Source organism: Bufo bufo, chromosome 4 (assembly GCF_905171765.1).
Source record: "Bufo bufo chromosome 4, aBufBuf1.1, whole genome shotgun sequence".
Taxonomy (NCBI): Eukaryota; Metazoa; Chordata; class Amphibia; order Anura; family Bufonidae; genus Bufo; species Bufo bufo.
The window spans coordinates 422023935-422168113 of record NC_053392.1 but is presented as its reverse complement, the minus strand read 5'-3'; the positions used below and the strand labels follow the sequence as shown (position 1 = coordinate 422168113).

At 44.2% G+C, this 144179-nt stretch overlaps 1 protein-coding gene and 1 pseudogene across 1 annotated transcript; both read left to right on the top strand.

Moving 5' to 3' along the window:
- The first annotated feature begins 41243 nt into the window (after positions 1–41243).
- Positions 41244–128417, top strand: LOC120997212 (centriole, cilia and spindle associated protein). Its single transcript, XM_040427207.1, has 5 exons — positions 41244–41315; positions 42086–42167; positions 87828–88176; positions 116643–116887; positions 127633–128417. Exons 3-5 carry the CDS (start codon positions 87858–87860, stop codon positions 127810–127812), a joined length of 744 nt encoding a protein of 247 aa, XP_040283141.1. The 5' UTR covers positions 41244–41315; positions 42086–42167; positions 87828–87857; the 3' UTR covers positions 127813–128417.
- A 4041-nt stretch (positions 128418–132458) lies between these two features.
- LOC120997211 lies at positions 132459–133933 on the top strand (annotated as a pseudogene).
- The last annotated feature ends 10246 nt before the right edge of the window (positions 133934–144179 follow it).

The window sequence follows — 144179 nt, the reverse complement described above, 5'->3', positions numbered from 1 at the left end:
TATACGGAAGGGATTTGAGAACCATTCGCTATCATACCACTTTAAAATTACACATAATCAGGATCCCTCAGGTTTGAGGTTTTTAGCCATTGATAAAGTGGAGAAAGAATGGAGAGGTGGCAATCATATTGAAAGGATGTCGAGACTTGAAACCAAGCAAATCTTTGAATTCGATACTCTGATACCAAGAGGACTCAATGCAGAGTTTGAACTCTTTGGATTCTTATAAGTAATTGGTGGGCGCCGACGTTTCGACGTTTAACTGACTGTTTATATTACAGTCGGGTTTTCCTCTAGACGTGGGCGCCCCCCATAACACATCCCTCGTATTAACATGAACCATTTTTATATCTTTTATGTCTATATTGACAGTTTTATTGAATTTGTGCATTTTAACATATTTATTTAGGAGTCATTTGGTAGATTATAATCCTGTCTATATTTCCCTTTTAAAGTTGTAATAGAGACTTTTAGTGGTATTTGATATTGTTCTTAATGTTTTAAAACTAATATATATTGTGGATGGGCAATATGTGCCTTTATTTAAGTGAAAAAAAAATAAATAAAAAAAAAATAATAATAATTAAAAACGCATCAAAAACGCATGGAAACCGCATCAAAAACGCATGGTGTCCATATGCGTTTTTTGCATCAATAGATGCAGAAATTTTAAGTATATAACTGGGTGAAATTGCAGAAATGTGATTAATTGCAAAAGCCAGTAAAAGCATTTTTCAGTTTCCACATATGACATTTTATTTTTTATTTTTTAGTTTCCATATATGACATTTCTTTTTGTGATTGTGATATAATGTGGAATACCAGAATATCACAGACAGAAATGGTATTTGATATTGTTTTCAATGTTTTAAAATTAATATATATTGTTGATGGGCAATATGTACCTTTATTTAAGTGAAAATGCGAAAAACGCATGGAAACCGCATTAAAAACGCATGGTGTACAGATGCGTTTTTTGCATCAATGGATGTAGAAATTTAAAGTATATAACTGGGTGAAATTGCAGAAATATAATGTATTGCAAAAGTCAGCAAAAGTAATTTTTAGTTTCCACATCTGACATCTCTCTTTGTGATTGTGATACAATGTGGAACACCTGAGTACCGACAGACAGGAAATGAAGATTGGATTGAGACCAAGTTAAACAAGTAACATCCAGTATAAAAGAGGGGTTATGGATGGGGTGAAGCATACCACTGAGGAAGGGGTTGGACCCCGAAACGCGTCTGGTGCTACACCCCATCTTTGTACTGAAAAACCTACCTTACCATTAAATCGACCATAACCGAACAGAGAGCCGGCTTTAATCTCCTGATTGAATACTGCTACAAACATCTAAAGGCAGATCCTGGGAGTAAGTACACTTGAAGGCTCTTGTGATTATTTCGGACGAACACTTGGTCGATACAAAGGTAATGGACTTAATTCGCTTGCAAGCTTTTCAGCAGTGAGTTGCTGCCATTCACGTCGCTTTGGCGGGACGCCGCCGCGACTATTTGAATAACTGCAAAGCATATGACTGTTGTCTCAATATGAAAGTAAAAAACGAATAGACTTATTGCAAACAAGTCTTTGGATGTTCACAACCATTGGATCCAAGATTTACAATATTGGACTATTGAATATTTGTTGATCAATCGAATAATAGCCTTTGCTCTGTCGAATATTCATTATATTTATTTGTTAATAACCTATTTATTCTACTGCATTCTTGATTGTTTTATGCATCAAATATATTTATATTATCAATAAAGCTCATCTTTGCTTAAAATACACGGTCGCAGCTATCCTTGAGTGCCCTGTTCACCTATATACAAAAAGAAAAAAACCCTCTAAAAACTTTCCATTTGCTACTATTGGCAAGGTTGATCCGAAAATTGAAGGTTTGCCGTTTACTTGTAGTTCCCGTTTTCTCCTACCTGCCAGGGTGGCGCTAGACAGCAAGAACATTGTTTGTGAGATTTTTGTAGATAGTGGAGCAGCTGTCAATCTCATTGATAATCAATTTGCAATATCACATGGTTTCCAGGTATGCACTTTGGAAAAGGATATACCTGTTTTTGCTATCAATTCCGCTCCACTTTCTCAAAGATCGTTAAAGGGCATAGTTCACAATATCTGTTTGACTGTGGGTGACGCTCATGTTGAGGATATGTCATGTTTCGTCTTAAGCCGATTACCTACTCCTCTAGTGTTGGGGCTACCCTGGCTCACTAAACATAACCCAACCATTGATTGGCAAGCAAGGCAAATAAATGGTTGGAGTGAGTTTTGCAGAGAGAAGTGTCTCAGAGGTTTCTACCAAGACTGTGCCATCTTTTCTCTCTGAATTTTCGGATGTGTTTTCCGAGAGTGGTGTCCAGGAGTTTCCTCCTTTACCGGGAGCACAACTGCCCTACTAATCTCATCCCAGGCGCCAAGCTGCCAAAATCACGTTTATACAATCTCTCCCAACCTGAAAGAGTCGCTATGCGTACTTATATCTCTGAGAGCCTGAGAAAGGGACACATCTGACCCTCGAAGTCACCTGTTGCCGCTGGGTTTTTTTTTGTTAAGAAAAAAGATGGTTCTTTAAGACCTTGTCTGGATTTCAGGGAGCTGAACCGTATAACGATTCGTGACCCATATCCGCTTCCTCTGATCCCAGACCTGTTTAACCAGATTGTTGGGGCTAAGGTTTTTTCTAAGTTGGATTTAAGAGGGGCATACAACCTAGTCAGGGTCAGGGAAGGGGACGAATGGAAGACGGCCTTCAATTCCCCTGAGGGTCATTTCGAGAATTTGGTTATGCCCTTTGGTTTGATGAATGCTCCGGCCGTCTGCCAACATTTTGTGAACAGCATTTTTTATCATTTAATGGGGAAATTTGTACTGGTGTATCTAGATGACATTTTGATTTTTTCTCCTGATTTCAAGACTCATCAAGACCACCTACGTCAGGTCCTGCTGATTCTGCGGGAGAATAAATTGTACGCTAAACTGGAAAAATGTGTGTTTGCAGTTCCGGAGATTCAATTTCTTGGTTTTCTTCTCTCCGCTTCTGGTTTTCGCATTGGACCCTGAGAAGGTCAGCGCTGTGCTTGATTGGGAGCTTCCTAAGAATCAGAAGGTGCTGATGCGGTTTTTGGGTTTTGCCAATTATTACAGAAAGTTAATTTTGAATTATTTTGTATATAGTGGCTCCCCCTTCCTGTTATCGCAGACAGGTGCTCACACTCTGGTGTGGTTCACCCCGACCACAATGAGTTATAGAAGGAAGATATTGTATAGTGGGCACTCAATATCTGTTGCTACACATTGGGTACAACACATTTATTATTTAAAATTCATTCAATTGCATAACATTCAATCAATATATTACTATAGTTAATAAGACAATGTATATCAATTCATAAATTCATAAATTGCTGGAGGTTAGATAAAAATTCCTATACAATTCCTACGGATCAATTAATAATTACTTAGAGCATTATATATTCTTCCATAAAATCCCTCTAAAAGTTCCTTTAAAAATTTCCACACTGAATGGTAAAGTGCAGTCTATAAAGTGAAATTTGTGGGGTGCAAATAATGCAAAGTGCTTGTTAATGCTGTGTTGATGTCCTTCATAGGTAAAAGTCTCAATATAGCGGATTATTAGGGTAGTATTTCAAATCAGGGGTTATTAAATGCAGTGTAATAGTCGTACTTACTGCTTGTTGGACCTTTTATATATCTGACTGTAATGGCATCCCACTACAAGTCAGTTAACTCACCCCTCTTCTTCTACCCGATGGCGTGCATATGCCTGCAGTTTTTCTTAGCCGCTGTTGCTGCGTTGTTCAGAGGACTTCTTCCGGTTTCTGTTCGGCATCCCACGTGTTTAGGATATCTCAAGTGATCGGAGCCTCGGAGCGTCCCACGTGACCTATGCTTTGGTCGATTTGCTTAATTCAAATAGCTTGTTTTCCGGAGGCGGTACCGACCTCCGTACATACGAATATTTTCAAAGATATTTCTATGGAGTTTTTCCACAACAGTCAGTTGATTATTGCAATGCTGTAAGACGACTTCTTAAAATAAGGATCTCATCCGCTCCTGCTATACGCGTTTCGGGGTTAGGTACCCCTTCCTCAGTAGCTGGTTTATGAGATCCTACATTACTTCCTTATATACCCATATAGGTTCCGCCCTTTAGTTTGATTCAAGTTCCCTATAAGGTCTGGTCAGGAACTCATGGGATTTGGAGTTTATATCCTTCATTGTCCATATACGAAAATATTGTTATACAATTTTCGTACGATTTCATGCACTTAATAATTTCGTCTGATTATAAAATCATCGCATGATTATATATATTCTTCCCTACGATTATAATATTCCAAAATTATCATATACTTATACTTTTCCCTCCTTATATGTCTCATATATAATATCTCATATATACAATGTACATGTTTATATTAACCACCTCAGCCCCTATAGCTTAAACACCCTTAAAGACCAGGCCACTTTTTACACTTCTGACCTACCCTACTTTCACCGTTTATTGCTCGGTCATGCAACTTACCACCCAAATGAATTTTACCTCCTTTTCTTCTCACTAATAGAGCTTTCATTTGGTGGTATTTCATTGCTGCTGACATTTTTACTTTTTTTGTTATTAATCGAAATTTAACGATTTTTTTGGCAAAAAAATGACATTTTTCACTTTCAGTTGTAAAATTTTGCAAAAAAAACGACATCCATATATAAATTTTTCTCTAAATTTATTGTTCTACATGTCTTTGATAAAAAAAAAATGTTTGGGTAAAAGTTATAGCGTTTACAAACTACAGGGAGTGCAGAATTATTAGGCAAGTTGTATTTTTGAGGATTAATTTTATTATTGAACAACAAGCATGTTCTCAATGAACCCAAAAAACTCATTAATATCAAAGCTGAATATTTTTGGAAGTAGTTTTTAGTTTGTTTTTAGTTTTAGCTATTTTAGGGGGATATCTGTGTGTGCAGGTGACTATTACTGTGCATAACTATTAGGCAACTTAACAAAAAACAAATAAATACCCATTTCAATTATTTATTTTTACCAGTGAAACCAATATAACATCTCAACATTCACAAATATACATTTCTGACATTCAAAAACACAACAAAAACAAATCAGTGACCAATATAGCCACCTTTCTTTGCAAGGACACTCAAAAGCCTGCCATTCATGGATTCTGTCAGTGTTTTGATCTGTTCACCATCAACATTGCGTGCAGCAGCAACCACAGCCTCCCAGACACTGTTCAGAGAGGTGTACTGTTTTCCCTCCTTGTAAATCTCACATTTGATGATGGACCACAGGTTCTCAATGGGGTTCAGATCAGGTGAACAAGGAGGCCATGTCATTAGATTTTCTTCTTTTATACCCTTTCTTGCCAGCCACGCTGTGGAGTACTTGGACGCGTGTGATGGAGCATTGTCCTGCATGAAAATCATGTTTTTCTTGAAGGATGCAGACTTCTTCCTGTACCACTGCTTGGTAGGTGTCTTCCAGAAACTGGCAGTAGGACTGGGAGTTGAGCTTGACTCCATCCTCAACCCGAAAAGGCCCCACAAGCTCATCTTTGATGATACCAGCCCAAACCAGTACTCCACCTCCACCTTGCTGGCGTCTGAGTCGGACTGGAGCTCTCTGCCCTTTACCAATCCAGCCACGGGCCCATCCATCTGGCCCATCAAGACTCACTCTCATTTCATCAGTCCATAAAACCTTAGAAAAATCAGTCTTGAGATATTTCTTGGCCCAGTCTTGACGTTTCAGCTTGTGTGTCTTGTTCAGTGGTGGTCGTCTTTCAGCCTTTCTTACCTTGGCCATGTCTCTGAGTATTGCACACCTTGTGCTTTTGGGCACTCCAGTGATGTTGCAGCTCTGAAATATGGCCAAACTGGTGGCAAGTGGCATCTTGGCAGCTGCACGCTTGACTTTTCTCAGTTCATGGGCAGTTATTTTGCGCCTTGGTTTTTCCACACGCTTCTTGCGACCCTGTTGACTATTTTGAATGAAACGCTTAATTGTTCGATGATCACGCTTCAGAAGCTTTGCAATTTTAAGAGTGCTGCATCCCTCTGCAAGATATCTCACTATTTTTGACTTTTCTGAGCCTGTCAAGTCCTTCTTTTGACCCATTTTTCCAAAGGAAAGGAATTTGCCTAATAATTATGCACACCTGATATAGGGTGTTGATGTCATTAGACCACACCCCTTCTCATTACAGAGATGCACATTACCTAATATGCTTAATTGGTAGTAGGCTTTCGAGCCTATACAGCTTGGAGTAAGACAACATGCATAAAGAGGATGATGTGGTCAAAATACTCATTTGCCTAATAATTCTGCACGCAGTGTATAGTACAAAAATGTGAATTTCTGCTTTTTGAAGCAGCTCTGACTTTCTGAGCACCTGTCATGTTTCCTGAGGTTCTACAATGCCCAGACAGTACAAACACCCCACAAATGACCCCATTTCGGAAAGTAGACACCCTAAGGTATTCGCTGATGGGCATAGTGAGTTCATAGAACTTTTTATTTTTTGTCACGAGTTAGTGGAAAATGATGATTTTTATATATATTTTTTTTTTCTTACAAAGTCTCATATTCCACTAACTTGTGACAAAAAATACAAACTTCTATGAACTCACTATGCCCATCAGCGAATACCTTGGGGTGTCTTCTTTCCAAAATGGGGTCACTTCTGGGGTAGTTATACTGCCCTGGCATTCTAGGGGCCCAAATGTGTGGTAAGTAGTTTGAAATCAAAATGTGTAAAAAATGACCGGTGAAATCCGAAAGGTGCTCTTTGGAATGTGGGCCCCTTTGCCCACCTAGGCTGCAAAAAAGTGCCACACATGTGGTATCGCCGTACTCAGGAGAAGTTGGGGAATGTGTTTTGGGGTGTCATTTTACATATACCCATGCTGCGTGAGATAAATATCTTGGTCAAATGCCAACTTTGTATAAAAAAATGGGAAAAGTTGTCTTTTGCCAAGATATTTCTCTCACCCAGCATGGGTATATGTAAAATGACACCCCAAAACACATTCCCCAACTTCTCCTGAGTACGGAGATACCACATGTGTGACACTTTTTTGCAGCCTAGGTGGGCAAAGGGGCCCATATTCCAAAGAGCACCTTTCGGATTTCACCGGTCATTTTTTACACATTTTGATTTCAAACTTCTTACCACACATTTGGGCCCCTAGAATGCCAGGGCAGTATAACTACCCCAAAAGTGACCCCATTTTGGAAAGAAGACACCCCAAGGTATTTCGTGATGGGCATAGTGAGTTCATGGAAGTTTTTATTTTTTGTCACAAGTTAGTGGAATATGAGACTTTGTAAGGAAAAAAAAAATCATCATTTTCCGCTAACTTATGACAAAAAATATAAAATTCTAGGAACTCGCCATGCCCCTCACGGAATACCTTGGGGTGTCTTCTTTCCAAAATGGGGTCACTTGTGGGGTAGTTATACTTCCCTGGCATTTTCCAGGGGCCCTAATGTGTGGTAAGTAGGTAAATGACCTGTAAAATCCGAAAGGTGCTCTTTGGAATGTGGGCCCCTTTGCCCACCTAGGCTGCAAAAAAGTGTCACACATGTGGTATCTCCGTACTCAGGAGAAGTTGGGCAATGTGTTTTGGGGTGTCATTTTACATATACCCATGCTGGGTGAGATAAATATCTTGGTCAAATGGCAATTTTGTATAAAAAAATGGGAAAAGTTGTCTTTTGCCAAGATATTTCTCTCACCCAGCATGGGTATATGTAAAATGACACCCCAAAACACATTGCCCAACTTCTCCTGAGTACAGCGATACCACATGTGTGACACTTTTTTGCAGCCTAGGTGGGCAAAGGGGCCCACATTCCAAAGAGCACCTTTCGGATTTCACCGGTCATTTTTTACAGATTTTGATTTCAAACCCCTTCTCACGCATTCGGCCCCTAAAATGCCAGGGCAGTATAACTACCCCACAAGTGACCCCATTTTGGAAAGAAGACACCCCAAGGTATTTCGTGATGGGCATAGTGAGTTCATGGAAGTTTTTATTTTTTGTCACAAGTTAGTGGAATATGAGACTTTGTAAGGGAAAAAAAAAATCATCATTTTCCGCTAACTTGTGACAAAAAATATAAAATTCTAGGAACTCGCCATGCCCCTCACGGAATACCTTGGGGTGTCTTTTTCCAAAATGGTGTCACTTGTGGGGTAGTTATACTGCCCTGGCATTTTCCAGGGGCCCTAATGTGTGGTAAGTAGGTAAATGACCTGTGAAATCCTAAAGGTGCTCTTTGGAATGTGGGCCCCTTTGCCCACCTAGGCTGAAAAAAAGTGTCACACATGTGGTATCGCCGTATTCAGGAGAAGTTGGGCAATGTGTTTTGGGGTGTCTTTTTACATATACTCATGCTGGGTGAGAGAAATATCTCGGCAAAAGACAACTTTTCCCATTTTTTATACAAAGTTGGCATTTGACCAAGATATTTATCTCACCCAGCATGGGTATATGTAAAATGACACCCCAAAACACATTGCCCAACTTCTCCTGAGTACGGCGATACCACATGTGTGACACTTATTTGCAGCCTAGATGCGCAAAGGGGCCCACATTCATTTTATGAGGGCATTTTTAGACATTTGGATCCCAGACTTCTTCTCACGCTTTAGGGCCCCTAGAATGCCATGGCAGTATAAATACCCCACATGTGACCCCATTTTGGAAAGAAGACACCCCAAGGTATTCAATGAGGGGCATGGCGAGTTCATAGAAATATTTTTTTTTGGGCACAAGTTAGCGGAAATCGATTTTTTTTTTTTTTCTCACATATTCTCCCTTTCCGCTAACTTGGGACAAAAATTTCAATCTTTCATGGACTCAATATGCCCCTCACGGAATACCTTGGGGTGTCTTCTTTCCGAAATGGGGTCACATGTGGGGTATTTATACTGCCCTGGCATTCTAGGGGCCCTAAAGCGTGAGAAGAAGTCTGGAATATAAATGTCTAAAAAATTTTACGCATTTGGATTCCGTGAGGGGTATGGTGAGTTCATGTGAGATTTTATTTTTTGACACAAGTTAGTGGAATATGAGACTTTGTAAGAAAAAAAATAATAATTTCCGCTAACTTGGGCCAAAAAAATGTCTGAATGGAGCCTTACAGGGGGGTGATCAATGACAGGGGGGTGATCAGGGAGTCTATATGGGGTGATCACACCCCTGTCATTGATCACCCCCCTATAAGGCTCCATTCAGATGTCCGTATGTGTTTTGCGGATCCGATCCATGTATTAGTGGATCCGTAAAAATCATACGGACATCTGAATGCAGCCTTACAGGGGGGTGATCAGTGACAGGGGGGTGATCAATGACAGGGGGGTGATCAATGACAGGGGGGTGATCAGGGAGTCTATATGGGGTGATCACCCCCCTGTAAGGCTCCATTCAGATGTCCGTATGTGTTTTGCGGATCCGATCCATGTATCAGTGGATCCGTAAAAATCATACGGACATCTGAATGCAGCCTGACAGGGGGGTGATCAATGACAGGGGGGTGATCAATGACAGGGGGTTGATCAGGAAGTCTATATGGGGTGATCACCCCCCTGTAAGGCTCCATTCAGATGTCCGTATGTGTTTTGAGGATCCGATCCATGTATCAGTGGATCCGTAAAAATCATACGGACATCTGAATGCAGCCTTACAGGGGGGTGATCAATGACAGGGGGGTGAACAATGGCAGGGGGGTGATCAGGGAGTCTATATGGGGTGATCACCCCCGTCATTGATCACCCCCCTGTAAGGCTCCATTCAGACGTCCGTATGCGTTTTGCGGATCCGATCCATCTATCAGTGGATCCGTAAAAATCATACGGACATCTGAATAGAGCCTTACAGGGGGGTGATCAATGACAGGGGGGTGATCAATGACAGGGGGGTGATCAGGGAGTCTATATGGGGTGATCAGGGGTGATCAGGGGTTCATAAGGGGTTAATAAGTGACAGGGGGGGTGTAGTGTAGTGTAGTGGTGTTTGGTGCTACTTTACTGAGCTACCTGTGTCCTCTGGTGGTCGATCCAAACAAAGGGGACCACCAGAGGACCAGGTAGCAGGTATATTAGACGCTGTTATCAAAACAGCGTCTAATATACCTGTTAGCGGTTAAAAAAATCACATCTCCAGCCTGCCAGCGAACGATCGCCGCTGGCAGGCTGGAGATCCACTCGCTTACCTTCCGATCCTGTGAGCGCGCGCGCCTGTGTGCACGCGTTCACAGGAAATCTCGCGTCTCGCGCGATGACGCATATATGCGTGACTCTGCGCAGGGCTGCCGCCTCCCGGAACGCGATCCTGCGTTAGGCGGTCCGGAGGCGGTTAAAATATATAAAAATGTGCTTAATATCCTGATAAAATATCTTGATAAAATATCTTGATAAAATAATAAATTAAACTTAATACTATGATACATCCAAAGAATTTTTATTATCTAACTACACTCTCTCTGCAGTTATTTTGTAATTTTATAATTTCATATTTTCAATTTCGTTCAATACTCGTTCATAATGTCAGGAATGAGTGGAATTGGGGGTGGGGGCCCTTCGCCGAGAGGAGATCGGAGTGCTGATACTACAGCCAAACTCCGATGTCCCATCAGCGAGAGGCACACATCCCTGTATTTAACATGAAGCCAAATATCTCGAAGTCAGCATTGAGACCTTCAGGTAGCAGGGTATTAAAATCATATATACGTCTTGCTTCCTGTCGTGACATATTCGAGATATGATCACCTCCTCTCCAATGAACATCCACTTTTTCGAACGCCATGAATTTCAGCAGAGAGGGATCCTGGTTGTGATGGGTTTTAAAATGCTTTGATAGTGAATGCTTCTCGTATCCTGACCTGATTTTTGTCATATGTTCTGCAATCCTGGTTTTCAATAATCTTTTTGTGCGCCCTATGTACTGTTTCCTGCAGGGGCATTCAATCAAATATAAAACATTTGATGTATTGCAGGATAAAAATTTATAAATTTCATATGAAAATGAATTCGTAGTGGAGGAAGTCTTACTGGGTTTTTTTAGGAAATTTTGTATTTTTACAGTTGTTGCACGTATTGCATCTATAAAATCCCTTTAAGTTAAATAAATGATGTAATAGAAATGTAGGAGGGCACTCGGCAATTAGAGTCACAAAGAATCATGAAATTTGAAACAGTACAATTTATTTATCACCTCTATAGCAATAAAAGCATATAAAAAGCAACTATAATATATTAATACTCTACTACACACTATAAAAGACAATGTTATACAATATAGTACATAAAATGGAGACTAAACTTTCAATAAAATATCCAATAAAATGTCCAATATCACAAAGGATTAAAATAATATAGATATTGTATATGCAATAATGTTTTTTTTTAAATCAATTTCTCGGTTTAATAGTCAACTTGCACCCTCTCGATTAAAACCAGTGGCGTCCCACGTTTTCGAATGGCATCAATCGATAAGAGGAAAAAATATTCGATGAATAAATAATCACAAACTTTTACTTAACTTATTCGTAGCCAGCACTAGAGTGTATATGGAATTTTCCACTGTGACGTATTGGATCTGAATTCAGCGTCCCACGTGGTATGGCCTATTTGCGGCCTTCTGTTGATCGATAATGTAACATAAGTCGAATCTTTATAGAGTGTCGAATTAAAATTTTCATACCACAAGTTCGTATTGTTTATACACAGATTTAATAATTGACCCAGGCACTGTAATTATCGAGTCACGCACATTCACATTCAATGGACCTTGTTTGGTTGCAGCAAGACTAAGTGCTTGCCTGTTCCTCGATCCTGTGGGCGTTCCTCTCCAGGTGCTGTGTCTTTCAGGTCTTTATAATCTGTTGGTCCTTCCTCAGTGGTAATGCTTGCATAGAGTATTGACTGTTTTTTATATCCCTCCTTAATAGGTTTCTCATAAAATCTGGACCAGATTCCCACATAATAGGGTTCCTAGTAAAATATGGACCAGATTTTAAAAATAAATAATAATAATAATTATAAAAAACGCACTTGCGGTTTTATTGCGTTTTCAATGCGTTTTTTGGGGGGTCAATGCGTTTTTTGTGCAGATAGTTCCCAATGGGTCTGAATATCATTCCCAGTGAGTCATTTTCCTTTTAGGCATTGCTTTCAAAAGATATGTGATAAAATGTTATAACAACAATAAAAACTGTAAAAACATTAAAAACATTAATAGTGCTGAGCTTGAATGGTGAATATAATTATAAAAAACAATATATATAGGATAATACATATAAGGTATATATAAATATATGTAGAATATACAACAAAAATTTTCGCAGTCTTCACATCCGATAGACTCTCCTGTGGATTCAGCTTTGTCCTCACCCACTTGACTTTTGACAAGAGTCACAGGAGAGTCTATCGGATGTGAAGACTGCGAAAAATTTCGTTGTATATTCTATATATATTTATATATACCTTATATGTATTATCCTATATATATAGTTTTTTATATAATTGTATTCACCATTCAAGCTCAGCACTATTAATGTGACTCTAATTGCCGAGTGCCCTCCTACATTTCTATTACAAATTTCCTTCTTGATTTGGGTGCATCAATTGCAGTAGGTGCACCGTACCATTCCTAGAGCAAGGTGAGCCGCCCCATCCAGATTTTTTGCATTTAAATAAATTATGATTAATACTTTTTTTATTGTTTTTTATCGTAGGTGCTACTTTTAAAGCTAGATTCGGTGCCTTTGTGTATACCATTCGTGGGCCATTAGTTAAATATGCACCTATCACTTTGTCTTTTATGAAATGATGCCAGTGATTCTTTATAATGGTTTCGATTTTTTTATACTATGAACTATAAGGTAGAATAATCCTCATTAGATCATCAGTTTTTTAATCTATTTTTTGATCTATATGCGGGCTAGCTTCTTCTTTTTCTTTTTCTTCAAAGAACACTTCTCTATTCATATTTTGTACTTCTCTCAGGGATTTGTTCACCTGTTTAGCGGGATATTTTTTCATAAGGAATTGTTCCTTCATAACGGAAGCTTCCCTAATATAATCATCTTCCTTTGTGCAATTGCGTCTCAACCTTCTAAACTGCCCCTTAGGGATATTTAGCAGCCATCTTGGTAGATGGCAGCTTGCATATAGAATATAGCTATTTCTAGCTACTTCTTTCTGATATGTATGGCATATTAGCTTATCTTCCTCCACTTTGATAGTCAGGTCCAGAAATTCTATCTGTTTTTTACTCACACTCGAGCTGAATCTTATATTGTTGTCATTTATATTTATATCATTCAAAAACAATGACAACTCATCCTCTGTTCCCCCCCATATAAAGATAACGTCGTCTATGAATCTTCGCCAGAGCACCAGGTTCACCCCCATCTTTGGCGCTATATGTTGGTCCTCCCACTGCGCCATAAATAAATTAGCATAGCTGGGGGCGAACCTGGTGCCCATGGCGGTTCCTCTTATGTGGAGAAAAAATTCGGAATCATATGAAAAATAATTATGGGTCAAAATATGTTTCACCCCTTCCGCTATATAATTTACTTGTTCTGGTAAATATTCCCCATATAATGTTAATTGTTGTGTCAGAGCCTCTAATCCCTGGTCATGCTTTATTATTGTGTACAGAGAAGTCACATCGAGAGTGCCCAGAATCCAGTTGGGATCATATTTTAAACTCTCGATGTTCTGCACAATTTGAGTGGTATCTCTGATATAGGAAAAGTCTTTCTTACTACCAGCTGTAATAGTCTGTCCAGATACTGGGACAGATTGGAAGTTTATGATCCTATTCCAGAGCTAATCGGTCACCCTGGGGGGTCAAGCGGGTTTTTGTGAATTTTTGGTATAGTGTAAAAGACGGGCATGCGTTTCGGGGTTCCCATAATGAATTTTGACTCCTGTTCACTAAGAAGTCCCTTTTTGCAGCCCACCTCTACATATAATCCCAAGGATTCATTGAATTCCTTTATTGGATCTTTTTGTAATTTCTTGTATGTTCCACTATCTCCGAGTTGCTTTCTGCATTCACTATCGTATTTGCAAGTGTCTAAAATAACTATCGCTCCTCCTTTATCAGCAGGACGGATAGTTACATTGTCATTCTGTTGCAATTGTTTGATTGCCTGAATTTCATGTGGCTTCAAATTATTGAATCTTCTAGAGTCTCCTTTAATTTTTCTAATGTCAGCTTCCACTTTTTTCTTAAATGTAATTATATCCTGTCCGGTTCCGGAGATTCAATTTCTTGGTTTTCTTCTCTCCGCTTCTGGTTTTCGCATGGACCCTCTGAAGGTCAGCGCTGTGCTTGATTGGGAGCTTCCTGAGAATCAGAAGGTGCTGATGCAGTTTTTGGGTTTTGCCAATTATTACAGAAAGTTCATTTTGAATTATCCCTCTGTTGTTAAGCCACTCACTGATATGACTAAAAAGGGGGTAGATTTTTCTTCATGGTCGATAGATCATTATCGACCATGGTCGATTAGATCATTAAAGCCTTTTCTAGTATCAAAGAGAGTTTTTCTTCCGCTCCCATTTTGGTACAACCTGATGTCTATCTACCTTTTATTGTTGAGGTGGACGCTTCTGAGGTGGGTGTGGGTGTGGTCTTATGTCAGGGTCCCTCTCCTGCCAAATGGCGACCGTGTGCCCTTTTTCTCAAGGAAACTCTCCTCTGCAGAGAGAAATTACAATGTGGGAGATAGGGAGTTGTTGGCCATCAAATTAGCTTTTGAGGAATGGCGCCATTGGTTAGAGGGAGCCAGACACCCTATTACTGTGTTTACAGACCATAAGAATCTTGCCTACTTGGAATCGGCCAAGCGTCTGAACCCGAGACAGGCCAGATGGTCTATGTTCTTTTCTAGGTTTAATTTTGTTGTTACGTTCCGCCCTGGGGTTAAAAATGTGAAGGCGGATGCCCTGTCACATTGTTTTCCGGGAGTGGGGGGACTTTGAAGACCCGGGTCCCATTTTGGCTGAAGGGGTGGTCGTCTCTGCTCTTTATCCTGATTTGGAGGCAGAGGTTCAGGCAGCCCAGGCAGTGGCTCCTGATCTTTGTCCTCCTGGGAGGTTATTTGTGCCTGTGCTCTTTATCCTGATTTGGAGGCAGAGGTTCAGGCAGCCCAGGCAGAGGCTCCTGATCTTTGTCCTCCTGGGAGGTTATTTGTGCCTCTCGCTTTACGACATAAGGTTTTTAAGGAGCACCACGATACTGTTCTTGCTGGGCACCCGGGGAGTAGAGCCACAGTGGATATCATTGCTCGGAGATTCTGGTGGCCGGCTCTTCGTAAGACGGTTGAGGGTTTTGTGGCAGCCTGCGAGACCTGCGCTCGTGCCAAGGTCCCTCATTCACGGCCATCGGGTTCTCTACTCCCGTTACCCATTCCTTCCCGTCCTTGGACGCATCTGTCCATGGAATTCATTACGGACCTGCCTCGTTCCTCGGGGAAGACTGTGATTCTGGTAGTAATGGCGCATATCATTCCCTTTCCTGAGTTACCCAATGCTAAGACGCTGGTGCAAGCGTTTGTTGATCACATTGTTAAATGGCATGGCATTCCTTCAGACATCGTTTCTGATAGGGGCACGCAATTTGTTTCCAGATTCCTGAAGGCCTTCTGTTCTCGCTTGGGGGTTCTGTTGTCGTTCTCTTCTGCTTTTCACCCGCAGTCGACTGCCACACTGGGTGCACGCCTACTGCCTGCAACTGGCCAATCAGCAGCAGGATCTTTAAACACTACTAATGCTGATTGGACAGTGTGCCTGAAAGGTCAGAATGGGGGGCGGGGCATCTACGAGAGCACGCACTGTAGTTGTAGGGGGCAGGGCCAGAGTCTTTGAGCTGACACCTGATGGATGAGGCAGTTTTGGATGAGGGAGTGATGCGTCAATCAGAATCTGGAGACATATCTGCACTGTTTTGTGGCGGAGAATCAGGAGGATTGGTGTTCTTTTTTGTCCCTTGCTGAGTTTGCTTTAAATAACCATCGCCAGGAGTCCTCTGATAAGTCACCATTTTTTGGTGCATATGGGTTTCATCCGCAGTTTGGGACATTCTCTGAAGAGGGGTCTTCTGGTTTACCTGATGAGGAGAGATTTTCCTCGTCTTTGTCATTTATTTGGCAAAAGATTCAGGGTAATCTGAAGAGGATGAGTGAGAGATATAAGCGTGTGGCGGATAAGAGACGTGTGCCTGGTCCGGACCTGAATGTGGGTGATCTGGTGTGGTTGTCTACAAAGAATATCAAACTGAAGGTTCCCTCCTGGAAGTTGGATCCTAAGTTTATTGGGCCTTACAAAATCTTGTCCGTCATCAATCCCGTTGCTTTCCGTCTTGATCTTCCTCAGACTTGGAAGATCCATAATGTTTTTCACAGGTCCCTATTAAAACATTATGTCCAACCCACTGTACCCTCCTCTTTGCCTCCTCCTCCGATTGTTGTTGATGGTAATCTTGAATTTCAGGTCTCTAGAATTGTGGATTCTCGCATTATCTGCGGTTCTCTCCAGTACCTCGTTCATTGGGAGGGTTATGGTCCTGAGGAGAGGATGTGGGTCCCAGTGGCAGACAATAAGGACACTCGTCTCATCAGGGCTTTCCATAGGTCTCATCCTGAGAAGGTGGGCTCTGAGTGTCCGGATTCCACCAGTAGAGGGAGGGGTACTATCACCGCCAGCTCTCTGAGAAGGTCTGGCAGACATTCTTCTCTACCTCTTGCATGACGTTCTTTGTTTTGGTTTCACTTTGTCATCTCCTTTCCTTCTCCCAGCTGTCACCTATTTACACTAATTGCCTCCCTTTATATCCGCTCCCATACTGCCTCACTTTGCGTTTTATACTACTTCCTGGATTGTGTTCACTGCTGGAGGCTGCTTCTGCTGTTGCTGCTGATTCCTCAAGATAAGTATTTTTCCTTTATTTGTGTTTCCTTGCTGGCTTGATTCTAGGTGACCCTGACTCCGTCCGTATTAAGTGCAGGGAGCCAATGGTCGTGTCCCCTCACTATTATAGGGTTTTCAGGTGTCACATAGTATTAGGTACGTGCGCATGCAATCGTCTACCATAAAGATCTTTACATGGGCATAGAAGTCAGGGAGAGTTCTAGGGGTTTCATAGGGCTCAACCATATGCTCCTTAGTTGGGGATCAAGTCAGTCAGATGTTCATTTATAAGTTCCATCTTTCTGCAACACCATCCGTGACACAAACGACATTAGAACAACTAATTGCAACTGGTGTGATACACCAGTTGCCCCCCCCAAAAATCTGATTGAGGCAGGGGTGTGATATACCTATAATATAATTTCTATATAGTGCATTTATATTGTGCAGCATTTGTGTGCGGTTCTGCTGAGATACTGCAGCTTTACAGAGGGACAAACAACATTAGAACACCTAATTGCAACTGTTCTGATATACCAGTTGCCCCCAATTTTTTTTATTGAGGCAGGGGTGCGATATACCTTGAATATTATTTCTGTATAGTGCATTTATATTGTGCAGCATTTGTGTGCGGTTCTGCTGAGATACTGCAGCTTTACAGAGGGACAAACAACATTAGAACACCTAATTGCAACTGGTGTGATATACCAGTTGCCCCTTAAAAAATCTGATTGAGGCAGGGGTCCGATATACCTAGAATATAATTTCTGTATAGTGCATTTGTATTGTGCAGCATTTGTGTGCGGTTCTACTGAGATACTGCAGCTATACAGAGGGACAAACGACATTGGAACATTTAATTGCAACTGGGGTGATATACTAGTTGCCCCCAAAAAAATCTGATTGAGGCAGGGGTGTGAAATACCTAGAATATAATTTCTATATAGTGCATTTGTATTGTGCAGCATTTGTGTGCGGTTCTGCTGAGATACCGTAGCTATACAGAGGGACAAATACCATTGGAACAATTAATTGCAACTGGTGTTAAATACTTGTTTCCCCAAAAAAAATCTGATTGAGGCAGCGGTGTGATATACCTAGAATATAATTTCTATATAGTGCATTTGTATTGTGCAACATTTGTGTGCGGTTCTACTGAGATACCGTAGCTATACAGAGGGACAAACGACATTGCAACAACAAATTGCAACTGGTGTGATATACCAGTTGCACCCAAAAAAATCTGATTGAGGCAGGGGTGCGATATAGCTATAATATAATTTCTATATAGTGCATTTGTATTGTGCAGCATTTGTGTGCGGTTCTGCTGAGATACCATAGCTATACAGAGGGACAAACGACATTGGAACAAATAATTGCAACTGGTGTGATATACCAGTTGCCCCCAGAAAAATCTGATAGAGGCAGCGGTGCGATATACCTAGAATATAATTTCCATATAGTGCATTTGTATTGTGAAGCATTTGTGTGCAGTGCTGCTGAGATACCGCAGCTATAAAGAGGGACAGATGTCATTGGAACAACTAATTGCAACTGGTGTGATATACCAGTTGCCCCCCAAAAAATCTGATTGAGGCAGGGGTGTGATATAGCTATAATATAATTTCTATATAGTGCATTTGTATTGTGCAGCATTTGTGTGCGGTTCTGCTGAGATACCATAGCTATACAGAGGAACAAATGACATTGGAACAACTAATTGCAACTGGTGTGATATACCAGTTGCCCCCCAAAAAATATGATTGAGGCAGGGTAATGATATTCCTAGAATATATTTTCTATATAGTGCATTTGTATTGTGCAGAATTTGTGTGTGGTTCTGCTGAGATACTGCAGCTATACAGAGAGACAAACGACATTGGAAAAATTAATTGCAACTGGTGTGATATACCAGTTGCCCCCCAAAAAATCTGATTGAGGCAGGGGTGTGATATACCTATAATATAATTTCTATATAGTGCATTTGTATTGTGCAGCATTTGTGTGCAGTTCTGCTGACATACCGTAGCTATATAGAGGGACAAACGACATTGGAGCAAGTAATTGCAACTGTTGTGATATACCCGTTGCACCCAAAAAAATCTCATTAAGGCAGGGGTGCGATATACCTATAATATAACTTCTATATAGTGCATTTGTATTGTGCAGCATTTGTGTGCAGTTCTACTGAGATACCATAGCTATATAGAGGGACAAACAACATTGGAACAACTTATTGCAACTGGTGTGATATACTAGTTGCCCCCCAAAAAATCTGATTGAGGCAGGGGTGTGATATACCTAGAATATAATTTCTATATAGTGCATTTATATTGTGCAGCATTTGTGTGCGGTTCTGCTGAGATACTGCAGCTATACAGAGGGACAAACGTCATTAGAACACCTAATTGCAACTGTTCTGATATACCAGTTGTCCACAATTTTTTTTTATTGAGGCAGGGGTGCGATATACCTTAAATATTATTTCTGTATAGTCCATTTATATTGTGCAGCATTTGTGTGCGGTTCTGCTTAGATACTGCAGCTTTACAGAGGGACAAACAACATTAGAACACCTAATTGCAGCTGGTGTGATATACCAGTTGCCCCTTAAAAAATCTGATTGAGGCAGGGGTCCGATATACCTAGAATATAATTTCTGTATAGTGCATTTGTATTGTGCAGCATTTGTGTGCGGTTCTACTGAGATACTGCAGCTATACAGAGGGACAAACGACATTGGAACATTTACTTGCAACTGGGGTGATATACTAGTTGCCCCCCAAAAAATCTGATTGAGGCAGGGGTGTGAAATACCTAGAATATAATTTCTATATAGTGCATTTGTAATGTACAGCATTTGTGTGCGGTTCTGCTGAGATACCGTAGCTATACAGAGGGACAAATACCATTGGAACAATTAATTGCAACTGGTGTGAAATACTAGTTTCCCTAAAAAATATCTGATTGAGGCAGGGGTGTGATATACCTAGAATATAATTTCTATATAATGCATTTGCATTGTGCAACATTTGTGTGCGGTTCTACTGAGATACCGCAGTTATACAGAGGGACAAACGTCATTGGAACAACTAATTGCAACTGGTGTGATATACCAGTTGCCCCCCAAAAAATCTGATTAAAGCAGGGATACGATATACCTAGAATATAATTTCTATATAGTGCATTTGTATTGTGCAGCATTTGTGTGCGGTTCTGCTGAGATACCGTAGCTATACAGAGGAACAAATGACATTGGAACAACTAATTGCAACTGGTGTGATATACTATTTGCTCCCCAAAAAGTCTGATTGAACACGGTCCGTTTTACCACTGATCCAAAACTGACACGGACGTCTGCATAAGGCATTACAGTGCGCTGTCTCTGAGACACGGAAGGTAGGTGAGTTTTCTCCTCCTTTGTGTCCCATTGGCTGTGCGTCTTTCTGCCCCCTTGTTGGGTGTGTCTCACCTCCCTACAAATGTCGGCATTTTTCGTGGCTGCTTACAGCCACCACAGTGCCGGCATGCTGGCACGCATCAGTGCTTTACAGCGTTGTTCCTTTTCCACTACGAGCTCTTTTAGTTTGCCTAGTAAAGTGCTCCTGATGAATCCATCATGAAAAAACGCGTTGAGCCTTAGACGCGGCATGTGGGAGCTGTAGTTAGTGATGGGTAGGAGGTTCAGGTGTTTAAGAGCTTTTTGAAGGGGTGATAAACAATCACCATTTATTCACATTCCACTATACAGGGAGTGCAGAATTATTAGGCAAGTTGTATTTTTGAGGATTAATTTTATTATTGAACAACAACCATGTTCTCAATGAACCCAAAAAACTTATTAATATCAAAGCTGAATATTTTTGGAAGTAGTTTTTAGTTTGTTTTTAGTTTTAGCTATTTTAGGGGGATATCTGTGTGTGCAGGTGACTATTACTGTGCATAATTATTAGGCAACTTAACAAAAAACAAATATATACCCATTTCAATTATTTATTTTTACCAGTGAAACCAATATAACATCTCAACATTCACAAATATACATTTCTGACTTTCAAAAACAAAACAAAAACAAATCAGTGACCAATATAGCCACCTTTCTTTGCAAGGACACTCAAAAGCCTGCCATCCATGGATTCTGTCAGTGTTCTGATCTGTTCACCATCAACATTGCGTGCAGCAGCAACCACAGCCTCCCAGACACTGTTCAGAGAGGTGTACTGTTTTCCCTCCTTGTAAATCTCACATTTGATGATGGACCACAGGTTCTCAATGGTGTTCAGATCAGGTGAACAAGGAGGCCATGTAATTAGATTTTCTTCTTTTTATACCCTTTCTTGCCAGCCACGCTGTGGAGTACTTGGACGCGTGTGATGGAGCATTGTCCTGCATGAAAATCATGTTTTTCTTGAAGGATGCAGACTTCTTCCTGTACCACTGCTTGAAGAAGGTGTCTTCCAGAAACTGGCAGTAGGACTGGGAGTTGAGCTTTACTCCATCCTCAACCCGAAAAGGCCCCACAAGCTCATCTTTGATGATACCAGCCCAAACCAGTACTCCACCTCCACCTTGCTGGCGTCTGAGTCGGACTGGAGCTCTCTGCCCTTTACCAATCCAGCCACGGGCCCATCCATCTGGCCCATCAAGACTCACTCTCATTTCATCAGTCCATAAAACCTTAGAAAAATCAGTCTTGAGATATTTCTTGGCCCAGTCTTGACGTTTCAGCTTGTGTGTCTTGTTCAGTGGTGGTCGTCTTTCAGCCTTTCTTACCTTGGCCATGTCTCTGAGTATTGCACACCTTGTGCTTTTGGGCACTCCAGTGATGTTGCAGCTCTGAAATATGGCCAAACTGGTGGCAAGTGGCATCTTGGCAGCTGCACGCTTGACTTTTCTCAGTTCATGGGCAGTTATTTTGCGCCTTGGTTTTTCCACACGCTTCTTGCGACCCTGTTGACTATTTTGAATGAAACGCTTGATTGTTCGATGATCACGCTTCAGAAGCTTTGCAATTTTAAGAGTGCTGCATCCCTCTGCAAGATATCTCACTATTTTTGATTTTTCTGAGCCTGTCAAGTCCTTCTTTTGACCCATTTTGCCAAAGGAAAGGAAGTTGCCTAATAATTATGCACACCCAATATAGGGTGTTGATGTCATTAGACCACACCCCTTCTCATTACAGAGATGCACATCACCTAATATGCTTAATTGGTAGTAGGCTTTCGAGCCTATACAGCTTGGAGTAAGACAACATGCATAAAGAGGATGATGTGGTCAAAATACTCATTTGCCTAATAATTCTGCACTCCCTGTATTGATAATGATCAGATTGTCTTAGCTGGTAAAATTCCAGCAGAAATGGCACACTGACTAAGTGGTATCTCACACCTTACACTGATACCTCCCTCCCAGTGTTTTTGTTTATTGCTCTATTTATTCGACTTAGTTAACACCAAATCTAGTCGATACATTGTTTGCTTGTGCATCTTTATGCATTTACATGTGTGACACAATCGCCTGTTTTTAATCAGTAATAATAAAGTATATTCGTTTTAAGGCCTCACATTATCCATGATATTAGTCATATTTGAGACGTTCACCTTACTTAATTTCTCAGAGCAGGGAATTTTTTATTTTTTTCAAACTGCAATTTCTAATTGGGTTTTTGGTGCAGCTTTGATGTGCTTTAGCCACAGATCTGACCCTTTATTTGAAAAGAGTGAAGTCCACAGATAAAACGGCAAACATAATTGACATGCTACGGATTCGGAGATCCGCACGGCAGATCAATTTCTGCCCAGAAAACAATCCGCAGATGCAGTTGCAAAAGAAAGTAGACAAAAGATAAAAGGACAGGAAGATGACAACGTTACCTCCAAGAAAAATAATGAGAAAATTAGGCTAACATTTATCACTCAGTTTAGTGATAGTGCTGGCTTGATAAAAAAATGCAGTTAAACCTACAACAACTCACAATTACAACGCATCAATCCTCAGAAAAAAACATGAATAAACACCAAAAAACGAGGATGCTATTTGTATAAAAATAATAAATTTTATTAAATTACATAGAACAATAAATATCAGTGTTAGTCAAAAGGGATAGGACATCAAGAAACGAGCCTCTAGAATAGAGCTCAACAGTGCGGAGAATCGCACTTGGGGAAATTGCAAAAGTGTTAAAGAGTTGGATGACAATAGAATGAGTAATAGGTAGTGGTGACAATACCATATCCCCACAAACATGTTACATGACCATCCAAACTATCCTGGCATCCTCCTCATTGAAACCCAGGTTAATAGTAAGACTGCGGCTGTATAATGATATAGCTGGTGGCTAATGACTACTAAATGATAACTAATACCGCCAGTCCAACCCACACTGAGTCTCACATTACATACCCATATTGCTGCTGCTCATGGTGTCAATAGATCCCCAAATGCCTCAACCTCGAAACGTGTTTCGCCACGTAGGCTTCGTCAGGAGGTACCTCCTGACGAAGCCTACGTGGCGAAACATGTGTCGAGGTTGAGGCATTTGGGGATTTTTTGGTGTTTATTGATAAAAAATGCAGTAAGAAAAAACTGGGCGGTTTTAAAGAACGACCCGGTTCTTGGAGGGTTAATTCCAGATAAGCCAACTGTAATATATAAGAAAGCACCAAATATTAAAGACAAATTGGTTCACAGCTGTTTGCCTATACAGTACATCCATAAAAAAGTCAAAACTATCGATTCACTTGGTGCGGTTTCTATGCGGTTTGCAAGGTGCGCACAAGAGAAAACAGACAAATTAGAACTGAAGAGGTGACCTCAAACAGCAAGGGAGTAACCTACACTGTGCAAGGAGAATTAACTTGTAAAAGTATGGGGGTCATCTACATGTGGCCTCCAGTATGTTGGACGGACTTTTAGGAAGTTGAAAACTCGCTTATAGGAGCATTTAAGAAACATCAAAAAAGGAGTTGACACACATAGTGTTTCAGCTCACTTCAAGAAAGCTCATAATAAAAACCCACAGGGGTTAAAGTTTGTGGAGTTGGAAAGGGTTCAGATGAATTGGAGAGGGGAGGATCCGATTAAAAAATAAAATAAAAAGGAAGTCGAATTGATTTACCATCTGGTCTGCAACCCGATGGGTTAAATATAGAATTTGATATCAAGACATGCCTGAAGGGGTGATGAAAGATACCCAAAACAACTATGGTTCCATCAACATGGTTGTAAAGTATGTGTGCTTTTCATGTGAATAATGCTGGAGAAGAGGAATGCGGTTATATCCGTATTGCAAGCTAATATCAAGATATGTCTGAAGGGGTTTTAAGATTTTTTTAAAAAAATTGCGGTTTTATGAACATGTGTGTTTTTGTATGTGAATAGGGCTAAATAAGCGGAATGCGTTTTTTGTTGCTATGTAAACTGTGAGGTAGAAGAAAAACAATTTATTTGCCTTATTAGAAAATGTGTTGATTGAGGATGATTTTATAGAAGACTTGTTTGTATTGCCAATTTTATGGAGTTTTTTGGAGCTGCACTTTTGGGATTGTTTAAATGGTCTATTTAATTAGTACTCACCTGAATATAAAAGGGTGGGGAGAATAAGTGCATTCAGAGCAGCCCCTGACGAAGCAAGCGAAGGCGAAACCCCGGTCAGGCATGCGATTCTGAGCATCATTTTATACTTTTATATGCATGAGACTTTTTATCTATGTGAGTATAATAAAACCAATTGTTTAATGAATTGTTGCGGTTACTCACTATGTTCAGTCCTCTAATTTAGTATCCAGGAGGTGAGAAATCTGAATGTGAAGGGAACCTTAAATCCAGTGATCGAGTACATCTAAAGATACCATCCACCTACCTTATTCATCCACGCTCCTATGGAAAGCGTTTGAGCTGCACGGTCTTCTTTTGTACAAAGGACTGAGTGTGAAATGGAACCTACTTCACTACAGACCTGCGGCACTCCAAGGGACTTTGTGGTTTGGGACAAATTTTTATATACAAATTTAGTATATTTGTGTTAGGAACTTTTATAAGATTTATTCAATCTCATACATTTTGCTAGTACTGTACTAAGCTGCGTTTTTCTCTGCACTCGAATCTGCACTGGAAAACCATGCACGCAGGTACCCTAAGGGTCAGTTCACATTGAGTTTTTTGGTGCTGATTCTGGACCATTTATGCCACAAAACAGCCTCCCATTCATTTCAATGGGAAACAGCACTTGCTCCTCCCTTTTCCTATGTGGAAAAAATAAGCAGTATGCCTAATCTTGGGGTGGAATCCACTCTGAATCTCCCATTGAAATTAATGGGAAGCATTAAAAAATAACAGTTCTGCATGTGTCCATGTGATTTCTTTGGAGCACAAGGTTTTTGACATAAAAAATAACACTAAAAAACAAATGTGTGGATTCAGAGCTGAATTTTGTAATCTGTAGTGTGAACATGGTGTCGTATAACTCAATTTTGACCTATCCCTTTTTGTCAGTAATTAATAGATTAGACACATGTTGAATAACTATTAAAAGTTTATTTTATTAGTGGAATGTAATTGGCCACGGTGCCTAATGTTACCTTTACTTATTACATAAAACTCCATTGTAAAAAACCAACCAATTAATATATATGAATAACCAACAACAATTAATCCGACCCCAAGGGCGACTTTACTCCATACTCAGCACCGTGACATTTCTACAGAATAACAGAGGGGGGTGGGGGTGTGTGAGGGGGTTTCTTCACTGCCACTTACTTGAGTGTGCAGTAACGGTCTTTTCTCTTCTTTTATAGGTACCATCACGTGATCATCAGTTGCTGTCTCTTCCAATCAAGTTTCTCCAGTGGTGTCTTCTGCCTGTACCAACTCCATCTGAATGCAGGTGAGTAATAAAACAACTTTAATACTTGCGCATGTAAATAGTGGGTTCATGACACCATGTCCCCCTTATTTGCATCCTCAAATATGGATTAGCCATGGTGTCATATAACCCAATTATGACCTATCCCTTTTTGTTAGTAATTAATTGATTAGACACATCTTGAATAAATATTAAAGTTTATTTTATTAGTGGAATATAATTTGCCACGGTGCCTAATGTTACCTTTACTTATTACATAAAACTCCATTGTTAAAACCAAATAATTAATATTTATGAATAACCAAAAACAATTAGTCCGACCTCCAAGGGCGACTTTACCCCATACCGCCATATAGCGAAGCTGAATGGCTAAAAGCACCGCAATCACCTTCAATCACATTTTGGAATCCAACATTAAGTATATCTAAACAAATTTCAGCTAGTATATGTCTGGAATCGTCGTATAATCCACTGACAAATCCTTACAACTCTACATGGCTGTAAGTTTTACCTTTAATCAATCCTATGAATTTTTCAATACTCTTGTTAATACGGATTTTGATCTTTTCCATGAAGAACATGTTTTTATTTCTCCAAGCCCATTGGGGTGTTATTTCCCCAAAAAAATTCTTAGTTTTTGGGTATTGAACGTGTACTTCTTCCAACATATTTTTTTATTCTTTTATTAAATCATGTGTTTTTAACCTAGCCATGTCAAAAGAACTAGCATGTATAATCATCAAGTTAGGTAATGGCCATATTTTTGATACGGATATACATTCTGAGTAAATGTTTTTTATTCGCATTCCAACTGTACTTTTCCAAAATATTTTAACCTTGTCGTCGAAGCCTAAGTTGTCCAATTTAAATTTTATTGAAGATGGTTTTTTAGATGTTGAAATTAGTTTATTTCCAATAATCCAGATGATCTTCACCGAATCTGGAAAGAAATTATAATAATAAATTGGGTCTAATATACGAGGTCCATCTCCCTATTTTCTTTATTATTTTTTCTTTTAAACCAATTTTTGCCACCAAAGTAGCTGCTCAAATTTTGAATGAATGATCTGACATTTTTTCAATTTGTAAACCAGCTTTGTTTTTACATTCACGTAGAATAAAGTTGAACTGGAATTTTTATAAAGGTGAATTATTAGAATGAACAAATAGAGGGCCTTGAATTCTTTCATGGCTTGAACTGGACAAAGAGTAGAGGAAGATAATTCATTTAACCTTATCCAATTGCCAATTCCTGTTTGGTCTGTTTTTTACTTCTTTATGCACAATTTGATGTAATTTGAATGGATCAACAAATCCATAATTAATAATGGTGCTTCTGAATTTTTATTTGCAGCTGCAATTTCATTGATGCGCAGTGCTCCAAAGAAAGCAAGTAAAAATGCAGCTTTGAACAGGAGAACTTCGTAATAAGAAGAACATATCGAAGGTAAGTAATCTAGCAGTTCTAATGAAATTGGCCTGGTTTTATTATTGTTAATATTACATCTTTTCATACCTTTAATTATCTGTTTGAGTAAAAAATTAGATGTAATAGGTTCAGTGTTGTAAATTTTTAGAAAAAATGCAATACCAGCTAGGATTTTTTGTATGTATTCTGCTTTACGGCCCTTTTTTAAATAATTCTGCAACAAATTGGATGTTGTGTACCATCTTGTTATCTATTACCTTTATATCGTTGACGGAACAAAATTTCCTCCAATTGTTCCATGCAGCTGTATACACAGCCCATGTATTAACATAGAAACATAGAATGTGTCGGCAGATAAGAACCATTTGACCAATCTAGTCTGCCCAATATACTGAATACTATGAATAGCCCTTGGCCCTATCTTATATGAAGGATGGCCTTATGCCTATCCCATGCATGCATTGACTACAACCCTCTGTTGTCTGTCCCTCAGCCACTGCCTAATCCATTTAACAATATGGGAGTCCAAGCCCAAAGACTGTAATTTATTGATAAGCCTTCTATGTGGGACAGTATCAAAAGCCTTACTAAAGTCTAGATAAGCGATGTCTACTGCACCTCCGCCATCTATTATTTTAGTCACACAATTAGGAGCTAAAGAATTACTGACTAAGCCCGAGATATACTGTCCGTGAGCGGGCCATATGTCCCGGAGCGGCATTTATCGTGCGCACGGGAGCTCACAGCATCATAGATTACAATGATGCTGTACATATGGGGCCGCCCGCGGGACTATTGTCCCGCACTCATATGATCTTATGAGTGCGGGGCAATAGTCCCGCAAGCGGCCCGACGTGCACAGCATCATTGTAATCTATGATGCTGTGCACTCCCGTGCGCACAATCAATGCTGCTCCGGGACATATGGCCCGCTCATGGACCGTATATCTAGGAGGCCATACGGTCATGTGCAAGGGCCCTAAAAAACGTTACCTTTAGCATCAATCCTGGACTTATAAAACCGTCAAAAAACATCTTTTTAGCATATGCAAATAAGGGCTCGCAAGTGCCCAGGGGCGGCGTTACGCTCGTAGGTGCCCTGCTAGCTCAGCCTTTTCTTCGCTTCCCCCCGCCCCTTCCTTCCCTCCGCCCGCCTATCTACTAACTTGTTGTTTCGCCGAGATCCCGCACCTGCGCACTCAGTCAGTCGGCCGGCGCATGCGCACTGCGATGCCCATTCCTTGTACGGCATCACAGTAATGCCCATTCCTTGTACGGCATCACAGTAATTAATGCGCATGCGCCGATGGACCGCCTCCTTTGTTGTGTTTCGCATCGTTCTGTTGTGTATGCACAATAGTTACTGAGATGCTGTACAAGGAATGGGCATCGCAGTGCGTGTGCGCACGGCAGACGGACTGAGTGCGCAGGTGCGGGATCTCGGCAAAACAACAAGTTAGTAGATAGGCTGTCAGAGGGAAAGGATGGGTGGGCGGAGGGAAGGAAGGGGCGGGGGAAGCGAAGAAAAGGCTGAGCTAGCAGGGCACCTACGATGTTTTTTGACGGTTTTATAAGTCCAGGATTGATGCTAAAGGTAACGTTTTTATTAACTGTAAGCACGCTTGAAAGCAATGGGAAGGGTTAAAAACGTGAAATGCTGATGACAGACTCCCTTTAAAGTAATATGTCTCAAAACGTTTATGACTTCTTGGGATTTTGCAGCTAAACAGTTTATGGCAAAAACAACTCTTTGTTGTCAGAAAATAGTAAATTGCGTCTATTTCAGAGTTCATTGTGCCAAATTGATAATGAAATTAGGACTGGAACGAGTTCTAAGAAAACTATGTTTTTTATAATTATATGGTCTAACCAATTTTTTCGCCATAATTCAGCTAACCATTGGTTTTTGTAAAATGCGCCATAACCCACCGATGCAGCTCCATTTGTGCATAGTTGCATAGCCTCTGAGTCTATAAAATCCTGTTGCCAAATTGTTCTACCATTAAAGTTGCCCAAAAAGCGTATCCATATATTTATATTGTCCTTTATCTGTTTTGACAGACGGATGTGGTCGAAAGGTGAGTTTTTTCCTCTAGTAGCATACGTACATACGTTTTGAAAAAACTCTTCGCATTGGGATAACTCTGGCTATGAAATTTAACTAGCCGAGAGCCTATTGTAATCTTTTTAATGTCGTTTTCTTAGACGATAATAAATACCTCAATAAAATTCTAGATGCAACTATTTTTTCTTCTGGTATTTTAAATTCCATATTTAACGTATCTATAGAGACACCTAAAAAAGTGATATTAGTGGGAAGAACTGTCTTTTCTTCTGCTAATGGTATATTGAAATAATCTGTAATATTATTGAACGTTTTTAGTAAATTGTAACAATCGTCAGTTCCATGTCTGCCTATAAACTAAAATTCGTCCAGGTAGTGGATTACAAAACCACCCCTTGAATGACTTTCTAACATCCATTGCAAAAAACTGGAAAATGCCTCAAAGTAAAAACAGGATAGTGAGAAGCCCATTGGGAGTGCTTTGTTGTAGTAGTAATTACCTTCAAATTGGAAACCAAAGGAGTTATAACTAGGGATGAGCAAACCCGAACTGTATAGTTCGGGTTCGTACCGAATTTTGGGGTGTCCGTGACACGGACCCGAACATTTTCGTAAAAGTCTGTGTTCGGGTTCGGTGTTCGGCGCTTTCTTGGCGCTTTTTGAAAGGCTGCAAAGCAGCCAATCAACAAGCGTCATACTACTTGCCCCAAGAGGCCATCACAGCCTTGCCTACACTTGCCATATACTACATCTGGTGCAGGCTGAGCCTGTGTCACCCAAGTGCATTTAACCATCAACAGTGTGGTTATTTTTTGGCCATATACTACATCAGGGGCAAGTTGAGCCTGTCACCCAGCGCCTAAAAAATAGACCTGACATTTCTATTCAACCAAATCTGTACTGTTTTAGCTGGTCAAGTTATTTGTAGTGACCGTAAAAGCACACTTTTTGTTCTGGGTTGAAAAACTATTCCCAAATTTGCTATTCTCAAAATAACTAATTTCTGGTATATGAGGCCTACTTGAAATCTATCCCAAAAAGGATATCTTACATTGAAGGTACTGATAGTGTCATTCAGAAAAACCTAAGACACACGCTACCGTGCAGATAGAAGTCTGATTCTGAGATTAAACCTTAACCTGTCACACAGTGCAAAAAAAAACAGGTCTCACATTTCTATTCAAGCAAATCTGTACTGTTTTAGCTGGTCAAGTTATTTGTAGTGACCGTAAAAGCACATTTTTTTTCTGGGTTGAAAAACTATTCCCAAATTTGCCATTCTCAAAATAACTAGTTTCTGGTATTTGAGGCCTACTTGAAATCTATCCCAAAAAGGATATCTTACATTGAAGGTACTGATAGTGTCATTCAGAAAAACCTAAGACACACGCTACCGTGCAGATAGAAGTCTGATTCTGTGATTAAACCTTAACCTGTCACACAGTGCAAAAAAAAACAGGTCTCACATTTCTATTCAAGCAAATCTGTACTGTTTTAGCTGGTCAAGTTATTTGTAGTGACCGTAAAAGCACACTTTTTTTTCTGGGTTGAAAAACTATTCCCAAATTTGTCATTCTCAAAATAACTAGTTTCTGGTATTTGAGGCCTACTTGAAATCTATCCCAAAAAGGATATCTTACATTGAAGGTACTGATAGTGTCATTCAGAAAAACCTAAGACACACGCTACCGTGCAGATAGAAGTCTGATTATGAGATTAAACCTTAACCTGTCACACAGTGCAAAAAAAAACAGGTCTCACATTTCTATTCAAGCAAATCTGTACTGTTTTAGCTGGTCAAGTTATTTGTAGTGACCGTAAAAGCACATTTTTTTTCTGGGTTAAAAAACTATTCCCAAATTTGCCATTCTCAAAATAACTAGTTTCTGGTATTTGAGGCCTACTTGAAATCTATCCCAAAAAGGATATCTTACATTGAAGGTACTGATAGTGTCATTCAGAAAAACCTAAGACACACGCTACCGTGCAGATAGAAGTCTGATTCTGTGATTAAACCTTAACCTGTCACACAGTGCAAAAAAAAAACAGGTCTCACATTTCTATTCAAGCAAATCTGTACTGTTTTAGTTGGTCAAGTTATTTGTAGCGACTGTAAAAGCCCTTTTTTTTTCTGGGTTGAAAAACTATTCCCAAATTTGCCATTCTCAAAATAACTAGTTTCTGGTATTTGAGGCCTACTTGAAATCTATCCCAAAAAGGATATCTTACATTGAAGGTACTGATAGTGTCATTCAGAAAAACCTAAGACACACGCTACCGTGCAGATAGAAGTCTGATTCTGAGATTAAACCTTAACCTGTCACACAGTGCAAAAAAAACAGGTCTCACATTTCTATTCAAGCAAATCTGTACTGTTTTAGCTGGTCAAGTTATTTGTAGCGACCGTAAAAGCACACTTTTTTTTCTGGGTTGAAAAACTATTCCCAAATTTGCCATTCTCAAAATAACTAGTTTCTGGTATTTGAGGCCTACTTGAAATCTATCCCAAAAAGGATATCTTACATTGAAGGTACTGATAGTGTCATTCAGAAAAACCTAAGACACACGCTACCGTGCAGATAGAAGTCTGATTCTGAGATTAAACCTTAACCTGTCACACAGTGCAAAAAAAAACAGGTCTCACATTTCTATTCAAGCAAATCTGTACTGTTTTAGCTGGTCAAGTTATTTGTAGCGACCGTAAAAGCACACTTTTTTTTCTGGGTTGAAAAACTATTCCCAAATTTGCCATTCTCAAAATAACTAGTTTCTGGTATTTGAGGCCTACTTGAAATCTATCCCAAAAAGTATATCTTACATTGAAGGTACTGATAGTGTCATTCAGAAAAACCTAAGACACACGCTACCGTGCAGATAGAAGTCTGATTCTGAGATTAAACTTTAACCTGTCACACAGTGCAAAAAAAAACAGGTCTCACATTTCTATTCAATGGTCTGCTGGGTGTTCACTCCAAGGTCATGGAAGTCACGCCTGCGGCCACCCCGTTCTCCGAGGGATATGTCCTGAAATCCAGCTGAAAGCTGCAGAACATCAGTCGGAGGTCTCTCCACTACTGGCGGGCCTCTCTGGCACCCTCTTCCCACAAGCAAAGGCTAGGCTGGTGGCTGCTGGGGTCTTTCAATGCGTCTAGGTTCTTGAGCCTCTTGCTCCTGTCCAGGCTGTCCTTGGCTGGGCTGCCCCCTGGCACGTGCTCTTCCGCGGGCTCTGGCTCGTCCACTCATCTTCTATTCCTGAGAGGATATAAACTGCTAATAAGGTCAATCTGCCGCCTAGCAGCTCCGCCGTGGCACAATCACCTCAGAACTCGCACACTGGTGACTTTAGGTATCTTCACTGGTCACTTTGAGCAGAATGATGACATCCGAGTCACGGCACCAAATGTAAACCTCTTTTCCTTGCACCATCTGCGACACCTCCAGCTTTCACACTCACTCGGTCACCAGCTCCTCCAGGCATAAACTCTAAGTGGACTCTAAGGGACGACACTCAGGTCTTCTGTGGTTTAAAGCTTTATTGAGGTGGAGTGCACTTGGCTGGAGCCTGTAATACAACAGGGAAACACTGCCACTATGTGGTATACAGCCAGGTCACCAGCCCACCTATATCATAACAGGCAGTCATTATATTACATTCCCACATACATGTTACAGGATATAACAAAGCATACAGAAAAATGAACAAGAGAAAATCATTTACAAAGATATTGCAGCAGGGTGACCTGGAATACAGCATGTCTTGCAGCCATTTTAGGAAGAACACATGGCTCTCTAACTGTACATCATCTACTCAGCCTAGCATGTGCTGCAGGGTTTCAAGGCTGCTAAAAAACATACAGTCACCTCTTTACATTCTACAGAACTATTATGGGTATATATTATAACTTTTTACAAAAGATAAATGAACTTTAGCTTTCGAGAACTTAGACAGAGATCCTACCTCCTTCACAGTAAATGTCTGCTCTGAGGAGACCAAACCAAGTAGCAGAATACACAGGGGGCTTTCTGGAAGAGTCCACTGTAAAGACTCTGTCTGTTAAAACTTTCCTCAGTTATCTAATAGCACATTTGAAGAGGTTTATTTAGCATGTCCTGACTCTCTGCTAACAGCTTATGAATATATGGAACTATATTTAACAAGTGATCATTGCTGCAGCTCCTGTATATTGGTATGACCCTATTGCAAACCTGCAGACTGGATATTTGGTGAAAATTCATGTGGTTCATATCGACTGTACTACACCACTGACTTTCAGAGTTCAGAGGAAGAGGCAGTGGTGAGACCGAGCCAACAGCGTAGCAAAAGAGGGAGCAGTGGGCAAAATCAGAACACCCGCCGCCAAGAGACTCCGCCTGCTACTGACCGCCGCCATCTGGGACCGAGCACCCCAAAGGCAGCTTCAAGAAGTTCCCTGGCATGGCACTTCTTCAAACAATGTGCTGACGACAAGACCCGAGTGGTTTGCACGCTGTGCCATCAGAGCCTGAAGCGAGGCATTAACGTTCTGAACCTTAGCACAACCTGCATGACCAGGCACCTGCATGCAAAGCATGAACTGCAGTGGAGTAAACACCTTAAAAACAAGGAACTCACTCAGGCTCCCCCTGCTACCTCTTCTGCTGCTGCCGCCGCCTCGGCCTCTTCTGCTGCTGCCGCCGCCTCTGCCTCTTCCTCCGCCTCTGGAGGAACGTTGGCACCTGCCGCCCAGCAAACATGGGATGTACCACCAACACCACCACCTGCGTCACCAAGCATCTCAACCATGTCACACGGCAGCGTTCAGCTCTCCATCTCACAAACATTTGAGAGAAAGCGTAAATACCCACCTAGCCACCCTCGATCCCTGGCCCTGAATGCCAGCATTTCTAAACTACTGGCCTATGAAATGCTGTCATTTAGGCTGGTGGACACACACAGCTTCAAACAGCTCATGTCGCTTGCTGTCCCACAGTATGTTGTTCCCAGCCGCCACTACTTCTCCAAGAGAGCCGTGCCTTCCCTGCACAAACAAGTGTCCGATAAAATCAAGTGTGCACTGCGCAACGCCATCTGTGGCAAGGTCCACCTAACCACAGATACGTGGACCAGTAAGCACGGCCAGGGACGCTATATCTCCCTAACTGCACACTGGGTAAATGTAGTGGCGGCTGGGCCCCAGGCGGAGAGCTGTTTGGCGCAAGGATCGCAGGGCAACATTCTTTGCCTCCTGTCTCCTCCTCCTCCTACTCAGCTTCCTCCTCCTCTTCTTCCACCTGCTCATCCAGTCAGCCACACACCTTCACCACCAACTTCAGCACAGCCCGGGGTAAACGTCAGCAGGCCATTCTGAAACTCATATGTTTGGGGGACAGGCCCCACACCGCACAGGAGTTGTGGCGGGGTATAGAACAACAGACCGACGAGTGGTTGCTGCCGGTGAGCCTCAAGCCCGGCCTGGTAGTGTGCGATAATGGGCGAAATCTCGTTGCAGCTCTGGGACTAGCCGGTTTGACGCACATCCCTTGCCTGGCGCATGTGCTGAATTTGGTGGTGCAGAAGTTCATTCGCAACTACCCCGACATGTCAGAGCTGCTGCATAAAGTGCGGGCCGTCTGTTCGCGCTTCCGGCGTTCACACCCTGCCGCTGCTCGCCTGTCTGCGCTACAGCGTAACTTCGGCCTTCCCGCTCACCGCCTCATATGCGACGTACCCACCAGGTGGAACTCCACCTTGCATATGCTGGACAGACTGTGCGAGCAGCAGCAGGCCATAGTGGAGTTTCAGCTGCAGCATGCACAGGTCAGTCGCACTGTGGATCAGACACACTTCACCACCAATGACTGGGCCTCCATGCGAGACCTGTGTGCCCTGTTGCGTTGTTTCGAGTACTCCACCAACATGGCCAGTGGCGATGACGCCGTTATCAGCGTTACAATACCACTTCTATGTCTCCTTGAGAAAACACTTAGGGCGATGATGGAAGAGGAGGTGGCCCAGGAGGAAGAGGAGGAAGAGGGTTCATTTTAAGGAACTTTCAGGCCAGTCTCTTCGAAGTGACTCAGAGGGAGGTTTTTTGCAACACCTGAGGCCAGGTATAAATGTGGCCAGACAGGGCCCACTACTGGAGGACGAGGAGGACGAGGATGAGGAGGAGGTGGAGGAGGATGAGGATGAAGCATGTTCACAGCGGGGTGGCACCCAAAGCAGCTCGGGCCCATCACTGGTGCGTGGCTGGGGGGAAACACAGGACGATGACGATACGCCTCCCACAGAGGACAGCTTGTCCTTACCTCTGGGCAGCCTGGCACACATTTGCGACTACATGCTGCAGTGCCTGCGCAACGACAGCAGAGTTGGCCACATTTTAAGGTGTGCGGACTACTGGGTTGCCACCCTGCTGGATCCCCGGTACAAAGACAATGTGCCCACCTTACTTCCTACACTGGAGCGTGATAGGAAGATGCGCGAGTACAAGCGCACGTTGGTAGACGCGCTACTGAGAGCATTCCCAAATGTCACAGGGGAACCAGTGGAAGCCCAAGGCGAAGGCAGAGGAGGAGCAAGAGGTCGCCAACGCAGCTGTGTCACGCCCAGCTCCTCTGAGGGCAGGGTTAGCATGGCAGAGATGTGGAAAAGTTTTGTCACCACGCCACAGCTAACTGCACCACCACCTGATACGGAACGTGTTAGCAGGAGGCAACATTTCACTAACATGGTGGAACAGTACCTGTGCACACCCCTCCACGTACTGACTGATGGTTCGGCCCCATTCAACTTCTGGGTCTCCAAATTGTCCACGTGGCCAGAGCTAGCCTTTTATGCCTTGGAGGTGCTGGCCTGCCCGGCGGCCAGCGTTTTGTCTGAACGTGTATTCAGCACGGCAGGGGGCGTCATTACAGACAAACGCAGCCGCCTGTCTACAGCCAATGTGGACAAGCTGACGTTCATAAAAATGAACCAGGCATGGATCCCACAGGACCTGTCCATCCCTTGTGCAGATTAGATATTAACTACCTCCCCTTAACAATATATTATTCTACTCCAGGGCACTTCCTCATTTAATACTATTTTTAATTTCATTTTACCATTATATTGCGGGGCAACCCAAAGTTGAATGAACCTCTCCTCTGTCTGGGTGCCGGTGCCTAAATGTGTGACAGTGGCCTGTTCCAGTGGTGGGTGACATGAAGCCTGATTCTCTGCTATGACATGAAGACAGATTCTGTGCTGACATAAGGCCAGATTCTCTGTTACGTGACCTCTCTCCTCTGCCTAGGTGCCTGGGCCTAAATGTGTGACAGTGGCCTGTTCCAGTGGTGGGTGACGTGAAGCTTGATTCTCTGCTATGAAATGAAGACAGATTCTACGCTGACATAAGGCCAGATTCTCTGTTACGGGACCGCTCTCCTCTGTCTGGGTGCCGGGGCCTAAATGTGTGACAGTGGCCTGTTCCAGTGGTGGGTGACGTGAAGCCTGATTCTCTGCTATGACATGAAGACAGATTCTGTGCTGACATAAGGCCAGATTCTCTGTTACGCGACCTCTCTCCTCTGCCTGGGTGCCTGGGCCTAAATGTGTGACAGTGGCCTGTTCCAGTGGTGGGTGACGTGAAGCCTGATTCTCTGCTATGACATGAAGACAGATTCTGTGCTGACATAAGGCCAGATTCTCTGTTACGCGACCTCTCTCCTCTGCCTGGGTGCCTGGGCCTAAATGTGTGACAGTGGCCTGTTCCAGTGGTGGGTGACGTGAAGCTTGATTCTCTGCTATGACATGAAGACAGATTCTGCGCTGACATAAGGCCAGATTCTCTGTTACGGGACCGCTCTCCTCTGTCTGGGTGCCGGGGCCTAAATGTGTGACAGTGGCCTGTTCCAGTGGTGGGTGATGTGAAGCCTGATTCTCTGCTATGAAATGAAGACAGATTCTGTGCTGACATCAGGCCAGATTCTCTGTTACGGGACCTCTCTCCTCTGCCTGGGTGCCTGGGCCTAAATGTGTGACAGTGGCCTGTTCCAGTGGTGGGTGACGTGAAGCCTGATTCTCTGCTATGACATGAAGACAGATTCTGTGCTGACATAAGGCCAGATTCTCTGTTACGGGACCTCTCTCCTCTGCCTGGGTGCCTGGGCCTAAATGTGTGACAGTGGCCTGTTCCAGTGGTGGGTGACGTGAAGCCTGATTCTCTGCTATGACATGAAGACAGATTCTGTGCTGACATAAGGCCAGATTCTCTGTTACGCGACCTCTCTCCTCTGCCTGGGTGCCTGGGCCTAAATGTGTGACAGTGGCCTGTTCCAATGGTGGGTGACGTGAAGCCTGATTCTCTGCTATGACATTAAGACAGATTCTGTGCTGACATAAGGCCAGATTCTCTGTTACGCGACCTCTCTCCTCTGCCTGGGTGCCTGGGCCTAAATGTGTGACAGTGGCCTGTTCCAGTGGTGGGTGACGTGAAGCTTGATTCTCTGCTATGACATGAAGACAGATTCTGCGCTGACATAAGGCCAGATTCTCTGTTACGGGATCGCTCTCCTCTGTCTGGGTGCCGGGGCCTAAATGTGTGACAGTGGCCTGTTCCAGTGGTGGGTGACGTGAAGCCTGATTCTCTGCTATGACATGAAGACAGATTCTGTGCTGACATGAAGCCAGATTCTCTGCTATGGCATGAAGAGACTGATTCTGTGCTGACATGAAGCCAGATTCTTTGCTATGGCATGAAGAGACTGATTCTCTGCTGATGTGAAGCCAGATTCTCTGCTATGGGACCTCTGTCCAATTGTTATTGGGTCATTTTTATTTTTTTAATTTTTATTTTAATTCATTTCCCTATCCACATTTGTTTGCAAGGGATTTACCTACATGTTGCTGCCTTTTGCAGCCCTCTAGCTCTTTCCTGGGCTGTTTTACAGCCTTTTTAGTGCCCAAAAGTTTGGGTCCCCATTGACTTCAATGGGGTTCGGGTTCGGGACGAAGTTCGGGTCGGGTTCGGATCCCGAACCCGAACATTTCCGGGAAGTTCGGCCGAACTTCTCGAACCCGAACATCCAGGTGTTCGCTCAACTCTAGTTATAACCCTCTAGGTTAATTGGTAATAATCTGAAGGCCGATTTGATATCTGATAACGCTAAGAAAGCATTTTTCCTGCTTTGTTTAGTAATTGCAATGCTTGATCAAAAAGCCAATAGTGTACTGAAGTGATATTTTTATCGATTAATTCGTTTAATAAATGGTCTTTCGGATAAGTGGTGAATTTTCCGCTAACTATTCGTCTCCTTTTTTGGAACTAACCATAAGGGGGATATTCTAAAATTTTTGAACGGAGGAGATTTAAATGGACCTGCTACCCTAGAATAACCGAATAAAGTGGTCTTAAAAGGCAGAAAATGCTCAAAACCCCAAATGCTGTTGCGCATTTCTAACTGGGGGGAGCAAATCCTGCACAAGTGATCCCCAGCAAAAATGCATACAATGGAGGATGCCCGCAGCGGACCACATGTACCACAAAGACATCCTGCACAGTATAGCCAAATTTGCCTATGTGATTGGCTAAATAAAACAGAAATTTACAAAAAAATGGTGCACAACAATGGTAAATCCCCATAATTGCCCATATGGCCCCTGTAATTGCCCATATGGCACTGGTAGGTTAGGATTAGGTCCCATTCCACTTTGAGATACTTTGACAGAGTGCGCAGGCTCCGGTATGTTCTTGATATAAGAACATATTTGTGAAAGTCTAATTTTAATATCAATGTGAGGGTTTAGCCATATATTGTCAATTACATTTACCATTGTAGTAGTGCACCATTCTTTTGTAAATTTCTGTTTCATTTAGCCAATCACATCCGCACATTTGGCTATCCTGTGCAGGATGTCTTTGTGGTACATGTGGTCCGCTTTGAGCATCCACCATTGTATGCATTTTTGCTGGGGATTGCTGTTGGCAACGGATCACATGTGCAGGATTTGCTCCCCAGTTAGAAATGCGGAACAGCATTTGGGGTTTTGAGCATTTTCTGCCTTTTAAGAGCACTTTATTCTGTTATTCTGTTTGTACATGCATGCCAGGAGGTGTGGCAACTCCAGGTTTGAATGTGCCTTGATTTTGATCTATAGGTAACATTCAGGTGCACCTGTGCAGCCTGCGTCACATGAATCAGTGGTAGGTGGGACTCACAGCCTTCTCCCTCCTCCCATTGTATGTGTGATTTCATGCTGGAGGTAACCTGGGAGCTGTTCGCTGTGTGTCGGACTTTATGCCCCTGTAATTGCTCATACGGCATAGGTAGGTTAGCGTTAGGTCCCATGCCACTTTGAGATACCTTGATGGGGTGCACGGGCTCCGGTACGTTCTTGATATAAGAATATATTGGCGAAAGTCTCATTTTAATATCAGTGTGAGGGTTTAGCCATATATTGTCAATTACATTTACCATTGTAGTGCACCATTTTTTTTTAAAGAACCTGTTACCCTATTTTGAAGAATTTCTTTATTTTTTCTAAAACTGCATTTTTATTTTTATTTACAGATTTCAAGTTGTCAACAAACGAACAACCAGAACCTGTAAACGAAGGTACGTAAAACCCAAATGAAAAACTATCAATTAGTATTTGGGCCATCGTTTTGTTTGGATAGAAGTTTAAACATTGAATGATTCTTGGCATGATCAGTGGAGTCCCTTGCTCTATTGGGTTCATTATTTTTAGAATTTTGCCAATTTTGTTTCTTATAACATTTTGTTGCTGAGTGGCTCCCAGAGCAAAAGGTGCACTGTTTGTACTTACAATCATTTTGCCATCTGCATACTGACTCATTGTAAGCGAAGCAAATTCTTTTTTGGGAATTTGCTGACGAAAAAGATTAGACCTCTGTGGTAACATAAGGTTAATCCAGAGGCCGAAGTCCTTTGCCCCCCAATTGAATTGCGGATATACTGCAAGTTTTTCAACACTCGCCATATTTATACCATGCGGTACCCCTTTATAGCTTCCAATACGCTATCTAAATGATAAAACAATCCACAACATAGGTCTGGATGTTTCTGATCTAGAACTGCTTATTATGCAGAAGGATTGTAACCAATTAAAGAACATTTTTGCTGAATTATTTTTCTCTTATCATCATCTTTATTGTCTGATTTTAACGTTTCTTTTGCTGATGGAAGGAGAGAAAAAATATCTTTATTCCAAATTTTTTCTTTCATCTGACTTGCCAGATGAAAGCCCAAAGGATATATTTGGCAGGGCATAATTTCTTAAATTTCTTACGAAGTTTCTTTTATGCCGCTGCTCGTTTATAATGGGACAAAACATTTGTCTTTATTTGTGATTTGGGTTGTTTTATCTGAAGGATATGTCATAGAAGTGAAATATTCATTATCTTTATGGCTATCAATATCCGATTGTCTGCCTGAGGATGACCAGACAGGAATAGGATTCTGATAGTATCTTTGTTGGACATGAATGAAATGAATTCTTTAAATAAATGTACCCTTTCCGCAGATAAGGTATCTGTATTAAAAGAAGTGTCATTAATAAAAGTGTCAGTGCACTGCAAATTGCAGTCACTATGATCTGTGGGTGAAATGTATATATTCTCCCCCTCCTGTGGATTGATTGCGGTCCTGCCACGGTTGGAAGCTCGTGCTTTTTTGAGAGTTGAAGCTGGGGTCCGTTGGTGAAGAGAAGATAAATTCCTGAAACTGTCCCTCGTGCTGGCTGATGCAGGATAGTTTTTTATCCTGCGTTTTGCTGACTCCTGAGGTGGTGAGTAGCTCCTTTTTATTTTTCTAGCTTTTTTTGCTGGCAGGGGAGAGAGCGGTGCTCAGCACAGCGATGATGTCATCCTCTGTGTCCGGCTCTGCGCTCCTGCCTAAGGCTGGTGAGCAGACCAGATTCATTGATTGCAGAGCAGACTCAGCGTTGGATCATTCCTGCTGAAGACAGCTGCAGAGCCACTGTTCCCCACCGTGAGTTTCAGCCTTTTTTATTAATTGTATTAATAACCTGCACTTACAAGAAAATGGAAGCTTTATGTTTCCTCCTCCAGGTTTCTTCACTGCCACTTAGGCTACTTTCACACTTGCATTTTGTGCGGATCCGTCAACCGTCTGCATCCGTTCAGAACTGATCCATTTGTATTATCTTATCTTTGTAAGTCTGGACAGATCCATTTGCCTCCGCACGGCCAGGCGGACACCCGAACGCTGCAACCAGCGTTCGGGTGTCCGCCTGCTGAGTGGAGGCTGAACGCTGCCAGACTGATGCATTCTGAGCGGATCCGCATCCACTCAGAATGCATTGGGGCAGTACGGATGCGTTCGGGGCCGCTAGTGAGAGCCTTCAAACGGAGCTCACAAGCGGAGCCCCGAACGCAAATGTGAAAGTAGCCTAAGACGGATCCATCTTGAACACCATTGAAAGTCAATGGAGGACGGATCTGTTTTCTATTGTGCCAGACTGTGTCAGTGAAAATGGATCTGTTTTGCTCAGTTTCATCAGACGGACACCAAAACGCTGCAAGCAGCGTTTTGGTGTTCGTCTCCAAGGCGGAATGGAGACTGAACTGATGCATTCTGAGAGGATCCTTCTCCATTCAGAATGCATTAGAATGCAAACTGACCAGTTTTGGACCGCTTGTGAGAGCCCTGAACGGATCTCACAAACGGAAAGCCAAAACGCCAGTGTGAAAGTAGACTGACTTGAGTGCGCAGTAACAGTCTTTTCTCTTCTTTTATAGGTTCCATCACGTGGTCATCAGTTGCTGTCTCCTCCAATCAAGTTTCTCCAGTGGTGCCTGTACCATCCCTTTCTGAATCCAGGTGAGTAATAAAACAACTTTAATACTTGCGCATGTAAATAGTGGGTGCCTGACACCATGTCCCCCTCTATTTGCATCTGCAAATATGGATTAGCCATTCCCTATTACTAGTGGTGGCTGCACATGCTCCAGCAGCTTGCCCCCTTTCTGCTCTACTAGCGCTGCTGCACTGTTCACACTCAGCGGCCTGCTGACGGCGTTTGGGGTGATACATTGTGTAATGTGTGTGCGCCCCCTCCTCAGAGCAGGAAGGGGCGGTGCCATCCATAGGATCTGGAGCGCTCAGATTTAACCACTTAATCGCCAAGTGTTTATTTCACACCCGCGAGGAACCTGTGATGAGCCACCTGCCTGGCGCAGAGACGGAGGTCGAAAAATATAACCACAGTAATAAACTAACACAGTCTGCCTGGCAGGCCTCCTGATTAGGACTACATATGAGGAGATCGTCCACATATTGTAGAAGGACAGAACCATGAGGGGCAGTCCAAGGGTGCAGTGTAACTTGGAGGACAATGAAGTAGACTACTGGGGAGTCTACATAACCCTGAGGCATTCTACACCAAGTATACTGGCGAAATTTACATGTGAAAGCAAAGAGTGGCCGTGTCTCCTTGTCCACTGGGACAGAAAAAAATGCATTCTTTAAATCAATAACAGAGAAAAACTCTGCATGGGCAGGAATAGCTGACAGCAGAGATGGTACGTCTGGATCCACAGGGGCTATAGGTATGATCTGTGCATTTACCGCTCTAAGATCCTGGACAAACCTAAAGGTATTATATGCCTTTCTCACTAGGTTAATAGGTGTATTATAGGGGGAGATAATTTCCTCAATAACCCCTGCCTCTAGGAATTCCATCTACATAGACTCAATCCCCTTTTCTTTTTCTAGGGAAAAGGGGTATTGTTTAATGTAAACAGGTGCAGCGCCGGGCTTAAGCATTGCCTTATATGGTGTACAAGAGATAAGGCCAACATCTTGGTCAGTATTTGCCCAAACCTCAGGAGATACCAGATCAGGTAGCGGATCCTGAGGTTGGCATTCCAAATATAAAAAACAATTATCCTTTGGAACATGATTGGGCATAACTGAGGATGTGACATGTAGGTGTCCCGTCTTGCTAATCCCCAACTGCAACTTCAACAGAACAAACAAATCTCTCCCTAATAAATTCACAGGACAATTTGGAATGATCCTAAAACTGTGTGTGAACATTGACTGGTGCTGGTATGGATGTTGGATCGAGAGGGTAGGAGTTTTATAAGATCTGGTCAGTATCCCATTAATTCCCACAGAGGGCTCCGCATTCTCTCTTGGACCACTATAATAATCCTCACATATAGTACTACTAGTAGCACCAGAATCCACAAGAAAAGGGAGAGGACGTCCCTCTATGGTTAACACAATCAGTGGTGATTCCTTATAGTGGTTTGTGATGAGAGTGAATGCTAGGATACTGTCCCCCGGGCATCCTTTTTGTGATATCTGCTTCCCCCAGGCTATGGGAAAACGAGGGGTATTATTCTGGGGCTTTGGCAGTGGTGGGGGAAGATCTCGGATCTGAGCTTGTGGGTAAGGTTGGGTGCCTTGAGCTTGGGTATCATTTGGGGCATGTTGCCTGAGTGGGTAAGGGCATCGACTGATCCAGTGGTCAGTCTTACCACAATTAAAGCAACCTGCAGGACGATTTCTATTATTCCCTCCTCTCCCAGAGCATGGCCCTCTACTCCTTCTTTTGCCACTTCCCCTATTGAACTGATTTGAGGGACAATTCCTATCTTGAGTTTGGTAATGGGCCTCTTTATGTCTTTTTATTTCAAAACAACCCGCTGTATCTTTCTCCAGTAACTTATTTTGGAATTGATCTTTATTAAGACTAGGCCATTCGGAGATCATTCGTTTAACAGTAAGCTGGAGATGTGGCTGTAGATTGGTAAGGAAAGTCTGAATGAGCATAGAATGCATATTATCCTGAATACTCATTCCTGCCTCTAGAGTCCAAACTTCATTGAACCTCTTCCAAAAGTCTATAACAGACTCTCCTGACTTTTGTTTACAGGCTACAGCAGTCGGCAGCGAGGACCTAGTCTGAAAACACCTCTCCATTTCACACTTAATTTCTTACCACATTGTGTCTATGCCTGCCTCAGTATTTAATTTATAATTTCCAGCCGGCGTATTCGGAGGCTCTACAGGGAGTGCAGAATTATTAGGCAAGTTGTATTTTTGAGGATTAATTTTATTATTGAACAACAACCATGTTCTCAATGAACCCAAAAAACTCATTAATATCAAAGCTGAATATTTTTGGAAGTAGTTTTTAGTTTGTTTTTAGTTTTAGCTATTTTAGGGGGATATCTGTGTGTGTAGGTGACTATTACTGTGCATAATTATTAGGAAACTTAACAAAAAACAAATATATACCCATTTCAATTATTTATTTTTACCAGTGAAACCAATATAACATCTCAACATTCACAAATATACATTTCTGACATTCAAAAACAAAACAAAAACAAATCAGTGACCAATATAGCCACCTTTCTTTGCAAGGACACTCAAAAGCCTGCCATCCATGGATTCTGTCAGTGTTTTGATCTGTTCACCATCAACATTGCGTGCAGCAGCAACCACAGCCTCCCAGACACTGTTCAGAGAGGTGTACTGTTTTCCCTCCTTGTAAATCTCACATTTGATGATGGACCACAGGTTCTCAATGGGGTTCAGATCAGGTGAACAAGGAGGCCATGTCATTAGATTTTCTTCTTTTATACCCTTTCTTGCCAGCCACGCTGTGGAGTACTTGGACGCGTGTGATGGAGCATTGTCCTGCATGAAAATCATGTTTTTCTTGAAGGATGCAGACTTCTTCCTGTACCACTGCTTGAAGAAGGTGTCTTCCAGAAACTGGCAGTAGGACTGGGAGTTGAGCTTGACTCCATCCTCAACCCGAAAAGGCCCCACAAGCTCATCTTTGATGATACCAGCCCAAACCAGTACTCCACCTCCACCTTGCTGGCGTCTGAGTCGGACTGGAGCTCTCTGCCCTTTACCAATCCAGCCACGGGCCCATCCATCTGGCCCATCAAGACTCACTCTCATTTCATCAGTCCATAAAACCTTAGAAAAATCAGTCTTGAGATATTTCTTGGCCCAGTCTTGACGTTTCAGCTTGTGTGTCTTGTTCAGTGGTGGTCGTCTTTCAGCCTTTCTTACCTTGGCCATGTCTCTGAGTATTGCACACCTTGTGCTTTTGGGCACTCCAGTGATGTTGCAGCTCTGAAATATGGCCAAACTGGTGGCAAGTGGCATCTTGGCAGCTGCACGATTGACTTTTCTCAGTTCATGGGCAGTTATTTTGCGCCTTGGTTTTTCCACACGCTTCTTGCGACCCTGTTGACTATTTTGAATGAAACGCTTGATTGTTCGATGATCACGCTTCAGAAGCTTTGCAATTTTAAGAGTGCTGCATCCCTCTGCAAGATATCTCACTATTTTTGACTTTTCTGAGCCTGTCAAGTCCTTCTTTTGACCCATTTTGCCAAAGGAAAGGAAGTTGCCTAATAATTATGCACACCTGATATAGGGTGTTGATGTCATTAGACCACACCCCTTCTCATTACAGAGATGCACATCACCTAATATGCTTAATTGGTAGTAGGCTTTCGAGCCTATACAGCTTGGAGTAAGACAACATGTATAAAGAGGATGATGTGGTCAAAATACTCATTTGCCTAATAATTCCGCACGCAGTGTATAGTGCTTATAGAGGGGACCTTAGTCAGACATCTCAGACAGTCAGACATCTCCCTTTACAAGCTCTCTTCAAATAATGAAATGTCCCAGATGAAGATGAAGAGGGTTTATCCAGGACACACACAATAAAGTTAGTACATTTTTCACAGTATCATTTGCTGCTTACCTTCAGCATAAAAATTACTTAATGCTTCATAACATCATAACATAACAGAAAGCATAAGAAAGCGACAGAAAAGAAGCGATAGAACTTGGGTGACAAGAGAAATCAAGGTGCAGACTCTATTTGAATTCTTCCCAAAAGAATTCCACTTTTAAACCCTTCCCTAAAGAATTTATCTGTTAGACTTGGCCAGTAGTCTATTTATAGTCTATCTTGCCTAAAGATAGATACCCTTTCTTTCAGTGTGTCTAAAGCAGATTCAAAATAGAAGCAACAGAAAATTTTACGGAAAGCATCGGAGTGTCCCCAGTCCTTAAAGACAGGAATGTTCCGTACTTACCGAATTCCCGTGCACTCTATTCCGCGGACAGAGCCCCCAGCTGAAAGTATAATTTCCTTCTCAATGCACCTTGATTCCTTTCTTTGTCTCAGAAGACAGGCGCTTGGAGAACTAATTTCTCAATGACACACAAAGACAGTATGTCACGAAACAGTTCTGTTTATTCTTGACCATACGGGCCTTTTTATACATCCATCCATACATACAAGAACAGCTGCAGCTCTCATTACAATAATGCTGACTAGGAACAGTTCCTTATACAGACAGAAGGTCAATGTAAATATAGTCACCCTATGATGTCACCTAATCTCCTGTCCTTCATACAGATCATATAGCTTATTCTATTTAACCATTCGGCTGACATGGGGGGCATGATGGCTGACGGGGGGGGGGGGGGGGGCATGATGGCTGACGTGGGGGGGGGCATGATGGCTGACGTGGGGGGGGCATGATGGCTGACGTGGGGGGGGGGGGCATGATGGCTGACGTGGGGGGGGGGGCATGATGGCTGACATGGGGGGGGCATGATGGCTGACATGGGGGGGGCATGATGGCTGACAGGGGGGGGGCATGGTGGCTGACATGGGGGGGCATGGTGGCTGACATGGGGGGGCATGGTGGCTGACATGGGGGGGCATGTCGACATATCATATACTGGTGTCACAATGCGACATACTGCAAAGCAACAGTCGCTAAAAATCTAACTTGGATGGATTTTTTGTGACTGTTGTGTAACAGTCGCAGCACGTTGCTTTGCGACATCATTGAAATACATTACAAAAAATGTGCGACTTTTCTGTGACAAGATGTCTCCCGACACATGTCGCTGTGTAGCCGTACTCTTATTGCATTTTCCCCTGCTTTGTACAGAGATGTTATACGTGAAACATATGGTAGTGGTGAAGCAGTTAGGCCGGGTTCATATCACCACGCCAGCCCACGTGTACTTGCCTGCATAAATAGTCCGGTGGCGGATCACTCATCAGTTGAGCCCTGCAGCCCCACTGAAGCCAGAATCTACCCCAGGACGATGAGCATTGAAGCAGCAATTAACCCCTGGAGAACGAGCCCAAGCGAGGATCTCCCCCTGAAACGAGCAATAACCCCTAGAGACGAGCATCTGGCTGAGTAACCAGTATTATTAACCCCTTCACTGCATTGCCCTGATTATTACCCCTTCCCTGCATTAACCCCTTCCTTGCCTCAATTTGCCCTGCAATATATTATTTACCCCTTCCTTGACTTTACCCTGCCCTGCAATATATTATTAACACCTTCCTTGCCTATACCCTGCCCTGCATTATTAACCCCTTCCTTACCTATACCCTGCATTATATCATTATTAACCCCTTCACTGCTTTGTTGCCTACACCCTGCTCTGTATTGCCCTGCTATATTCCCTGCTTTTACCCCTAGCTTGCCATAACCTTGTGTTAACCACTTTTATCCTGTAGGGACAGTTTATAGCCAGGTGGGTGCTGCTATTAGTGTGTGTGTGTGTGAGTGTATATTTAGATAGATTTTGGAGTGAAATTGTAGATTGTATTATGTTAGTGTAGTTATTAGAGTGCTGTTAGGCTGGGTTCACACGGGTGTTGCGGGTGACGTGCGGGAAAAGATGCGGGTGCATTGCGGGAAAATGTACGATTTTTCCCAGCGAGTGCAAAGCGTTTTAATGTTTTGCACGTGCGTGAGAAAAATCGGCATGTTTGGTACCCGGACTTCTTCACAGTTTTTATTATTTTCCCTTATAACATGATTATAAGGGAAAATAATAGCATTCTTAATACAGAATGCTTAGTAAAATAGGGATGGAGGGGTTATTAAACTCACCTCATCCACTTGTTCGCGCAGCCCGGCTTCTCTTCTTTCTTCTGGTGATGGACCATGTGATGAGCGCAGTGATGTCACCAAAGGTCCTTTTCTCCCAGGTCATCAAAGAAGAAGAAAGAAAGAAAAGAAGTCGGGCTGGGCGAACAAGTGGATGAGGTGAGTTTAATATATATTTTTTTATAAACCCCTCAATCCCTATTTTACTAAGCATTCTGTATTAAGAATGCTATTATTTTCCCTTATAACCATGTTATAAGGGTAAATAATAAAGATCGGGTCCCCATCCCGATCGTCACCTAGCAACCGTGCGTGAAAATCTCACCGCATCCGCACTTGCTTGCGGATGCTTGCGATTTTTATGCAGCCCCATTCAAGTCTATGGGGCCTGCGTTGCGTGAAAAACGCACAATATAGAGCATGCTGCGATTTTCACGCAATGCACAACTGATGAGTGAAAATCACCGCTCATGTGCACAGCCCCATAGAAATTAATGGGTCCAGATTCAGTGCGGGTGCAATGCGTTCACCTCACGCATTGCACCCGCACGGAAAACTCACCCGTGTGAAAGAGGCCTTAGTGTTGTACCGGGTGCGTCTATATGTATATATATTTATATAACCATTTATATAAATATATATAGATATAGCATAAATAATTGACTGTAAAAGTGTTATTGGTTTAATAAATACTTTATTATTCAAATGCAGCTTATAGTCTTTTGTTTTCTGTCGTAATTCAACGCTTGCAGTTCAGAAAAAGGTAGCAACAGGTAGAATAAATAGGCAAAGTCAACAGTAGATGATTCTACGCCTATTTATTCATATTAATTATTAATATTAATCCAAAATATTAAATAATTAATATTCCCTGTAAAAAAAAAAAAAGCGTATACATTTTTTTTAACCAAACTGCAGGATACAAGCACGTGGTGTGCTGCTTTTTTGTATCCTTTTTTTGTAACGTATACGTCAAATGGAGGCATAAAACGTGATGTGAACCCACCCTTACATTCAGTTGTGGAAATGCCACTGAGGAGGATGAAATCCACAAGAGAAATCTGCTGTATAAATTGACATGCTGCGGATTTCAGATCTGGAATAACACCGCTTTAGGGATCATGCACACGGCCATTGTGCGGTACGGATGGATCACGGACCCATTCAAGTTGAACGGGTCTGGATCTGTCTGCTGAATCCGCACTGATGTTGCCAGTGTATTGGGGACCCCAAATTGCCAACTAACGGCCGTGTGCATGAGCCCTATGGGATTATACACAGGCATATTATGGCTCTGTTTGTCATTGGCCTTGACCATCCCTTGGTATGCCTCTGATTTCATATGGAGGGGTATTCCGTCATAATGGTAGCATACTCCAATCAGACTGTTTTTATGGAGAATATCTCCACATATGGGGAGGGGGGGGATTTACTAATGTGGTGTTGCTATTTGCATCTGTGCCAAATTTATGACAATGGAGCACAGTAGGATCGCACTGGGTATGCAGCCGGCACCTGCGTACATTTGTATTTAGGGGTTAATTATATTAATTGGTGGTCCAGTGGCCACAGGGTCCCCTCCCCTCCTCCTCAGTATTTTCATTGGTGGCAGTGGCAACTTTCGATCAGAGCCCCAGCAGTGAAATCGCACAAAGCACGGGGCAGCAGGGACAGTGTAAAATCCTGTTCACCTTAATAGCTCTCTACTAGGGTGAATAGAAAAAGGGTTTTAGCCCCCTAAGGGGGCTAATAGTTATTTAATAAAAAAAATGGAAAAAGTAAAAAATAAAGGGAACACTTAAACAACACAATGTAACTCCAAGTCAATCACACTTCTGTGAAATCAAACTGTCCACTTAGGAAGCAACACTGAGTGACAATCAATTTCACATGCTGTTGTGCAAATGGGATAGACAACAGGTGGAAATTATAGGCAATTAGCAAGACACCCCCAATAAAGGAGTGGTTCTGCAGGTGGTGACCACAGACCACTTCTCAGTTCCTATGCTTCCTGGCTGATGTTTTGGTCACTTTTGAATGCTGGCGGTGCTTTCACTCTAGTGGTAGCATGAGACGGAGTCTACAACCCACACAAGTGGCTCAGGTAGTGCAGCTTATCCAGGATGGCACATCAATGCGAGCTGTGGCAAGAAGGTTTGCTGTGTCTGTCAGCGTAGTGTCCAGAGCATGGAGGCGCTACCAGGAGACAGGCCAGTACATCAGGAGACGTGGAGGAGGCCGTAGGAGGGCAACAACCCAGCAGCAGGACCGCTACCTCCGCCTTTGTGCAAGGAGGAACAGGAGGAGCACTGCCAGAGCCCTGCAAAATGACCTCCAGCAGGCCACAAATATGCATGTGTCTGCTCAAACGGTCAGAAACAGACTCCATGAGGGTGATATGAGGGCCTGACGTCCACAGGTGGGGGTTGTGCTTACAGCCCAACACCGTGCAGGACGTTTGGCATTTGCCAGAGAACACCAAGATTGGCAAATTCGCCACTGGCGCCCTGTGCTCTTCACAGATGAAAGCAGGTTCACACTGAGCACATGTGACAGAGTCTGGAGACGCCGTGGAGAACGTTCTGCTGCCTGCAACATCCTCCAGCATGACCGGTTTGGCATTGGGTCAGTAATGGTGCCCTCCATGTGCTCGCCAGAGGTAGCCTGACTGCCATTAGGTACCGAGATGAGATCCTCAGACCCCTTGTGAGACCATATGCTGGTGCGGTTGGCCCTGGGTTCCTCCTAATGCAAGACAATGCTAGACCTCATGTGGCTGGAGTGTGTCAGCAGTTCCTGCAAGACGAAGCCATTGATGCTTTGGACTGGCCCGCCCGTTCCCCAGACCTGAACCCAATAGAGCACATCTGGGACATCATGTCTCGCTCTATCCACCAACGTCACGTTGCACCACAGACTGTCCAGGAGTTGGCAGATGCTTTAGTCCAGGTCTGGGAGGAGATCCCTCAGGAGACCGTCCGCCACCTCATCAGGAGCATGCACAGGGGTTGTAGGGAGGTCATACAGGCACGTGGAGGCCACACACACTACTGAGCCTCATTTTGACTTGTTTTAAGGACATTACATCAAAGTTGGATCAGCCTGTAGTGTGTTTTTCCACTTAAATTTTGAGTGTGACTCCAAATCCAGACCTCCATAGGTTGAAAAATTTGATTTCCATTTTTATTTGATTTTTTTTTTTGTGTGATTTTGTTGTCAGCACATTCAACTATGTAAAGAACAAAGTATTTCAGAAGAATATTTAATTAATTCAGATCTAGGATGTGTTATTTTTGTGTTCCCTTAATTTTTTTGAACAGTGTATAAACAATAAAAAAAATAAACACATTAGACATTGCCACGTCCAAAAAAAGTCCAAACTATTAAAATATAAAAAACATTATCTCCTTTGCGGTGAACGCATGAAAAAATGAATGCGGTGAAAAAATTAAAAACACTCGATTCGTCATTTTTAGTCACCTTGTCCCCCCAAAAAATAGGATATAACTTTTCTATTATGGGCTGGACTTTCCATAAAATGTGGAATGCACGTGGCTTTTTTGGCATTTTATTTTGTTTTCGTGTGGTAATGTAAAGGGGGAATATTAATCATCAATATTTATGCAAATATCAAAAATTTATATTCATAAATCGGAGGAGCCGTCTATTGATGACTCCGCCCATTTATACCTTTATATAATATTACAATACTTTCACTATACTTTGCCTTACGCTAATCACTAAGCTAGCTGCATGCGCCTTACTAAACTATCTATCGCTAATAACCACACATTACACAGATAGTTATATATAAAACACAGTATTTATTATTACCAACAATACACTAAGCACGCAATACACTAACAATACAGTACTATAAATACAGCACTAAACTACACTACACAGTTCCCAAGTTCCACCCACAAACTAACTATACAATACACATACACACACGTATTAGCAGCCCACCCCACCTGTCTCTATTTACTATCCCTATGGGGTACGACTAGAGTTAATGGTGGTCTTACAGGGGTGTAAGTAAACCACAAATAATGGGGTAAGGTACCGTGACAATGGAAGGATAATCGGGGCAAGGGTATATCAGGGGCACAGGATCAGGGAAATCAGGGCAGGGGTTTGGGGGACCAGGGTGCCCAGTACCAGGGACACAAACAAGGCAAGGGTTAATCAGGGCCCAGGGTGCACATCAGGGCCCAGGGTGCACATCAGGGACACAAACAAGGCAAGGGTTAATGCCTTGCAAGTATAAGGGGATTCAGCAATGCAGGGGGTAATACCCTACAAGTGTACAGTGAGGCCCAGGGGTTATTCAGGGGAGTAGGGGTTTGGATAACCAGGGGGGGAAATAGGGGTTAACCAGGGGGGGGGGGTCACTTACAACAATACAAGTCTAATTATACGCTATATCTATATATATATTTATAGATCAATCGTTATAATATATATACATATAGACGCACACACCACAATACAAACCTCACTACTCTAGACAATTCCCAATTCTACCCCACACTCTAGCTGTACAATACACATACATACATTCCTTAGCAGCACACACTCAGCTACTACTGGGGTATGCAGGCAGATTACAGGGCAGCTACAGGGGTATGAGTTGGTGGTAGGGAAGGGGTGAATCAGGGCAGGTGTATTAGGGGTCTGGAGGGAAAGGGTTACTCAGCCATTCTCAGGGCCATGTGGCCTCTCTTCCTTCAGGGTGCAGCTCCTATGTGTCTCTCATTGCAGTCCAGGAATCCAAGAGACTGCACCTCTGCCCTGCTTGGGGCTTTATAGCCCAAATGCAGCCCCCTCCTCCTTCTTCAACAGGAGGGTGATGACATCACGTGGGGTCGTGTGACGGAATGCTAGAACTGAAACAAAGGACTTCCTGCACAAGCTGTAAGCCCCCAGCTGCTACATAACATCACACACTCCCACGTCATAAACGAACCAGGCTGATCAATCAATATATATATATATATATATATATATACAGTACAGACCAAAAGTTTGGACACAACTTCTCATTCAAAGAGTTTGCTTTGTTTTCATGACTATGAAAATTGTAGATTCACACTGAAGGCATCAAAACTATGAATTAACACATGTGGAATTATATACATAACAAACAAGTGTGAAACAACTGAAAATGTCATATTCTAGGTTCTTCCAAGTAGCCACCTTTTGCTTTGATTACTGCTTTGCACACTCTTGGCATTCTCTTGATGAGCTTCAAGAGGTAGTCCCCTGAAATGGTTTTCACTTCACAGGTGTGCCCTGTCAGGTTTAATAAGTGGGATTTCTTGCCTTATAAATGGGGTTGGGACCATCAGTGGCGTTGGGGAGAAGTCAGGTGGATACACAGCTGATAGTCCTACTGAATAGACTGTTAGAATTTGTATTATGGCAAGAAAAAAGCAGCTAAGTAAAGAAAAACGAGTGGCCATCATTACTTTAAGAAATGAAGGTCAGTCAGTCAGCCGAAAAATTGGGAAAACTTTGAAAGTAAGGGCTATTTGACCATGAAGGAGAGTGATGGGGTGCTGCGCCAGATAACCTGGCCTCCACAGTCACCGGACCTGAACCCAATCGAGATGGTTTGGGGTGAGCTGGACCGCAGAGTGAAGGCAAAAGGGCCAACAAGTGCTAAGCATCTCTGGGAACTCCTTCAAGACTGTTGGAAGACCATTTCAGGGGACTACCTCTTGAAGCTCATCAAGAGAATGCCAAGAGTGTGCAAAGCAGTAATCAAAGCAAAAGGTGGCTACTTTGAAGAACCTAGAATATGACATATTTTCAGTTGTTTCACACTTGTTTGTTATGTATATAATTCCACATGTGTTAATTCATAGTTTTGATGCCTTCATAGTCATGAAAATAAAGCAAACTCTTTGAATGAGAAGGTGTGTCCAAACTTTTGGTCTGTACTATATATATATTTTCTATATATATCTATCTATATATATATATATATATATATATATATATATATATATATATATATATATATATATACACATACACATACACATACACATACACACACACACACACACACACACACACACACACTACCCAACCTGGGGGCACTTAGGTATATACATGTTTGGGGCACATCTACATGCATGTCCATATAATAAGTCCACCTGCATATGGATATATTATACATAGAGATGTATGCTGACAAGGGGGCATACATACATCTCCATGTATACACCCATACCACCTGGACCGGCCCATGCAAAAGGGACAATATACATGCATATATGTAAGGACATATATACATATATATTTAAATCCAACACGTCCCTCAACAGGTAACGAGTATCGCACTACTTTTTTATGGTATCGAAATCAAATAAAAATTTTGGTATCGTGACAACCCTAGAGCACAGTAATAATACATTTTGCATAAGTACAGTTTTTAAAACGTCACACTTCATAAATATGACACAAAAGTAATCTACCCTGAAATCAGCGGATCCGTGCTGCCGCTAGTGCACGCGTAGTTTTATTCCGGCCGCCTCTCGGCATGTTTGCCATGCTGCTGCCGGAACTCCGGCCCGCCCCATTATAGCCAATGGGGCCGGAGCGGTAGTCCGGGGGCACGCGTGCACTAGTGGCAGCACGGATCCGACACGCTGTTCATCCGCCGGAACAGCCTGATGGAGTTCCTTGCCGCTAGTGTGAAACTAGCCTTAGGCTACCTGTACACTTTGCAAAATACGTGTGTATTTTCTGAGCGGATTCACGTGCAGAAAAACCGCAGTGTATTATAGTACCAGCAAAGAGTATGAGATTACACTTTTTCATGTACACTAGATTTTTTTTCAGAAACTGGCATGCCATGTGGAATTCAAAATCTGTAGCATGTCAATTTTGTTTATAGTTTTAGATGCAGATTTTACCCTTTCAATGGAAGGATGAGAACGCTTGAACGTGTTGTCACTGGCCTAGGGAAAGCTCTGAGCACCACTGCTTTCCCAAGCAGCTGATTGGTGGGGTTTCCAGGTGTCGGACACCTCCAATCAGATACTGATGACCTATCCCGAGGATGGGTCATCAGTATTGGGGCTCATGCACGCAAACTTGTTTTTATCTGCATCTGATCCGCATTTTTTGTGGGTTAAATGCGAACCCATTCATGTCAATGGGGCTGCAAAAGATGCGGACAGCACACCGTGTGCTGTCTGCATCTGTATGTCCGTTCCACAGACCTGCAAAAAATTAGAACATGTCCTATTCTCGTCCGTTTTACGGACAAGGATAGCACAGAGGGCAGGATGTTCCATTAAATGCAGAACACACTTGGCTGGTGTCCATGTTTTGCAGATCCACAATTTGCAGACCGCAAAAACGACAACTGCTGTGTGCATGAGCCCAAAAAGTCTTAAAAACTTATAATTGAATAACATTTTAGGGTTATTTTAACTCTTTGGCAATGAATCTCTCAGTCTCTAGCTTGGCTGCTTTTATCTGTCTTTTAGATATTTTAGTTTTTTCCTTATCATTTTTCAGTGCTTCCCTACTACCTTCCTTTTTAGTGATTTAAAAGCTTTCTTTTAGTCATTTATTGTTCCCTTCTATTTGTCCACATTATTTCTCACCCTTTCATTCCCATAAGGTATGTACCTCTCACAATGAGAGTTTAGGATGCTTTTAAAAATATCCAATTTTGTGGCTGCACTTTTATTTTTGAGGACATTTTTCCAATTAGTGAGGCCAATGGTCCTTCTTAGCTGGTCAAATTGTGCTTTTTGGAAGTTTGGCGTTTTTTGTGCCTCCCTGAAGAAACACTCTTTTGACTGACATTTGGAAGGTTATTATGGTCGCCATTTCCCAGGTGTTCCCCAACGTTCACATCTCTTGCTTTGTTGGGTCCATTGCTTAGTACTTAGTCAAGTATGGCTATCGCTCTACTCGGGTCCTGAACCAGTTTGGAACAATAATTGTCCTTGGTTATTCTACCCACAAGGAAGCCAATGTTCATTTTCCTCACTTATACATCAGTACTTTTTCTACAACTTGCTGTTCTCTAAGGCTACTTTCACACTCGCGTTTTGACTTTCCGTTTGCGAGATCCGTTCAGGGCTCTCATAAGCGGTCCAAAACGGATCAGTTTTGCCCTAATGCATTCTGAATGGAAAAGCATCCGCTCAGAATGCATCAGTTGACCTCCAATCAGTCTCCATTCCCCTCTGGAGGCGGACACCAAAACGCTGCTTACAGCCAAACTGATCCGTCCTGGCACACAATGTAAGTCAATGGGGACGGGTCAGTTTTCTCTTTCACAATCTGGCACAATAGAAAACTGATCCGTCTCCCATTGACTTTCAATGGAGTTCATGATGGATCTGTCATGGCTATGTTACAGATAATACAAATGGATCCGTTCATGACGGATGCATGCGGTTGTATTATTGTAACGGATCAGTTTTTACAGATCCATGACGGATCCCCCCAAAACGCGAGTGTGAAAGTAGCCTTACAAGAAGCTTAATGGCAAAATTCATAACAGGTGTTTGATCCATAAATTGCCCAATAAATTTCCTGGTTCAATTAGAATTGGTATTTAACCGCCTCCGGACCGCCTAACGCAGGATTGCGTTCCGGAGGCGGTCGATTCATTCCTCCTAGACGCGCCGGTGCGTCATCTCGCGAGACGCAAGATTTCCTGTGAACGCGCGCACACAGGAGCGTGCGTTCACAGGAACTGCAGGTAAATGAGCTGATCTACAGCCTGCCAGCGGCGATCATTCGCTGGCAGGCTGTAGATCCGATTTTTTTAACCCCTGAAAGGTATATTAGACGCTGTTTCGTTAACAGCGTCTAATATACCTGCTACCTGGTCCTCTGGTGATCCCTTTTGCTTGGATCGACCAACAGAGGACACAGGCAGCTCTGTAAAGTAGCACCAAACACCACTACACTACACCCCCCCCCCCCCCCCCCCACAGTATTACTCATACAGCCAATGCATTCCAATACAGAAGCATTGGAATGCATTGCAAAGGATTAGACCCCAAAAGTTCAAGTCCCAAAGTGGGACAAAAGATAAAGTGGAAAAAAAAGTTGAAAAAATAAAGTTTTCCCACACAAAATTAAAGTTTCAAGTAAAAATAAACAAAAATGTCATTTTCCCCAAATAAAGTAAAAAAAAATTGGTTAAAAATAGGAGGGGGAAAAAAAGGTATACATATTAGGTATCACTGCGTCTGTATCAACCGGCTCTATAAACATATCACATTACCTAACCCCTCAGATGAACACCATAAAAAATAAAAACTGTGCTAAATAAACCATTTTTTTTTGTCACCTTACATCACAAAAAGTACAACAGCAAGCGATCAAAAAGCCGTTTGCCCACCAACATAGTACCAATCTAACAGTCACCTCATCCCGCAAAAAATGAGCCCCTACCTGAGACAATCGCCCAAAAAAAAAAAACTATGGCTCAGAATATGGAGACACTAAAACATCATTTTTTTTGTTTGAAAAAAGCTGTTATTGTGTAAAACTTGCATAAATAAAAAAAAGTATACATATTTGGTATCGCCGCATTCGTATCGACCGGCTCTATAAAAATATCACATGACCTAACCTCTCAGATGAACACCGTAAAAAAATTTCAATAAAAACTGTGCTAAATAAACCATTTTTTGTCACCTTACATCACAAAAAGTGTAATAGCAAGCGATCAAAAAGTCATATGCACCCCACAATAGTGCCAATCATACCGTCATCTCATCCCACAAAAAATGAGACCCTACCTAAGATAATTGCCCAAAAACTGAAAAAACTATGGCTCTCAGAATATGGAGACACTAAAACATGATTATTTTTTTTGTTTCAAAAATTATATTATTGTGTAAAACTTACTTAATATGTATACTTTTTTTTATTTATGTAAGTTTTACACAATAATATAATTTTTGAAACAAAAAAAATAATCATGTTTTAGTGTCTCCATATTCTGAGAGCCATAGTTTTTTCAGTTTTTGGGCGATTACCTTGAGTAGGGTATGATTTTTGCGGGATGAGATGACTGTTTTATTGGCACTATTTTGGGGTGCGTGTGACTTTTTGATCGCTTGCTATTACACTTTTTGTTATGTAAGATGACAAAAAATTGTTTATTTAGCACAGTTTTTATAAAAAAAAAATTACGGTGTTCATCTGAGTGGTTAGGTCATGTGATATTTTTATAGAGCCGGTCGATACGGACGTGGCGATACTTAATATGTATACTTTTTTTTATTTATGTATCGCCACGTCCGTATCGACCGGCTCTATAAAAATATCACATGACCTAACCACTCAGATGACCACAGTAAAAAAAATTTAATAAAAACTGTGCTAAATAAACCATTTTTTGTCATCTTACATAACAAAAAGTGTAATAGCAAGCGATCAAAAAGTCACACGCACCCCAAAATAGTGCCAATAAAACAGTCATCTCATCCCGCAAAAATCATACCCTACTCAAGGTAATCGCCCAAAAACTGAAAAAACTATGGCTCTCAGAATATGGAGACACTAAAACATGATTATTTTTTTTGTTTCAAAAATTATATTATTGTGTAAAACTTACTTAATATGTATACTTTTTTTTATTTATGTAAGTTTTACACAATAATATAATTTTTGAAACAAAAAAAATAATCATGTTTTAGTGTCTCCATATTCTGAGAGCCATAGTTTTTTCAGTTTTTGGGCGATTACCTTGAGTAGGGTATGATTTTTGCGGGATGAGATGACTGTTTTATTGGCACTATTTTGGGGTGCGTGTGACTTTTTGATCGCTTGCTATTACACTTTTTGTTATGTAAGATGACAAAAAATTGTTTATTTAGCACAGTTTTTATAAAAAAAAAATTACGGTGTTCATCTGAGTGGTTAGGTCATGTGATATTTTTATAGAGCCGGTCGATACGGACGTGGCGATACTTAATATGTATACTTTTTTTTATTTATGTATCGCCACGTCCGTATCGACCGGCTCTATAAAAATATCACATGACCTAACCACTCAGATGACCACAGTAAAAAAAATTTAATAAAAACTGTGCTAAATAAACCATTTTTTTGTCATCTTACATAACAAAAAGTGTAATAGCAAGCGATCAAAAAGTCACACGCACCCCAAAATAGTGCCAATAAAACAGTCATCTCATCCCGCAAAAATCATACCCTACTCAAGGTAATCGCCCAAAAACTGAAAATATTATGGCTCTCAGACTATGGAAACACTAAAACATGATTTTTTTTTTTGCTTCAAAAATGAAATCGTTGTGTAAAACTTACATAAGTAAAAAAAGTATACATATTAGGTATCGCTGCATCCGTGACAACCTGGTCTATAAAAATATCACATGATCTAACCTGTCAGATAAATGTTGTAAATAACAAAAAATAAAAACGGTGCCAAAACAGCTATTTCTTGTTATCTTGCCTCTCAAAAAGTGTAATATAGAGCAACCAAAAATCATATGTACCCTAAACTAGTACCAAAAATACTGCCACCCTATCCCATAGTTTCTAAAATGGGGCCACTTTTATGGAGTTTCTACTCTAGGGGTGCATCAGGGGGCCTTCAAATGGGACATGGTGTAAAAAAAACAACTGTCCAGCAAAATCTGCCTTCCAAAAACCGTATGGCATTCCTTTCCTTCTGCGCCCTGCCGTGTGCCCGTACAGCTGTTTACGACCACATATGGGGAGTTTCTGTAAACTACAGATTCAGGGCCATAAATATTGAGTTTTGTTTGGCTGTTAACCCTTGCTTTTTTACTGGGAAAAATGGATTAAAATGGAAAATTTGCCCAAAAATTTAAATTTTAAAATTTTATCTCCATTTGCCAATAACTCTTGTGGAACACCTAAAGGGTTAACGACGTTTGTAAAATCAGTTTTAAATACCTTGAAGGGTGTAGTTTTTTTAGATGGGGTCACTTTAATGGAGTTTCTACTCTAGGGTTGCATCAGGGGGGCTTCCAATGGGACATGGTGTCAAAAAAAACAGTCCAGCAAAACCTGCCTTCCAAAAACCGTATGGCATTCCTTTTCTTCTGCGCCCTGCCGTGTGCTCGTACAGCGGTTTACGACCACATATGGGGGTGTTTCTGAAAACTACAGAATCAGGGCAATAAATATTAAGTTTGGTTTGGCTGTTAACCCTTGCTTTGTAACCAGCAAAAAATTATTAAAATGGAAAATCTGCCAAAAAGTGCAATTTTGAAATTGTATCTCATTAATTCTTGTGGAACACCTAAAGGGTTAACAAAGTTTGTAAAATCAGTTTTGAATACCTTGAGGGGTGTAGTTTATAGAATGGGGTCATTTTTGGGTGGTTTCTATTATGTAAGCCTCGCAAAGAGACTTCAGACCTGAACTGGTCCCTAAAAATTGGGTTTTTGAAAATTTCTGAAAAATTTCAAGATTTGCTTCTAAACTTCTAAGCCTTGTAACATCCCCAAAAAATAAAATATCATTCCCAAAATGATCCAAACATGAAGTAGACATATGGGGAATGTAAAGTAATAACTATTTTTGGAGGTTTTACTATGTATTATAGAAGTTGAGAAATGTAAACCTGGAAATTTGCAATTTTTTTTAAAAAGTTTGGTAAATTTGGTATTTTTTTATAAATAAAAATGAATTTTTTTTTATTTCATTTTACCAGTGTCATGAAGTACAATATGTGACAAAAAACAATCTTAGAATGGCCTGGATAAGTCAAATCATTTTAAAGTTATCAGCACTTAAAGTGACACTGGTCAGATTTGCAAAAAATGGCCAAGTCCTTCCTTAAGGGGTTAAACAGCTGTTCTAGGACGGCTTACATTTCACAAGATGTGCACTGGACTGCGTGGTCAATAATGAAGCACATACTAAGGGGATTACACAACAGAGAAAGAAAAAATACAGCAATGCAAACAACGGACTTACTGAAGTCTCTTCTTAACCCCTTCAGTACCAGGCCCCTTTTCACCTTAAATCCCAGGCCGATTTTTGCAAATCTGATGTGTCACTTTTTGTGGTAGTAAAGCCCTATTCAGCTGCTATCCTGTACAATGGAGTCACCTTAGCCCTGCTGTGGTCGGCGTATGTGAGTGGTCCGAATGGACCTTATCTTTTTTTCAATATATGGTGTACTTTCTGTACTAACCTTGGATTTCGGCCAATTATTAGTAACTCCAATATCATTCTGATATCTAGGCTTTTCTTTATATCTCTTTGTTTATTTTGGTTTACCCTTGATTTTCTATTATTTATCCCGATGAACCTAAAATCCATCACTAATTTATAAGGCAAATGCGTCGGGATCTTTATATCTCTATTTCTGATAGGGTATACAGGGGCACAATAGGATTAGATACGGGAACAGAGTGCAACTACCATACAGGTGCATCTCTGGGCTGAGGCCCCTTTCACACGAGCCAGTATTAAGCGCAGGTCCAATGCGCGATGCGAACGCATTGCTCCCACATGGAATCCGTTCCCATTAATTTCAATGGGGCTGTGTACATGTGCGTTGGTTTTCACGCATCACTTGTGCGTTGCGTGAAAATCGCAGTATGTTCTATATTCTGTGACTCTGGCCCCATAGAAGTGAATGGAGCTGCATGAAAATCACATCTCATCCGCAAGCAAGTGTGTATGCGATGCGTTTTTCACGGATGGTTGCTAAGTTGTTTGTATACCTTCAGCTTTTTATCACACGCTTGTAAAACGCATTAAATCGCATTGCACCCGCGCGATAAAAACTGAGCAACTGAACGCAATCGCAGACAAAACTGAATGACTTTGCGAAATTGCACATTTTTCACTGAACGGATCTAATCCGCACACGCTCGTCTGCAAGGGGCCTAAGGGAGCATGTAGGAACAGTAATCCCACATCACTATTCCGCTTGCTTTGTTACCCTCATATTCTATTGTGCCTTTCTCTGCACCTTTTATATCTAGCAGCATTACACTTGGGTCTGATTTAAAGGATAACTGTCACATTTAGACCCTACTTTCAATTTTCATAATTCTCATATATATAGTTACTAATAACATGATATTCCAGAATCAGTTACTATTAGACTGACTTACCCCATATTTAATAAGATTCAGCCCTTAGCAACCAGTCTGCATAAAACTGCAATTTCACTATTCAGTTAAGATGGCCGCCTCACCCTGAGGCTAATCCCGCCTGCCCTCATTAGCCAGTAACAATAGCCCTCCAAAAGTGTCAGTAACCAGAGCCCTCCCCACTAAAGGGTTAATCTCCTGCAGCACAAACGGGTCCTCTTACCAAATGTTGCTTTCATTTATACACTGAGCAGATGGCAGATCTCCCTTCCCTGTTGTGCGCTGCTTCCACTCTGCATTCTCCAGCTCTGCTGAGCGAGGGCGCGTCTGCGCAGGGACAGGGAGAAGCGCACACAGCCCAGGCACTGTTATCAGCTGCTGGGGAGGACCTGGCTTTAATCATTTACTTACAGTCCCTGGCTGTCAGTAATGTGACCTTGCACGCAGCGTGCTTCTGCGTGCTCCGTCCTTCAACAGATAGACGGACCATGCCTAGCAACCCTATTTTAAGCACAGGTAAAAATAGGCAGTACAGGGAACAAAAATGTGGAATTAAGGGGTAATTGAATACACAGTGAAAAGTTGAAATAGTGCCACCAATGTGATATTAACCCCTTAAGGATGTAGGGCGTACCGGTACGTCCTAACTTTAAATAGATATTTTCCGGCGCCGCGGGGGTTAATCGAAATGGGACCCCCTCGTATCGGCGATCGCCGCAAACCGCAGGTCAATTCAGACCTGCAGTGTGCTGCGATTTCTGCAGTTTCTGATCCCCGCGGTCCCTGACCGCGGGGATCAGAAACTTTTAGTATTCCTAAAATATATCTGTATCCCCCCCCTGCACCCCTGAGTGATTTTAGCCCGGTGGACGGTGCAGGGGGAGGGATGCGGGCGGCGGGCGGTGCGGCAGGCGGGATCGCGATCCCCCGCCCGCCTCCCCTTGAATAATCGTTGGTGTACAGTGGGTATACCAGGGTGCCAGCACATTGCTGACACCCTGGTGTAAACGGCTGACATCTGTGCAGATGTCAGCCGTTTAACCCTTTCCATACCGCGGTCCGTACGGACCGCGGTATGGAAAAGGTTAACTGTCATCGGTCAGGGAGCTCCCTCCCTCTCCCATCGGGGGGCTGCTGTGCCTTTGCAGCCCCCCGATGGAGAGGGAGAGTGCCCCCCGACAGCCCTCTGCCAGCCCCGTGCTCACCCTTCCCCCGTATGCGAAGTTGTGGCAGACTGGGAAGGTTCCCATGGCAACAGGACGCCTTCTCAGGCGTCCTGCTGTCCATGGTGCTGAACAGATCTATGCTAAAAGCATAGATCTGTTCAGTGTAAGTAAAATACAGTACAGAACCCTATATAGTGTACTGTACTTTATTATACAGACATCAGACCCATTGGATCTTCAAGAACCAAGTGGGTCTGGGTCAAAAAAATGCAAAAAAATGTAAAGAAAAAAAAAACATTTATCACTGAATAAAAATTAAAAAAATAAAATACACTACACATATTAGGTATCGCCGCGTCCGTAACGACCTGATCTATAAAACGGTCATGTTACTTTCCCCGCGCGGTGAACGCCATAAAAAAATAAAAATAAAAACTATGAGAAAATTAAAATTTTGCCCACCTTACTTCCCAAAAAAGGTAATAAAAGTGATCAAAAAAGTCGCATGTACGCCAAAATAGTACCAATCAAACCGTCATCTCATCCCACAAAAATCATACCCTACCCAAGATAATCGCCGAAAAACTGAAAAAACTATTGCTCTTAGACTATGGAAACACTAAAACATGACAGTGTAATAGCAAGCGATCAAAAAGTCATATGCATCCCAAAATAGTGCCAATCAAACAGTCATCTCATCCCGCAAAAAATGAGACCCTACTTAAGATAATCGCCCAAAAACTGAAAAAAACTATGGCTCTTAGACTATGGCAGTGCTTCTCAAATAGTGGGGCGCGCCCCCCAGGGGGGGCGCCAGGCTCCGTAAAGGGGGGCTCGTTCAGGGCCGGCCTTTGGGGTGTGCGGGCTGTGCGGCCGCACAGGGCGCCATAGCAACAGGGGCGCTGGGCGGCCGACAGCTCGCAGTGTAATATGCGGCAGGGAGATGAGCGCTTCCATTGTGGAAGCGCTCATCTCCCATCTGATCAGGCGCTGGACGCGATGTACGGAGCGGGGGCCGGGGGAGGGACTGGGAGGAGGAGCTGGGGGCCGGCAATAGCGGTCACTGTACTATAGCCCCGCCCCACCGCTCCCTCCGGTATACTAATATAAAATGTATTATTGAATTAAAAGTTATTAAACATGCCCCCCTTACTCCTAATAGTACCGTATATCCGAATTTCTTCTGTATAATGCCGGCAGGCAGGTCGGGCGGCCGGCGCGTCTCTCAGTGATGTCACGTGCCTGCGCCGCCTGCTTTATGAATGAAGCAGGCGGCGCAGACAAGTGACGTCACTGAGGGACGCACCGGCCGCCCGGCCCGCCTGCCGGCATTATACAGAAGAAATTCGGATATACGGTACTATTAAAAGTGAGGGGGGCATGTTTAATAACTTTAAACGGCAGCGGCGGGCACACGGAATCTGTGGATGGCACAGTTAAGGGGTGGGGGTTTGTGGATGGCACTGTTATGGGCTGGGGGGGGCACTGTGGATGGCACATATATAACAGTGCCAGCCACAGATCCCCCTGTAACAGTGCCAGCCACAGATCCCCCCCCCCATAAGTGTCCGTCATCCACAGATCCCCCCCATAAGTGTGTGTCCGATCCACATTTCTTTCTTTTTTTATTCTCTTATACGTTAATAAGGATACAGTGTTATGCAGAGGTGTACTTATAACAATTTTATAGACAAATGATACTATTTACAGTCGCGCGGGGGGCGCAAAATGTTTTCTTCTTCCTAGGGGGGGCATGACAGAAAATAATTGAGAAGCACTGGACTATGGAGACACTAAAACATTTTTTGGGTTTTAAAAATGAAATCATTGTGTAAAACTTACATGAATAAAGAAAATTGTATACATATTAGGTATCGCCGCGTCCTTGACAACCTGCTCTATAAAATTACCACATGATCTAACCTGTCAGATGAATGTTGTAAATAACAAAAAAAAAACGTGCCAAAAAATCTATTTTTTGTTACCTTGCCGCACAAAAAAGTGTAATATAGAGCAACCAAAAAATCATATGTACCCTAAACTAGTACCAACAAAACTGCCACCCTATCCCGTAGTTTCTAAAATGGGGTCACTTTTTTGGAGTTTCTACTCTGGGGGTGCATCAGGGGGGCTTTAAATGGGACATGGTGTCAAAAAAAACAGTCCAGCAAAATCTGCCTACCAAAAACCGTATGGCATTCCTTTCCTTCTGCATCCTGCCGCGTGCCCGTACAGCGGTTTACGACCACATATGGGGTGTTTCTGTAAACTACAGAATCAGGGCCATAAATAATGAGTTTTGTTTGGCTGTTAACCCTTGCTTTGTAATTGGAAAAAAAATATTAAAATGGAAAATCTGCCAAAAAAGTGAAATTTTGAAATTGTATCTCTATTTTCCATTAAATCTTGTGCAACACCTAAATGGTTAACAAATTTTGTAAAATCAGTTTTGAATACCTTGAGGGGTGTAGTTTCTTAGATGGGGTCACTTTTATGGAGTTTCTACTCTGGGGGTGCATCAGGGGGGCTTCAAATGGGACATGGTGTCAAAAAACCAGTCCAGCAAAATCTGGCTTCCAAAAACTATACGGCGCACCTTTCCCTCTACACCCTACTGTGTGCCTGTACAGTAGTTTACGGCCACATATAGGGTGTTTCTGTAAACGGCAGAGTCAGGGCAATAAATATACAGTCTTGATTGGCTGTTAACCCTTGCTTTGTTAGTGGAAAAAATGGGTTAAAATGGAAAATTAGGCAAAAAAATGAAATTCTCAAATTTCATCCCCATTTGCCAATAACTCTTGTGCAACACCTAAAGGGTTAACGAAGTTTGTAAAATCAGTTTTGAATACCTTGAGGGGTACAGTTTATAGAATGGGGTCATTTGTGGGCGGTTTCTATTATGTAAGCCTCGCAAAGTGACTTCAGACCTGTAGTAGTACAGTGTAAATTTCAGAAAAATTTCAAGATTTGCTTCTAAACTTCTAAGCCTTGTAACATCCTCAAAAAATAAAATATCATTCCCAAAATGCTACAAACATGAAGTAGACATATGGGGAATGTAAAGTCATCACAATTTTTGGGGGTATTACTATGTATTACAGAAGTAGAGAAACTGAAACTTTGAAATTTGCTAATTTTTTATTTTTTGGGGTAAATCTGGTATTTTTTTATGCAAAAAAATTTTCTTTTTTGACCCAATTTTAGCAGTGTCATGAAGTACAATATGTGACGAAAAAACAATCTCAGAACGGCCTGGGTAAGTCAAAGCGTTTTAAAGTTATCAGGACTTAAAGTGACACTGTTCAGATTTGCAAAAAATGGCCAAGTCCTTAAAGAGGACCTTTCACCAGAAGAAAGCCTCTAAACTGACTATACAGAAGTGTAGAGCGGTGCCCAGGGATCCCGCTGCACTTACTGTTATCCCCGGGTGCCGCTCCGTTCTCCGGTTATAGCCTCCGGTATGTAAGTAGTTAGGCTCCACCCACTTGATCCTGCCGGCGTCTTCTTCTCCTATGCTGTAGCGCTGGCCCACTTTATTTGTTGGACAAAATGTTTCTCAGATTAAGAACAAATGGTCCTAAGGAGATGAAGTAAAAATGTCCTTATAGTAGACCTAGAAAGTAACATACTAATATAATCGGCCTATCTTGTTGATTAAAGATAAATTCACGTAATATAAATTACCAAATTTTTATGTAGGTGACATATAATGAAAAAATGTTTTTTAATAAGGTATTATATAGATGGGCATGTATCATACTATATGTTGTTACATAGAAACCACTGAAAATATGAAGAATCACTATATAACGAATGTGCAGCTCACAATTTTATATGTTTTTCGTATTATTTTAGAGTTTTTATGATAATAATAATGAGACAACTATGCTTAATGTGCAATGTTAAATGCAAATACAAATGAAATTGCACATATGTTGTATAAACTGTAAAAATTGATATAATCAGTCCGATTATGTTCCGTACAATAAAATCCTTTATGGACCATATACTACAAGAAGAATTACAACTTATTGCATAAAAAACGCATGAGTCAAATATAAAACGCACCAAAAACGCAATGAAATCGCAAGTGGACAAAACTATAAAAAAACCAAATATATGAAAAATATAATGGAGAAAAAAGAGAAGAATGACATCTGATATATAAAAATCATATTCGAAACAATAAAAATCGAAAAAATGATAAAAATATATATACTCCATGTCTGATTTTGGATCCCACCAAAAAAGGGTATAAAAACCAACCAGATACACAGTAGGGTCATTACCACTGAAGAAGGGGAGAGTCGTCCCCGAAACGCGTTTGGTTCCGTCAGATCTAATATGAGATCATAATATGACCCACTTATAAGAAGAAATCTCTGTACTTATGAGATAACAGTGCACTGTAAGTTCAACAGAAGACCTCTTCTCTTTTTTCGAAAAAGACTGGCCGTCATAACGAAAAACTTGAGGCCAAAAAAGATCGACGAATACAACCTTGTGTGCCGATACGTCACTTCCGGAGCGACAAACTCATCTCCGAATCCACGTGGGACGCTGACTGAGAACTGCCGGGACGCCGGCATTCAGCGAGCCCCGCACAACCTGACCCGACCGACCGGCACCGAGGAAAGGTAAGCCCACAAAAGTGGGTAATCACTGGACATGCCAATCTCTAAGTAAACTACTTGAGGAGGAAACGATTATATTTAAAAATCATTATAGCTGGAATATTGCTATTTCCTAGCGAACAATACCACGCATTGTTTCTTTCCACCAAGGATACAAATAAGGAGGACTATTGTTCTTGTTTATATATTTTTTGCAGGAATTTCTTTCAGGAATCTATTTGCAAACAGTTGTGTTCTTTATTGTGACATTTTCTTTTTTCTCACTAATATCAGGACTGATCCATGTCATAGGGTGTAATCATATATGATGCATACTATATAACACTGTTTGAAACCCTACCAGTCTTTCAGTGACAGTTTTATCTTTTACCTTTTTAACCTTTTATGTATAAGTATAATAAATTTTGTGATCTGCACTAAACCATATGGTCATATGTCTTGAGTGTGCCAGTCTTTTAGTATTAAAGATTAATACATAGTGACGTGTGACAGCAGAAGGCACACCAGATTGTCAGCTCCTCCCGATCCTTCAGGGGGAGGAAGGGGTGATCAAGGGCATCAAAGATGGTGGAGACCGTTCAGATTCTGTGGTCCATATTAATGCCCCCTTAATGCCCTCACACAGTAATTTTTGCCCATTTGTGCCAGCACACAGTAGTAATATCCACATTGTGCTCTGTCACAGTAGTTATGCCAGATATCTGCCCCTCACAGTACTATGCCCTGATATGTGCCCCCTCACACAGACCCATTGAAATGAATGGGTCTGGATTCAGTCTGGATGATATGCATTTGCTGCACACATCGCATCCAGTAGGAAAATTCCCTATTGAAAGAGGATTTAATCTGACATAACACGTGGAGGGACACCGGTGCATGCCATTTGCCGACACCAGACAAAGCAACCATGCGACGCTCAGCAAGTATCGTACATAGACCCTTCTGATTTGATAATTGTTGGGTGTCAGAAATGTTTTAGCTCTTTCTCCGAGTCTGATCAGAAGAACCTGAGGGGGTCATTTATTATCCCGAAATACGCCTATATTTCAGGTGCAGTCGCCGCAATCTGCGACTTTGCCCCGCTCACGCCATGTCTAAATAAGTAGACATGGAAGGGGAGGGGCCGACAGGCCCGTCTCATTCACCATTTTCTACGCCTGGTTTAGGGGTAGAAAATGATCTACATCTAGAACTGGAACATCTATAACATGTAGAACTGGCGGAGGATCCACCAAGGGTTATGGAGAGGCCGGCGCCTCTCCATAACTTCGGCGGAAGCACCGCCAGATATAGGGGTCTAAAACGCTGGTCTTAATAAATGACCCCCTGAGTGTCTGAGCAACACTTTTAAAGGGTTTCTACCACCAGAAATACTGTTATGTAGCTGACTGACATTAGCGATGCGCTAATGTCAGCACTACATAACAGTATGTTTCTAATATTAGTCCCTGCAGCCGTTTTTGTTAAAAAAGCACTTTTATTATATGCTAATGAGCCTCTAGGTGCTATGTGGGCGTAAAATCAGCACCTAGAGGCTCCGTCCACTCACGCTTTATCCCGCCCAGGTCCAGTGTTGTGCCCGCCCAGCTCCTCTTGATTGATGGCACGGTCCGCCGCATCGCTGCCGAAATCCTGCCCCTGCGCCGTTCACTTCTGTCTTCGGCGCAGTGCGTGAATGATGCGATCCTGGTGCTGGATTCCTCACTGCGCCTGCGCCGACTACGTCACAGTGAGGAAGCCGGCATCAGGAGAGCGGCCTTCACTCACTGCGCCTGCGCCGAAGACAGAAGTGAACGGCGCAGGCGCGGGATTTCGGCAGCGATGCGGCGGACCGTGCAATCAATCAAGAGGAGCTGGGCGGGCACAACACTGAACCTAGGCGGCATAATGGGTGAGTGGACGGAACCTCTAGGTGCTTTTTTATATGCACCTAGAGGCTCATTAGCATATAATAAAAGTGCTTTTTTAACAAAAACGGCTGCAGGGACAAATGTTAGAAACATACTGTTATGTAGTGCTGACATTAGCGCATCGCTATATCAGTCAGCTACATAACAGTATTTCTGGTGGTAGAAACCCTTTAACCAATTTACACGACACAAACCATATGCATTTTGTTATCTGCAAATTACGGATGACGTCCATGTCTCATCTACCTTTTTTTTGCAGACCCATTAACTAGCCTGCATGTTGGGGACCAGTATAGGACATGTCACATTTTCTATCCTTTGGGGAACAGACATAAGGATGCAGAAAGCAAATTACTTCTATGTGCTTTCCATATCCGTATGTCCGTTATGCACAAAACAGAAAATGTGACACGTCCTATACTTCTCTACAAAATGCGGACTGCAGACCCATTTAAGTCAATGGGTCTGCAAAAATATGCGGATCGCACATGGACCACATCCATAGCTTGCCGATCCACGGACCGCAAAATACATGTGTGGGCCAGGGCCAGTCACAAGAGGGCCAGAGGGGGACAGGGATGATGGGTGGAGTAAAAAAAAATAACATACCAAGTGTCAAGTTCAGTGTCTGGCAGGGACAGTGGGCACAGGGGCCACCTCCAGTCCTCACTCACTTTCTCCTGAGTTGCTGGTTTGCTGCAGGCCTCACACATTAAGCACCAACTCTGAGGTGCTGAAAAGCTAGGAGAGGACCAGATGTGGGTGAAGCTACCGATGGGGGCTACCATCATCACTAGATGGGGGCGGAGCTACTGCCATCACTAGATGGGGGCGGAGCTACCGCCATCACTAGATTGGGCGGAGCTACCGTCATCACTAGACGGGGGCGGAGCTACCGACACCGTAAAGTGGCTCAGCACAGGCCTACCACAGGAGGCAGGGCGATCACAGATACAGCACGGCCGGCAGCAGCAGCGAAATGGTCAGTGGCCTGCCTGCCGCCCAGAGGCTGGGGAGCTGGCCTGCGCCCTGAGGCTGGAGCCTCCCCAGCCTCTGTGTCGGCCCGGCCCTGGCCCCCTCACAGGGAGTACGATTGCCCTATTAATCTCACCCCAGGCGCCAAGCTGCCTAAACCTCGTTTATACAATCTCTCCCAACCTGAAAGGGTCGCTATGCGTGCTTATATCTCTGAGAGTCTGAGAAAGGGACACATACGACCCTCGAAGTCACCTGTTGCCGCTGGTTTTTTCTTTGTTAAGAAAAAAGATGGTTCTTTAAGACCATGTCTGGATTTCAGGGAGCTGAACAGTATCACAATTTGTGACCCTTATCCACTTCCTCTGATCCCGGACCTGTTTAACCAGATTGTGGGGGCTAAAGTTTTTTCCAAATTGGATCTAAGAGGGGCATACAACCTGGTCAGGGTCAGAGAAGGAGACGAATGGAAGACGGCCTTCAATACCCTGAGGGCCATTTTGAGAATTTGGTTATGCCTTTTGGTTTGATGAATGCTCCAGCTGTCTTTCAGCATTTTGTGAACAGCATTTTTTATCATTTAATGGGGAAATTTTTACTAGTGTATCTAGATGACATTTTGATTTTTTTCTCCTGATTTCAAAACTCATAAGGACCACCTACGTCAGGTCTTGCTCATCCTGCGGGAGAATAAATTGTACGCTAAACTGGAAAAATGTGTGTTTGCGGTTCCAGAAATTCAATTTCTGGGGTTTCTTCTCTCCGCTTCTGGTTTTCGCATGGACCCCGAGAAGGTCCGCGCTGTGCTTGAGTGGGAGCTTCCTGAGAATCAGAAGGCGCTGATGCGTTTTGTGGGTTTTGCCAATTATTACAGGAAGTTTATTTTGAATTATTCCTCTGTTGTTAAACCACTCGCTGATATGACTAGAAAGGGGGTAGATTTTTCCTCCTGGTCAGTAGAGGCGCGTAAGGCCTTTTCTAATATTAAGGAGAGTTTTGCTTCCGCTCCCATCTTGGTACAACCTGATATCTCTCTACCCTTCATAGTTGAGGTTGATGCTTCTGAGGTGGGTGTGGGTGCGGTCTTGTCTCAGGGTCCCTCTCCTGCCAAATGGCGACCGTGTGCCTTTTTCTCGAAGAAACTCTCCTCCGCAGAGAGAAATTACGATGTGGGAGATAGGAAGTTGTTGGCCATCAAGTTAGCTTTTGAGGAATGGCGCCATTGGCTAGAGGGAGCCAGACACCCTATTACCGTGTTTACTGACCATAAGAATCTGGCCTACTTGGAGTCAGCCAAGCGTCTGAACCCGAGACAGGCCAGATGGTCTTTGTTCTTTTCAAGGTTTAATTTTGTCGTCACCTTCCGCCCTGGGGTTAAGAATGTGAAGGCGGATGCCCTGTCACGTTGTTTTCCAGGAGGTGGGAATTTTGAAGACCCGGGTCCCATTTTGGCTGAAGGTGTGGTGGTCTCTGCTCTTTATCCTGAATTGGAGGCAGAGGTTCAGGTAACCCAGTCAGAGGCTCCTGATCTTTGTCCTCCTGGGAGGTTGTTTGTGCCTCTCGCTTTAAGACACAAGATTTTTAAGGAGCACCACGATACTGTTCTTGCTGGGCACCCGGGGGCAAGAGCCACAGTGGATCTCATCGCTCGGAGATTCTGGTGGCCGGCGCTTCGTAAGTCGGTTGAGGGTTTTGTGGCAGCCTGTGAGACCTGCGCTCGTGCCAAAGTCCCTCATTCACGGCCATCAGGTCCTCTTCTTCCGTTACCCATTCCTTCCCGTCCTTGGACACATCTCTCCATGGACTTCATTACGGACCTGCCTCGTTCCTCGGGGAAGACTGTGATTCTGGTGGTGGTGGACCGTTTGAGCAAAATGGTACATTTCATTCCTTTTCCTGGCTTGCCCAATGCTAAGAAGCTGGCGCAGGCATTTATTGATCACATTGTCAAATTGCATGGTATTCCTTCAGACATAGTCTCTGATAGGGGCACGCAGTTTGTTTCCAGATTCTGGAAGGCTTTCTGTTCTCGCTTGGGGGTTCGGTTGTCATTCTCTTCTGCTTTCCACCCGCAGTCGAATGGCCAGACGGAGCGCGTCAATCAGAATCTGGAGACATATCTGCGCTGTTTTGTGGCGGAGAATCAGGAGGATTGGTGTTCTTTTTTGTCCCTTGCTGAGTTTGCTTTAAATAACCGTCGTCAGGAGTCCTCTGATAAGTCACCATTTTTTGGTGCATATGGGTTTCATCCGCAGTTTGGGACATTCTCTGGAGAGGGGTCTTCTGGTTTACCTGATGAGGACAGATTCTCCTCGTCTTTGTCATCTATTTGGCAAAAGATTCAGGATAATCTAAAGAGCATGAGTGAGAGATATAAGCGTGTGGCGGATAAGAGACGTGTGCCTGGTCCGGACCTGAATGTTGGTGATCTGGTGTGGTTGTCTACTAAGAATATCAAATTGAAGGTTCCCTCCTGGAAGTTGGGTCCTAAGTTTATTGGGCCTTACAAAATCTTGTCCGTCATCAATCCTGTTGCCTACCGTCTTGATCTTCCTCAGACTTGGAAGATCCATAATGTTTTTCATAAGTCCTTATTAAAACCTTATGTCCAACCCATTGTACCCTCATCTTTGCCTCCTCCTCCAATTGTGGTTGATGGTAATCTTGAATTTCAGGTCTCTAGGATTGTGGATTCTTGTGTTGTCCGCGGTTCTCTCCAGTACCTCGTTCATTGGGAGGGTTATGGTCCTGAGGAGAGGATGTGGGTCCCGGGGACGGACATTAAGGCCACTCGTCTCATCAGGGCTTTCCATAGGTCCCATCCTGAGAAGGTGGGCTCTGAGTGTCCGGAGTCCACTCGTAGAAGGAGGGGTACTGTCACCACCAGACATCTGAGAAGCTCTGACAGATGTTCTTCAGAACCTCCCACTTGAGGTTTCTTTTGTTTTGCTTTTAGTTTCCTCATCTCGTTAGCCTCTCTCAGCTGTCATGTAGTTGCACTGATTGCATCCCTTTAAATCCCTTCCCATACTGCATCACTTTGCGGTTTATACAACTTCCTGGAGTGTATGCATGCTGGATGCTACTACTGAGTCTTCTACAGATAAGTTTTGTTCATTCATTTGTATTTTCCTGTTTGCTGGATCTCAGGTGACCCTGACTCTCTCCGTATCAAGTGTAGGGAGCCGGTGGTCGTGTCCCCTCACTATTATAGGGTGTTCAGGGATTATACAGGTACGAGGATATGCGATCTTCTACCATTGAGAATTTTGCATAGGCTGAGCAGTTAGGGAGAGAGCCAGGTCTGTTAGGGCTATCCCTTTGGTTCCTTAGTTTTGGATCCAGTCAGTCGGATCTTCCTTTTGTGTCTTCTAGTTTGCTGTACACCTTCCGTGACAGGTACATGCCCTCTGTGATATGCTTTTTGATTGCATGACCTACACTGAGATTATCTATATTTTCATTCACATGTCAGTGTTCCACGGACATGTGCTGTCCGTGTTCTCACGGACAGCACACGTCCCCAATCATTTTAATGTGTGTATTGTAGGAATGCCCCCTTTAGGGGTCTCTAACTACTGATAAAATATATCTTTATTTAAACCTATTAAAATACTCAATAAGGAAACTCTTAATATTAAAAATATCAGGGTTCCAGTGATATATCAAAATTAGTACATTTCTATCTGCTGATAGTTGCTAATGGCAACTCATAGAACTAGTCCAAAGTCAGCCCTTATATTGAATGGTAAGCCTCACATATGCAGTAGCTATGAGCGTGTTAGCATGTTGAAATTAGGAAGCTAATAGAACAATTTTTAGCAGCAGACGTGGAATATTCCTGAGATGTAGATTTTATTTATTATTTTATTTATATTTTTTATTTCTTTATTATTTTTGTATTTTTATTATTTATTATTGTTTTTGTTTATTTGTTTTATATTTTTGTATGTTGATCTCATATTTGTATATTAATCTCACCAGCTGATTAAAGTAGCAGCTTGCTACTTTTTAAGCACCAATTTAGTTATAAAATGATTTGAAAACCACACATAAATGACCACATTTTAGAAGCTACACCACTTAAATTATTCAAAACAGATGTTACAAACTTTGTTAACCCTTGTTCCACAAGAATTAAAGGAAAATGGAGGTGAAAATCAAAAGTTTAATTTCTTCCAATAAAATGTTGTTTTAGCCTGAAATTTTTCATTTTCACAAGGGGTAACAGGAGAAAAAGCACCCCATAATTTGTTACCCATTTTCTCCTGAATACGTCAACGCCTCATATGTGGTGGTAAACTGCTGTAAGGGCACATGGCAGGACTCAGAAAGGAAGGAGCGCCAAATGGCTTTTGCAGCGCAGATTTGATTAATTGGTTTACTACCGCCATTGGTTTTTATTTTTTGAGTGATTGTCTTATGTGGGGGTTCATTTTTTGCGGGATGAGGTGACGTTGGACTCTTTAATCACTCGATATTATGCTAGGTAACAAAAAATGATTGTTCTGGCACTGTTTTTATTTATTTTATTTTTACAGCATTCACCTGACTGGGTATGTCATGTGATATTTTTTTAGAGCATACCTAATGTGTCTATTATTTTTATTAAGTTGTAAACAGGAAAAGCATTTTTGAACAGCATAAAATCTTGTTTTTCTGTTGCCATGTTCTGAGATGAGATGACGATTTGATTGGTACCATGGCTGTTTTGGCACTTTTTAATTATTAATTTTTTTTACTTTTTGTCCCACTGTGGGACTTCCACTTTTGGGAAGACTTCCATGGAAGGCAGCATGATGTCTATGGAAGGCATCGGGCTGCCTTCCAAGCCATCGGGTCCCCATCACCCCTGCGTAAAGACCAGATCGGGACAGGGAGGGAGCTCCCTCCACACGCCCCTTACATGCTGCGGTCAGCACTGACCATGGCATAGTAAGGGTTAATGCGCCAGATTCAGTGTTTTCACAGATGCTGGACAGATCCCTGCTACTGATCAGGCGGGCACAGCTCCTGCACCCGCCCGATCAGCGCTCCGTACATGTACGGTGCTGGACGGCAAGTCAAGTCATGTACGGCAGCGGTACCCTACGGGTTAAAGTCCCTGAATTTAAAGCCACTTAATACAAACACAGACTTGAAATGAAACATGCAAACACTCGCAAACTCGCATACTTTATTCTGCTTATATGGGTGCTCCTCCGAGACATCTTCATACAAGACTTTTTTTCCCCCCTAAAGCCTCATTCACATGTCAGTATTTGGTCAATGATTTCCATTAGTGATTTTGAGCCAAAACCAGGTGCGGCTCTAAACACATAACAGGTGCAGATCTTTCCCTTATATCTTATGTCTGTGGAAGCTCCAATCCTAGTTTTGGCTCCTAATCACTGAGGGAAATCACTGACTCAGGCCTCATGCACACGACCGTTGTGTGCATCCGTGGCCGTTGTGCCGTTTTCCGTTTTTTTTCGCAGACCCATTGACTTTCAATGGGTCCGTGGAAAAATCTGAAAATGCACCGTTTTGCAGCCGCATCCGTGGTCCGTGTTTCCTGTCTGTCAAAAAAATAAGACCTGTCCTATTTTTTTGACGGACAACGGTTCACAGACACATTCAAGTCAATGGGTCAGTGAAAGAACACGGATGCACACAAGATTGGCATCCGCGTCCGTAGGTTACTTTCATACAGATGGATCCGAAGATCCGTCTGCATAAAAGCTTTTTCAGAGATGAGTTTTCACTTTGTGAAAACTCATATCCGACAGTATATTCTAACACAGAGGCGTTCCCATAGTGATGGGGACGCTTCTAGTTAGAATATACTACGAACTGTGTACATGACTGCCCCCTGCTGCCTGGCAGCACCCGATCTCTTACAGGGGGCTGTGATCCGCACAATTAACCCCTCAGGTGCTGCACCTGAGGGGTTAATTGTGCATATCATAGCCCCCTATAAGAGATCAGGGGCTGCCAGGCAGCGGGGAGCAGACCCCCCTCCCTCCCCAGTTTGAATATCATTGGTGGCCAGTGTGCGGCCCCCCCCTCCCTCCCCCCCTCCCTCCCTCTATTGTAATATCATTGGTGGCCAGTGTGCGGCCCCCCCCTCCCTCTATTGTAATATCATTGGTGGCCAGTGTGCCGCCCCCCCTCTATTGTATTAATATGATTGGTGGCCAGTGTGCGGCCTCCCCTCTCCCCCCCCTTCCCCTATCATTGGTGGCAGCGGAGAGTTCTGATCGGAGTCCCAGTTTAATCGCTGGGGCTCCGATCGGTAACCATGGCAACCAGGACGCTACTGCAGGCCTGGTTGCCATGGTTACTTAGCAATATTACAATATTAGAAGCATCATACTTACCTGCTGCGCTGTCTGTGACCGGCCGGGAGCTCCTCCTACTGGTAAGTGACAGATCATTAAGCAATGCGCCGCACAGACCTGTCACTTACCAGTAGGAGGAGCTCCCGGCCGGTCACAGACAGCGCAGCAGGTAAGTATGATGCTTCTAATATTGTAATATTGCTAAGTAACCATGGCAACCAGGCCTGCAGTAGCGTCCTGGTTGCCATGGTTACCGATTGGAGCCCCAGAGCGATTAAACTGGGACTCCGATCGGAACTCTCCGCTGCCACCAATGATCGGGCAGAGGGGGGGGAGAGGGGGGGCCGCACACTGGCCACCAATGATATTACAATAGAGGGGGGGAGGGGGGCCAGGGGAGGCCGCACACTGGCCACCAATGATATTACAATAGAGGGGGGGAGGGGGGCCAGGGGAGGCCGCACACTGGCCACCAATGATATTACAATAAAGGGAGGGAGGGGGGGCCGGGGGTGGGGGCCGCACACTGGCCACCAATGATATTACAATAGAGGGAGGGAGGGGGGCCAGGGGAGGCCGCACACTGGCCACCAATGATATTACAATAGAGGGGGGGCCGCACACTGGCCACCACTGATATTCAAACTGGGGAGGGAGGGGGGTCTTCCCCCTGCTGCCTGGCAGCCCCTGATCTCTTACAGGGGGCTATGACATGCACAATTAACCCCTCAGGTGCAGCACCTGAGGGGTTAATTGTGCGGATCACAGCCCCCTGTAAGAGATCGGGTGCTGCCAGGCAGCAGGGGGCAGTCATGTACACAGTTCGTAGTATATTCTAACTAGAAGCGTCCCCATCACTATGGGAACGCCTCTGTGTTAGAATATACTGTCGGATATGAGTTTCACGATCTAACTCATATCCGACAGTATATTCTAACATAGAGGCGTTCCCATGGTGATGGGGACACTTCAAGTTAAAATATACCATCGACATGTCATATCTATTTGTACTGAATCGATCATTGCATGTACTGTATTGTTTTTTGTACAATATTGCCAAATGCCAGATCTGAATAAAAAAACTTTGTTTAAAAATATATATATACCATCGGATTGGAGAAAACTCCATCCGATGGTATAATAGGGACTCCTGACTTTACATTGAAAGTCAATGGGGGACGGATCCGTTGAAATTGCACCATATTGTGTCAATGTCAAACGGATCCGTCCCCATTGACTTGCATTGTAATTCAGGACGGATCCGTTTGGCTCCGCACGGCCAGACGGACACCAAAACGATGTCCGTGGATTCTCCAAAAATGAAGGAAGACCCACGTACGAAAAAACGGTCACGGACCAACGGAACCCCGTTTTGCGGACCGTGAAAAAATACGGTCGTGTGCATGAGGCCTAATACACTGACGTGTGAATGAGGCTTAAGGATTCAACGATCTGAGCTGGCCACAACACTGGATATTTAACATCTCCTGATAAGGCCTCATGCACAGAGCCGTTGCCCGGCCTTGCCCGTATTGGGTCCGCAATCCGGAAGGAGCTGTGCGGAAAGGAGGTACGGAACCCCACGGAAGCACTACAGAGTGCTTCTGCAGGATTTCTCTCCATGCCTCCTAACTGCAAAAAAGAAAAAAAAAGTTCTATTTTTTTTGCGGCGGACATTTAAGTTGAATGGGTCTGTTGTATCTGTCTGTGGCAACAGCACGGATGGTGCCGTGCATTGGGGACCGCAAATTGTGGTCCCTAATGCACGGAACGGCCAGCACACATTCGTGTACATGAGGTCTTATAACCACAGCCCTAACTACACGCCTGTGCAACAAACTGAAGGCTGAACTACTGAGCAAAACAATGTTATAAATGCAAAAATGTACCCCACAGTATACTCTTATATTTTCCGGTTATTCTTCCAAGTAAAAAATGGACTCTGTGCATCAGTTATGCAACTTTGCCATAGATTTAAGCCATTTCCCTTTTTTACTTTATTCTTCTGTTCTTCTGATGGATCAGAAGAACGGAAAATTAACGGCGATGTGAACTCTCCCGTAGCTGCTATGCAATAAATATGACAACAAAACAGATTACAGTGTATAAGCTATACTACACTGCCCTGACTTGGCATAAGGTCAGGCACAGACACTCAGCAATAAGCACAAATTTGCCGCTTGCAAAGACACCCTTAGGGTACATCTACACTGTGATTTTGGCCACGACTGCTGTTGCGCGAAATTTCATTTTCTCTGCTTTTAGAACAGGTAGTGATACCTCATATAATACTTATTACTTTACATTTCCTATATGTCTACTTTAGGATCATTTTGTGAATGCCATTTTATTTTTTGGGGTCGTTAGAAGGCTTAGAAGTTTAGAAGCAAATCTTGAAATCTCTGCCTGAGGAGGTGGTGATGGTGAGTTCAAGAGGGGCCTGGATGTATTTCTGAAGTGTAATAATATTACAGGTTATAGCTACTAGAGAGGGGTTGTTGATCCAGGGAGTTATTCTGATTGCCTGATTGGAGTCGGGAAGGAATTTTTTTCCCCCTTAAGAGGGGGAAAATTGGCTTCTACCTACCAGGGTTTTTTTTTGCCTTCCTCTGGATCTGTTTGCAGGATAACAGGCTGAACTGGATGGACAGATGTCTTTTTTCGGCCTTATAAACTATGTTACTATATGGTTTTTGGAGGGCAGATTTCACTGGGATAATTTCAAGTTGCCATGTCACATTTTAAGACCCCCTGATGCACCCTTAGAGTAGAAACTCCAAAAAAGTGACCCCATTTTGGAAAATACACACCTCAAGGTATTCAAAACTGATCTTACAAACTTTGGTAACCCTTTAGGTGTTCCACAAGAATCAAAGGAAAATGTAGATAAAATTTCAGAATTTCACTTTTTGGGCAGATTTTCCATTTTAATCAATTTTTTCTAATAACAAAGCAAGGGTTAAAAGCCAAACAAAACTCTATGTAAACTACAGAATCAGTGTAATAAATAAACACCCCATATATGGTTGTAAACTGCTGTACGGACACACGGCAGGGCACAGAAAGAAAGGAACGCCATATGATTTTTGGAGGGCAGATTTCACTGGGATAATTTTAAGTTGCCATGTCACATTTGAAGACCCCCGATGCACCCCTAGAGTAGAAACTCCCAAAAAATTACCCCATTTTGGAAACTAAGGTGGCAGCTTTGTTGGTACTATTTTAGGGTACATATGATTTTTGGTTGCTCTATATTATACTTTGTGTGAGGCAAGGTAACAAAAAATAGCTGTTTTGGCACCGTTTTTATTTTTTGTTATTTAGAATGTTCATCTGACAGGTTAGGTCATGTGGTATTTTATAGAGCAGTTTGTCACAGACGCAACAATACCAAATACACAACTTTTTTGTTGTTTGTTTCAGTTTTACATAATAAACCATTTTTGCAAAAAAACATTTTTTAGTGTCTCCATATTCTGAGAGTCATAGTTTGTTTTATTTTTTGGGCAATTGTCTTAGGTAGGTTCTCATTTTATTGATTGGTACAATTTTGGGGTGCGTATTAGGCTACTTTCACACGAGCGTTCGGGTGTCCGCTCGTGCGCTCCGTTTGAAGGGGCTCACGAGCGGCCCCGAACGCATCCGTCTGGCCCTAATGCATTCTCAGTGGAGACGGATCCACTGAGAATGCATCCGCCTGCCAGCGTTCAGCTCCGCTCAGTGAGCGGACACCTGAACGCTGCTTGCAGCGTTCGGGTGTCCGCCTGGCCGTGCGGAGGTGAGCTGATCCGTCCAGACTTATAATGGAAGTCAATGGGGACGGATCCGCTTGAAGATGACACTATATGGCTCAATCTTCAAGCGGATCCGTTCCCCATTGACTTTCAATGTAAAGTCTGAACGGATCCGCTCAGGCTACTTTCTGACTTAGAAAATTTTCTAAGTAATAATGCAGACGGATCCGTTCTGAACGGATGCAAACGTCTGCATTATCGGAGCAGATCCGTCTGATGAAACATCAGACGGATCCGCTCCAAACGCTAGTGTGAAAGTAGCCTTACTTTTTTATCGCTTGGTTTTGCACTTTTTGTGATGTAATGTTTTTTTACAACATTTTTTTATTTTATTTTTTTGCGGTGTTCACCTGAGGGGTTAGATCATGTGATATTTTTATACAGCAGGTTCGTACGGACGATACCTAATACGTATACTTTTTTTATTTATGTAAGTTTTACACAATAACAGCATTTTTTAAACAAAAAAATTAAGTTTTAGTGTCTCCATATTCTGAGAGCCATATTTTTAAAAAAATTTTGGGCGATTGTCTTAGGTAGTATCTCATTTTTTGCGAGATGAGATTTGATTGGTATGATTTGGGGTTTCATATGACTTTTTGATCGCTTGGTATTACACTTTTTGTGATGTAAAGTGACAAAACGATGGCTTTTTTGACACCATTTTTTTTTTTATGTTTATTTATTTTTTATTTTATTGTTCACCTGAGGGGTTAGGTCATGTGATATTTTTATAGAGCAGGTCGTTATGGACATGGCAATACCTAATATGTATATTTATTAATTTATTTAAGTTTTACACATTAATATAATTTTTTTAAACAAAAAAAGGTTGTTATGGATGAGATGATACCTAATATGTCAACTTTTTAATTTTTTTTACATTTAACACAATAAAGCATTTTTGAAACAAAAAAATAATGTTTTAGTGTCACCATAGTCTGAGAGCCATAGTTTTTTTATTTTTTGGGCGATTGTCTTAGGTAGGGGCTCTTTTTGTGCGGGATGAGGTGATGGTTAGAATGGTACAATTTTGGGGGGCATTTTTGATTGCTTGGTGTTGCACTTTAAGGCTACTTTCACACTCGTGTTTGGTGCGGATCTGTCATGGATCTGCACTGACGGATCCGTTCAGATAATACAACCATCTGCATCCGTTCAGAACGGATCCATTTGTATTATCTTTAACATAGCCAAGACAGATCCGTCTTGAATATCATTGAAAGTCAATTGAGGACGGATCCGTTTTCTATTGTGCCAGGTTGTGCCGTAGAAAACGGATCCGTCCCTATTGACTTACATTGTGTGTCAGAACGGATCTGTTTGGCTCAGTTTCTAAAGCTACTTTCACACTGGCGTTTTGGTTTTCCATTTATGAGACTGGCGCATACAGCAGGGGTCTGGCTATCAGTGACTGCCAGAACCCTGCAGCTGGAGCTGCACCTGCCCGATCAGAGCGCCGTAGTTGTACGGCGCTGGGATTTCAGACCCAGTTTCCAGCACCGTACATGTACGTCGCTGGTATCCTACGGGTTAAACACACATAGCAGTGTAAGGGCAACACGCTCCGTTGGCATTATCCTGGCCTAATAGCATTATCATGTGTGACCTTTCTGTAATGGAAATATACTGACAAAATTTGGTGCAAGAGAAGGCGCACCTACATAAATAGGTAGGAAATTAGGCGCCAAAGTTAGAAAACTTCTGTACAGACACAAATGTCTCCAAAACAGTCACAAAAACAGTTGGTAAATGAGACTTAAAGAAAGACTTTTTCATCATAAAAACAGGCAGCGACACTTTAGTAAATGTGCCCCATTGACTTGAATGGATCCACAATCCACAGCAAAAGATATGACATGTCCTTTCTTTTGCGGTGTAGAGGCATGGACCCGAAAGCCCACGGAAGCGCTTCGTAGTGCTTCCATGGTCTTCCGATCTGTGCCTTCGTTCCGCAAAAGATAGGACATGTCCTATCTACAGCAGTATCGTGTTGATCGCGGACCCATTCAAAACCCGTTTGCAGTCCGCATTATGGGCATGGAGCCTTTGCGGTTGTATGAATGGTGCTTTATTCTGAACCAAAACTAGGTGCGGGTCAAAAAGACAGATCTTAGCAATCAAAAGTCAGGTTCAGTACCGAGGTACCAGCAGGTACTAAATTCAACTTTGGATTCCGAATTTTTAATTCTTTTAAAAATGCAGAAATGAATACCGAATTCGAGTGAAAATAATTTTGCCTCCATGGAAACAATACATTTTAATGTCAATGCGCTGCGGTGACAGGGACCCGATGGCTGAGAAGGCAGCCCGATGCCTTACACATGTCTTATTAGGTTGGGTCTCCTAGGCAACTGTGAAGGCAGTGCTCACACACAATGCATTACTATACACAATTTATAGTAATGCATTTTAGAGGGGATCAGACCCCCCCAAACATTGAAGTCCCATAGTAAAAAACAAAACAAAAAAGGAAACAGACATATTAGGTACCGTTACGTCTGTAACAACTGACTATAAAAATATCACATAATCCGCACATAATCAGGTAAACGCCGTAAAACAATTTCATAATAACTGTGCCCAAAAAAGCCATTTTTTGTCACCTTACATCATAAAAAGTGTAATACCAAGTGATCAAAAAGCTGTATGTACCCCAAAATAGTCTGAGATCCATCATTTTAGATAGGAAAACAAAACGTTGATGTGAACTCATTGAATACGAGAAAAGAGACGGCACTCACCATTAAAAGTCCAAGTGTTACTTTATTCATCCACATAGGTATGGACACACAGGCAGGTAATCAGGGTGCAGGAAGCCACACAGGCACCACACAACAGGTTGATGTGAACCCAGCCTAAGGCCTCATGCACACGACCGTATTTTTTCACGGTCCGCAAAACGGGGTTCCGTTGGTCCGTGATCCGTGACCGTTTTTTCGTCCGTGGGTCTTCCTTGATTTTTGGAGGATCCGCGGACATGAAAAAAAAGTTGTTTTGGTGTCCGCCTGGCCATGCGGAGCCAAACGGATCCGTCCTGAATTACAATGCAAGTCAATGGGGACGGATCCGTTTGACGTTGACACAATATGGTGCAATTTCAAACGGATCCGTCCCCCATTGACTTTCAATGTAAAGTCAGGAGTCCCTATTATACCATCGGATCTGAGTTTTCTCCAATCCGATGGTATATTTTAACTTGAAGTGTCCCCATCACCATGTTAGAATATACTGTTGGATATGAGTTAGATCGTGAAACTCATATCCGACAGTATATTCTAACACAGAGGCGTTCCCATAGTGATGGGGACGCTTCTAGTTAGAATATACTACGAACTGTGTACATGACTGCCCCCTGCTGCCTGGCAGCACCCGATCTCTTACAGGGGGCTGTGATCCGCACAATTAACCCCTCAGGTGCTGCACCTGAGGGGTTAATTGTGCATATCATAGCCCCCTGTAAGAGATCAGGGGCTGCCAGGCAGCAGGGGGCAGACCCCCCTCCCTCCCCAGTTTGAATATCATTCACCAATGATATTCAAACTGGGGAGGGAGGGGGGTCTGCCCCCTACTGCCTGGCAGCCCCTGATCTCTTACAGGGGGCTATGATATGCACATAGTAAGTAATGATTTTCCAGCTTCCCAGTACGTTGTGTGGAATAGTGAGTAATGATTTTCCAGTACGTTGTGTGGAATAATAAGCAATGATTTTCCAGCTCCCCAGTACATTGTGTGGAATAGTGAGTAATGATTTTCCAGCTTCCCAGTACATTCTGTGGAATAGTAAGTAATGATTTTCCAGTACGTTGTGTGGAATAGTGAGTAATGATTTTCCAGCTTCCCGGTATATTGAGTGTAATAGTGAGTAATGGTTTCCCAGCTTCCCAGTACATTGTGTGGAATAGTGTGCGGCCCCCACCCCCGCCCCCCCTCCCTCCCTCTATTGTATTATCATTGGTGGCCAGTGTGCGGCCTTCCCTCTCCTTCCCCCCCCCCCCCCCCTTCCGATCATTGGTGGCAGAGGAGAGTTCCGATCGGAGTCCCAGTTTAATTGCTGGGCCTCCGATCGGTAACCATCGCAACCAGGACGCTACTGCAGGCAATATTACAATATTAGAAGCATCATACTTACCTGCTGCGCTGTCTGTGACAGGTCTGTGCGGCGCATTGCCTAATGATCTATTGTGTGGAATAGTAAGTAATGATTTTCCAGCTTCCTGGTATATTGAGTGGAATAGTAAGTAATGATTTTCCAGCTTCCCAGTACGTTGTGTGGAATAGTGAGTAATGATTTTCCAGTACGTTGTGTGGAATAATAAGCAATGATTTTCCAGCTCCCCAGTACATTGTGTGGAATAGTGAGTAATGATTTTCCAGCTTCCCAGTACATTCTGTGGAATAGTAAGTAATGATTTTCCAGTACGTTGTGTGGAATAGTGAGTAATGATTTTCCAGCTTCCCGGTATATTGAGTGTAATAGTGAGTAATGGTTTCCCAGCTTCCCAGTACATTGTGTGGAATAGTGAGTAATAATTTTCCAGCTTCCCAGTACAGTGTGTGGGATAGTAAGTAATGATTCTCCAGCTTTGTGACGATCCCTACTCGGGTCACGTCACGGGGGTGAATTATACTAGCTCATCAATTTACCACATAAATTCCCACCCACCTATTCTAGATGACGGAATTATGCTAACTTACTCTACTATATTCTAACACCCCAATATTTTCTATCGCAATTGCTGCTACCGCCTATACTCACATATTCTCTCAACCCAAAATTAACACCGTAACACGAGTTATCTATATGGGACCTAAAATCCTCTGAAACACTACCGATAATGTTATTCACTCCGAAAGAGCAAGTTCTATAAGACAACAAGGAAGGGACTTATCTATCATATGCAATACAAAAAGAAAGTGTCAGATAAAATAAAATAAAAACTAAAATATACATACAATAACAACGCAGTAAACAGATAAAAGGGATAAAATACAGAATTTTGGGGACAGCTGAGGATACGGTCAGTCATTTCAAACAATGTGGATCCCCAAATGGCTGACAATTAACAGTTCCCAACCACCCATTTTTATCCCCCCTCAGCCAAGGGGTGGGCTGTGATGGAACCTCCCTCCTTTCAGTCCAGCCTTCTGGGACATCTGATATTATTCAGGTTTTTGCCCCTCCTTCCCAAACGGCTATCCGATGTGGCAATATGAATCACGGCAATTTCTCGCTGTATGACAGGGACTGCGGGTACAGGTAAGATCCCATAATCTGATCCCATAATCTGAGTCGCCTCGTCCCAGTCATACAGGCACCAAATATGATTGAAGTACGATTTCCAGAAGGCCAGATCCTGAATACCGAGCAATGCCTCATGTCCAGTATGGTGTGTCTAGACTCTCCCCGAAGCCCATGTCAGGCTGAACACAATTACTAGGGTTCTGAGGATGTGAGTGTTATGAGGTCAGAGTTATGGCTTCTGATATTATTTCATCCACCTACTAAATGGCTTAGACCACCTGCTGGGTTAGCAGCCACCATGTCTGGGGTTGCCCTGCATTTTTAGTGTCCCCTTCCAGGTCTTCATTAGTATGCCCATATGGCTTGTAAGTTGCAGGCCAGTGCTAAATGGAGTTTCCTCTGAGAATGTGGAGTGTCTCACCTTTTTGCAGACTGGTTTGCATCTATAGGCACAATTTGCATAAGTCCTTAATAGATAAAAAGACACTTACATGCAATCAGCTATTGATAATGCAAGTTTAGGAAAATCTAAAATCTATCTATCTATCTACGTCAGATTTTGTTACAAGCTTCCCAGTACGTTGTGTGGAATAATAAGTGATGATTTTCCAGCTTCCCAGTACATTGTGTGAAATAGTGAGCAATGATTTTCCAGCTTCCCGGTACGTTGTGTGGAATAGTGAGTAATGATTTTTTCAAGCTTCCCAGTACATTGTGTGGAATAGTGAGTAATGATTTCCCAGCAAATTAAGGTCTGCAATGTACGGGCACCGACCGTAGGGTGCCACATGCGTATCGCGGACCCATTCACTCAAATGGGATCCACGACCCTCATCCTATAGTCAGCACCATAAACAATAGTGCATGCACTATTTTTTAGCGGTGTAGAGGCACGGATAGAAACCCCACGGAAGCAGTCCGTAGGGCTTCCGTGGAGTTCCACGCCTATGTAACGCACATCCGTAATACAGGGTGCACATCTGTAATGCAGGGTGCACACGCCTGGTGCCCGTGTATTGCGGACCTGCTGTTTGGGGGCAGCCGGGCAACGACTGTGTGCATGAGGCCTTAGACTGAACAACTTGTCCAGGAAAAAACCCTCATGCAGCTATAAGAATAGAAAAATAGAAACGTTACTGCTTTTTGAAGGCAGGAAGTAAAAAATCTGAAACCCTGAAAATATGTCCACATCTTCAACAGCCATTTATGCCAGTAAATGTGGGTGGCTCTAGCACTGGTGTGATGTGGACGCTACCCTGTACTGTGCAGTCCGTGTGGGGGTGGGGCAGGGATTGTTTATGTTTTAAATGGCAGTGGGAGGAGGGGAGGGTGGCATGTCCTGAGCTGTAGACGTTACGAAAGTTGCTCAGCCAAAGGCTGGTAAACGCAAGGGCGGCTAACCACAGTCTGTTGTGTTCCTTCTAGTGTCTGACCTGTGGAGACAGCAGCGGGAAGATGCACTGTAAGACGCAGCGAAGCGAGTACATGAAGCGCTTCAAAGACCCACACTGGGAGGCGTACAGGAACTGCTATGAGGAGATGCTGAAGTACCGGCTGAGCAGGAGGCTGCTGGAGCACGCGCACAACCCCTGGCTGTGGGACGGCTGGGATGGCAGCTCAGGTTCCAGCAGTGGCCGCTCCACACCACCGCCAAAGCCGTGTGAGCCTGTGTCTGCAGCTCCCAAACTACAGGAACCACCTACCCAACAGGAAGAGGGCACAGATGCCAGGCCCAGTGGACTCAGCAACCAGGCCATGCCAGGTGAAGGGCAAGGTATAATTCACTGTAATATCTATGGTTACTGTATGTAGGGAAGGACTGTCCAGACTTCCTATTACAGCGCTGAGGAGAACAGTTTCTTATTCCAACCGTTTTGTATCCTAAATGATAGAACAAGTTGCAGTGAGCTGTCCTTAAAGGGGTTGTCACTTCAGCAAGTGGCATTTATCATGTAGAGAAAGTTAATACAAGGCACTTACTAATGTGTTGTGATTGTCCATATTGCCTCCTTTGCTGATCTAATTCAATTTTCTATCACATTATACCTTGCTTGTTTCCATGGTTATGGACACCCTGTAATCCATCAACAGTGGTCATGCTTGTACACTATAGAAAAAAGCACTGGCCTATTGTCCTCCTGTGGTCCCGACCAGCAGAGTGCAAATTCTTTTTATAATAGTGTGCAAGCATGACCGCCGCTACTGGATTGCAGGGTGGTCGTAACCATGGAAACGAGCAGTGTATAACGTGATAGATAAATTTATCTACTTCCGGTTCTGGTGCTGGAGTGTAAGGCGGTGTAGTGAGGAGCTCTGCTTCAACCTCTCCCCAGAACAGCACATAGCCGCATACAGAGCTGCGAGCTGGCACTGGCAATCGGTGGCTATACACCCCCTACACCCCCTCCTTACACTAGAAGTCCCTCCATGTAGAGATATCTGCTCAGGCACATCGGTAAGCCGGCGCACATGCAGGGCGGCCCATATGGAGGGGAAGGCAATATGGCGCTGGAAGAGCGCAAAATCCACGAAGATCATGAACAGCATGAAGACAGTGATAGTGATGCATGTGAGGCTGAAACTCACTCTCCGGACTTATTTGTGGGAGAGCAGTAACTGATATCTCCTGAATGCCTGGGGACCCTGCTTGATTATAAAAGATTAGCTATTGAAATAGCAAAACATCTTGCCCCAGACATCAAAGACTCTCTTATCACAGTGGTGTCAGCCTCACTTCAAGAAATACGCGCTGATATAGATTCTCACTCCTCTAGATTGGAAGAAATGGAACAAAGAATACTAGCTCTAGAGGAGGAAGCCACAGGGGCATATAATAAATTAAGTGGATCTCAAGAGAAAACACTATATTGTGCAATCGCATGGAAGACCTAGAAAACAGGTCACGCAGAAACAATCTGCGAATATTAGGGGTTTGTGAATCCATGAAACCTTCGCAATTACAGGAATTCTGCGAGGTAGAACTCCCAAAAGCCCTGGGTCTGGCAGGCCTTAAGAGAGTTGAAAGAGCCCACCGTGTAGGGCCTGTCCAGTCTGTAATATCAAAGCAGACAAATACGCAATCAGCGCAGGGGAATAGGCCCCGGCAAGTCATAGTCAAGTGCCTTGATTTTAACCATAAGGAAGAAATCTTGAGAGCATTCCGCTCAAGAAAATCCCCCGTGGAGGTACATGGGGAAAAGATGTTGATTTTTGCAGATTACTCCACAGAAGTGGCAAAGCGAAGAGGAGAATACAGCATGATATGCTCCACACTTTACGCAAAGAAGATAAAATTCCAACTACAGTATCCTGCGACACTGAGGATTCAAATAGCAGGTGAAGCTCCAAATCGTTTTAGTACGTCCATTCAGAGATTGCAGCTGCATGCTAATTGTGCAGCTGCAGAGCGGGGGACCTGCTGTCAGTGACAGCAGGGCAACCCAGAGAGAAGGCAGAGACAGTTCCCAGGTGTCCCTGCCTTCTAGATCGCTGTATACACATCGCTCAATGAGCGCTGTGCATACAGATCAGGAAGCGATATGCGTCATGTGAGCGCCGGGCCGGGAGAGTGCAGGAGCTATTTGGTCTACAACAGACCTCGATCAGCCCTGCACTGAGGCTGTACAGTGCTATATTCTGCTGTACAGTCTCTCTAGGAGGTGTATTTCTCCTGTAACTACTATGTCAGCCCCAGTTACAGGAGAAATCAATAGTGAAAAACAAAAAAATAAAGTTAAATGTCCCCCAGAGGTCTTGTATGTCCTTATGGGGGAGGCAAAGTGTAAAATAAAAAAGTGTTTCATAAAAAAAAAATATGATTAATAAAATGTTTTTTAAAAAAAATTGAAATATTTGATATTGTCACGTCTGTGACTGTTGGCTCTATAAATATATCACAAGATCCACCCCGTCCGATAAACACCATTAAAAATAAAAACTGTGTAAAAAAAGCCATTTTTGTCACCTTACATCACAAAAAGTGCAACAACAAGTGATCAAAAAGGTATATGTCCCACAAAATAGTACCAATAAAACAGTAACCTCATCCCGCAAAAAATGAGCCCCTACATAAGAAAATTGCTAAAAAAAAAAAAAAACTATACAGTGCTGCCCATAATTCTTCATACCCGAGGCAAATTTTGACTTAAAGTTACTTTTAATCAACTAGCAAGTAATTTTTTGACGAGAAATGACATAGGTGTCTCCCAAAAGATAATAAGACTATGTACAAGAGGCATTATTGTGGGGGAAAAAAACATTTCTCAGCTTTTATTTACATTTGAGCAAAAAGTGTCTAGTCCAAAATTATTCATACCCTTCTCAATAATCAATAGAAAAGCCTTTATTGGCTATCACAGCAATTAAACTCTTCCTATAATTGCAGACCAGCTTTTGCATGTCTCCACAGGTATTGCCTATTCATCTTTACCAATGAGCTCCAAATCTTTCAGGTTGGAGGGTCTTCTTGCCATCACCCTGATCTTTAGCTCCCTCCGCAGATTCTCAATTGGATTCAAGTCTGGACTCTGGCTGGGCTACTCCAAAACGTTAATGTTGTTGTCTGCTAACCATTTATTCACCACTTTTGCTGTGTGTTTTGGGTCAATGTCATGCTGAAATGTCCACTCGTGACCAAGTCCAAGTTTCTCTGCAGACTGCCTGATGTTTGCGTTGAGCATCCTCATGTATTGCTCTTTTTTCATGGTGCCGTTTACTGTGATTAGGTTCCCTGGTCCATTGGCTGAAAAACACCCCCAAAGCATTAGGTTCCTACCACCATGTTTGACAGTAGGGATGGTGTTCTTTGGGTTGAAGGCTTCTCCTTTTTTACGCCAAATGAAGGAAACATCTTTGTTTCATCTGACCATAACACAGAAGACCAGAAGTCGTCTTCTTTGTCCAGATGAGCTTTTACAAAGGCCAAGCAAGCTTTTGTGTGCCTTATCTGGAGAAGTGGCGTCCTCCTTGGTCTGCATTGTGCAGTGTCCGTTGGATTGTCTGCCTTGAGACATTGCCACCAGCAGAGCCCAGATTCACTAGGATGGCCTTGGTGGTGATCCTTGGATTCTTTTTCACCTCTCTAACTATCCTCCAGGCAGGGCCGGTGCTCTAATAAGGCAGACCAAGTGGCGGAAAAATGAAACTTTTTTTTTAAAATACCCCGTATTTTTCGCCCCAGGGTCTTATGGGGGTGAATACTAATGAAGCGCTTCCGGAGGCCTGGGAAGTGGTGAAGAATCTGTACTCACCGCTTCCTGGTCCTCCGCTCGGCTGTCTGCTCTGCAGGGCTGCGCACCATGTGACCTCACTGAGAGAAGAGAGAGAGCGCTGGTGGTGAGGAGCCGCGGCATCCAGGAGCAGGAGAGGTAAGTTATTTTATTTGTGCTGATGGCTGACCTGGGGGGGGGGGGGGGGGGGGGCATGATGGCTTACATGGGGGGGGGGGCATGATGGCTTACATGGGGGGGGGGCATGATGGCTTACATGGGGGGGGGGCATGATGGCTTACATGGGGGGGGGGCATGATGGCTTACATGGGGGGGGGGCATGATGGCTTACATGGGGGGGGGGCATGATGGCTTACATGGGGGGGGGGCATGATGGCTTACATGGGGGGGGGGCATGATGGCTTACATGGGGGGGGGGCATGATGGCTTACATGGGGGGGCGGCATGATGTTACATGGGGGGATGATGGCCGACATGGGGGGCATGGTGGCCGACATGGGGGGCATGGCGGCCGACATGGGGGGCATGGCGGCCGACATGGGGGCATGGCGGCTGACATGGCGGGCTTGGCGGCTGACATGGGGGGCTGATCTGAGGCATTGGGGGTCTGATTTGAGGTCTGATTAACATTGGGGATCTGATTGCTGGTCTGACCTGAGGTGCAATGGAAAATATTATTTTCCTATTATCCTCCTCTAAATTCTAGGTGCGTCTTATGGGCCAGTGTGTCTTAGAGGGCGAAAAATACAGTCCTTAAACCAGCGATTGTCTGAAGCAGAGAGAAGATACCAGGACCACACAGAGGAGAAGCCAGCTGCTGCAGACGGGACCAGGGCCAGGTGAGCTGTGAGGGGGGGGGGGGGGGGCGTCAAAATGTAGCTTCGCTTGTGTTGGCAAAAATTCTTGCACCGGCCCTGCCTCCTGGCCCGCACAGGTGTCACTTTCGGCTTCGGACCACATCCTCTGAAGTTTTCCACAGTGCGGAACATCTGATATTTTTTGCTCAAATGTAAATAAAAGCTGAGAAATGTTTTTCCACAATAATGCCTCTTGTACATCGTCTTATTATCTTTTGAATAAAAGTAACTTTAAGTCAAAATTTGCTAGGGGTATGAATAATTATGGACAGAACATGGAGACCTCATTTTGTTTCAAAAATGAAATAAATAAAAAAAAGTATACATATTAGGTATTGCCGCGTCCGTAACAACCTGCTCTATAAAAATATCACATGACCTAACCCCTCAGGTGAACACCGTAAAGAAAAAAAGTGGCAAAAAGCAATTTTTTGTCACCTAACATCACATAAAGTGCAACACCAAGCGATCAAAAAGGTGAATGCCTCCCCCCCACAATAATACCAATTAAACTATCACCTCATCCTGCAAAAAAATAAGACCCTAACTAAGACAATCAGTCAAACAAAAAATAAAAAAGCTATGGCTCTTAGACTATGGAGACACTAAAACATAATTTTTTGGTTTAAAAAAATGCTATTATTGTGTAAAACTTAGAGGACCTTTCATCTGTGCAAACATTGTAAGATCACTATCAGGCTATGTAGAGTGGCGCCCAGGGATCTCACTGCACTTACTATTATCCCGGGGCGCCGCTCCATTCTGGGATAAAAAAAAAAAACAGGCTGTGAGCTCTGCGCTACGATTGGACAGCACTACAGCCTGGGAGAAGGAGACGCCCAGGAGAAAAAGGGCAGGTTCCTCCCAGTGTTACCAAGTCAGCGAAAATACCGGGGAACATAGCTGGAGAATGGAGCAGCACCCCGGAAAAATAGTAAGTGCAGTGAGATCCCGGGGCACCGCTCTACACAGCCTGATAGTTATCTTACAATGTTTGGACCGATTAAAAAATAAGAAAAAGTATAAATATTAGGTGGTTTTTTAAAGATATTTATATGTGGTTAACAGTTGCATACAACATTCTGTTGTATGCAAGCAATCTGTACCTGATGAAGGGGGCCATTGTCCCCGAAACGCGTTATACCACTTGCTTAATACATTTTTGGAACTCTATCTGAAATATCGGATGGTCTTTCTTGCGCCACGGGATATCCTCTGCTGATCTACCTACCTTCTGAGGGACCCCAGGCATCCCTGATCAGAAGCACTTGCATCCTTGGCCACATACCATCCACATAAGAGGGGGATTCATACAACCCCAGATGAGCCTACACTAGAGTTGTGCCTAGGTTTTGCACAACTCCACAAGGTGAGCCTCCTCACTGGAGACATTTTGCATCTTAAACGTTACATTATTACCCTATTGTGAGCCTTTTTACTGTTTCCCAGCTAAACATCGCCTGTACAACCAATTAAAAAAATAAAATGACATTTACAAAATGATGCCAATATAAAGTACACATATGGGAAATGTTAAGTAATATTTTATGAGGTATCACTTTCTGTTTGTTTTAAAGGCAGAGAAATTGAAATTTAGAAAATTGTGAATTTTTCAAAATTTTTGGTAAATTTTTTTTTTTTTTTTTTTATAAATTAAGGTGAAATATATTGACTCAAATTTATGACCATCATGAAGTACAATGTGTCACGAGAAAACAGTTTCAGAATGGCTTGGATAAATAAAAGTGTTCCAAAGCTATTACCACATAAGTGACATGTCAGATTTGCAAAATTAGGCCTGGTCAGGAAGGGGGTAAACGTCCCGGTCTGAAAGTGGTTAAATCACACTTTTTTGTGCCTTTTATGCCCATTTTGTGCCTGTCATTTGTATTTTAATGCCGCTTTCAGCTGATTTACTTTAAGCGCAGCTCACTGCAACTTATTCTATTACTTGGATAAGGTGTCTTGAATAAAAAAAAATAATAATTACAAATGACGTGAATAAGGAACCGACTTCAGCCTCATGCAGAGAAAGTTGTTTCCCAAGGATAGCAGTGCTAGAAATTTTACTTATATGTGGAGTCAAGTCAAAAAATAAAAAATAATAATTAAACATAGTCCATGGGTGAACATTGCAACTGTATGGCATATGTCAAACAAGGGATGGATTAAATGCATCATAGGCACGGGGTGTGCCCCCTCCCTTCCGTGTGCTGCCCAATAGTTGTTTATTTCTGTATGAAGAGGCTTCATTACCACGTGATGTCACGTTCATTAGTCACATGGCCTAGGAGCAGTTCAGTCCCATCCAAGTAAATGGACAGCGCCGTGCTTGGTTTGCAGTGAGGAGTCCGCTGGACTGAAGCACCAGGGTCTCCTCAAACAGCTGATTGGCAGGGGTGCCAGATGTCGGAAACCTGCCAGATAGGGCTGAAACGATTACTCGGTTGAATTGAGTAATTCGACACAAAAAATCTTCAATGCAAATTTTTTCGTTCGTTTGTTTCATGTGACCACGGAGCGGGTGTGAAGTGCTTGCTACTACTCACCGCTCCGTGGTCACCCACCACCCCGTGCGTTTCACTGTCCCCCTGACACATCATCAGGACATAGTGCACGCATGCATGCACTATGACCCGACACTGTGTGACGTGAGGATGGCAGTGCAGCATGCGGAGAAGAAGACAGAGGAGTTGTGGAGCAGCGCCCCTACAGGAGAGGTAAGTATTAAAGAGCTGCTGGAGACTAGGAGCAGCGATGGTGGCACTGGGGGAGCTGAGGGCATGCTGGCATCGGAGGTGATGATGGCGCAGACAGGACTCATGGCATTGGGGACAGATGCCACAGAGGCCTGAGGGCTCATAGAGCTGATGGCACAGAGGATTGATGGCACTGGTGGATCTGATGGCACAGAGGATTGATGGCACTGGGGGGAGCTGATGGCACAGAGGGTTGATGGCACTGGGGGAGCTGATGGCACTGAGAGGGGGGCTGATGGCAGTGAGAGGGGGCTGATAGCACTGGGGGAGCTGATGGTACTGAGGGGGGGCTAATGGCATGGGGGGAGCTGATGGCACAGATGATTGATGGCATTGGGGGGAGCTGATAGCACTGAGCGGGGCTGATAGGAAAATTGGGGGTCAGTCAGCACATCCAGTGCGCAGGTGTGCGTTGCCATGGCTGAAAGCACAAAGGCAAAAACAAAAATATACAATGCAACAGCACTCTGCAAATCAAATAAAGTGCAATAATGCCAAAATAAGTGCCATACTGGCTACCATTACATTCAGGGAATGCAGGTTCCACATGCATGCCGAGCCCACATTATATTATTCCTCTTATGGTGCCAAAATGGCCTCCATTATATTCAGGGGATGCAGGCTCCTCATGCTTGCCGAACCCACACTATATAATACCTTGTGGAACCTGCATTCCCTGAATGTAATGGAGGCCAGTATGGCACCAGTTAATGTTTGTACAAAATGATTTGCCAAGCATCTCAAATTTATTAGCGTAGCATTTGCACCAGAATACTTTCTATTATTTTGGCATTATTGTACTTTATTTGGTTTGCAGAGTGCTGTTGCATTGTATTTATTTTATTTTTTTGACTGATTGGGGCTGATGGCACTGAGGGGGAGCTGATGACACTGAGGGGGAGCTGATGACACTGAGGGGGAGCTGATGACACTGAGGGGGAGCTGATGACACAGTGGAACTGATAAGCTGATAGCGGCAACCGGGGGGGGGGGGGATTTAAGCTGATGGCATGGGGGGTCTGATGAAGGCACGGGTGTCATGGTCTCTCCCGTGACAGAGGTCAGAAGATCTAAGAGACTGGTGGCACGTGATGCGATCTGACAGCTTCTTTGGTTTCACTTGTTTCTGTGTTGTTGATGGGTATGACCACACCTCTTGTCTCAGGTGTAGCTTAAGTGTCAACTCTGAGTTCCTGCTCGTCCGCTTACTTCTGAGTTAAGTGTCTTTTCCTTTTTCCTTGTTTGTTGTATTCCCCTTATCTTTTGGTATTAGGCCTGAGGGAGTCTCCTGTTCCTTAAGCTGGGAAGGAACAGGAATTTTGTCCTGACACTATTTTCAGGGCCATTTAGGGTCAGATAGGGTTCTAGGTTCCTGCTTATGAACATTCCTACCATCCAGGGCCGGTGCAAGGATTTTTGCCGCCCTAGGCAAGATAAAAATTGACGCCACCCCCCCTTATCAGATGATCTGCGCATATCATGTTCCACCCCTTTCTCAGCTTTTAAATTAAAAGAACTGCTATGTTTCCCTTAGGGTTAATCCAGCTTCTTGTAGCCGTCTCTTTTTGCGGATCGGAATTGCAGACCCATAAAGACCGCAATTCCGATTCTGAAAAAAATAGAACATGTCCTATTCTTGTCCGCAATAGTGTCGGCAATGTGCGGTCCGCAAAGTGCGGACCGCACATTAATAACTAAACAATTACACATATTGTATTGTCTACTTACCACCAGGACAATAAGATGATCTGGTCTCTGGCTGCAGTCTGGCTCTGGGGACTCCCTTGTCACTCATTATTTCCACACTAAGTGAGCACTTCCTGTCAGTCCGGCCGGGTACAGGAAACAAAAGCTCCTGTACCGCGGACCGAAAAGAGCTCGGCCACGCTACATTAACAGCAGCACAGAGCAGGCGCAGGCAGGATTCTTTAGAGCGGCAAGCGCTCAGCCTCAGCCGCTCAGGCGGCGCAGCATGAGGGGCGCCCCGAACTTATATAAGCAATTTTTTTTTTTTAACCACAACGGGCGCCCCCTGCTGCATGGCGCCCTAGGCGACTGCCTAAGTCGCCTTACTGGTGGTGCCGGCCCTGCTACCATCGAGATCTGTTCATACTGATAGTAGTCAGGGCTTGGTTTAGGGATTCACTAGGTGGTGACCTTTCCCTAGTTTCTAGGCCTAGTACCTTTTCCCTTTCCTCTTGTGTTTGGTGTGGAGTTTACTACCCACACTGCGCCGTGACAACGGGGTCTGATGATGGAACGGGGGGGGGGGGGGGTTCTGATGACATTTTATAAAGGAAAACATTCTTTTTTTTTAGTTTTTTCTTATTAGAGTACTCGATTAATCGTTGGATTACTAAAATAATCGATAGGTGAAGCCTTACTGCCAGTCTGATATTGATGACCCATCCTAAGGATAGGCTATCAATATGTAAATCCCCGAGAACCCCTTTACCTTATGTTATCTGTAGTGTTACATACGACTGAAGGTACTAATTAGTACAATAGCTGTACTCCGAGGGGCACATTTACTAACGTTTTTGCGCCTCTATTTAGTTTTAAAAAGTTTTAGACACAATTATATTTTTTAAATTTTTTTAGTCGCATTTACTACTGTTTTGCAGCCTTGTTCGCCTATTTAGATATATATTTTTTTAAGACTAATTCATAACGCCTCCACACTGGCACTGATAGGAGCTTGATCCCCCCTCCCAGGGACAGGAAACAACAGCGGAAGCCGAAATAAAAAGACACCTCCTCCTTCCTACTCCAGTTGTTGTTTCCTGTCCCTCAGGATGGGTGGAAGCCCTGCCAGTGCGCTGGCTGGAAGTTGTACACTCAGCCTAGGATTCTTCCCCTTCTTGGGAGGGCTGAGCAGGGGCCAGAGGCTCTGAGTGGAGCGTGGGCTCCCCTTCTTTGTCCCTCGGTGTAAGTCCCACGCTGGGCATCTCGGGCTGTTCCTACCCCTATGTAGAAGAAATCGACGCCATGCGCGTCTTTGCAGGTGGGATCCTCTGTGGGCAGGAGGATTCTAGAAGACATGCTGCATTGCCTTTTCCTCTGCCAGCAGTGGCTGACGTCATCGCGCAGATCGGCCGGCCGGGGAGTCAGCGTGGAGGCGGAGCCAGTGTATGCGGGTCACTGAGTTTTAAAATGGCTCTGCGATCCCAGAAATTTGACGATTGCTGGAGCATAACCAGGATGTCCTCCGCTGATGCCCCACGCAGATCTGATGATCCCTGCAAGGCCCTCAGCCCGGTAAGAGACCTCCTCCATTTAAGTTATTATGGGGTTGTCAAATGGATTTTTTTCCTATCTAGATTTCCAAAAGCACCACCTGGGTGCAAGTGATGGTACTCCCTTTGGGTCTAGTTTTTCGAATGTATGTACTGAGGAGCCAATGGGGTGAAGCTACCATCTGTGGGATTATGACTGAACGCTTCCAAGTCAGAATCCCCCCCCTAAACGTGACGATAGTTGTCGCAATAGTATTCCTGCTCAGTAGAGAGGAACCGCAGGTTCAGACATTTGTTGTATGTGCTTGTAAAAGCCGCTATGTCCATGCTGCACTAAAAGGGTGGTAGCGGAAGAGTCGCCATCATTCATGGAAAATCTTAGAACTAGAGATGTCGCAAACATAAAATTTTCCGTTCGCGAACGGCGAACACGTATTTCCGCAAATGTTCGCGAACGGGCGAACAGCCATAGACTTCAATAGCCAGGCGAGTTTTAAAACCCACAGGGACTCTTTCTGGTCACAATAGTGATGGAAAAGTTGTTTCAAGAAGACTAACACCTGGACTGTGGCATGCCGGAGGGGGATCTATGGCAAAACTCCCATGGAAAATTACGTAGTTGACGCAGAGTCAGGTTTTAATCCATAAAGGGCATAAATCACCTAACATTCCTAAATTGTTTGGAATAACGTGCTTTAAAACATCAGGTATGATGTTGTATCGATCAGGTAGTGTAAGGGTTACGCCCGCTTCACAGTGACAGACCAAACTATGACAGACCAAACTCCCCGTTTAACGCACCGCAAACAGTCCATTTGCACAACCACAAACTCCCCATTTGCACAAGGTTGGATACCAAGCTAGCCATGTCCCGTTCCTTGTCCTCACTGACGTCATTGAAGGTCTCTTCCTCCACCCAGCCACGTACAACACCAAGGGTCCCCGAAAGGTGACAACAAGCCCCCTGGGACGCCTGCTGTGGTTGGTCTTCCACCTCCTCAATGCCATCTTCCTCCTCTGACTCCTCTCTCTGCGTTGCCGCAGGTCCAGCAATCGACGACGACAAGGCTGCTTCTGGTGGTGATGGTGACCACAACTCTTCCTCTTCATGCTCATCTACGGCCTGATCCAACACTCTTCGCAGGGCAAGCTCCAGAAAAAACGCATATGGGATGAGGTCGATGATGTTGCCTTGGGTTTGACTGACCAGGTTTGTCACCTCCGCAAAAGGACGCATGAGCCTACAGCCATTGTACATGAGCGTTCAGTAACGCGGCCAAAAAATACCCAGCTCCGCAGAGGCTGTCCTCTTTTTTTTTAAATAAAAAAAATCTGTTCTTACCAGTTTAATCTCTGTTTTGTCCCCTATCAGGGGACGTGTATGGAATAGATTTTAGGAATCGGGAGATGGAAAAAGATGCTTGGTCGGTCCTCTTGCTTCCAATTTGGGGCACTGCGCGTGCGCCGTGCAATGTACTGTGCCACCCTATATGAGTGGTGTGTTAAGTAGTACTATTCTTATCAGTTTAATCCCTGTTACGTCCCCTATCAGTTGTGAATAGTTGACACACTCATGACATAAATTTTATGCCTCTATGCGTCAATCTTGGTGTAGTGATGACTGTGCTCATGCACATGTTTGGGAGATTGCAGGCGATGGCGGTTTTTCAAAGCCTATGGTCATGCTGAGGTAGTTTAGTGACAGTTAAGTGACCCAGAAAACAATGATTCTGCAGTGTGGGCCCATTGTTGGCCTAGTAGGCTTTAATGATCACCTTAGATGATCACAAAGAAAATTAATGTTTTTTCGATGCAAAATTATCCAGCCGATCGCTTTTGGTCTGTTCACAATGAAGCAACGACCTTATCATCTGTGGTGTGCCAACATTGCTATTGCCAACACACTCATAGAGGTGATCGCTTCATTGTGATACGCAAGCCCCTTCACCACAACAAGGAAACGATCACGAAGGGGAATTGACACATGCATGTGCCTTTTTTTTTGTTTTGCTTTTGCAGCCACAGTGCAGCACCAGAGGCCAGAAAATATAGGCATGTACACATGCCTGAAAAATTAGGTATTGTTGCAGCCGCTGCTGTTGCAGCTGCTGCTGTAGCAGCGGCCGGAAAAATTGATGTTTTCCAGGCAGAAAGTGTACTAAAACATTGCGGCTTGAACCCTAGTTGGTGGCGGAGAAGTCACGCAAGTCATCCGGCATGCAGAGATAAAATACATCAGCGTGTGGACCATTTTTAGCCCAAGGCATCTCATCTCATCAGGCCTTTTTTAGTCAAATGTATCACCCACTGTCAGTCCCTTCGGGATCCATGCCTCATTCATCTTAATAAAGGTGAGGTAATCTAGACTTTTTTGACCTAGGCGACTTCTGTTCTCAGTGACAATACCTCCTGCTGCACTGAAGGTCCTTTCTGACAGGACACTTGAAGTGGGGCAGGCCAGAAGTTCTATCGCAAATTGGGATAGCTCAGGCCACAGGTCAAGCCTGCACACCCAGTAGTCAAGGGGTTCATCGCTCCTCAGAGTGTCGATATCTGCAGTTAAGGCGAGGTAGTCTGCTACCTGTCGGTCGAGTAGTTCTCTAAGGGTGGACCCCGAAGGGTTGTGGTGATGCATAGGACTTAAAAAGCTCTGCATGTCCTCCATCAACAACACGTCTGTAAAGCGTCCTGTCCTTGCCGGCGTGGTCGTGGTAGGAGGAGGATTACTTTCACCTCTTCCCCTGTTAGATTCCCGTTGTGCTGTGACATCACCCTTATATGCTGTGTAAAGCATAATTTTCTAACTTGTTTTGGAACTGCTGCATCCTTTCCGACTTCCGGCAATTCGGTAACATTTCAGCCACTTTATGCTTATACCGGGGGTCTAGTAGCGTGGCCACCCAGTACAGGTCGTTCTCCTTCAGCCTTTTTATACGAGGGTCCCTCAACAAGCACGACAGCATGAAAGACCCCATTTGCACAAGGTTGGATGCTGAGCTACTCATGTCCCGTTCCTCGTCCTCACTGATCTCACTGAAGGTCTGTTCTTCCCCACAGCCACGTACAACACCACGGGTACCAGATAGGTGACAACGAGCACCCTGGGATGCCTGCTGTGGTTGGTCTTCCTCCTCCTCAAAGCCACATTCCTCCTCTGACTCCTCTTCTTCAGACTCCTCTTCCAGCGTTGCCGCAGGTCCAGCAAGCGATGCTGATAAGGCTGTTTCTGGTGGTGATGGTGACCACAACTCTTCCTCTTCCTGCTCATCTATGGCCTGATCCAGCACTCTTCCTCACGCTCCAGGAAGAAAACAAATGGGATGATGTCGCTGATGGTGCCTTCGGTGCGACTGACTAGGTTTGTCACCTCCTCAAAAGGACGCATGAGCCTACAGGCATTGCGCATGAGCGTCCAGTAACGTGGCAAAAAAATACCCAGCTCCGCAGAGGCTGTCCTAGCACCCCGGTCATACAAATACTCGTTGACGGCTTTTTCTTGTTGGAGCAGTCGGTCGAACATTAGGAGTGTTGAATTCCAACGTGTCGGGCTGTCGCAAATCAAACGCCTCCCTGGCATGTTGTTTCGCCGCTGAATATCTAAAAAGTGCGCCATGGCCGTGTAGGAACGCCTGAAATGGCCACACACCTTCCTGGCCTGCTTGAGGACGTCCTGTAAGCCTGGGTACTTATGCACAAAGCGTTGTACGATCAGATTCAACACATGTGCCATGCACGGCACATGTGTCAACTTGCCCAAATTCAATGCTGCCAACAAATTGCTTCCGTTGTCACACACCACTGATCCACCTGTGCGTTCAGGGCGGACAGGAGTGCTGGTCAGGTGTGACACTCTGCTTTCAGGCAAGTCAACCCCAAGACGGCGTGACACTTTCGTATTCGGGATGTGGAATAGCCCCTGGGGAGCTGGGGGGGTGCAGTTGATGTGGAGCAAGACGCAGCAGCAGAAGAGGACACAGCCAAGGAGGTTAGCAAAGAGGATGGAGTAGGAGGAGTAAAGGAGGTAGCAGCAAGCCTGCCTGCAAGTCGTAGCGGTGTCACCAACTCCTCTGCAGAGCCACGCATTCCATGCTTGGCAGACGTCAGCAGGTTTACCCAATGCGCAGTCTACGTGATATACCTGCCCTGACCGTGCTTTGCAGACCAGGTATCAGTGGTCAGATGGACCCTTGCCCCTACACTGTGTGCCAGACATGCCATGACTTCCTTTTCCACAATAGAGTACAGGTTGGGGATTGCCTTTTGTGAAAAGAAATTTTGGCCGGGTACCTTCCACTGCGGTTTCCCAATAGCTACACATTTTTTGAAGGCCTCAGACTCCACCAGCTTGTATGGTAAAAGCTGGCGGGCTAAGAGTTCTGACAAGCCAGCTGTCAGACGCCGGGCAAGGGGGTGACTCTGTGACATTGGCTTCTTAATCTCAAACATTTCCTTGACAGACACCTGACTGTGGGCAGATGAGCAGGAACTGCTCAAGGTGAGAGGCGCAGTGGCGGATGGTTGAGAGGGGGCAAGGAGGACAGCAGTGGATGATGTGGCTGAAGATGCTGGACCAGGAGGAGGATGGTGGCTTTGTGTTTGTGTGCTGCTTGTACTCGTCATCATGTGTTGATCCCATAGGCGTTTGTGATGTGAGATCATGTGTGTTCGCAAAGCAGTTGTACCTAGATGGGTGTTGGACTTCCCACGACTCTGTTTCTTTTGGCACAGGTTGCAAATGGCATCGCTGTTATCAGAGGCAGACACACAAAAAACATGCCACACTGCTGAGCTTTGCAATGACGGCATTCTGATGGTGGCAACTTCATGCGTTGATTGGCGTGCTGTCTGGCTGACCCCGGGTGCCGATACATGCTGTCTGACTGTGCCACTAGCTCCTTGCGATGACCTCCCCCTGCTTCAAACTCGTCTCCTCCTCCTCCTCTCTGTATCCCCATCTGAACTTTCCCCCGGTTCTTCTTCTCTTCGAGCGGGCACCCACGTGACATCCACGGACACATAGTCATCATCAACCGCTTCACTTGTATCTGACAACTCAGCAAAGGAAGCAGCAGCGGGTACAACATCATCATCTTCACACCGTACGTCCATGTGTGTAATGCTGCCTGACTGAGACATATCCCTGTTATCTACATCCTCTGGCAATAATGGTTGCGCTTCACTCATTTCTTCCAATTGATGTGTAAATAACTCCTCTGACAGATCAAGTGAAGCAGCTGTGGTGCTAGTGTTAGTGGTGGCGGCAGGCGTGCGTGTGGTAACTTGAGAGGTGCCCGAAGCTGAGCTGGAGGAGGATGGTGCGTCAAGGTTCCGAGCGGAAGCTGTAGAAGATTGGGTGTCCTGTGTTAGCCAGTAAACTCTCAGAACTTTTCGAGTTCAGGGTACATGGCCTCTGAACACTGGGCATTATTCTAGGGCCAAAGGAAATCACAGCACCACGACCACGACGGCCCCTGCGGGGTGGCCTGCCTCTGCCTGTCATTTTTTTTCCGATTAGTTGTACTATGCGTGCAAGCTACTGTGACACCAGATATGAGTGGTGCAACTGGGCACTGGCAGTAGTGGGCACAGTACACGCTCTAGGCCTGACACACACGCTTGCAGGCAACTTCAATTAGATTACAGTGAAAAATGTGTTTTTTATTTTTTTAAATGCAAGCTACTGTGACACCAGATTTTAGAGGTGCAACTGGGCACTGGCAGTAGTGGGCACAGTACACGCTGTGGCGGGCCTGACACACACGCTGGCAGGCAACTGCAATTAGATTACAGAGGGGAAAAAAAGCAGACTGATGTACTAGCCCTAAAAAGGACTTTTTGGGGTGCTGTCAGGACGCTGTCCTTACAGCAGATCAGATGAGTCTTTGAGGACTGAAGTGGACACTGAATACACTGGCCTAACTATCGATTTCCCTATTAAATCAGCAGCAGCTGCACTGTCCCTCCTCTCACTAACACTGCAGCTTCCGAATGAATCTAAGATGGATGCTGTCCTTGCTTTCTGATAGGAGGTGGGAGGGTCTGGGAGGGAGGGTATGCTGCTGATTGGCTGGAATGTGTCTGCTGACTGTGAGGTACAGGGTCAAAGTTTGCTCAATGATGACGTATAGGGGCGGACCGAACATCGCATATGTTCGCCGGGAACTGTTCGCTGGCGAATAGTTCGGGATATCTCTACTTAGAAGCCGTATTACGGATGAGGTAAATTCGGCAATAGACCAATGTATGGCTCCCACCTCTCCCCATCCGTCTACTTCAAAATCGGTGGATCTGTCCCCAACTATGAAGTTAGATGTTTCAAGGATTGGGGGAAAAGAAAAAAATGAGTGTTCTCTATTCATGATAATATAAGAGACATTATTACAAAGGGGTGGAAAGACCCTGAAAAAAGACCCGTTATTTCAAAAGCCTTCAAATGTATATATCCATTGCAGGTTCAGAATGTGAAGCGGGGGAAAAAAATTCCAAAGTTTGATACCCCGGTAGACAGAATTTCAAAAAGTCCTCCCTCCCCCTTGAAGACCTGGGGTTTCTGAAGGACTCCATGGACAAAAAATGTGAAGGGCTCCTTAAAATATCTTGGGAGAGGGGTCGGCTATGTTAAGACCTGCTATTGCTGCCACCTGCACAGCTAGGTCCTTTTCCGTGTGGATTAACCAGATGGAAAACCATTTAGCAGCCGGTAACCCCAAGAAGAAATGATATACTCTTTCCCAGGGTTAAAACACGGATACCTCGGCAGGTTTGGTGAGGCTCTCAGCCAGGTCTACAGCTCTATCAAACGCAAACCAAAGAGTCATATAGTTAAGGTCCTGGTCGGATGATGCTGGCTCAAGGAGTTGCCTCTGTGCTATTCCCTGTGAGGGGGATAGACTCCTTGGGTCCGCATTGGATGATATTTTGAATAAGCATTGGAGATTAAAAAAAAATTGTTCCCAAGCTAGGTTCTAGCAGACCCAAAACAAAAAGGAGTCTTCAGGTAGATGGCAATTGTCTATAGGGTGGGGGAGGGGATTTTTATTCAATCCCGATTTTTTTCTTCCAAGATGTCCCAATGACGCCAAAAGTCTGATGAGGGGCAGGCTTTCAAAGTTTGACCATGCTTGGGATTCTATAGGAGTTTCCCCTGGGTCTTAAATCTAATCGGGTCAGGCCTTACTGCCTGTAAGATTCCTTATGCCACTATTAAGCAGGCCATATACATTAGATGTGTATCTGCTGAACCTACTCATTTTAGTAGAATCAGCCAAACATCTATGGAGATCTCCTGACTTTAATAAAGGATAATAAAAGATAAAGATCCAGCCAGTGGCGCACCTAGTGTGTTTGGTACCCGGGGCGGGTCCTTTATGTGGCACCCCCCCAATACTTGGCCACATACCTCTTACAGCAAGGGACATCTCCTGTCGTGTAGACCTTCTCTTTCCTCTTCTCCTCTGTTAGACCGCCATGACAAATTCTTTCAGCCGCATCTCGTCTCTACAGAGTTTGTAACACAGACACGTTAGATTTCTAAATTTTTCCATCAACCTCCTCATCCTGGTGTCCCCACAGTGTCATCCTGCTGCCACCACAAATACTGTGCCCGTTGTGCCCCCCCCCCCAATGCCCTAGGTACTATACGGCTGAAAAAATAGTGACCCCAGGAGACATAATTGGGGTCATTTATCAAACTGGTGTAAAGTAGAACTGGATTTACAAAAGAGCTGTCAAATTTGAAAGGTGGAATCTGATTGGCTGCTATGGGCAATTAAGCCAGTTCTACTTTTCACCAGTTTGATAAATTAACCCAAATGTCCCTATAGTGTCCACATCAGCTATAATGTCCCCTAGAGTGCCCCCAGTCCCCTAGAGTGCCCCCTATATTGTGCTCCAGGCAATAATCCCTGTATAGTGTCCCCAGAAATAATAGAATTGCCCCCACAGTGCGTCCCCAATAGCAACGCCCCCACTCTGCCCCATACAGTAATCACCCCCATATAGTAATTTCCCACACACTGCCCCGTGTAGTAATTTCCCCCACGCTGCCCCATGTAGTAATTTCCCCCACGCTGCCCCATGTAGTAATTTCCCCCACGCTGCCCCATGTAGTAATTTCCCCCACGCTGCCCCATGTAGTAATTTCCCCCACGCTGCCCCATGTAGTAATTTCCCCCACGCTGCCCCATGTAGTAATTTCCCCCACGCTGCCCCATGTAGTAATTTCCCCCACGCTGCCCCATGTAGTAATTTCCCCCACGCTGCCCCATGTAGTAATTTCCCCCACGCTGCCCCATGTAGTAATTTCCCCCACGCTGCCCCATGTAGTAATTTCCCCCACGCTGCCCCATGTAGTAATTTCCCCCACGCTGCCCCATGTAGTAATTTCCCCCACACTGCCCCATGTAGTAATTTCCCCCACGCTGCCCCATGTAGTAATTTCCCCCACGCTGCCCCATGTAGTAATTTCCCCCACGCTGCCCCATGTAGTAATTTCCCCCACGCTGCCCCATGTAGTAATTTCCCCCACGCTGCCCCATGTAGTAATTTCCCCCACGCTGCCCCATGTAGTAATTTCCCCCACGCTGCCCCATGTAGTAATTTCCCCCACGCTGCCCCATGTAGTAATTTCCCCCACGCTGCCCCATGTAGTAATTTGCCCCACACGGCCCCCATATAGTAATTTCCCCCACACGGCCCCCATATAGTAATTTCCCCCACACGGCCCCCATATAGTAATTTCCCCCACACGGCCCCCATATAGTAATTTCCCCCACACGGCCCCCATATAGTAATTTCCCCCACACGGCCCCCATATAGTAATTTCCCCCACACGGCCCCCATATAGTAATTTCCCCCACACGGCCCCATGTAGTAATTTCCCCCACGCTGCCCCATGTAGTAATTTCCCCCACACGGCCCCCATATAGTAATTTCCCCCACACGGCCCCCATATAGTAATTTCCCCCACACGGCCCCCATATAGTAATTTCCCCCACACGGCCCCCATATAGTAATTTCCCCCACACGGCCCCCATATAGTAATTTCCCCCACACGGCCCCCATATAGTAATTTCCCCCACACGGCCCCCATATAGTAATTTCCCCCACACGGCCCCCATATAGTAATTTCCCCCACACGGCCCCCATATAGTAATTTCCCCCACACGGCCCCCATATAGTAATTTCCCCCACACGGCCCCCATATAGTAATTTCCCCCACACGGCCCTTATACAGTAATTTCCCCCACACGGTCCCCATATAGTAATTTCCCCCACACGGTCCCCATATAGTAATTCCCCCCACTCGGTAGTGTCCCCCCACTCGGTAGTGTCCCCCCACTCGGTAGTGTCCCCCCACTCAGTAGTGTCCCCCCACTCAGTAGTGTCCCCCCACACAGTAGTGTCCCCCACACTGCCCCACACAGTAGTGTCCCCCACACTGCCCCACACAGTAGTGTCCCCCACACTGCCCCACACAGTAGTGTCCCCCACACTGCCCCACACAGTAGTGTCCCCCACACTGCCCCACACAGTAGTGTCTCCCACACTGCCCCACACAGTAGTGTCCCCCACACTGCCCCCACACAGTAGTGTGCCCCACACAGTAGTGTCCCCCACACTGCCCCCACACAGTAGTGTCCCCCACACTGCCCCCACACAGTAGTGTCCCCCACACTGCCCCCACACAGTAGTGTCCCCCACACTGCCCCCACACAGTAGTGTCCCCCACACTGCCCCCCACACAGTAGTGTCCCCCACACTGCCCCCACACAGTAGTGTCCCCCACACTGCCCCCACACAGTAGTGTCCCCCACACTGCCCCCACACTGCCCCCCACACAGTAGTGTCCCCCACACTGCCCCCACACAGTAGTGTCCCCCACACTGCCCCCACACAGTAGTGTCCCCCACACTGCCCCCACACAGTAGTGTCCCCCACACGGCCCCCACACAGTAGTGTCCCCCACACGGCCCCCACACAGTAGTGTCCCCCACACGGCCCCCACACAGTAGTGTCCCCCACACGGCCCCCACACAGTAGTGTCCCCCACACGGCCCCCACACAGTAGTGTCCCCCACACGGCCCCCACACAGTAGTGTCCCCCACACGGCCCCCACACAGTAGTGTCCCCCACACGGCCCCCACACAGTAGTGTCCCCCACACGGCCCCCACACAGTAGTGTCCCCCACACGGCCCCCACACAGTAGTGTCCCCCACACGGCCCCCACACAGTAGTGTCCCCCACACGGCCCCCACACAGTAGTGTCCCCCACACGGCCCCCACACAGTAATTTCCCCCACACGGCCCCCACACAGTAATTTCCCCCACACGGCCCCCACACAGTAATTTCCCCCACACGGCCCCCACACAGTAATTTCCCCCACACGGCCCCCACACAGTAATTTCCCCCACACGGCCCCCACACAGTAATTTCCCCCACACGGCCCCCACACAGTAATTTCCCCCACACGGCCCCCACACAGTAATTTCCCCCACACGGCCCCCACACAGTAGTGTCCCCCACACTGCCCCCACTCAGTAGTGTCCCCCACACTGCCCCCACTCAGTAGTGTCCCCCACACTGCCCCCACTCAGTAGTGTCCCCCACACTGCCCCCACTCAGTAGTGTCCCCCACACTGCCCCCACTCAGTAGTGTCCCCCACACTGCCCCCACACAGTAGTGTCCCCCACACTGCCCCCACACAGTAGTGTCCCCCACACTGCCCCCACACAGTAGTGTCCCCCACACTGCCCCCACACAGTAGTGTCCCCCACACTGCCCCCACACAGTAGTGTCCCCCACACTGCCCCCACACAGTAGTGTCCCCCACACAGTAGTGTCCCCCACACTGCCCCCACACAGTAGTGTCCCCCACACTGCCCCCACACAGTAGTGTCCCCCACACTGCCCCCACACAGTAGTGTCCCCCACACTGCCCCCCACTACCCCCATATATAAATTTTCTCCACACAGTAGTTTCCCCCACATTGCCCCATATAGTGTTTTGCCCCACACACAGTATCCCACCATAATATTTTTCCCCCACATGTCCTCCTGTGTCCCCCAAAGTTGGCGCATATAAGAAAAAATAAATAAAAATTAACTAAAAGCTTAATACTCATCTATGTCCAGGCGCTTGCTCGCAGAGGAAGGCACGCACACTTTACTGTGCTGCTGCGTCCCGGGACAGGCGCGCTCGCGCGTGATGACGTCATCGCACACACCTGCATCGGGATTTCACTACCGCATATGCCTCAGGCCTACTAGGCCTGAAGCCTGTGGTGGTGATCGGTGGTGGGGCAGGCAGGGAACTATGCGCTCCCTTGCCCTGCTGCAGTATGTGGGCATCAGCGCTCCAGCAATGAGCGCTTCCATCTGTATTGATGGAAGTGCTCATTGCTTCTGGGCCTGGCACCCCCATGAGACCCAGCACCCGGGGCAAACCGCCCACCCCCTCCCCCCCCAGGCGCACCACTGGATCCAGCAGTTGGATTTCTCAGGGAAGATAAACCCATGTCAGAGACCGTGGCAACGGCTTCGTCCCTCAGGTGTGCGTAGCTTGCATATGTATGGGGGGGCGAATGGTTCCGCATATGGGCGCAACGGACACGGGGAAAAAAAGTTTCATGTGCATGAGCCCTAATGTCGATCACATACTGCTAACCGCCCAGGTGCCATTGTCAAACGTGACCACGGCATCTGGGAGCACAAAAACCTGGAAGCACTTGTGTGCATCGGCTCTTTCTAGCGAGGATCTGGGGAGACGGATGATGAGTGCAGCAGCCTCGATCCTCTTGCATAATTCGAAGCTACCGCACATCAGTTCCTATGGAACCCCTGCCTGTCGCTAACGTATTGGAGCATGAAAAAAGCAATCTATGGGAGCTATAAAAAAAAAGTGTAAAAATAAAATTGTGTGTGTGTGTATATATATATATATATATATATATTATAAAATTAGCTCTCTTTCGGGGGTCATTCTCACAATTATCTCCACCGACAACCGGATTTCAGGTCCAACGTGAGATTTATTTTCGCCACCAGAAAAAACACAAATGATGCAAAATAAAGACCTGCCCATCTAGGCACTAGCTACTACAAAAACATAAGTCCTGACTCGCCTATACAGAGCTCTATTCACACAAGGAACATAAGTGCGGCTTTCTCCAGCCCTATAGTCCCACGGCCTTCTGGCTGTAACCCTTCAACAGCTTCTGCGGGGATTGTGGCCCAGTAGTCCTTCCGACTCCGGCCTTATGACCCTTAGTCCCAGGCGTCACAGCATCCCCCAAAGTTCCGGCTAACACCTAGCTCCGTGGCCCCTCAGCCAACCCGGTTGAGACCACTTGTACAGAGCCTCCACAAGACTCTGTTTCACCAAACACTCTGCCCTGACTGACAGTCTGGGCTGGGCTCTTATTCCAGACTGATTGTGGCACCTGGTGCTGCCTCAGACCTGATGATTGCCGGGGAAGACATGGAAACTATTGCCATAAATCTCCCCTAGCAGCCATGAGGCCTGTCACTGCCTCACTATATATATATATATATATATATATATATATATATATATATATATACATACATACACACTGCTCAAAAAAATAAAGGGAACACTTAAACAACACAATGTAACTCCAAGTCAATCACACTTCTGTGAAATCAAACTGTCCACTTAGGAAGCAACACTGAGTGACAATCAATTTCACATGCTGTTGTGCAAATGGTATAGACAACAGGTGGAAATTATAGGCAATTAGCAAGACACCCCCAATAAAGGAGTGGTTCTGCAGGTGGTGACCGCAGACCACTTCTCAGTTCCTATGCTTCCTGGCTGATGTTTTAGTCACTTTTGAATGCTGGCGGTGCTTTCACTCTAGTGGTAGCATGTGACGGAATCTACAACCCACACAAGTGGCTCAGGTAAGTGCAGCTTATCTAGGATGGCACATCAATGCGAGCTGTGGCAAGAAGGTTTGCTGTGTCTGTCAGCGTAGTGTCCAGAGCATGGAGGCGCTACCAGGAGACAGGCCAGTACATCAGGAGACATGGAGGAGGCCGTAGGAGGGCAACAACCCAGCAGCAGGACCGCTACCTCTGCCTTTGTGCAAGGAGGAACAGGAGGAGCGCTGCCAGAGCCCTGCAAAATGACGTCCAGCAGGCCACAAATGTGCATGTGTCTGCTCAAGCTGTCAGAAACAGACTCCATGAGGGTGATATGAGGGCCCGATGTCCACAGGTGGGGGATGGGCTTACAGCCCAACACCGTGCAGGACGTTTGGCATTTGCCAGAGAACACCAAGATTTTCAAATTCGCCACTGGCGCCCTGTGCTCTTCACAGATAAAAGCAGATTCACACTGAGCACATGTGACAGACGTGACAGAGTCTGGAGACGCTGTGGAGAACGTTCTGCTGCCTGCAACATCCTCCAGCATGACCGGTTTGGCATTGGGTCAGTAATGGTGTGGGGTGGCATTTCTTTGGAGGGCCGCACAGCCCTCCATGTGCTCGCCAGAGGTAGCCTGACTGCCATTAGGTACCGAGATTAGATCCTCAGACCCCTTGTGAGACCATATGCTGGTGCGGTTGGCCCTGGGTTCTTCCTAATGCAAGACAATGCTAGACCTCATGTCGCTGGGGTGTGTCAGCAGTTCCTGCAATACGAAGGCATTGATGCTATGGACTGTCCCGCCCGTTCCCCAGACCTGAATCCAATTGAGCACATCTGGGACATCATGTCTCGCTCTATCCACCAGACTGTCCAGGAGTTGGCAGATGCTTTAGTCCAGGTCTGGGAGGAGATCCCTCAGGAGACCGTCCGCCACCTCATCAGGAGCATGCACAGGCGTTGTAGGGAGGTCATACAGGCACGTGGAGGCCACACACACTACTGAGACTCATTTTGACTTGTTTTAAGGACATTACATCAAAGTTGGATCAGCCTGTAGTTTTCCACTTTAATTTTGAGTGTGACTCCAAATCCAGACCTCCATGGGTTGAAAAATTTGATTTCCATTTTTTTATTTTTGTGTGATTTTGTTGTCAGCACATTCAACTATGTAAAGAACAAAGTATTTCAGAAGAATATTTAATTAATTCAGATCTAGGATGTGTTATTTTTGTGTTCCCTTTATTTTTTTTGAGCAGTGTGTGTATGTGTGTGTGTGTATGTATATATGTGTATATATATATATATGTGTATATATATATATATATATATATATATATATATATATATATATATATGTATGTATATGTGTGTGTATATATATATATATATATATATATATATATATATATATATATATATAATACAGTACAGACCAAAAGTTTGGACGCACCTTCTCATTCAAAGAGTTTTCTTTATTTTCATGACTATGAAAATTTTAGAAAAAAAAGGGTAAGCAGGCACACTCTAATCTGGGTACAATAAAGTAATTTATTTATAGTAAAATAAGATTGGTGGAGGTATAAAATTTATAAATATACACTGCGTGCAGAATTATTAGGCAAATGAGTATTTTGACCACATCATCCTCTTTATGCATGTTGTCTTACTCCAAGCTGTATAGGCTCGAAAGCCTACTACCAATTAAGCATATTAGGTGATGTGCATCTCTGTAATGAGAAGGGGTGTGGTCTAATGACATCAACACCCTATATTAGGTGTGCATAATTATTAGGCAACTTCCTTTCCTTTGGCAAAATGGGTCAAAAGAAGGACTTGACAGGCTCAGAAAAGTCTAAAATAGTGAGATATCTTGCAGAGGGATGCAGCACTCTTAAAATTGCAAAGCTTCTGAAGCGTGATCATCGAACAATCAAGCGTTTCATTCAAAATAGTCAACAGGGTCGCAAGAAGCGTGTGGAAAAACCAAGGCGCAAAATAACTGCCCATGAACTGAGAAAAGTCAAGCGTGCAGCTGCCAAGATGCCACTTGCCACCAGTTTGGCCATATTTCAGAGCTGCAACATCACTGGAGTGCCCAAAAGCACAAGGTGTGCAATACTCAGAGACATGGCCAAGGTAAGAAAGGCTGAAAGACGACCACCACTGAACAAAATACACAAGCTGAAACGTCAAGACTGATTTTTCTAAGGTTTTATGGACTGATGAAATGAGAGTCAGTCTTGATGGGCCAGATGGATGGGCCCGTGGCTGGATTGGTAAAGGGCAGAGAGCTCCAGTCCGACTCAGACGCCAGCAAGGTGGAGGTGGAGTACTGGTTTGGGCTGGTATCATCAAAGATGAGCTTGTGGGGCCTTTTCGGGTTGAGGATGGAGTCAAGCTCAACTCCCAGTCCTACTGCCAGTTTCTGGAAGACACCTTCTTCAAGCAGTGGTACAGGAAGAAGTCTGCATCCTTCAAGAAAAACATGATTTTCATGCAGGACAATGCTCCATCACACGCGTCCAAGTACTCCACAGCGTGGCTGGCAAGAAAGGGTATAAAAGAAGAAAATCTAATGACATGGCCTCCTTGTTCACCTGATCTGAACCCCATTGAGAACCTGTGGTCCATCATCAAATGTGAGATTTACAAGGAGGGAAAACAGTACACCTCTCTCAACAGTGTCTGGGAGGCTGTGGTTGCTGCTGCACGCAATGTTGATGGTGAACAGATCAAAACACTGACAGAATCCATGGATGGCAGGCTTTTGAGTGTCCTTGCAAAGAAAGGTGGCTATATTGGTCACTGATTGGTTTTTGTTTTGTTTTTGAATGTCAGAAATGTATATTTGTGAATGTTGAGATGTTATATTGGTTTCACTGGTAAAAATAAATAATTGAAATGGGTATATATTTGTTTTTTGTTAAGTTGCCTAATAATCATGCACAGTAATAGTCACCTGCACACACAGATATCCCCCTAAAATAGCTAAAACTAAAAACAAACTAAAAACTACTTCCAAAAATATTCAGCTTTGATATTAATGAGTTTTTTGGGTTCATTGAGAACATGGTTGTTGTTCAATAATAAAATTAATCCTCAAAAATACAACTTGCCTAATAATTCTGCACTCCCTGTAAAGATAAAATTGTAATAAAAAAGAGAAAGATAGTCTTTTGGTAGAAAATATGAGTGGTGGGTGGTCACCACTGGGTAATGAATATCCTGTAAAATATCTGGAAAAAAGGTCTGGAAAAAATTCAAGTCTTTCATGCACTGTTATTCATATGATGGTGGCCACTGTTTGGAGGTAAAATTGAATAAAAGATATCTTATAAGATAAGGTAGTCCTTTATGGAGGTGAAGGAACACTGTTTGTGTAATATATGTAGATGTCAGTTGCCGCACAGTCCGGGATAAATATTGCGCTGTTTCAATATATTTCTAATAAAGCAGCAGGCATGTACATATAGCTATAATTCAAAGCTTTAGATAATATGTCATTTGTATTTCATATGCCAAGCTGTGGAGGGAAGAGGAGCTCTGAGCCTGAGTGCGGCATCCCGCACTGTCTCTGGCTACAGAGATCACTTACCCTTCCTAGCGCTGGATCTGTGTAATCCTCCGGCAGTGATCGGCGGTTCCTGGAAGGCTGTGTTGGTTCAGTCCTGTTCAGAGTCGATAGCGTCCCTCGTGTTGCCTAGGACCCTGGAGGACGTGGTTAGCGCGTCTGGTGGATGACGTCAGCGGTCCCGTGATCGCGAACTTTTCAAAGTTTGTTCTCCGTATTCCTCCTGCTCTGTTTCAAGTGATGAATGATCCTGAGGATTATTGGATCATTTACAGGATATTCATTACCCAGTGGTGATCACCCACCACTCATATTTTCTACCAAAAGACTATCTTTCTCTTTTTTATTACAAGTTTATCTTTATGTTTATCAATTTTATACCTCCACCAATCTTATTTTACTATAAATAAATTACTTGATTTTACCCAGACTAGAGTGTGCCTGCTTACCCTTGTTTTTCTGTGATTGTATGCTCCTGACTGGGTGAGTCAGACTAAGCAGTCCTGCACCTCTATCATTTGCCCAAGCGGTAGAGTCGTCTATCCCCTTTATTTACTATAAAAATTGTAGATGCACACTGAAGGCATCAAAACTATGAATTTAACACATGTGGAATTATATACATAACAAACAAGTGTGAAACAACTGAAAATATGTCATATTCTAGGTTCTTCAAAGTAGCCACCTTTTGCTTTGATTACTGCTTTGCACACTCTTGGCATTCTCTTGATGAGCTTCAAGAGGTAGTCCCCTGAAATGGTTTTCACTTCACAGGTGTGCCCTGTCAGGTTTAATAAGTGGGATTTCTTGCCTTATAAATGGGGTTGGGGCCTTCAGTGGCGTTGAGGAGAAGTCAGGTGGATACACAGCTGATAGTCCTACTGAATAGACTGTTAGAATTTGTATTATGGAAAGAAAAAAGCAGCTAAGTAAAGAAAAATGAGTGGCCATCATTACTTTAAGAAATGAAGGTCAGTCAGTCAACCGAAAAATTGGGAAAACTTTGAAAGTAAGGGCTATTTGACCATGAAGGAGAGTAATGGGGTGCTGCGCCAGATGACCTGGCCTCCACAGTCACCTGACCTGAACCCAATCGAGATGGTCTGGGGTGAGCTGGACCGCAGAGTGAAGGCAAAAGGGCCAACAAGTGCTAAGCATCTCTGGGAACTCCTTCACGACGGTTGGAAGACCATTTCAGGGGACTACCTCTTGAAGCTCACCAAGAGAATGCCAAGAGTGTGCAAAGCAGTAATCAAAGCAAAAGGTGGCTACTTTAAAGAACCTAGAATATGACATATTTTCTGTTGTTTCACACTTGTTTGTTTTGTATATAATTCCACGTGTTAATTCATAGTTTTGATGCCTTCATCAATATATAATTATACTCCATCCCCGAAAATGCCCTACTATTAAAGTAAATGATAAAAAAAATATTTATCCTATATAGCAAATGACCAAAAAAATCTAAATTGCCGATTTTTTGGTCACTTCACCTTCTACAAAAATTTTTACTAAAAGTGATGAAAAGTCATACACACCAAACTGGTAATAATGAAAGGTACAGATCTCTCTGCAAAAAATGAGCTTTCACAGCTTTGTAGACATAACTACAAAAAAGTTATAGGGTTTATGGCTGCTCTATACGTTCTAGTACATGGTTATGAAGCTGATTGTTATGCATTTTATTGTAGCAGGGAATAGCCAGGATGGTGAAAAAAATACAGAATCCAATGAAAAATCAGCAAGTCTCCAAGCACATCATAGCCACCGTTTCTCGTCCAAACAGAATGCTCGAAAGTTAGTGTCAAGTTCTCAGAAGATGAGCTTGACAAAAGAAAGCCGGCACCCATTTGCCCTCTATGCTTCTGGTGAGAGAGAAAAAGACACAGGGAGTCAGAAAACCCACAATGTGTGTGCCCCAGCCCAGGAAAATGAGGTGCGTACTTTGTGTATACTCCCAGTTCATGAATAATCCAGACTTGCAATGTAGAAATATTTGGTCCGTTTTTAGAAGGTTCCCTCCATTTCTCTTTAAAAAAAAAACCTCATACAATGCATGGCCAACCTTCAGCTATAATATGTTGCATCTATTGAGGACAAAGGTATAGTTGTCATATAGGTTGCCATAAATGTTTGATGGATGCAGGTCCCACCACTATCTGGCGAATGATTGGAGATAGCTGCACAAATGAACGACCACCTTTATACTCAGTGCATCTGGATGTGATGGCCAGTGACTGTCTCACAGGAGACTACTGTTTTGGAGATGGGAGCAGACCAGGAGGTGAGGACTCCCACTCACCTATCAGATATTTATGGCACATCCTGTGAATATGTTTAAGATGGGAACACCAATTTCATGTTTGTCTGTTTAGGCTAGCTGCACATATCTCAGGCTATCTGGTTCAGTTCCACTCCAACACCAAAGGGGAACTGAAGCTAGAAATGATGCCACAGTTTTTTATGAGATAGTTTATATTCATCCGGCGCATGATTCATGACCAATAGCTCAGGAAATAAACATGTTGCCAGCAACATATACAGGTGCATCGCAGTAAATTAGAATATCATGAGAAAGTTAATGTATTTCAGTAATTCATTCCAAAAAGTGAAACTCATATATTCTATAGATTCATTACATATAATGTGATCTATTTCAAGCATTTATTTATTTTAATGTTGATGATTAGGGATGAGCAAATAGACTTCTGATGCTTCATCCAAAGTTAATTTGCATAAAACTTTATTTCAATATTGTAGGGAGCAGGCGCACTGTACAGTATTAGAATGTATTGGCTCCGATAAGCCGAAATTATTACTTCGCGAAGTTTTGCGAGACTTCGGGTAATAACTTCAGAAATTTCTACTGTAATTTCTACTGTAAAAAACCTTTGTACCGAAGAACCGAACTCTGGTTCAAAAATGAAATCGGCATCTCCATAAAGCTTGTCAGCAGAGGGAAGCATGAAGTGCTCTAAAATTTCCTGGTAGACGGCTTTGCTGACTTAGGACTTGATATAACACCGTGGACCAACACCAGAAGATAAGATGGCTCCCCAAACTATCACTTACTGTTAAACCTTCACACTGTACTTCAAGCAACTTGGATTGTGTGCCTCTCCACTCTTCCCTCAGACTCTGGGACCTCGATTTCCAAATGAAATACAAAACTTACTTTCATCTGAAAACTTTGGATCACTGAGCAAGTCTAGTCCTTTTTCTTTTTAGCCCATATAAGACACTTCTGATGTAGGGCTGCAGCTATCGACTATTTTTGTAATCGAGCATTCTATCGATTTAATCCAACAATTAATCAAGTACCCTAATAACAAAAAAACTAATTAAAAGAACGTTTTTCTTTGTAAAAACTCATCAGCTTCCCCCACTCAGTGCCATCAGGCTCCCCACTCAGTGTCACCAGCTTGCCCCCCAGTGCCACCATCTCCCCCTCCTAGCCATGTCCCCAGCGCCAGTGAAACAAAATACTTACCTCTCCTGTAGGGGACATCACACAGCGTCAGGTCATAGTGCACTCTTACGTGCACTATTTCCTGACGATGTGTCAGGAGGACAGTGCAGCGCTGTGCGGGCTGGCGGGTAACAACGGAGCGGTGAGTAATAGCAAGCGCTTCACTCACACTCCATGGTCACATAACACAAACGAATCCTTGATGCAAAAAATTTGCATCAAGGATTTCTTCTGTCGAATTACTTGATTCAATCGAGTAATCGTTTCAGCCCTAATCTGATGTCTCTGGGCTGTGAGTGGCACAAGGAATGTGACCGTTGTGGTCCATGTCATGGATACATCTGTGTGTGGTGGCTCTTAAAGCACAGACTCCAGCTTCAGTCCACTCCTTGTGAATCTCCTCCAAATTCTCAAAGGGCCTTTTCTTGACAATTCTTTGAAGGCTGCGGTTATCCCTGTTGCTTGTGCACCTTTTACTACCACACTTTTTCCTTCCACTCAAATTTCAATTAATTTGTTTGTGAACAGCACTCTGTCAACAGCCAGCACCTTTAGCAATGACTTCTTGTGGCGGGTGTCCATGACTGTCTTCTTGACAACTGTCAAGTCAGCCGCTTTGTGTAGCCTACTGAACCAGACTGAGGGACCATTTAAAGCCTTAGAAACCTTTACAGGTGTTTTGTGTTGATTTAGTTAGTGTGACACCATATTGAACTTTTTCACAATATTCTAATTTTGTGAGACACTGACTTTTGGGTTTTCATTACCTGTAAGTCATAATCATTAACAGTAAAAGAAATCAATGTTTTAAATAGATTACTCTGTGTGTAATGAATCTACCGTATTTTTCGCCCTATAAGACGCACCCCCTGCATCTTATGGGTTGAATACTAATGAGCATTTCCCTTATGGAAGCGCTCATTAGTACCGGAGGACCGGGAAGCAGTGAAGGCTCTGAATTCACCGCTTCCTGCTTCTCTGCTGCCGGCTGTGCAGTGGCTGCGCACAGGGTGAGGGCGCTCTGTGACCTAACGCTGTGCGCGCCGGTTGACAGCACAGCCGACAGCAGGAGGCGGTGAGGAGCGGCGGCGTCCAGGAGCAGGAGAGGTAAGTGGTTTATTTATTTTGTGATCTATGGCTGGGGGCTGCTGAACAGGGCCGGTGCAAGGATTTTTGCCGCCCTAGGCAAAGATCCATTTTGCCGCCCCCTCATGTCACTCACTGACAGACACACACACTGACAGACACGCACTCAGAAACTCACTGACGGACACACATGCACTCACTGACGGACACACATGCACTCACTGACGGACACACATGCACTCACTGACGGACACACATGCACTCACTGACGGACACACATGCACTCACTGACGGACACACATGCACTCACTGACGGACACACATGCACTCACTGACGGACACACATGCACTCACTGACGGACACACATGCACTCACTGACGGACACACATGCACTCACTGACGGACACACATGCACTCACTGACGGACACACATGCACTCACTGACGGACACACATGCACTCACTGACGGACACACATGCACTCACTGACGGACACACATGCACTCACTGACGGACACACATGCACTCACTGACGGACACACATGCACTCACTGACGGACACACATGCACTCACTGACGGACACACATGCACTCACTGACGGACACACATGCACTCACTGACGGACACACATGCACTCACTGACAGACACACATGCACTCACTGACAGACACACATGCACTCACTGACGGACACACATGCACTCACTGACGGACACACATGCACTCACTGACGGACACACATGCACTCACTGACGGACACACATGCACTCACTGACGGACACACATGCACTCACTGACGGACACACATGCACTCACTGACGGACACACATGCACTCACTGACGGACACACATGCACTCACTGACGGACACACATGCACTCACTGACGGACACACATGCACTCACTGAATGGCGTACACATGCACTCACTGACCGACACACATGCACTCACTGAATGGTGTACACATGCACTCACTGACCGACACACATGCACTCACTGACCGACACACATGCACTCACTGACAGACAGACACACATGCACTCACTGACAGACAGACACACATGCACTCACTGACAGACAGACACACATGCACTCACTGACAGACAGACACACACACATGCACTCACTGACAGACAGACACACACACATGCACTCACTGACAGACAGACACACACACACGCACTCACTGACAGACAGACACACACACATGCACTCACTGACAGACAGACACACACACATGCACTCACTGACAGACAGACACACACACATGCACTCACTGACAGACAGACACACACACATGCACTCACTGACAGACAGACACACACACATGCACTCACTGAATGGTGTACACATGCACTCACTGACCGACACACATGCACTCACTGACAGACACACATGCACTCACTGACAGACACACATGCACTCACTGACAGACACACATGCACTCACTGACAGACACACATGCACTCACTGACAGACACACATGCACTCACTGACAGACACACATGCACTCACTGACAGACACACATGCACTCACTGACAGACACACATGCACTCACTGACAGACACACATGCACTCACTGAATGGTGTACACATGCACTCACTGAATGGTGTACACATGCACTCACTGAATGGTGTACACATGCACTCACTGACCGACACACATGCACTCACTGACCGACACACATGCACTCACTGACAGACAGACACACATGCACTCACTGACAGACAGACACACATGCACTCACTGACAGACAGACACACATGCACTCACTGACAGACAGACACACATGCACTCACTGACAGACAGACACACATGCACTCACTGACAGACAGACACACATGCACTCACTGACAGACAGACACACATGCACTCACTGACAGACAGACACACATGCACTCACTGACAGACAGACACACATGCACTCACTGACAGACAGACACACATGCACTCACTGACAGACAGACACACATGCACTCACTGACAGACAGACACACATGCACTCACTGACAGACAGACACACATGCACTCACTGACAGACAGACACACATGCACTCACTGACAGACACACATGCACTCACTGACAGACACACATGCACTCACTGAATGGCGTACACATGCACTCACTGACCGACACACATGCACTCACTGAATGGTGTACACATGCACTCACTGACCGACACACATGCACTCACTGACCGACACACATGCACTCACTGACAGACAGACACACATGCACTCACTGACAGACAGACACACATGCACTCACTGACAGACAGACACACACACACGCACTCACTGACAGACAGACACACACACATGCACTCACTGACAGACAGACACACACACACGCACTCACTGACAGACAGACACACACACACGCACTCACTGACAGACAGACACACACACACACACATGCACTCACTGACAGACAGACACACACACACACACATGCACTCACTGACAGACAGACACACACACACACACATGCACTCACTGACAGACAGACACACACACATGCACTCACTGACAGACAGACACACACACATGCACTCACTGACAGACAGACACACACACATGCACTCACTGACAGACAGACATGGACTCACTGACCGACACACATGCACTCACTGACCGACACACATGCACTCACTGACCGACACACATGCACTCACTGACCGACACACATGCACTCACTGACCGACACACATGCACTCACTGACCGACACACATGCACTCACTGACCGACACACATGCACTCACTGACCGACACACATGCACTCACTGACCGACACACAGACATACATTCACTCACCTCCCTGGGGTCCAGTGTGGTGCAGCTCCTCAGTCCTCCAGTGTGCCGTTTAGTATGCCGGGGCCGGAATGACGACATATTCCGGCATCACAGAGGGCGCACAAGGGAGGAGTGGGCAGCTGCTAGAACAGCCTCCCTTGCCGCCTGCCTCCTCTCCTCTGGTAATTTACTGGCAGAGCAGGCACCTGCCATCAGGGTAAGCAGATGCCTGCTCTGCCATATTTAAGAAGGACCTCCACCTCCTGGCCCCCCTGTAACGGCGCTGGGGGCGGCTCAAGAGCCGATCGCGCTGTCGCCCAGGGCTATCTGATATGAGGTCTAATGGAAAACAAAAATTCTTATTCTACTCCTCTAAAACCTAGGTGCGTCTTATGGGCCAGTGCGTCTTATAGGGCGAATAATATGAGTTTCACTTTTTGAATTGAATTGCTGAAATTAACTTTCGGATGATATTCTAATTTGAGATGCACCTGTAGATATAGTTACATGGTTAATACGGTTGAGAAAAGACACAAGTCCATCAAGTTCAACCAAGGGCTGGGTGGGAATGTGAATTTTAGGAAAGGGGAGTGAGAACCAGATTTCCACACATTTAAATAACTATTACTGTTATTTCATTTTAAGAATTAAAGGGGTTGTCCGATTTCTGAATTGGTTTTTGAATATATCATTTTGGGGATCTGTTTTGCTCTCTTTGGTCACCTGTCATTCATTTAGTATCTTTGCTGATCTTGTGTTTTGTTTTTTATACAGGTTTTAAGCCCTTGGTAAATTTCAAAGGTTACAGCTGACCCCTCAGATTTTTATTTTTTGAATGCCCTTTTTATATATTCATTACAAATATTTAAAGGGTTTTCTGGGATTGTTACTGTGCGTCCGCTTCGGCCTCTTCCTAGGCCAGTGACATCACGTTCATCGGTCAAATGGCCTAGGATCATCTCGGTCCCATCAAGTGAATTGGCCAGGGCTGCAATATCAAGCACAGCCGCTATACAAAGTATAACGCTGTGCTTGGTAAGCTGTGGAGATCACGGAGAGCGTGGCATCTTTAAACAGCTGATCGCTGGAGTGTCAGAAGCCTGACCCCCACCAATCAGACATCGATGACCTATCCTGAGGCAAGGCTATCAGTATCAAAATCTTGGACAACTCCTTTAACCGCTTGCCGCCACGCTAACGCCGAAAGGCGTCATTTCTGCGGCGCTCCCAGGTCACACTAACGCCAATAGGCGTCATCTCGCGTGAGCCGAGATTTCCTGTGAACGCGCGCACACAGGCGCGCGCGCTCACAGGAACGGAAGGTAAGAGAGTTGATCTCCAGCCTGCCAGCGGCGATCGTTCGCCGGCAGGCTGGAGATGTGTTTTTTTTAACCCCTAACAGGTATATTAGACGCTGTTTTGATAACAGCGTCTAATATACCTGCTACCTGGTCCTCTGGTGGTCCCCTTTGTTTGGATCGACCACCAGAGGACACAGGTAGCTCAGTAAAGTAGCACCAAGCACCACTACACTACACTACACCCCCCCCCCCCCCCGTCACTTATTAACCCCTTATTAGCCCCTGATCACCCCCCTGTCATTGATTACCCCCCCTGTAAAGCTCCATTCAGACGTCCGCATGATTTTTACGGATCCACTGATAGATGGATCGGATCCGCAAAACGCATCCGGACGTCTGAATGAAGCCTTACAGGGGCATGATCAATGACTGTGGTGATCACCCCCCTGTCATTGATTACCCCCCTGTAAAGCTCCATTCAGATGTCCGCATGATTTTTACGGATGCACTGATAGATGGATCGGATCCGCAAAACGCATCCGGACGTCTGAATGAAGCCTTACAGGGGCGTGATCAATGACTGTGGTGATCACCCCATATAGACTCCCTGATCACCCCCCTGTCATTGATTACCCCCCTGTCATTGATTACCCCCCTGTAAAGCTCCATTCAGACGTCCGCATGATTTTTACGGATCCACTGATAGATGGATCGGATCCGCAAACGCATCCGGACGTCTGAATGAAGCCTTACAGGGGCGTGATCAATGACTGGTGATCACCCCATATAGACTCCCTGATCACCCCCCTGTCATTGATTACCCCCCTGTAAAGCTCCATTCAGACGTCCGCATGATTTTTACGGATCCACTGATAGATGGATCGGATCCGCAAAACGCATCCGGACGTCTGAATGAAGCCTTACAGGGGCATGATCAATGACTGTGGTGATCACCCCATATAGACTCCCTGATCACCCCCCCTGTCATTGATTACCCCCTGTAAAGCTCCATTCAGATGTCCGCATGATTTTTACGGATGCACTGATAGATGGATCGGATCCGCAAAACGCATCCGGACGTCTGAATGAAGCCTTACAGGGGCATGATCAATGACTGTGGTGATCACCCCATATAGACTCCCTGATCACCCCCCTGTCATTGATTACCCCCCTGTAAAGCTCCATTCAGATGTCCGCATGATTTTTACGGATGCACTGATAGATGGATCGGATCCGCAAAACGCATACGGACGTCTGAATGAAGCCTTACACGGGCGTGATCAATGACTGTGGTTATCACCCCATATAGACTCCCTGATCACCCCCCTGTCATTGATCACCCCCCTGTCATTGATCACCCCCCTGTCATTGATCACCCCCCTGTCATTGATCACCCCCCTGTCATTGATCACCCCCCTGTCATTGATCACCCCCCCTGTCATTGATCACCCCCCCTGTCATCGATCACCCCCCTGTCATTGATCACCCCCCTGTCATTGATCACCCCCCTGTAAGGCTCCATTCAGACATTTTTTTGGCCCAAGTTAGCGGAATTATTATTATTTTTTTCTTACAAAGTCTCATATTCCACTAACTTGTGTCAAAAAATAAAATCTCACATGAACTCACCATACCCCTCACGGAAACCAAATGCGTAAAATTTTTTAGACATTTATATTCCAGACTTCTTCTCACGCTTTAGGGCCCCTAGAATGCCAGGGCAGTATAAATACCCCACATGTGACCCCATTTCGGAAAGAAGACACCCCCAGGTATTCCGTGAGGGGCATATTGAGTCCATGAAAGATTGAAATTTTTGTCCCAAGTTAGCGGAACGGGAGACTTTGTGAGAAAAAAATAAAAAATATCAATTTCCGCTAACTTGTGCCAAAAAAAAAAAATTCTATGAACTCGCCATGCCCCTCATTGAATACCTTGGGGTGTCTTCTTTCCAAAATGGGGTCACATGTGGGGTATTTATACTGCCCTGGGATTCTAGGGGCCCCAAAGCGTGAGAAGAAGTCTGGTATCCAAATGTCTAAAAATGCCCTCCTAAAAGGAATTTGGGCACCTTTGTGCATCTAGGCTGCAAAAAAGTGTCACACATCTGGTATCGCCGTACTCAGGAGAAGTTGGGGAATGTGTTTTGGGGTGTCATTTTACATATACCCATGCTGGGTGAGAGAAATATCTTGGTCAAATGCCAACTTTGTATAAAAAAATGGGAAAAGTTGTCTTTTGCCAAGATATTTCTCTCACCCAGCAAGGGTATATGTAAAATGACACCCCAAAACACATTCCCCAACTTCTCCTGAATACGGCAATACCAGATGTGTGACACTTTTTTGCAGCCTAGGTGGGCAAAGGGGCCCATATTCCAAAGAGCACCTTTAGGATTTCACAGGTCATTTACCTACTTACCACACATTAGTGCCCCTGGAAAATGCCAGGGCAGTATAACTACCCCACAAGTGACCCCATTTTTGAAAGAAGACACCCCAAGGTATTCCGTGAGGGGCATGGCGAGTTCCTAGAATTTTTTATTTTTTGTCACAAGTTAGTGGAAAATGATGATTTTTTTTTTTTTTTTTTTTTTTATACAAAGTCTCATATTCCACTAACTTTAGACAAAAAATAAAAAATTCTAGGAACTTGCCATGCCCCTCACGGAATACCTTGGGGTGTCTTCTTTCCAAAATGGGGTCACTTGTGGGGTAGTTATACTGCCCTGGCATTCTAGGGGCCCGAATGTGTTGTAAGGAGTTTGAAATCAAATTCTGTAAAAAATGACCTGTGAAATCCGAAAGGTGCTCTTTGGAATATGGGCCCCTTTGCCCACCTAGGCTGCAAAAAAGTGTCACACATCTGGTATTGCCGTACTCAGGAGAAGGTGGGGAATGTGTTTTGGGGTGTCATTTTACATATACCCATGCTGGGTGAGAGAAATATCTTGGCAAAAGACAACTTTTCCCATTTTTTTATACAAAGTTGGCATTTGACCAAGATATTTATCTCACCCAGCATGGGTATATGTAAAAAGACACCCCAAAACACATTCCTCAACTTCTCTTGAGTACGGAGATACCAGATGTGTGACACTTTTTTGTAGCCTAGGTGGGCAAAGGGGCCCATATTCCAAAGAGCACCTTTCGGATTTCACAGGTCATTTTTTACAGAATTTGATTTCAAACTCCTTACCACACATTTGGGCCCCTAGAATGCCAGGGCAGTATAACTACCCCACAAGTGACCCCATTTTGGAAAGAAGAGACCCCAAGGTATTTCATGATGGGCATAGTGAGTTCATAGAAGTTTTTATTTTTTGTCACAAGTTAGTGGAATATGAGACTTTGTAAGAAAAAAAAAAAATCATCATTTTCCGCTAACTTGTGACAAAAAATAAAAAGTTCTATGAACTCACTATGCCCATCAGCGAATACCTTAGGGTGTGTACTTTCCGAAATGGGGTCATTTGTGGGGTGTTTGTACTGTCTGGGCATTGTAGAACCTCAGGAAACATGACAGGTGCTCAGTAAGTCAGAGCTGCTTCAAAAAGCGGAAATTCACATTTTTGTACCATAGTTTGTAAACGCTATAACTTTTACCCAAACCATTTTTTTTTTACCCAAACATTTTTTTTTTATCAAAGACATGTAGAACTATAAATTTAGAGCAAAATTTCTATATGGATCTCGTTTTTTTTGCAAAATTTTACAACTGAAAGTGAAAAATGTCATTTTTTTGCAAAAAAATCGTTAAATTTCGATTAATAACAAAAAAAGTAAAAATGTCAGCAGCAATGAAATACCACCAAATGAAAGCTCTATTAGTGAGAAGAAAAGGAGGTAAAATTCATTTGGGTGGTAAGTTGCATGACCGAGCAATAAACGGTGAAAGTAGTGTAGTGCCGATTTGTAAAAAAGGGCCTGGTCTTTAGGGGGGTATAAACCTGTGGTCCTTAAGTGGTTAATATGACGGTCTCTGGAACCTTTTAACGTGATCTGAACCTTCAGTATGTTTTCTTTTTAAGATCCATGAATCTGCATTGAGAGCAAAGAACAGGAGGCAGAAAGAGAAGAGAAAGCAAATGCTGCAGAAACAAAGAGCCCGTTCTGCTGATGTCGAAAGAGTTCTGAGGAGAAAACCTTCCCCTGTAGATAGTCCATGGATGACTGAATACATGAGATGCTATTCAGCCAGAGCTCGCTAGTGCTACTGTTGTCTCCACATGGACTGATTCATCAGCGACTTCATCCACTGCAAATCAGACAGGTTCACTTCAGTGGTTCATAAATATTGTCAGAAAGTGTCTGCTGACGAGCACTATATGTTTCCAGGTCACAGCAATACTGAACCAAACTAAAGCCGTATTTTTCCAAGATTTTTATACAGTACACTTCAGGTGTTACATATAATATATTTTTCTTCAGTTTTCTTGTTTGCAATGTACAAATGTTTCTAATTGTGATTTCTATCAAGGTGACCGCTGTACTGAAATGTAATAGCAGGACCCATGTTCTGGATGGAGAAGTTGAGTTGTTTGGTGTTTCATTCTCTTGCATTATAATTGGATTTCCAATGAAGAAGAAAAAACCTTTACTAGATAGTTACCAACAATAAGCACCAAACATGAATGTTTACGGTATGGGGACACCTTGCAGTCGCCAGCGCCTGAACAATTACCTGAATTTGAAATATGGTTGTTCTTACATACAGGTGAAACTTGAAAAATTTGAATATCGTGCAAAAGTTCATTTACAGTATTTCAGTAATGCAACTTAAAGGAATTGCATTAATGCAACTTAAAATTAGAATATTGTGAAAAGGTTCAATAATCTAGGCTCAAAGTGTCACACTCTAGTCAGCTAATTAATCCATACCCCCTGAGCAAAGGGTACCTGAGATTGTGACTTTGAGGTTTTCATAAACTGTAAGCCATAATCATCCAAATTATAACAAATAAAGTCTTGAAATATCTCTTTGCATGTAATGAGTCTATCTCATATATTAGTTTCACCTTTTAAGTTGCATTACTGAAATAAATGAACTTTGCACAATATTCTAATTTTTCGATTTTCACCTGTATAATGTTCATTTGATCTGCCAGTTGATACTCTAGAAAGTCTGGCAATCTGCTGTTCTTTCAAGCGCAGAGTTTCTCTATAATGTAGAAAAAGCAGAATACCAAATGAGAAATCTGGTTATACAGTTGCAAAAAAGTATGTGAACCCTTTGGAATGATATGGATTTCTGCACAAATTGGTCATAAAATGTGATTGATCTTCATCTAAGTCACAACAATAGACAATCAGTCTGCTTAAACTAATAACACACAAAGAATTAAATGTTACCATTTTTTATTGAACACACCATGTAAACATTCACAGTGCAGGTGGAAAAAGTATGTGAACCCTTGGATTTAATAACTGGTTGAACCTCCTTTAGCATCAATAACTTCAACCAAACGTTTCCTGTAGTTGCAGATCAGACGTGCACAACGGTCAGGAGTAATTCTTGACCATTCCTCTTTACAGAACTGTTTCAGTTTAGCAATATTCTTGGGATGTCTGGTGTGAATCACTTTCTTGAGGTCATGCCACAGCATCTCAATCGGGTTGAGGTCAGGACTCTGACTGGGCCACTCCAGAAGGCATATTTTCTTCTGTTTAAGCCGTTCTGTTGTTGATTTACTTCTATGCTTTCGGTCGTTGTCCTGTTGCAACACCCATCTTCTGTTGAGCTTCAGCTGGTGGACAGATGGCCTTAAAGGAATTCTGTCACCAGGTTTCACCCCTGTCAGCTAAACATATGCTGATGTTCAGGGCCTCATTAGGATTCCTAATGTGGGCTTCTAAATGTGATCCGTAGCCTTATTTTGCTAAAAAAAACTGGTTTTACTAACCTGTCACTCAAAGAAATAAGGTGCCCAAGGGGATGTCAAGGGATGCAAGGTGCCGGCCGCACCGACCGCTGTTCGTGCCCAGCGCCGCCTTTCCAGACTTCTTTACCTAATCCTCTGTGCCGCCTCTCGCTCCCCCTCCATCCCATTTTATGACCAATTTGTGCAGAAATCCATATCATTCCAAAGGGTTCACATACTTTTTCTTGCAACTGTAGAAGGGTTTTGCCACCATTTTATTTTGGATTTTCCAAGTGAGTTTTTATACTTTGTGGATTTTTAAAAAATCTCATAATTTTCTTTTGATGTTGTAATAGCAAGTTTCCATTTTGTTTCACTTAATAGTGGTATGCTGACATGCTTTATTCCGTTATTCTTGTGTTCGCTCAGTATTTATGTAGCTTAAAAAGCTTCTTGTGATACAAGTCTGCAAATGATAAATGTATTTTTGTATAATATATTTATAGAGATTAAAATTTAATAGTTGTATCTGCGCTATCACAATATGTCCTTTCTCTGTGAACTGCTGTACACAGAGCCGCTGCTGAGTACCTAAAGGATATAGATTGCCTCGATCCACAAAATATATATATATCAAATACAAAAGTATGGTATCGGCGCTGGAAAAAAGGAGACATGGGGCACAATCGAGTAATAAATACCTGTTCAGCTAGATGTAGGTTCGGAAATGCTCCTAGTACAAGTTCAATCTTCATAGCACTAAACAGTGCGAGGTGGGTAGCAGTTCTCCGTGCTCTACTTCAAAAAAAGGCGCGCCGCTCCGGCCGGCAGCTGGCGCGCGCACGAAGGAGCGTGTTGGTGGAGGAATCCAGGAGAGTAGCGTGTGACGTCACAACTGTCGTACGGATACTTCCGAGGACCAAAAAACGGAAGTATCCGTACGACAGTTGTGACGTCACACGCTACTCTCCCGGATTCCTCCTCCAACACGCTCCTTCGTGCGTGCACCAGCTGCCAGCCAGAGCGGCGCGAGCCATTTTTGAAGTAGAGCACGAAGAACTGCTACCCACCTCGCACTGTTTAGTGCTATGAAGATTGAACTTGTACTAGGAGCATTTCCGAACCTACATCTAACTGAACAGGCATTTATTACTCGATTGTGCCCCATGTCTCCTTTTTTCCAGTGCTGATACCATACTTTTGTATTTGATATATTTATAGAGATTAAGCTAGATGTTCACACCCTGTCTGTACGATCAAAAGTAAGCCAATAACTGAAGTCCATCTTCACATTAAAGGGAGTCAGTCACCCCATTGTCACCTATATATTAGCATTGCCCCAGAGAAGCTTGCATATGCATTCCAGACATACCTGTTTGTACTTTGTGCCTTTATTCCATGTCCAGAAAAATTGCTTTTATTTAGCTGAAAAACAGCTCCCAGTGCCCAGCTGAAAGTGAAAGTAAAAACAGCTTTCACTCCTAAGTCGAAGTCTAACAGCTATATCTTCTGATATAGTGGATATAATGCTGTGATTCTGGTATTGTTTGAAAGCTTGGTCTGTGGCTACCAATCCCAAGACATGAGCAGCTAGAGCAGCCCTCCCCTCTTCAGTCTGGTTTGCTTTGGGCACTTAAGAGCTGTTTTCCAGCAGAATAAAAGCACTTTTCTTGGATATGGAATAAAGACGCAAAGTACATACAGGTATGTTAGGAATGAATTTGCATTCTTCTGTGGAAAGTTTTGTTAGTTGTATTGTTGAAAATGAGGTGACAGACTCCAGCAAACAGGGGGTCCGCAATATACAGACACCGGCCGTGTTCACTCAGTAACACTTGAATGGGCCTGCAAAATGTGAAGCGGAAGCCCATGGAAGCACTTTGGAGTGTTTTTGTGGGATTTTGGTCCGTTCTTTCCGCACCTCAAAAAAACAGGACTTTTTTGTAATGCAGACTGAATCTTGCGGATCTTGGGCCCATTCAAGTGAATGGGTCCGTAAACAGTGGCCATCCGGCTTTTATATTGGCATTGCAGACTGCTATTTGCGGTCTGCAGCACGGGGGCCACATGTTCGTGTGCATGAGCACTAAGGCTGGGACTACACAGCTATTCCCCCCCCCCCCCCCCCCCCCCCTCTGTATCAAGAGTTATTTGAACAGTGGAACTTTACAAATGAATAGGGTCTCTGGGCTCGTGGTCCCAGCAACTTGTGAATCCTGCTGTGACCCCATTCTCTTTTGTATTGCTGTACTGCAATCCCTGGTTGCTCTAAAAGTCACCGTTTAGCCCAGCCTAAATGTTTGCTAACTTTTCACAAATCAATAGCGTATATGACTATAACAAGCTTTGTAATATATCTTATCCGAAGAAAAACTGCCCTGTTCCCTGCACCTCCACAACAGCCCTCAGCAGGAGGGTTACCCTGCATCTCCAGTGACAGGGAACAACATGGATAACAGTCATTAAAATCCCCTTCTCCTTTACCTGCTCCAATTGTTTCCTGTCCCTCTGGGATGTGAGGAGATCTTCCTGCAGGTACTTGGCATTGCTTTTATGTCAAGCCTGTCTTCTGTTCCTGGCGTCCTGCTAGGGTGGCAGTAGTAGAGAGCAGGGTTCTGGAATGGTTTGTTGCTGCTCTTCCTGTCTCTTGGCATAAGGCCACCAGTGGAGGCAGCCCTGGGTTTGGCAACACTACAATTGCTGGTTATGCCAATGGATTGGTCACGCAAGAGTAACCTAGGCAGATGGAATTCCCGTAGGTTGCAGGAATCCCTTCTCTTCCGGTGCACCATATCCCATGGTATGGCAAGCCTTTCCAATGAAGTGCACAGAGAAAGTTGAATCTGAGTCTCCTTCCTTACTGGAAATTTTGAGATCCCTAATTAGAGGTTGTCAATTTTTATTATATATATATATATATATATATATATATAGTATAATATTCATGACCTATCTTTATCATAGGTCATCAGCCACCTTTATCAATACAGCCACCTATGAATGAAGAGACCTACAATTATGAATATCATGTAGGACCAAAGGGTGGTACGAGGCAGTACATATGCCCAACACATATTGCCACTGTCTGCTCATCCAGATCCAGTAGAGATTCAGAGGAACCAGGAAGCTGGCAGGAGAGCACTTGCAAAGTAATGTGCAAAAGAACTGCTGAGATCTAGGTCTACAGAACCTGTGGAAGGCAGGAAACACATTGATGTTCAGACAGAGCTTTACTTAGAAGAACTCTGTGACCATGTTGAGGAGAAGGACATGGAGTGCCAGACAGATGCCTTCTTGGACAGGCCACACACACCCCTCTTCATTCCAGCTAAGACTGGGGCTGATGTTGCAACTCAGATCCTGGAAGGAGAACTTTTTGACTTTGATCTGGATGTAAAGCCAATCCTGGAAGTGTTGATTGGGAAGAAGAAGAAGAACTGGCAAACTTAAGGGCACAGCAGAACGCTTTTGAGGAGCTGCGTAATGCTGAGCTTGCTGAGGTGCAACTACTTGAAGAACAGGACAGAGGGCATAGGGAGGAAAAGGAATGGCGGAAACAGCAACAGAGAGAAATGCTTCTGAAAGAAAAGGAGACTTCAGATAAAGTGGCAGCTAAGGTGTTTGCCCAGCAGTACCTGGCTGTTCTTGTTCCTTCTGTATTTAGCAGCTTGAGGGACAATGGATATTTTTATGATCCTGTGGAAAGAGATGTCGAGACGGGATTCATGCTATGGCTAATGGCTAAGGTGAACAAAAAACTAGAGAGGAATGAATCTGGGCAGGACCATACTTAAATGTTAATCAGTGAAGTAATGGAAAAACTGATTGAAGACTATAGCAAATTGGAACAAACAGAGTCATCTAGCATATAGGAGATATTTAAAGGGGGCACTGCAGCTACATGCATGCAACATCAAGCAAGCCACAGTGTGTACAGACAAGAAGAGCAGAGACTAATACATTTCACCAGTGAAGAAACTAAATATTTTTTTAAGTAAAAAAAAAATGGTAAACTTGCCTTTACACTGATTTAGGCTACTTTCACACTAGCGGCAAAGAACATCCGCCGGAACAGTCTGCCAGAGTTCCTTGCCGCTAGTGTGAAACTAGCCTTAGCTAATTCCAGGACTGGACCTTTAAAGCAATTGTCTCTTGCATCCAACCCAAATTTTGCTGCAGCAGATCTGTGGGCTTTTCCTAGTTTTCAGTCATGCGAACTTCAGGAGGCCAAATAACAATTGTATAAACTTTGTTTGATATTAAAAAAAAAAAGTTTACTGTGTTTTTTTTCTTTTCACATGAAAGCACTTGAAGTTTATGTATCTACATTTTAGTTATTTGTCCTTTTTGTTGCCTTTCTGTGATGTGGTGTCCACAAACATTTATACAGGTAGTTGTGAAATTTTGGTTATCAGTAGTTTTTTCCCCACAAACTTTAAAAATTGTAAATGTGTTTTATATATGTATGTTTGACCAATAAAAAAAATCCAGAAATGACATTTTAGTGTAAATTTTTTTACTATATACTTTACTCACAAAAAGTTAGGAATATTTGGCTAACGTTTTGAGAGTAGTGTACAGTCGTGGCCAAAAGTTTTGAGAATTACATAAATATTGGAAATTGGAAAAGTTGCTGCTTAAGTTTTTATAATAGCAATTTGCATATACTCCAGAATGTTATGAAGAGTGATCAGATGAATTGCATAGTCCTTCTTTGCCATGAAAATTAACTTAATCCCAAAAAAACCTTTCCACTGCATTTCATTGCTGTCATTAAAGGACCTGCTGAGATCATTTCAGTAATCATCTTGTTAACTCAGGTGAGAATGTTGACCAGCACAAGGCTGGAGATCATTATGTCAGGCTGATTGAGTTAAAATGGCAGACTTAACATGTTAAAAGGAGGGTGATGCTTGAAATCATTGTTCTTCCATTGTTAACCATGGTGACCTGCAAAGAAACACGTGCAGCCATCATTGCGTTGCATAAAAATGGCTTCACAGGCAAGGATATTGTGGCTACTAAGATTGCACCTCAATCAACAATTTATAGGATCATCAAGAACTTCAAGGAAAGAGGTTCAATTCTTGTAAAGAAGGCTTCAGGGCATCCAAGAAAGTCCAGCAAGCGCCAGGATCATCTCCTAAAGAGGATTCAGCTGCGGGATCGGAGTGCCACCAGTGCAGAGCTTGCTCAGGAATGGCAGCAGGCAGGTGTGAGCGCATCTGCACGCACAGTGAGGCGAAGACTTTTGGAAGATGGCCTGGTGTCAAGAAGGGCAGCAAAGAAGCCACTTCTCTCCAAAAAAACCCATCAGGGACAGATTGATCTTCTGCAGAAAGTATGGTGAATGGACTGCTGAGGACTGGGGCAAAGTCATATTCTCCGATGAAGCCTCTTTCCGATTGTTTGGGGCATCTGGAAAAAGGCTTGTCCGGAGAAGAAAAGGTGAGCGCTACCATCAGTCCTGTGTCATGTCAACAGTAAAGCATCCTGAGACCATTCATGTGTGGGGTTGCTTCTCATCCAAGGGAGTGGGCTCACTCACAATTTTGCCCAAAAACACAGCTATGAATAAAGAATGGTACCAAAACACCCTCCAACAGCAACTTCTTCCAACAATCCAACAACAGTTTGGTGAAGAACAATGCATTTTCAAGCACGATGGAGCACCGTGCCATAAGTGGCTCGGGGACCAAAACGTTGACATTTTGGGTCCATGGCCTGGAAACTCCCCAGATCTTAATCCCATTGAGAACTTGTGGTCAATCCTCAAGAGGCGGGTGGACAAACAAAAACCCACTAATTCTGACAAACTCCAAGAAGTGATTATGAAAGAATGGGTTGCTATCAGTCAGGAATTGGCCCAGAAGTTGATTGAGAGCATGCCCAGTCGGATTGCAGAGGTCCTGAAAAAGAAGGGCCAACACTGCAAATACTGACTCTTTACATAAATGTTATGTAATTGTCGATAAAAGCCTTTGAAACGTATGAAGTGCGTGTAATTATATTTCACTACATCACAGAAACAACTGAAACAAAGATCTAAAAGTAGTTTAGCAGCAAACTTTGTGAAAACTAATATTTGTGTCATTCTCAAAACTTTTGGCCACGACTGTATATATGATAGAATGTTTGTAAGTCCACAACGTGTTAAATAGCTTATTTTATCTAATGCACCTCAATGCATTAGGCTCTCAGTATACAGCAGCAGTATACTTTAAAGTGGTTATCCGTGCTTTTAAAATTAATGGCCTGTCTTCAGGACACCCGTCACCCTTTGAGGAGACGGCGCAGCGGTGAACAGGAAGGTAGAAGGCACGCTAAGCATGCCGTCGCATACTACTGATTGGCTGGGGTGCCGGGTGTCAGACTCCCGCCGATCTGATGTTGATGACCTATCCTGAGGATAGGGAATCAATATTAAAAGCCTGGACAACCTCTTTTAAAGGTGGAATCACACGCAAATAAGCCATTTAATCTGGCTCCTTAGAACTAAATGGTTTTTCAGCAAAGTTGCAGGAATCTCTGTGAAAAGTCACATTTTAAGTGTAGGGTCTAGCTCACAGACTCCTAGCTCCATGCATAGATTCAACACAACCCATTTACGGTGCTGCCACACCAAATCCACTTTTTTTTAAACCATTTTTGGGGAGACATTTTTTAGTCAGACGCAGACTTTTTTTTTCAGACTTATTCAGTGTATTTTATGTCAATCTTTTCTTTGGGTGGAGAGGGAGGGGTGGGGGGGAAACAAAAACAAAAAAAAACACAGATGCCAGTCAATAGGAAATTATATAAAACGCCCTCCAAACACTTATATTGTTGTGGTGTTTAAAGATGTTTCCTTGTGTTTTTGCACCATTGGTGTTTTTTTTTTAATGCTCTGGTTGTCCCCTTAACTGTGACCTCCACCATTCCCGGCCCCCTTAACAGAGACCTCCACTGTACCCCGCTCTCTTAACAGTGAGCGCCCCTTTAACTGTGACTGCCACAGTACCCCACTCCCTTAACAGTGACCTCCACTGTACCCCGCTCTCTTAACAGTGACCTGACAGTACCCCGCTGCCTTAACAGTGGCCGCCCCTTTAATAGTGGCCTCCACAGTCCCGTTCTCCCTTGACAGTGACCTCCACAGAAGCCACCCCTTTATTAGTGACCTCCACAGTACTCAGTTTCCATCTCCATATGCCTTCCATTTCCATATTTCCGTTCTGTTCAAACATAGAACATGTCCTATTATTGCCCACAAATAATGATCCGTGGCTCCATTCAAGTCAATGGGTCCGCCAAAAAAATGGAATGCATATGGAATGAATCCGTAATTCTTCCGTATCTGTTCCATTTTTGCAGAACCATCTATTGAAAATGTTATGCCCAGACCAATTTTTTTTATGTACAGTAAGTTTAAACATTATTGTATGCTTCCGTTTCTGTTTGTGATCCTCTTTTTGCGGATTGCAAACGGAAAAACAGAACGGAAGCATAAACATTACTTTAAAAAAAATGGAAAAATGGATCCCTAAAAAACGGACTGCAAAATACTTAAAAAGACCTACGGTCGTGTGCAGGTGGCCTAACAATGATTTCCACAATATCCTGCCCCCTTAACAGTGACCTCCACAGAGCTCCGTTCACTTAAAATGTGACCCCCACAACACTCCGCCCCCTTAACATTGACCTCTACAGCACCCTGCCCCTAACACTGACCTCCATAGCAGACCGTCCCCTTAACTGTGACCTCCATAGCACCCGCCCCTTTAACAGTGATCTCCAAAGCATCCTGCTCCCTTAACGGTGATCTCCACAGCGGCCGCCGCTTTATTAGTGACCTCCACAGTACCCCGTCTTCTTAACAGTGATTTCCATAACACCCCGCCCCTTAACAGTGGCCTCTACAGCAATCTGCCCCTTAACACTGACCTCCATAGCGGACCATCCCCTTAACTGTGCCCTCCACAGCAGCCTGCCACTACGGTGGCCAGAGTTCCGGTTTTAGGGCGGGCAGTCCGGTTTTCAGACTCCCTGTCCTCCGTCTGGTGCGGGGCCTGGACGGACACAGGGATGTTTTTTTGAACAGCTCACTCTCAGACAGCAGCACTGTGCTGTCTGAGCGTGAGCTGCAGGGAGAAAGTCACCCTCCCTCCCACCCCTGCAGCTGACAATAGTTGATTTTTACCTTCAGTTTTTCAATCCCCATCGACTGCGGAGTTGGATGGGACGTGGCTTAGCGGGACCCGGGGCAGGGTTTTTAAGTCCGTCTTTTGAGGGTGGCCTGAATGGCCACCCTACCTGCCCCTGAACTGCGACCTCCACAGCACTCCGCCCCCTCAACAGTGTCATCCACAGCAACCTGCCCCTTTAAAGCTGACCTACAGAAGCATTTCCCCCTTCCTGACAGAGCCATTTTTTGCAAATATGACATGTCACTTTATGTGGTAATAACTTTAAAACGCTTTTACTTATCCAGACCATTCTGAGATGAGTTTTCTCATCACATATTGTACTTCATGACAGTGGTAAAATTGAGTCAAAAAATTTCATTTTTAATTATAACAAAAATACCAAATTTACCAAAAATTTGGAAAAACTAGCAAATTTACAAATTTCCATTTCTCTACTTTTTTAATAGATAGTAATACCTCCAAAAATAGTTATAACTTTACATTCCCCATATGAGTACTTCAAGTTTGGATCATTTTGTGAATGCCATTTTATTTTTTGGGGATGTTAGAAGGCTTAGAACTTTGGAAGCAAATCTTGAATTTTTTCAGAAAATTTCCAAAACCCACTTTTTAAGGACCAGTTTAGGTGTGAAGTCACTTTGTGAGGCTTACATAATAGAAACCACCCAAAACTGACCCCATTTTAGAAACTACACCCCTCATTTTACAAACATTGTTAACCCTTTAGGTGCTCCACAAGAATTAATGGAAAATGGAGATTACATTTCAGAATTTCACTTTTTTGGCAGATTTTCCATTTTAATAACCTTAGCTTTGTTAGTGGAAAAAAATTAACAGCCAAACAAAACTCAATATTTATTGCCCTGATTCTTTAGTTTACAGAAACACCCCAAATGTGGTCGTAAACTGCTGTATGGCCACACGGCAGGCCGCAGAAGGAAACTAACGCCATATGGTTTTTGGAGGGCAGATTTTGCTGGACTGGTTTTTTGACACCATGTCCTATTTGAAGCCCCCCTGATACACCCCTAGAGTAGAAACTCAAAAAAAGTGACCCATTTTGGAAAATAAACCTCCCAGGGTATTCAAAACTGATTTTACAAACTTTGGTAACTCTTTAGGTGTTCCACCAAAGTTAATGGAATATGGAGATAACATTTCAGAATTTCTATTTTTTGGCAAATTTTCCATTTGAATCAATTTTTTTCCAGTAACCAGGCAAGGGTTAACAGCCAAACAATACTCAATATTTATTGCCCTAATTCTGTAGTTTACAGAAACACCCCATATGTGGTCATAAACTGCTGTACGGGCACACGGCAGGGCGCAGAATGAAAGGAACGCCATATGGTGTTTGGAAGGCAGATTTTGCTGAACAGTGTTTTTTTTTTTTTTTTTTGTTTTTTTTTTAATACCATGTCACATTTGAAGACCCCCTGATGCACCCCTAGATTAGAAACTCCAAAAAAGTGAACCCATTTTGGAAACTACAGGATAAGGTGGCAGGAGGCAAGGAGGAGCACTGCCAGAGCCCTGCAAAATGACCTCCAGCAGGCCACAAATGTGCATGTGCATGTGTCTGTTGAAACGGTCAGAAACAGACTCCATGAGGGTGATATGAGGGCCCGACGTCCACAGGTGGGGGTTGTGCTTACAGCCCAACACCGTGCAGGACGTTTGGCATTTGCCAGAGAACACCAAGATTGGCAAATTCGCCACTGGCGCCCTGTGCTCTTCACAGATGAAAGCAGATTCACACTGAGCACATGTGACAGACGTGACAGGGTCTGGAGACGCCGTGGAGAACGTTCTGCTGCCTGCAACATCCTCCAGCATGACCGGTTTGGCATTGGGTCAGTAATGGTGTGGGGTGGCATTTCTTTGGAGGGCCGCACAGCCCTCCATGTGCTCGCCAGAGGTAGCCTGACTGCCATTAGGTACCGAGATGAGATCCTCAGACCCCTTGTGAGACCATATGCTGGTGCGGTTGGCCCTGGGTTCCTCCTAATGCAAGACAATGCTAGACCTCATGTGGCTGAAGTGTGTCAGCAGTTCCTGCAAGACGAAGGCATTGATGCTATGGACTGGTCCGCCCGTTCCCCAGACCTGAATCCAATTGAGCACATCTGGGACATCATGTCTCGCTCTATCCACCACACATGAGGTGGCGGACGGTCTGTGGTGCAATGTGACATTGCACCACAGACCGTCCGCCACCTCATCAGGAGCATGCAAAGGCGTTGTAGGGAGGTCATACAGGCACGTGGAGGCCACACACACTACTGAGCCTCATTTTGACTTGTTTTAAAGACATTACATCAAAGTTGGATCAGCCTGTAGTGTGTTTTTCCACTTTAGTTTTGAGTGTGACTCCAAATCCAGACCTCCATGGGTTGAAAAATTTGATTTCCATTTATTTATTTTTGTGTGATTTTGTTGTCAGCACATTCAACTATGTAAAGAACAAAGTATTTCAGAAGAATATTTAATTAATTCAGATCTAGGATGTGTTATTTTTGTGTTCCCTTTATTTTTTTGAGCAGTGTATTTTAGGGTACATATGATTTTTGGTTGCTCTATATTACACTTTTTGTGAAGCAAGGTAACAAAAAATAGCTGTTTTAGCATAGTTTTTATTTTTTGTTATTTACAATGTTCATCTGACAGGTTAGATTATGTGCTATTTTTCTAGAGCAGGTTGTTATGGACTTGACAATACCAAATATGACATTTAAAAAAAAAAAATTATATTTTGTGTCTCCACATACTGAAAGCCATATTTTTTTGTTTTGTTTTATGGGCAATTGTCTTATGTAGGGGCTAATTTTTTTCAGTATAAGATGACAGTTTGATTGGTACTATTTTAGGATGCATATGACTTTTTGATTAGAGTTGAGCGAACACCTGGATGTTCGGGTTCGAGAAGTTCGGCCGAACTTCCCGGAAATGTTCGGGTTCGGGATCCGAACCCGAACCGAACTTCGTCCCGGACCCGAACTTTTGGGCACTAAAAAGGCTGTAAAACAGCCCAGGAAAGAGCTAGAGGGCTGCAAAAGGCAGCAACATGTAGGTAAATCCCCTGCAAACAAATGTGGATAGGGAAATGAATTAAAATAAAAATTAAAAAAATAAAAATTAACCAATATCAATTGGACAGAGGTCCCATAGCAGAGAATCTGGCTTCACGTCAGCAGAGAATCAGTCTCTTCATGCCATAGCAAAGAATCTGGCTTCATGTCACCCACCACTGGAACAGGCCACTGTCACATATTTAGGCCCCGGCACCCAGGCAGAGGAGAGAGGTCCCGTAACAGAGAATCTGGCCTTATGTCAGCGCAGAATCAGTCTTCATGTCATAACAGAGAATCAGGCTTCACGTCACCCACCACTGGAACAGGCCACTGTCACACATTTAGGCCCCGGCACCCAGACAGAGGAGAGGTTCATTCAACTTTGGGTTGCCCCGCAATATAATGGTAAAATGAAATTAAAAATAGTATTGAATGAGGAAGTGCCCTGGAGTAGAATAATATATTGTTAAGGGGAGGTAGTTAATATCTAATCTGCACAAGGGATAGACAGGTCCTGTGGGATCCATGCCTGGTTCATTTTTATGAACGTCAGCTTGTCCACATTGGCTGTAGACAGACGGCTGCATTTGTCTGTAATGACGCCCCCTGCCGTGCTGAATACACGTTCAGACAAAACGCTGGCCGCCGGGCAGGCCAGCACCTCCAAGGCATAAAAGGCTAGCTCTGGCCACGTGGACAATTTGGAGACCCAGAAGTTGAATGGGGCTGAACCATCAGTCAGTACGTGGAGGGGTGTGCACAGGTACTGTTCCACCATGTTAGTGAAATGTTGCCTCCTGCTAACACGTTCAGTATCAGGTGGTGGTGCAGTTAGCTGTGGCGTGGTGACAAAACTTTTCCACATCTCTGCCATGCTAACCCTGCCCTCAGAGGAGCTGGCCGTGACACAGCTGCGTTGGCGACCTCTTGCTCCTCCTCTGCCTTCGCCTTGGGCTTCCACTGGTTCCCCTGTGACATTTGGGAATGCTCTCAGTAGCGCGTCTACCAACGTGCGCTTGTACTCGCGCATCTTCCTATCACGCTCCAGTGTAGGAAGTAAGGTGGGCACATTGTCTTTGTACCGGGGATCCAGCAGGGTGGCAACCCAGTAGTCCTCACACGTTAAAATGTGGGCAACTCTGCTGTCGTTGCGCAGGCACTGCAGCATGTAGTCGCTCATGTGTGCCAGGCTGCCCAGAGGTAAGGACAAGCTGTCCTCTATGGGAGGCGTATCGTCATCGTCCTGTGTTTCCCCCCAGCCACGCACCAGTGATGGGCCCGAGCTGCTTTGGGTGCCACCCCGCTGTGAACATGCTTCATCCTCATCCTCCTCCACCTCCTCCTCGTCCTCCAGTAGTGGGCCCTGTCTGGCCACATTTGTACCTGGCCTCTGGTGTTGCAAAAAACCTCCCTCTGAGTCACTTTGAAGAGACTGGCCTGAAAGTGCTAAAAAGGACCCCTCTTCCTCCTGGGCCACCTCCTCTTCCATCATCGCCCTAAGTGTTTTCTCAAGGAGACATAGAAGTGGTATTGTAAAGCTGATAACGGCGTCATCGCCACTGGCCATGTTGGTGGAGTACTCGAAACAACGCAACAGGGCACACAGGTCTCGCATGGAGGCCCAGTCATTGGTGGTGAAATGTGTCTGATCCGCAGTGCGACTGACCCGTGCGTGCTGCAGCTGAAACTCCACTATGGCCTGCTGCTGCTCGCACAGTCTGTCCAGCATATGCAAGGTGGAGTTCCACCTGGTGGGTACGTCGCATATGAAGCGGTGAGCGGGAAGGCCGAAGTTACGCTGTAGCGCAGACAGGCGAGCAGCGGCAGGGTGTGAACGGCGGAAGCGCGAACAGACGGCCCGCACTTTATGCAGCAGCTCTGACATGTCGGGGTAGTTGCGAATAAACTTCTGCACCACCAAATTCAGCACATGCGCCAGGCAAGGGATGTGCGTCAAACCGGCTAGTCCCAGAGCTGCAACGAGATTTCGCCCATTATCGCACACCACCAGGCCGGGCTTGAGGCTCACCGGCAGCAACCACTCGTCGGTCTGTTGTTCTATACCCCGCCACAACTCCTGTGCGGTGTGGGGCCTGTCCCCCAAACATATGAGTTTCAGAATGGCCTGCTGACGTTTACCCCCGGCTGTGCTGAAGTTGGTGGTGAAGGTGTGTGGCTGACTGGATGAGCAGGTGGAAGAAGAGGAGGAGGAAGCTGAGTAGGAGGAGGAGGAGACAGGAGGCAAAGAATGTTGCCCTGCGATCCTTGCGCCAAACAGCTCTCCGCCTGGGGCCCAGCCGCCACTACATTTACCCAGTGTGCAGTTAGGGAGATATAGCGTCCCTGGCCGTGCTTACTGGTCCACGTATCTGTGGTTAGGTGGACCTTGCCACAGATGGCGTTGCACAGTGCACACTTGATTTTATCGGACACTTGTTTGTGCAGGGAAGGCACGGCTCTCTTGGAGAAGTAGTGGCGGCTGGGAACAACATACTGTGGGACAGCAAGTGACATGAGCTGTTTGAAGCTGTGTGTGTCCACCAGCCTAAATGACAGCATTTCATAGGCCAGTAGTTTAGAAATGCTGGCATTCAGGGCCAAGGATCGAGGGTGGCTAGGTGGGAATTTACGCTTTCTCTCAAATGTTTGTGAGATAGAAAGCTGAACGCTGCCGTGTGACATGGTTGAGATGCTTGGTGACGCAGGTGGTGGTGTTGGTGGTACATCCCATGTTTGCTGGGCGGCAGGTGCCAACGTTCCTCCAGAGGCAGAGGAAGAGGCCGAGGTGGCGGCAGCAGCAGCAGAAGAGGCCGAGGCGGCGGCAGCAGCAGAAGAGGCCCAGGCAGCAGCAGAAGAGGTAGCAGGGGGCGCCTGAGTGACTTCCTTGTTTTTAAGGTGTTTACTCCACTGCAGTTCATGCTTTGCATGCAGGTGCCTGGTCATGCAGGTTGTGCTAAGGTTCAGAACGGTAATGCCTCGCTTCAGGCTCTGATGGCACAGCGTGCAAACCACTCGGGTCTTGTCGTCAGCACATTGTTTGAAGAAGTGCCATGCCAGGGAACTCCTTGAAGCTGCCTTTGGGGTGCTCGGTCCCAGATGGCGGCGGTCAGTAGCAGGCGGAGTCTCTTGGCGGCGGGTGTTCTGATTTTGCCCACTGCTCCATCTTTTGCTACGCTGTTGGCTCGGTCTCACCACTGCCTCTTCCTCCGAACTCTGAAAGTCAGTGGCACGACCTTCATTCCATGTGGGGTCTAGGACCTCATCGTCCCCTGCATCGTCTTCCACCCAGTCTTGATCCCTGACCTCCTGTTCAGTCTGCACACTGCAGAAAGACGCAGCAGTTGGCACCTGTGTTTCGTCATCATCAGAGACGTGCTGAGGTGGTATTCCCATGTCCTCATCATCAGGAAAAATAAGTTGTTGTGCGTTAGTGCATTCTATCTCTTCCACCCCTGGGGAA

Excerpts from the sequence above, each read along its gene's own strand:
- LOC120997212 (XM_040427207.1), top strand. The coding sequence starts at position 87,858 with ATGCACTGTAAGACGCAGCGAAGCGAGTACATGAAGCGCTTCAAAGAC. Across the intron at positions 88,177-116,642 it reads CATGCCAGGTGAAGGGCAAG|CAGGGAATAGCCAGGATGGT; the intron begins GTATAATTCACT and ends ATTTTATTGTAG. Across the intron at positions 116,888-127,632 it reads CCCCAGCCCAGGAAAATGAG|ATCCATGAATCTGCATTGAG; the intron begins GTGCGTACTTTG and ends TTTCTTTTTAAG.